Raw genomic sequence first — 110,000 nt, forward strand, 5'->3', positions numbered from 1 at the left:
AGGCAAAAAAAAAAAAAAAAACATTTTAAAAAGGAGTCCAGTTGCCTACAATGAAACTATTTTGACCAAGACGACCTGGATGAATGGGAATCACCACAGACATGTAACCAGCACAGAATAACCCTCTCCCCCCACCCTGAAATGGTCAGGTACCTGGGTGAACTTGACAGTCCTCACCTATTGTATGAACGCATTTTCCAAGTGCAATACAATGTACTCTACAATCTATATAAGGCATCTATGTCCTACAGCAATAAACACACACACACACACACACACACACACACACACACACACACACACACACACACACACACACACACACACACACACACACACACACACACACAAACAACTGCAAGCTGGGAGAGGGGCTCGGACTTGTGGATTCACAAGAAAACATCAGAGAGAAAACAGCCGGTACACAAAACCCCCATGTTTTGGGAAGAGGGGGATGAGGAGAAAAGTGAGAGAGAGGATTGAAAGTGAGTGAACAACAGAAGAGAACAAAAATAGGGGAAAGGGGGAGAGAACTATAGCAGAAAGAGGGGTGCGCGCATTTGTGTGTGTGTGAGTGTACACACATACACATACGTAAGTATATGTGTGTATGCGTGTATGTGTGCGCATGTTTTTGAGCGAGACCAACCCTGTGTGTGTGTGTGTGTGTGTGTGTGTGTGTGTGTGTGTGTGTGTGTGTGTGTGTGTGTGTGTGTGTGTACGCATGCACAAGTGTATGTGTGTGCGCTTGTTCTCAAGTGTTACCCACTGTGTGTGTGCGTGTGTGTGTGTGTGTGTGTGTGTGGTGTAAACCATGGGCCGCTCTGTGATGGATGGAAGCGAGTCCTGAAAAGCCACAGCTGCCTGGCTCTTCCCAGAAAAAGCTCCGGCAGGAACAGTGGCAGTATGTGGTTCAAGCATCTAGCGTCCTCTTACTATTTCAGCCACCGCATACTGCAAGTGCCGTCAGAATGTGTGCCAGCCGAAAAAACCCTCCGTTGCTCTTCATGTGTGACTGTGTGTATGTGCAAAAAAACGAAATGGCCGCTGCCGTTGTATGTGTATGTGTGTGTGTGTGTGTGTATGTGTGTGTGCAAGTGTACATGCAATCTGTTTATATAGTTGCTGTGGTAATGTGTGATCATATATGTGTATACAGTTTGTGTGCTGTAAAAAGGGTTTAAGATTGGGAGGGACTGCTTTTTTAAGCAAAATGGTAGAGTGAAAGAAAAGAAAAGGAGAAGGCTGAAGAAAGGAAGTGCGTGTGTGTTTGTGTGTGTGTGTGTGTGTGTGTGTGTGTGTGTGTGTGTGTGTGTGTGTGTGTGTGTGTGTGTGTGTGTGTGTGTGTGTGTGTGTGTGTGTGTGCGCGCGTGCATGCATGCGTGTGTGTGTGTGTGTGCATGCTAGCTTTGTGAACGAATGTGTGTACGTATGTGTTTATGTCTGTGCGTCTGTGTGTGTGTCCCTTCTCTGACAGACAGTCACAGCAGATGAGTTCATGTGCTATAACATCCCTCCGTACGAAGGGATGTCTGTTTTCCATCACGTCTTTTATCTGTCTGTCTGCTCAAAAAGCATTAGACCCTCTTTTGGGGGCTTTTTTGGCTGCCAAAAACAGCACGCGCAGCTTGCTGCTCTCACTGTATTCCCAATAGGGTTAATTGAGCTTGCACTGGAGATTGCGACCATTATCATTTATATGTTACTCGGGAGGGTGGGTGTCAGGCCACCCCCCCCCCTACCAAAGTCATAAAACACACCAAGCGTCTGTGCCTTTGCAAGCCATATGTCGCTAGTTCATTTTCACACCCAGGGCTCATGTACTGTCCATAAGAGACACATACCAAGGTGCTGCGAGAAGCAAGTGCTTTTCCCTACCATTGTATTGTTGCAAAGCTTTTTGAGTCCAAATCTAAAGGCATCATCTACGAGCACAGACAGAGCTCGTCCATCACAGGTAAAATGCCTCTCTAGCCACTTGGAAAACAGGTACGCCAGAAGCAACGTCGATTGACAAAATTGGCTCTTCCGAAGTTTCCATTAGGAGTTTGCAAAACAACCTCCATACTCAGTACTACACAACAGGTTTTTCTCAATGAAAACCACAGTGAAGAATAATCCTAACTTTCAACATTAAGGTACTGCCGATACGTGTGTTTGAAGATAATATCTAAACACATTTTGAATTGTGCAGATATCATACTTGACACAACAGAACCAGTCATTCCCGACTAAAGGCTCTTTGTAATCTATGGAGTATCATCTGATACTCTATATAAAACTTCAAATACACCTCGCCACTGAGATCATGGCAACAAACCGCATCAGCAATGCCCCCCACAAACACAGGAGAGGCACGATATGTGTCAAAAGGAATCGTACAAAAAGGTTTTTGTGGCGTTGTTCGGACTTCGGTAATGTAGGCAGCACTGGGGAATATACTGCTGGGGTCCTGAGTCTGAGCCCAAAAGGGGATGTTTTAGTTTTCTGTGCACACAGATTGCTATCTGGCTGGGGCTGTTGAGCAGTGCAGGGGATTTAGTGGGGGAGAGATAGTAGTCCTGTGAACTTGGCCTGATGTTATCTCTTCGCTCTCTTTCTCTCCCAAACTCCCCCTCTCTCTCCCTCTCCTTCTCCTTCTCTTTTTTTGTACTCCTGCTTTCCTCCCTGCTTCCTATGCTTTGTGTGATTTTGCTTTATGGGGGTACGGGAGGTGACCAGAGCACACCCCAGGTTCAACAGTCTTCCTGACTACTGTGGATGAAGCGCTATGTGAGCCAAATAAATAACTCCTTAACTCACATGGCCACACACGGTAGTCACACTTGTATGTACAGTATGGCCACACACACAGACACACAAACATGCTCGCATCTGTTTGCCAGAGGACACACACACACACACACACACACACACACACACACACACACACACACACACACACACACACACACACACACACACACACAGATATATATATATACAATATACATCAGGCAAACATGGTAAGCTTCTTTTCTTGAATAGGGGTGGACAAACTGTGTTTTCTCTCACACACGCTGTCTTTCTCTTCCTCTCTTTCTCCCTCACACACACACACACACACACACACACACACACACACACACACACACACACACACACACACACACACACCACTAAACTCTCTGGGTCTCAGCGGAGCAGTTTTTCTCATGCAGCACTTAAAACAAAATAAATAACAATATTCATGTTGCACCAGAGCCAACATCCGCTCATATGTTAATCAAACAGACAGACACCAAAATCCAGCTCTGCCCTGCCACACACACACACGCATGCACGCACGCACGCACGCACGCACGCACGCACGCACACACACACACACACAGAGCGAGGTGGTAGCAGCAACAACAGCAGACTCCAGAGGGCAAGATGAGGGATTTAGGCAAAGTCTTGGCGTGTTATTAACTAGCGCTTGCTTGTGCTCTCCAAAGGCTGTTCCTCCCATTACTCCAACTGATGCTCCTTTCTCATGATAATCAGGCTACTACCCACAGAGGTGCAAAGGATTGTGGGAGGTTTTTTTTTTAAAGGACCCCACCCCCCCCCACACACACACACACACATGTACTCTCTCTCTCTCTCTCTCTCTCTCTCTCTCTCTCTCTCTCGTCCCTTATGCACACACACACACACACACACACACACACACACACACACACACACACACACACACACACACACACACACACACACACACACACACACACACATCAGGCATGTAGTGTGCTGGCTGTCTTTTCAAAGAGCACATGGACAGATGTAGCATGAAAAGTGGTGGGACTTTTGTTTGACTGTGATAAACGTTCTCACACATCACGCTGAGCTTGCCTTGCAGATTATGTTTGATTCATCTATAAGAAGCAGTGTGAGAGGAACCATTTCAAAAGGAGAGGACTATAGGGACTAGGAATAATTTATTTTAGACACATTTGTTTACACTTGAATAATATAAATTTATGTCCAGCTGTTGAGAGAAAAAAATATGTCTAGTTGGGAATAAATGTGTTGTTGTTATGGATAGGCCTATTAATAACATCTATTAACAAAATAATTTGTAGGGCTTTAGTCTGTCTAGCGATCAAAACAACACGCTATGGTAATAAGGAAGACCTCTGATTTTACGCATATGAGGTCTCCATTATTGTTCTAACATGTTTGTTATGCAAATTCACAATACTGATGTGACATCTGCAAGATAGATAGTTCAAAGAAGATGTATGTGACACGTGAGCACTGTAACCCAAATACCCAAGTAGGGCTGCGACCAACAGGCGCAAATATACACAACGTCTTAACTTGCAAGACACAGCAAATGTAAATAACAAAAAGGCATTGTCTCGTGACGATCTCACTTCCATTTCCTTATTATGTAGCTCGAGGCAGTGGAAGTGGGGCCTTGATGGAGCATGGCTGTGACAGATCCGAGGACGTGCTCTCTAACCTGCCCGTGCGTGGGCTTGCAAGGAAGTTTTGGTCAAGTTTGTGCTTCCGTTCTCTTTTAGAGCAGAGTTCACACCAATTCGGTGAAGTTTGGTGTTTACACAGAATCACAGACAGCGGTTAGGCCCCTATGGCACAGACATCGAGTTAGCGAATATGAATGTGAATCACGGGCCCACCGTCCCGCCACGCTACCATGTAAGAAGTTGTCTGGCTTGCATGGCACAATGTATATAATCTAATCTATAGAACTACAGTCACTATCTGAACCTGTCTGAATTTGATACACGACCTGAAACATGCACCTCCATGGGTAGTAGTAATAGGGTGTGCTGAGCCACAGGTGATTTCAGCTTCCACGTAACGTCAACATGAACATCTCAGCCAGTTCTATCAGCACACGTGAGTTGAAATGAAATAGGGCTACCTACTTGTGAAGTCAACACCATAGAAAATAAAATGTTATTTTCCTTTCTAGCTCTGACATGAAGCACAACGCAGACAGATGGTAACCAGAATAGGTGGTAGGCCTATACTTTAAAGATTATATCGTGAAGTCAGTGGTCAGAATGGGAACCAAGTGTGGGTACTGCTAGTATACTGAACTAACTAATACTGAAAACACATCGGGCCCTATGTGATAGACGCAATGAGGGTCTCCGTGAAGCCAGTGGCTAAACGTGTGGCTCTGCACGCTATTTCATATGACAGACTGAACCTAGCCCGTGTAGCAAAAAGCATCCGACTAGAGCTACTAGAACTACCTGTAAACAACAATAATTAGGCTACATATGCCTGTGAAATACATCTATCTATGCGACCACCACCACTCCTACTTTTAGGGGTGTCCTACATGGATGGTACAGCCGTGCAAAAGCGCACATACAAGGCAAAAGACACACAAGTCACATCGATACACAGTCCACCCGGGAACATCCGACGACTGACAAACAAATGACTAGTAACATACGACATAGACCATCACAACGAAGTATTGCAAATAGGAAACAACGAAAGACATTTTAGAATTCTACGCTGCAGTCGCGGTGTGTTACATGAGTTGCTACATTGTAACAACGCTGTGCATAAATTGATACATGTTGCATTCTTGTCGAACTTCTACAAACTTATTTGTTGCTTTTCAAGACGTGTGTAAAGCAGGACGGAGACGTCCCTTCAACTTCTGTCTCTACCTCGTTCTCTCTAACCGAGTACAGAGGCATGCTCTGAACGATAAATATTCAGAAATTAGTTAAAATTAATCTGTTTACGCAAAACGCACAGTGAACATCGATCGACACAGCAGAAAGCAACAAGGACCAAAAACATTCTCTTAACGCCAACATTTGTTATTCTGTACAACATATTTATCGACAGAGCTTCGGAAGAACAGGCGATCACGTAATTAAAAATTAAATACCCGAAGCATGCACAGACTTTCACAAAATAACCAAAAATAAATGACGTCCGATCGTAAGATAATAACATCACAATACATGTCAGCTAAGCCTCACAATCGGTTCAGTATCAATATTTCGGCGAAATAAGCGTATTAATTATCAAGATCTTATTAAAAAAACATGCACACATCAGAACGTGCAGCCACATTATGTGAGGACTTGCAGGAAAACGAGCAGTTACCCACCAAAAACTTTCCAGCACTGCATTAGTCAATTTCACAAGGAACCCCGGTAACATTCCATCACCGACTAGGCGCAAACCTACCGTGGGAGCCCCCACGCCACCTTTCCCGGTCTTTCTCCCCTCGATCTGTTGTTTTATTATTTTTTCCAATTTTTTCTATAATTTTTCTTTTTTCGGGGCCTGAGTGTGTCTCGCTCTCCTCAGGCTGCTGCAGCAGAGTTGTGGGGCGCGAGCATTGTGGGAGTGTGACGTCAGGCCACTTTCACAAACTTTTTTACTGGGGCTGGCAAACAGTTTTTTTCCGCTGTCGTTGACCGTGGATTGAAAATAATAGTGAATTAATACACTCTCACCTGTGACTTCTGAAGCACTTCCGTCGAATGTAAACAGTTCAACAAGACATTACATTTGAAATCCACGTTTTCGTAAGAGTGTGAACAAGGTGATTGCAACACTTCAACGAAATCCAAACTTTATTTTAACGCTAATTAGATAAATGTGGCAGATCCATGATGCTTCTTACTCACTGCCGTAAAAAATGACCGGGATACACATTTCAACTTAATACGTCTAAACCATTATAAGGTGCATGCGCTCATTTGTCTCAAATATTTTTTTCAAATGTCAAATTTCCAAACATACCATAACACCATACGAAATGCCCATAATAGGACAGTTTTGTTTTTAAAATTATTTTCTAACTTTTATGTTTGATATTTTACTGATTATAGCAATTATAATCATGTAATGCTGCAATGAAAGAAGTAACCTAATGTTTGTAATGATTTTCAGATCAACCTTAGCCATGTGCTTTGATTATTTTTTTAAAAATCAGATATGAATCATTATCGTTCATCATTAGGTATAAAATCATTGAGTAACTTAACATTATGGCAACACCGTCGCTGCTCAACTGTGAAGTCTAATGACTGAAAAGTGTAGAGGGGAGTTTGCATGGGCAAACATCCCTATGTTTTTAAAATGATTTGAAATGCACATAGAATTAATTGACTTGTGCGTAAAGACATGCGTAAAGCCATATTTAGTAGCCTTTCTCATCCCGGTAAATCTCAGGTGGTGAACTACAACACAGAGACAGAAGATTTTCCAATATCAGATTAATTGACAACACTTGGAGATGTAATGTTTAGGAGAATGTATGGCATCAGATATGGTGCGTTTATGCTTCCTGGTCCCCGTGGGACGCAAGCAGTGAGTAGTCAGCAGCCCCACGTGCGATGCTCTGGTGGTCCCGTTTCACCTTGTGTTTTGGGGCGAAAGAATTACTTCCAGGGCATACCAACTCGTTTCCTCATCACCCCAACCCCCTCCCTGTTCACATCCACATGCATGCGACCCGCGGAAGGGTGTGTGTGTGTGTGTGTGTGTTTGTGAAAGAGAGGGGTTTGTGTGTGTCTCTGTGTGTGTCTGTGTGTGTGTGTGTGTGTTTAGTGGGAGTGAGTGCGGGCGCGCGTGCGTAAAGTGTGTCTATGTTTGTGTGTGTGCTTGTGTGTATGGGCGCGCGCGCGCGAGCGTGAAAGACAGCTAGAGTAGGGGGTTGGGGAGCAAGGGTCTTCAATAAGCCCCTCAGCTTGTTCAATGCCTTGCAGCGAGAGCACGTTTCTAAGTCTTTTTTTTTTAAATGTCTACAGAAACATCTTGGGATTGTTCAGCTACGCAATTATAGTTGCGCTGCTTTCATGGTTCAAATGCGATATAGGATGGTAATCATATCACTGATTTCACAATTTTTGGAGTTAGTGATTGTATCACAACAGTTGAAAGTAGGAGGACAACCATTCATCATTTGGACTGATAAAACCAGGTAGTTTTCAAACGAAATGAGATGTTTTGTTTTTGTTTCAGATCATTTGTGAACAGGGGAGTTTTTTGTGACAACCGGTTATTTATTTGATCGATTTATTATCAGGAGAAGAATTATTCGTTGCAGAAGCTTCCTTGGATGTTTCCACAGTGTAAAAGTTCAGCAAAAAGAGTTTGGATATTTATTTTATTTTTTCCCCCAAATGGCCAACATTGTAAACCGACCCCTGGTCATTCGCATTTGTGAATGGGTTCTGCGGTGTAGTTAATCAATTGAATGCCTTTATGAGGGTTAGATGTTGAAATTACTCTGCTGCATGTTTTTCCCGTCCGTCTGAAAATAGCTGTCGCCCACTTAAGAGGTGCGTAAAGCGGAAATGAGCTTTCCAAAGCTTTTGTCCTTGTAATTTAGTAGTTACAAATTATTCATACATTTGAAAAACTATAAGCTACGTTATTTTCTAGCGGGGTTATAGATGTGAAAGTGAGGGTGTACTACATGAGAACATGAAACGTCTCATTTGCAATGTTGTCTTTCTGTTGCCTGAAGTCTTGTTTCACTTAATTTTTAGGGCACGTAGGTCTCGAAATTGGGAAGTTAACCTCAAAACGTATGTCCGTGAAAACGTGTGTGTTGATCTCGAGTGGAATAAACATGTTTACGCACGTGTTGCACAAGGGACGTCTGATGTTTTCCAGTCCAATATGTTTTCAAGTCCAATAAACATTTCCCATGTCCACCTTCAGACCTAATAATTCAATAAAAGGACTAGAATTTAAATCCAAATATGTGGTCAACATATGTTTCCCCCTTTCCCTGTATGGACTGTTTTGAAAGCCATACTTACATTTTTATTACAAGCTTTGTTTTTCATTTGGATGTTTATTCCATACTACCAAGTCTTTATTGACCCCCCCCCCCAATCTGTACTCAAAACTAAATGAATAGGGTATAGATCTGACAACTTCCAATACCCCTCTCATTACGCATACTTTCTCATTTTTCTGAAGCATTAAGCCTATGCTGAGTTGTGGTGAAGTTTGGCAACTGAGGCGACTGAATTGGCACATGTAGGCTATACTGAATTGAAAACTGACTGCATTTTTTCTTGACATTCTCTGCAAAACAATTTACATATTTTAAACATGGCATCAAACATGAAATCAAAACATGTTTTTATGAGTGCATGCCCTTGTTGTCTTCCTACACAATCTGGTCACATATGTGGATTGTGAACAGAGATGTCTCATGTATCACACAAAAACATACCTACAAAAAACACCAGTCTAGGAAAAATAGTAACAACTGGTCTTAGTAATAAAGGTGTATTTACACTGTGATGCTGGTTCTGTGTTTTGGATGTAAGTTGAAGATATTTTAGTCTGGCGTTCTGGTAAGGTTGTTGGATGTTGACAATATTTTACCTGGAAATCAGATGGGGACATCTATGTTAGCAAGACATTAACAGAGGATATGTGCAACAAAACACACCTCTCCACCTGCACTTTCAACGAGACAATGTATCCACATCTCAACACAGTGCATTCCCAGTCAGTGGTTTATGCACCAAAGACACAAAACATGGCCCAGGGGCGCCATTGGGGGCTGGCCCCTTGCATGGGTGAGGCATAAATGCAATTCCGTTGTGTGCAGGGTGCAGTGAACACTTGTGTGCTGTGGAGTGCTGTGTTACAATGACATTGGGAGTTAGAGTTTCCCAGTTGGGCTAAACAAAAAAAAAACATCTAATGTCTCAAAATGTCAACACATAAATATAAGAGTTTGGTAAAGGCTATATTTGAGATGGTGAAATGGATGCACATGCCATTAGGTCTCTGTACTAATAGATAGTTTTGGGAGGGCATGTAACAGATGATATTGTTCAACAGCTCTGTGTTCTAACGAAACAATGTGAATCCATGGTAGAGAAAAGAGATGTCTGCATGCTGAAACTCCAACTGATAGATTTTATGTACATTTTTTGTTTATGAATGAGAGTTTCAGTGTATTGTCATTTATGTCATTTATGCACTTTTGTCCTGCACCTGACCTCAATAAGGTGAGATGTGCATGTATATACTCTGTTAGAAAGAAAGTGCATTCATTTCATCGCCCACACCACATTTTCATTTTACCTACCACCTCTAATTTTACTTGCTCCCCTAATCATCAGCATGTCAGCCCCCTGCTTTTCAGTGAGTTTCTAAAGCCCTTGCCGTGTGATTGCAAAAGGAAATGTATTTCATACATAATTGACTTGCTATTCTTCACAAATGGAAGGTCATTGCTCATAAAGGTCTCTTAATATAGTGCCTGTAAGACAGTATGCAGTCGCCACAGTGCATAATAAAATTGTTAAAACTATGTCCCTCACTCTAAACCACACAGACAAAATTAAGCAACAATGTGCCAGCATGAAAGCAAAGACTCTTCTTTCATTATGTGGTTGTTTATTTATTTATTTACTATTTTTCGTGCACTGTGGTCTCAGCATTTGGGATTCTGATTGCAACAGAGTAATGGTGGTCTGTTATTTGGAAGCTCCAGATTGATTTTAAAGTGCCTCGATGCCCGCTGAAATGCAGCATTGCGCACACAGGAGCTGCCCCATGCCTGCCTGTCTGCCCGCCCGCCCGCCCGTATACCCCCCACACACCACACACCCATACACACACACACGCACACGCACCCACTCCACCCCACCCCTGCCCATCCCCATTCACCAACTCATGTGGAAGCTTGTATAAAAAACACCATTGAAAACGACATGAGCGGAGGGCGTTTTCAAAGCCCTGCCCGTCCACCATGTGTCCCTGTGCATTTCTTAATTAGCTCTGATTAACATCAATGGTAACCCCAAGCATCACCTCAAGGCACTATAAAATACTACTGGGTTTAAAAAGAAGAATAGGTAGTGACTAGTGAGACATAAAAAGAATAACAGACAGAGGGTAAGGTTGGGGAAAATAACCCTGAAATAATGTAGATGGAGTTTGGGGCATTCTATTGCAACATCTGTAGCTGTTTACATGGGCACAGTCAGTAGTCTAATCCCTAACAGTTTCCAGTGTCATACCAATTTACTACCCCCCACCCCACCCCCCCTCTCTCTCTCCTCCTCCCCTCTATCCCATCCTCCCCTCTTTTCCTCTTTCTTCCCCTTTTCTCTTGTCACTTCTCTCTTCACTATTACTTATCTCTCTCTTTAAGCAGAAGCTGACACATGCAAACTGCCTGACCTTGCTCCCATTGTGCACAAAAGCGGGGAAAAAATCAACTAAAAGAGAAAGGCATCAATGAAAACAATGGCAATTAGTCAGAGGGATGGTTTGTCCACATCTGGACTGAATTTCCTTCACTACCCGAATAATCTGAAGAAGAAGGAGCAGGAGGAGGAGAAGAAGAGGAAGATGAAGAGGAGGAATAAGGGAGAGGAAGATGAAGGAGAAGACGAAAGCAAGAGTGGTGGCTCCTCGTCAGCGCCAAGTGCCAGACTTGGTGGGGAACGGGCAGGGGCCATTTCTTACTTGTTTGGTTAAAAACAGATGGGACGTTTATGTTACCAGGGTCTGGCGATAAACAGCTTAGACGCACAGAGAAACCACCAAGACAGTCATCATCGGCGAGAGAGAGAGTGTGTGAACACCAAAGCCCGGCTGGTTCCACGCATATGCACCCACTCAGGCCCCTGTCATTTCCCCCAGGGGCCGCCTTCATTTGGGTTTTTTTTGTTGTGTAAACCATCACAGACTCATCAGGTTTGTTTCCCATTTTGACCACTCGCTTCCGGGTAAGAGCTTCCTTGATTTCCACACTGCGGTCAAACCCCCCCTTGGCCAGGATGATGCCCAGACCCAAAATACACGAGGGACATGTCTTCGTTTGGGCTTCAGCCCCTCATGCGAGAAGGTGTGGTTAGCTCGGCAGTCATGACCGTCAGCAGTGCAGTGTACCTGGTGATGATGTTGGGCAAGGCTGAGGCACTTTGGTGCTCGCGGGTTGCAGAGGTCATTTCTGGTGCATCGTGAGGTGAGGCGACATTTAGCGAACAAAAAAAATGATTCATCTGTCTGTAGGGGGAGCCACACAAGAACATTCTCTCCTGATTAAAGATTCAATCAGAGAGGTTTTAGACTGCTATATCGTCTGTTTTTTAATGTTTCTTTGTTTTTCACAGTCCGAAGACGTTGTGGCCCTTAACCCATTGTGTCCTGGAGCAACATATATGCTGCATTTAGGTTCTTGATATTTTAGCTGTTTTATTACAAATGAGGGTATGTTGGAGCTGAATTAACACATTCTAGTGCAAAATGAATCTAGCTTTTAAATGCAACTTATTTCATGTTTTTATGTGCTTCGGAGGCTGAGATATTTAGGTTTCAATAAGGAGAGGGCACTTTTTCCCAAAAAGGGCTTAGGACAAAATGGTCATTGTCATCTTTAATGTATTGTCATTTCATATAAAAGTCATGGCTTTCTTTACGATGGACTAGGGAACCAAATTGTTGTATGTTTTTGTCAGAGTAAACAATTTGGAATAAAGAAGCAAAATAATACTTGTTAAATGTGTTTGGTTTTCTATTGAATATTTTCCCTTTTCCTTGATATTATAATTGGGGAAAATGATAGATATGTTTACAATCAAATCTGTGGAACTCCTCACAACAGATGTCTTCTGTAAACTAATACAATTCAATGGTTAAAAGTTAAGTATTGCAACAGGCACCTTCTAACTTCTAATTTAGCTATCTACTAATAGTATGCAGTCATATGACAACAACACTAGAGAGAAAACAAACTTTAAAACTAGAAGCACTCAGAGAGTGCCAACCTCCACCATGGCCATGGGGACACCGAAGCCATAACATCTACACAGGCTATGGAATCCTATGCCTATAATATAACTGACAAACATTTGACTATGTTACACCCTATTTTTTAAAAGTCTTTCTGCTTTGTTTTTGCAGAGTTAGAAACTGGAATATCAAAATTCGTCCTATCCCACAATGGTGAAGAATCTTTAAAACAATTCCTGGATCCGGATCTCGACCCGGATCATCACCAAAATTTAATCACTTGTTGCTCTGGTAATTTCTAACACCTCCACAAAATTTAATCAAAATCAGTTCCTAACCTTTTGAGTTATCCTGCTAACAGATAGACAAACAAACAAACCAACCGAAAGCAGAACTTACTTGGCGGAGGTAACAAGAGTACATAAAGTTAAAAGATTAATGAGATCAATGATATAACATAAAAGCATATCATACTGTAAATCAAACTATTTATAAATTACAAACAAACCTTAACTACTGCTTACTGAGAGAGGAAAGTGCTTGAGAGAATGAGAATGAATGTGTGACAGCCGTAAGTGTTGGTTTAAAGGGGCTGGAGGGTTGTGGGACATGCCAGTATGCGGGTGTATGAGTGATTGGATAAGTATTATTAATAGCCCAAATATGGCTTAAGGGGGGCTGGGGAGAGAGAGAAGCTCCTTTCTGAGCCACTCAATTGTGACCGGCAGTAAACTGATCTGTTTCTCTGGTGGCAGCCACTGGAACCGTTTGTGGTCAGGGCCGTTGGAGGGCTCTGATGGAGGTGGATGGGATGTCTCGCTTGGTGGTGGATGTGTCAGATGGTTAATGGGATGGTGATGGTGTTTGTCACAGATGATCTGTGGTTCCATGGACTTGTGGTAACTAGTCCAGGTGCTGTGGAGATGATGTGTAGCATTTACTCCAGAACATTCTGGTGATGTTCACCCTGTCCTGCGAGTGGTTGCCTCCATACCTCACCATCATGCTGCCACATACGTGTTCCATATGTGTCGAAGTCCATTTGTACTACTGAGATCCTGACTGTCAGTGGCATAATATATGGTGGCATATGCTTCTTCCTCCACGGCCATCTCTGGTAACACTTTAGAATAACTACTCCTAAAACACTTTATAAACATTTTATAAATAATGAAGTAATTATCAATAAAATAACTTATTTACAAATGTTTGTCAATGAGTAAGAAATACTATATTGACACAGTTGATACAGCACAGTTGCATCGGTCCTGGAAGTTTGTCCTCCAAAGACCAGAGGGCATGAAACCACTGGATATAGAAGTATTTAGCAGGCAACCATACGCAAAATTCATTCAGTAGTTGATTCCCACTCCTCTGTGCAGTTGAAGTTCATTTACAAACATCTGTAAATGCTTTGTTTGTGATCAGTTCATTAATACATGTTAATAAAGTGCTTTTAAAGCTTTTTGTGGGTAGTTATTCTTGTGTGTTACCCCATCTCTTTATTATTTGAGACATTTAGAGGAAACTTGAGGATATTTACCTGACGTTGCCCTACTGATCCGCATCGGAATTGGCTGATTTTTGTATTGTTCTGTGGTACAGAGGTATATGCATTACACGCTGGCTATTTTTGTAGAAGAGTTTTGGATATGGCTTATTTGAACTTTTTGGTAGAAGAGACATTTTCCATCATCCAACATTCCAACATCCTAAATGTTCATGGTGAAAGTGGTGATTTAAATGTATTATTTAAAATAAATATAGAGGCATCTTGTCCAAAAAAGGTATGTTATAACATTCTTTTCCTTTAAGAGTATCTCTTTAGTCCTGCTAGAGTGGGCATTTTTGAACAATCTAGAAACATGTTTGGCAACAATGAAAGTGCCTACAATTTTGCGGACTCCAACATTCGTTACAATGGTAATATGCCCAGAATTACTGCCACGGCTGCTCATTAAAGATGTGATGTATGCATACATGTGCAGATGTCTAAAACCAAAAACAAAAAAGATTTTTGCTTTATTAGCCTAGAAATGTTGCAATGAGCCTTGTTTTCTCAAAGTATTTTCTCAGCTTGTCCATTTGATTTTGTGCACATTTTATAATAATATTATAGATCTTCCTTGATTATACCTCCAACCACTGGATTGTGGTCAGATGCCAACACGATCCCAACTTAGCCCAGTGAGGACATGCCTGTGTTGAAAGCCATATAGAAACTATGGTCGCAACTTGTCACATTTCGTTTGAGCACCGTCTCATGTGGTTCCTAGCAAAGGCAGCATCCAAGACCAAAGGCAAAAATATAATCGCCCCATAAGCAATAACTGTCCCTCATTAAAATTCCAGTCAGCGTGTGGGAACACATTTTTTTTTTTAAAAAGAGAAAAGAAATGAGAAAAAAAGTGAAATGTGAAGCAGAAACCCTCTAGACAAAATCACCACAATTTTAAAGGGTGGGCTATGTTGTTGGCACAGAGACAAACTCCACGGGTGAGACCCCCCTATGTGCAAGCTATAGATATTACTGACGCATGCATGGGGCTGTGGTTATTTAGCAAGCTTTGCAAAAGAGATCAGAAAGGTAGCGAAGGAGGGAAGGAGGGTGAGTTTCTGGGAGTAGACGCGTAGCAGGGCTGGGTGAAGGGCTGGGTAACCCAGTAGGTAGTCGGTGCTCTCTGGTATCAAACACACACAGGGTGGCCCAAATTGTCATTCTGTGCGGGGCTGATAAGAGAGCATGGGTGGACCTGGTGTTTCCCCTTAACCTCACAGACGTCACAAGCTTCACACGGTCTGCTGCCCACAGATTACGTAGATTGGTTATGAGAGAAAGTTGGTTGCGAAAGTGACCCCATTTATAGAGCTCCAAATGTGCTGACGTGGAACGTGTCTTAAAAATATCGTTAAGCACTTTTAAATAGTAAACCTGATTGATGAACCTTGTCACGCAGAGATTATATTACTGATGAGGTGAACATTCATAACCGGCTTGCCTTCTATCCTTTCTGTGTCTTTCATAATGTTACCCACCTAACTTTCATTTAGCTCCCATTAAACAAAATTATATCATACCATTACTACTTACTACCGATGAGATCACAATTGATTTGTTACGACTTATTTACACTTGGTTATGAAGAGCTGTGGAATTTGTGTGAACAGTTTTAATGTATCTGTATAAGTATAATGCACGTGTGTGTGTTTGATCTGTCTTTCAATGCATACTTTGGGATTAATAAAGTAACTCTACTCTACTCCACTCTACTATACTATTTCCCCTAACCTCACTTCCAACAATTAAACCATACATTATCCTATCACCAGCACGAGGAGATTCAGCTAGATCCCTGCAATATTAAACAATTGCAACAGAATAAAAAAAAAAATATGTAGATGTTTTTTCCTTTTCCTTTTTTTCATTTCTGGAGTGCACTTTAGGACACGTGCAATGCTTACAATGCATCACATCCACTGGGTCCTGACAATGGATAACAGTTTTTTTTTCATGTTCAAGCTATCTGAATCAACGCCTTTGTCACTATAGTGCATGTAAATTCTTGGGATTATATCATCTGACAAGTGAAGCTCTGATGGGAAAACTATAGTGCATGGAAACAAAAGAGAGAAGGAAACGGGAGAGAGGGGAGGTGTGATAAGAGGAATTATTTGCATGCCAAATACCTCTTGTTTTCTTTTCTTGAACATATGTTGTGTTTTATATTTGCTCTTGAAACTCTTCAGTGTGTGTGTGTGTGTGTGTGTGTGTGTGTGTGTGTGTGTGTGTGTGTGTGTCTGTGTGTGTGTCTGTGTCTGTGTGTGTGTCTGTGTCTGTGTGTGTGTGTCTGTGTCTGTGTCTGTGTCTGTGTGTCTGTGTGTTTTAACTTCTGTGGCCTGCCCTTTGGGGATCTGATTCAGTCTCCCACCTGAAGGAAGTTTCAAAACTGCACTGAGCGAGTCGAGAGGCGCTTTGCATTGCATTGTTATCACTGCTGTCATCTCTAACAATGAAAAACTGTGTGCGCAAGACTTTGAGCGTGGGGGGATGGGACCGAACGAGAGAGAGAGAGAGAGAGAGAGAGAGAGAGAGAGAGAGAGAGAGAGAGAGAGAGAGAGAGAGACGGGGGGAGGAATGAGACAGAAGAAAAAGAGGAGAAAGAAAGAAACAAAGAAAGCCGAGCAAAATGGAGGGAAATGAAAAGAAAAGAAAAAGGCACCTACAGAAAAATGCAGCAGGATGTGTTGACTGAGAAGTGGGTGTGGGCTTTGAAGCCTCCCTCTCTCTCTCTCTCTCTCTCTCTCTCTCTCTCTCTCTCTCTCTCTCTCTCTCTCTCTCTCTGTAACAGAAAAAAACAACCAGCCGCCAGGCAGCCAACCAAAACGCCTCAACTATTCAACTCCTCAACCTGGTAGCAATTGACCAGACCTCTACTCATTCCAACAAGGAATTAACCTGCTTCATAAAGTATTCAGCACCACTCACACATGTCATCAGGTTTCATTCTGAAAAAAGTCACAATGTGTGCGTTGTCACTTGTGTGTTTCTGTGCACAACGTTGTGTCGCTTACCTGTGTTATGAGCTGAAGAGTTGAAGAGGGACGCCGTGCTCAGCGCTCTTTCCACAAGTGTAGAGAGTCAGGATGCATTAAATGCTGGTGCAATAAAAGTTAATTAAACAATTATCACTCAATTAACTTCAGCAAGGCATCACAGACATCTGTCGTCTGATCCCTGTTTTTGTTTACTGTTTATGCAATTGCACATAACCTTAGATAACCTTTGCGTTGCGTGCACATTTAACACAATTAGTCCAACAGGGAAGGAATATTATCAATCTTTTCCTGATAAGATAGAATTTCACGCCTACAGACTGAACACTGAATATGTTCTGATACCAAGTTAGCCCGTTTCTCTCTCTCTCTCTCTTTCTCTCTCTCTCTCTCTCTGCGCGTGCACGTGTGTGTGTGTGTGTGTGTGTGTGTGTGTGTGTGTGTGTGTGTGTGTGGGTGGGTGCGTGGGTGCGTGCGTGCGTGCGTGCGTGCGTGCGTGTGAGAGAGAGAGAGAGAGAGAGAGAGAGAGAGAGAGAGAGAGAGAGAGGCTGAAAACTCACCACATGGCTGTTGAGCTACCACATATTGCACACACATGTCCCCTCTAATGAAGTATTTAATGACAGACCTGAATAAATGTGAGTTCAGTTTCATCTCGTTATCAGTGGATTTACCACTGATGATCACCATCTGACTGTAGGCTACAGGAAATGTTTGGAGTAGGCAATATAGGCCTATTTGTAGGCTAAACTGGCAGTTCTACAATTGTGACAATTCAAAACATTGCTGCTACATGTCTTTACTAATTCTTTGATTACTCATAAAGTAATAATAATAATAAAAATAATAATAATAATAATAATAATAATAATAATAATAATAAGTGTTAAACATATCTAGGCCTATGACAGACAGATGGAAAGATTTTCTTTAAAACCCAATTTACTTCAGCAGTCATCCTGTTCTTTCAATAACAACCGATGATAGTCCTGAGTTCTATGAATGTGAACATGATTCAAAAATTACTCGAGACCAAGTCGGTTTGGTCAGAAATAAAAATGTGTGAGAGGTCTACTCAACTAACGAATTAATATATAAAAATAAATAGCCTACACGTTACTGGATGTTAAAGAAAGATCAGTTCAAGATGGGACAAAGTTGGCACGTTTAAACACAAAATGATTAAATTCAGTAGGCTATTCTGATTCTTCTATTCTGTTTACTTAAAAATAAAAATAAAAAATTCATGATGAAATGATTTCGAATCACAGTTTTATTGTGTAGCCTATTTCATCTCATAAAATGTCACAGTCCCATCCTATTCATTGAGATTTTAGGTTGATAGCAGACTGTTTGCCTCTGACGCTCTCAGCAAGTAAAGAGTTAAATAAAACTTCTAGTTGCTCGCAGTGCATTGTGGGCTCGTTCGTGTTTTGCAATGGCGGCTAAATGGCGAGCCTTCAAACTCTGCTTTTTAATCTTATTATGTGCAACGTTGTTTCAACAGTTTTGGACGGATGCCGCGACAATAGAGTGGGATGAAAACGGATACATTCTATATTGTCCATGCATGGGTAATCTGTCATTTTGTTTCCTAGAATTATACCAGTGTTACATTGTAACCACTGAAATAACTTTAGACAGCTCAGCAGCAGCAAAGTCAGTTCGGCCGCTGTTGCTAATGTATTTTTGCGAGTTGTGTTGTGTAGTTCTAGATGTGGCTGCATTCAGTTATGCAAACCTTGCAGCACATAGAGTGCACACCGCATTGTGTGTTTTAAAGTGTAGCAGCCTATATGAAATGAAAATGATGTAAGGCAGCACTATGAAAATGTCTGCCAATGTGTTAAAGTGCTTATTTGTCTAAAAAAATACCTTTTGCTTCATGTGACAGGTCGATTCGGTAATCAGGCGGACCACTTTCTCGGGTCGTTGGCCTTTGCTAAACTGCTGAATCGAACTCTTGCTGTCCCCCCCTGGATTGTTTACCGACACCACGCTCCACCATACACCAATGTACGTATCCTACTAGCAGTACCTGTAGCACCCGCGTGCCTACTCTTCTGCATTTTCTGGGGTGGTGTGGTTTTGTATCTGATTAGTAATTACAGTGTCAGTTAGCATACTAGTGCGATTTCCTTTGGAGAGCACTGTACCTTGATTAGGTTGTGAATTATCACGTAATCTTTGTATGATCTTTTTTTTCTCTTTGTGACAAAGTTGACATTTGTAGGACATTGTAAAATATGTTAGAGAACTTTTATTGTTCCCTGATTTTTTTTCTTCATACATTGTGGTCAACTGTCAAAACACAATGCACGTGGCAACATGAGTACAAAACAGGACAGGCATCACCTTACAGAACAACATGACTGGAAAACATCAAACAAGGAAATCTATGAATACACTCAGGCACAAAAGCACATTCAGACAAGCACGTGTACACACTATCAGACAACAAGACACTTCTGACACTTTCAGGAAGACCAAGTCTATTACAGGGTTACAGGCCGTAGTTTTTATAAGTGTGGAGATGACAGACTTCAGTCTTGATGTCATTTAAGTAAGGAGCATGTTTTGTATAGTTGGTCTACTCTGCCTCAAATAACATACAGTATCCGCAAAGCGTAATTAACTCACCCAGTCTCAAATTGGAGTTTCAGTTGGACCAAACATGCACTGTTCACAGCGGCAACAATTTAAGTGAACACTTGTGAAAATTTGTCTGTGTTGTTGGCTCAAGAATCATTTTATTCTGTGTGTGTGCAGGTCCACGTGTCATATAGTGAGTACTTCCAGCTAGAGCCCCTGAGGGCCTACCACAGGATAGTGAGCCTGGAGGAGTTTATGGAGAAACTGGCACCAAAGCATTGGCCTCCTGGCCAGAGGGTGGCGTATTGCTTTGAGTCGGCCGCTCAGCGCAGCCCTGACCGGAAGACCTGCCCAATGAAGGTGAGATCACCAGACAACATGTCTTTACTAATTATTCTTTATACTGAAGTCGTCTTCTTACTCTGATGATGCGCTGCCCATCTGATATGAACTTTGCATTGCACTACCCTATACATTTCTATGAGGCGTGAGTTCGCTCTGATACAACATTGTGGTGGGTACAGCACATGCGACTCTATGCAAATGACTCCACTTGCAGCAACCACATTGTGAGGCGAGTGTACAATCGTAGAGCAACATGCAGGGGTGAGCTCAACCAGAGATTCTTTAAGTATATAGAGATATGCCAATGTAATAGGTTGCTATGGGCACCTAATATGACCACGTTCCGGTCTGCCTAAAGGGGCGTGTAATAATACTCCTAGCATTGAATAGAACAGTCCTTAGGTCTGCCTAGGTCTGCCTAAAGGGGGATTCCCCCCCCTCCCCCTTGCAATAATAGAACCCGGAAACAATGGGACAGTGGAACCTGTCTCTCTCTACTCTCTCTGGTTCAACTGTGGTCCACTCCAGACACAGTAGGCACGTTTGATGTCGTGCAACATCTACGTGTGCATGTAGACAGCAATGCGTTGTGGATGAAAATGTTGCATGATGGTTAGAAATCTTGTCCGAATTTCAGTCATGCTGCGACAAAGACGTGACATGCGTCATGATGTTAAACTCTCGGAATAAATGCGACTGCAGACGGACCTTGCAACTCCTGCAGTTGCTTATTCCTGTAGATGCTCGTTGCAAGGGTCTGCACACTGCCTCTGCGGGAACACACCCTTGAACTGGTCGGCCAAAAGTTCATTGAGGTCTATGTAGAGGCGTTGTCCCACACCTCTTAAAAGTTTGCACTGCACCCCACTTCAACTCCTCTGCTCCACCTGTCCCACCACACCACTCGCGTAGTGTGCTACATGGATCAAACTGGTGCGAGCTCATCGTCTTATGCATATTCGTGGTCGACTTTAAATGCGCTGTGTCAGAGACCATATGATGGAGGAGACGGAAAACTTCAGAAAGTGTCCATAGGAATGAACGGGGGCAATTCGTTACACCAATATGGTTCTTGCACATATCCCACCTGTCCGCCCGGCAACAAGAGCCAATTGCTTGCTGAGCTGCGCTGTCAATCGGGTTTTACGACCGCTCAAACCCAATTGGTATGCCTTCTGGATATCTGCTCGCATCAGCTAGCTACTCGCATGGGCTTGCTACAGAGTCTGCAACCACTTGATCCTACAGACTGCGAAGCAGAACGTGTTGTCGTGACATGCTGCACATGCGCAGTTCAACATAGCAGTCGGAGAACTATGTTTTGCAGCATTGCTTTCATATTAGAGATGCACATGATCCTGATTTTTAGGACCCTGCCGGATACAGTGCTTAAGATCCTGCTGGATCTGGAACCGGATATCGGATCCTACGAAAGGGTTGAAACACATAGCCTACTCGCACACGTGGGCCCATTTTATTACATTGGCTCAAACTATTCTTTAGACTCATTGGCTTACTGCCACACTGCCTGCACTGGCCGCTTTCAAAGTTCTTTCACTCCATGCAGCAATTGGGGTTGTGAAAAACTGACTGAAAAACCTGGGCTAGAGATGCACCAGATCCTGATTTTTAGGTAACTGCCGGATACCGGATCCACTGCTTAAGATCCTGCCGGATCCGGATCCTGTGAAAAACCCTATTATCCTGCCAGATCCGGAACCGGATCTTGGATCCTGTGCATCTCTATTTCATATATACGGCCAATCCTAGATAGCCATTATACAATCTGGTTTTCACAGCGATTCCAACCATATGGGTTGTGCATCGCTCAGTTCTCCCATTCCTTATTTTCTCATTCATTCTGAGATGCCCATGGTCTTACTAATCTAAAATAGAAGCCCTGAGGTGTAGCCAAGATGGCTACGAAGTGAAATGATGGATGTGGATGTGTTTAATATCATCAACATTGTGGCGGCAAATTCTTGCCAACGTACTCAAAAGCGCCTACACAGCAGTTTCACATTATAACCTAAAGTTATCAAAGTGTAATATAGTGCTTGGTGCAGTGATTCAATTTAAGCTCGCATTGCATGCACAGTGGATTATCACTTTTTTGTCTTTATTAAACTTTCAAGTACCCTTTTGAATTGGACTGCTAGTGATACCCATGAGGTTTATGTAAAGGTCCTACAGATTAATTCGGTAACACTTTATTTTAGGGATACATCTATTAGCACTAATACATACAATATTAATGCCTGTGTAAGTAACGTGTAAGGCATGTACTAAGCAAAATAAGACAGTTGTGAAGCATGTATTCACAAATGTCTTGTTCATGCCCAATTAGGGATTTATTACTAATATAACCTTAGTAAGGACCAGTAAGCCTATATTTCTATTTATTAGTAAGTAGTAAGTGGCAGAATTCAATGTGTATAAGCTCCCGACACACTGTGTGAACAAACCCTGAACAGTGTGAAAACAGATGCGGAATAAGGGTCCCTATTCTAAAGTGATGCATTGGTCAGCCCAGATGGCTCAGGGCCTCCGCACTACCAAAGTCCCCCTCATTACCTAGGGCCCCCACACCACCCAGGCCCGCGCTACCTAGCCCCCCCAATCCACAAAGTGTAAGGGTATATTAAATATATACTACATACTCAGCTGAGTCATCTAGTTTCCTCTTTATCACTACTACATAATGAAGGTAACAGGAGCCTTTATATAGCAAGGATTGAACGTACACTTGTCGATGGCGGTGGGTTGGTGAGACGTAATTTTTTTCTTGTACCACTGAGTTTAACAACAGAAATATTATCATTGCTGCATTGGCCATGCATTGCATTTCTGACTAAGGGCGTACCCATCATGCACTGCACTTCTTGGAGCTAAGTTTCTCAAACATTAACTTATTTATCACAAAGGAATAGCTTAGTTTCGCTTCCAAACTATTACTCATCGTTATATTCTGCATTTATTGTAGGGTTTTTACAATTAAAACTAATTGGTGTATGAAAAAATGACATCTCGACACCCACCGTCATTGAGAAGTTTACGTCCAATCCTTTCTATATACTGCTTTCAATTACTCCATTATACAGTGCCCTCCATTATTATTGGCACCCCTGGTTGAGATGTGTTTTTTAGCTTCCAATTATTATTATTTTTCTCTAAATAATATGGGACCTTAATGGAAAAAAAGAGAAAAATCCAACCTTCAATACAAGTGCATTTATTCAGTGGGGAAAAAATCCCACATAAAGAAATAATTATTTGACATCAAATAATGTGTGTCACAATTATTAGCACCCCTGTTGTTAATATTTTGTACAACCCCCTTTTGCCAACAAAACAGCACCTAATCTTCTCCTATAATGTTTCACAAGATGGGAAAAGACAGAAAGAGGGATCTTCAGCCATTCCTCTTTGCAGAATCTCTCTAAATCATCCAGAGACCTGGGTCCTCTCCTCTGTACTCTCCTCTTCAGCTCACCCCACAGGTTCTCAATGGGGTTGAGGTCTGGGGACTGAGATGGCCATGGGAGGAGCTTGATTTTGTGTCTGGTTAACCATTTCTGTGTAGATTTGGCCATATGTTTAGGGTCATTGTCTTGCTGAAAGACCCAGTGACGACCCAAATTCAGCTTTTTGGCAGAGGGCAACAGATTTTGATTTAAAATGTCCTGGTATTTCAAAGCATTCATGATGCCATGCACCCTAACAAGCTTCCCAGGGCCTTTGGAAGCGAAACAGCCCCACAGTTGAAGCCCCAATACCGCTGGGCGAACTCCAGACGTTTGCGTTTATGATTGTGGGTAAGGAAAGGTTTTCTCTGTGCATGCCTCCCAAACAGCTTGTTGGCGTGTAGACAGCGCCTGATGGTTGATTTGGAGACTTTGTGACCCCAGGATGCTACCATTTGTTGTAATTCTGTAACAGTGAGCTTTGGAGATATTTTGATTTCTCTTACCATCTTCCTCACTGTGCGTGGTGGCAAAATAAACTTGGGTCCTCGTCCAGGCTTGTTTACCACTGTTCCAGTTGTTTTGAACTTCTTAATTATTCCTCTCACAGTAGATATGGGCAGCTGCAGTTGAGTGGCAATCTTCTTGTAGCCTCTGCCTGACCTGTGAAGGTCGACGCACATCTGCCTCACTTGTATGCTGTGTTCCTTTGTCTTTCCCATGTTTAAGAGTGGATAAGAGAAATGGCCTCTGTGTCACGTCATATTTATACCCCAGGGAAACAGGAAGTGATGAATTACTAATTAAATGTTCCTACATACTCTGGTAAACTTTGTAAACTACTGTAGAAATGACAGAAATGCTTCAATTATATTTATTTCCTGGGAATTGTTAAGGGTGCCAATAATTGTGGAACAGGTGATTTAATGAAAAATAATTATTTTTTAGTCAGGGATTTTTTTTATTTTCCTACAATTCATTTGAGTTGAAGGCTACATTTTCCTAAAATGTTCAGTGTGACCGTATTCTTCTGCAATAAACACTGAATTTATTTTAAGGCTTTTAACACATCTCAACCAGGGGTGCCAATAATTATGGAGGGCACTGTATATTATATAGAATAAGTGAGATCAATGTACCTAATGAGACTAATGCAGATTCAGGAAAGTTCTTACACTTTGCTTCCCGGGGGCGGGGTGTGGGTAGAGTGGGGGCCCTTGGTAGTGTGGGGGCCCTAGGTAGTGCGGGGGCCCTAAGCCATCTGGGCTGAGCAATGCATCACTTTAGAATAGGGACCCTTATTCCACATCTGTTTTCACACTGTTCAGGGTTTGTTCACACAATGTACCAGGAGCTTATACACATTGTATTCTGGCCCTTACTGCTTACTCATAAATAGAAATCTAGGTCTACTAGGTCCTTACTAAGGTTATATTGGTAATAAATCCCTAATTGGGCATGAACAAGACATTTGTGAATACATGCTTAATAACTGTCTTATTTTGCTTAGTACATGCCTTACAAGTTACTTACACAGGCATTAATATTGTATGTATTAGTGCTAATATATGTATCCCTAAAATAAAGTGTTACCATTCATTCATAATGGGTCATGAAAACATGGCACATAATGTATGTAAGACGATATGAAGTAAGCTAAGTTAAGATGCCTCCTATCAGATTGAATGATCCACAACTGTACATTGAGGGAAGAGTGAACATTGAAGCCCTTGACTATTTGCATAATACAAAAGGGCTATAGACCACCCTCAGGTCATTTTATTAGAATAAGACATTTTCTGAAATTTTGGGGCTTTTTGTTGAGGAAGCAAGTCTTTAACTGCTATGTCACATGCTTGTAAGGACCATCACAGTACAGAGGGCCCTCTGTACTGTGATGGTGTATTATAAGAATGTTAATTGACGTAAGAATATATTATTGTCTTAAATATTTTGTTATAGATGGTTAATAAACATTTCCAATAAGGTTTTCTTTTGTCTTCTCTCGACCATTGAATCTTCACAAAATAACATGTGTTTACTGACCTCTATTGGTTATTTGATGGTACTGCAGTTGTCTCATTCATTTGCACGCATAACACAAGCTTCTATTAATGAGAATTCTTTGATTCCTTTGCTGATAATAGGATGGAAACCCATTTGGTCCTTTTTGGGATCACATTGGTGTGGAGTTTGACAAGTCTGTGTTGTTTGGAGGCATGTCATTCAGTCCTTATTCCCAGGCTCACTGGATTAAAAGGTAGGCTGGAATGACATTTTACTCAGTGATCTATCTAAATAGTGATCTTCTTTGAAAGGCAGATTAAAACAAAAATAACCACCTAGCAAATTTTACAATGTTAAAACTACATTATGAAGCAATGAAAATACAGGTTCCTTGTACAGTATCAAGACAGTCAATTACTTCATAGAATAGTGTAGAGCAGTGATTCTCGAATCCTGAAATCATTTTCTAAAAAATCGAAATACTATTTGTTGCTGTGTTGCTGTTGACTATTCATTGTCGAGTTGTATTGTTTATTGGGCAGAGGTGGGCCACAAACATAATAGTGAAAATTTGAAGTGGGTCCCAAGTTGGAAAAAATTGGGGACCCCTGGTCTAGAAGAGAAAATGGCCTCATGAAAGTACAACACAACAGGACAATGTATGGATTACCTACAATAAAACTACTATACTATACTAACTACTTCACAATGAACCACTTTCTAATAATAAGGAACTTGTGCATTGACTGCCTCTGTCAGGTTCCCTGCCTCGGAGCACCCAGTGCTGGCCCTGCCTGGCGCCCCGGCCCAGTTCCCGGTGCTGGAGGAGCACGTGGGCCTGCAGAGATACGTGGTGTGGTCTGACAGTCTGGCACAGGAGGGAGACGGACTCATCTCCGCACATCTAACCAGGCCTTACGTCGGCATTCACCTCAGGATTGGCTCTGACTGGGTAAGCCTGTAGTTCTAGTGAAAAATAACCTGACAAATGTTCTACCATCAAGTTTATATTGTTATTGTATAGTGTATTTTTGAAGCTCTTACAATTTTCTGCTCTCAGTCAGTCAAAGTACAAAAACAATTTGCAGTCATTAATCATATCTTGTATGTAGTCATCATGTAAACAGGTTTGCAGATTTTATTGTCTGACGTCCTGTCAACTTCAGCCCTCTGATTGTGTCTCATCGGTTCTTGTTCTCAATGTTCTCTTTGGCACACTGGCCCTTGCAGCACAACGCCTGTAAGCTGCTCCAGAATGGAGAGGCTGGCCCCCACCTTATGGCCAGTCCCCAGTGCGTGGGCTACGACCGCCAGACCGCCTCGCCCCTGACCATGACCATGTGTCTGCCGGACCTGGCCGAGATCAAGCGGGCGCTCAAGCTTTGGGTGAAGAAGGTGGCTGCCCAGTCCATATACATAGCCACCGACAGTGAATCATACAGCGCAGAGCTGAAGAAGACCTTTAAGAATGTAAGACCCATAGATGTATGACGTTCATTACTGTATGTCTAAAGGTTAAATTAAATCAATTTTCAAAGTTTCTTTTGTTTCAGACATGTACAATTTTTGTCTTTTACCTGACATGTTTTGACGGTGAGGCTTCTGTCTTCCTCAGAGGATGTTGATGTGTGACGTGCTTTGAAACAGCTGATGTTGTGGAAGTGTGACCTCCCTGTCAATATTGACAGGTTGGCCACAACTCTTGCTTTTAGAGTTGTGGCCATCTGCTGTTTTAATCCATTCTGTCCTGGAGCGACATATACGCTGCATTCAGGTTCTTGAGATTTGAGCTGTTTTATTAACGTGTGGGTAAGTTAGAGCAGAAAAAACACATTCTAGTGCAAAATGAATGTTCTAGCTTTTAAATGCAACTTATTTGATGTTTTTATGTGCTTCGGAGGCTGAGCTATTTAAGTTTTAATAGGGAGAAGGCACCTTTTCCCAAAAAGGGCTTAGGCTAAAATGGGTTAAAGCACATCACACATCAACATCCATGTGACCCGGAAGTGTTGCTGTCGAAACAAGTCAGGTAAAAGACAAAACTTTTACATGTCTGAAACTTCAAGAATTGATGTAAGATTAATTCTCATCGGAGGCTTGGCACTGCGATGTTGCCATGTTAAACCATCGTGCCATGTTAAACTTTTGCATAGTTTCTATTGCCTGGTCAGTTTTGTTATTGATTTAATGATTCATTCAGGAATTAATAGTCAGAGGTGTGTAATGTCGTAGAAGGTGAAGAAAAGTAAAAACCCTCATTAGATGCAGTGGAATAATGGCCGTAATAACTATGTAATATCATCTACGAGCACTTCTACGACTACTTCTACTTCACACATCTCTGCTAGCTATTTGTTATACAGGGTCCCCGCGGTGCATTAAAAAGTATTAAAAAGCATTAAATTTAGAACATGTGATTTAAGGCAGTGAAAAGCATTAAATTTAGCTATTTTTTGAGGTGTGGCATTAAATATGAAAAAGCCTGGCATTAAATTTCACCCAGACACAATGTATTAAAATATAGATGCCTGCACAGTCTTCCGTAAAAACATTGTTTCATAACTATAAGGCGGCAACAAGGTTTCAAGACTGTCAGTCATGCCTGGGGTAAACAATGAACTCGATACTCATGAACGGCGTGACGTTTTCCATGTGCGTTACGCCCATTTATGGGGGAAAACAACCCATACAAGTCAATTGGTAATGTTGGGGTTCAATAAACGAAAGATACGGACCTGTAGACAAGCGTTGTTCACGCGCAACATGCCGAAAACGTGTTGTGTTGCCGGCTGTTCAAATAATATAGCCAAACAGCCGTGGCTGAAGCATGGAATCTGTTCATTTAGGTTAGCCGATGTAGCATGTAAGTCAATGAGACATTCGGTTTGTTTTCACCCATAAAGGGGCGTAACGCAAATTTAAGAGCAAGGTACCCGGATGGCCGTTCATGAGTATAGTGACAGGCCCGCCGGGGTAGCAGACCCTATCGTTCGGATCCCCCTACTGGATGATGGCGATGGCTGACTTAGTAGGCTAAATCCCATCCACCACAGTGCGTGTGACTGACCGCAGTACAGTTGAAAAGTGAAACTTGTTCAATTTCATCAACCAATCTGCAGCGTGGAAGCTATATCTGTGGTGCCGTCGAAAGCGCAAGTCTTAAAATGACTGCATTGTTTTCAAACTTTGTATCTCGTCATCCAGCCTGCTCGTGCTCTATAATGCTCCCTCTCCTAATGTTAGCCATGCCCTCTCGTTTAGGTTTGTGTTTGCTAACGCATATAATTTCATGAATGCATGATGAATGCATTCATACAATATGCTACTTCAAAGTGTCCTCGAGCTTCGTGGCGTATTTGATGCTGTCAGATGCTAATGCAATCCGAAGTGAGCACGAGTGTTGTGAAGTTGCAAGCGGTGGAAATGCGTTTCACATGTAACATAAATCGGGCGAGTAACGGAGTGTTTTCTACGAGGCTAAATGTCGCAATGAGGATATGCGAGGATGTCCAAATCGGTAAGCGCGTGGTGTTTGCATCGCTATTCCAGTCGCCGCGTGTCCGCGGTTAGGGAAATGTTTGTGGAATTCATATCAAGTTCCACTGCTGCTGTTTCTTTGCTCACTGAAGAACGACTTGCTATAAGTTGCTAAACTGAAAGTTGAACGCCTACTACTGTCTCTATGATGGAGCAGGGGGGAACAAACAGGAGGAGCAGTCCAGAGCTGAGCAGTCGTTCTTTTTTAACCCTTTTGACGCCACAGGTGTTATCTCTCCTAGACTAAGGTGCACTGCACTCCAATACTTATCCATTATAAAAGATGAATTGTTGGTACATTTTTATTTATTTTTATTGAAGGTATTTCATGAAATGTCATTAAACTTTCAAAATATACACAATTTTGAAATTGTTTCAGTTTTGGATGACTTTTTGGTTAATGTTTTAATCTAATGGGTAGTGTGTGTGCGCACCACCTCACTCTTTTTTGTTGTCATCTCTATGGTTAAATTAAGCACAAAAATGACTAGGGTATTAGAGTTTGGGCCCACCTATGCAGCAGCCAGATCAACTGAAATAATATTTTAGCACATGGAGTCACACAGATGCTGGCTACTTGATTTGAATTATCTAAGGAAGGGCCGATTTCATGACAACTCCCNCATCATACAGAAACCTCTTTGACAAGTCATGATGACAAACATCTGGTGCAGAAAGTGACTAGGGAGCAGGCAATGAGAATAAAATAACACAGTGAGCAGTGTGAATGTATGTATTACATTACATTATAGCAATGTAATAACAATAGCAATATTATACCATGTAACACACACACAAGCACACCCGTGTAGTGGTATTAATTTTACTGTTGGAGGTATTAAAAATGGTATTAAAAAGCATTAAATTGGGTGATGAAAAATGTGCAGATACCCTGTTATAGCAGACACTGCATATTTTACTTACAAAAATATGAATGCTTCTAATGAGTTTCCAATGGTAGTCTTTCCTGCCAGTAGAGCATGGCGAATAGTACAGCACATCGTATATGACACATTGGGTGAATATCACAGTGTGGAAAAAAAGGTTATCAAGCACTTCTAAGGAGACAAAAGAGGAAAGCTGTTGCTTCACCTGAGAATGTCTTAATATCCTTTTTTTACACCATGGCCGTCTTCCCCTAGTTCCCAGAGCACTCCACTTATTTCAAGACTAATTGTAATCAGCCATCTGCCTTCAATGAGTTATCAGCCATCTATCTACAAATATGGGAATCTGTTTTGGTTACACAATTACGACTGTTGACGCTCATGTTGTGATTTTCAGATGAAGGTGGTGAGTCTGCGTCCAGACACGGCTCAGGTGGACCTCTACATCCTGGGCCAAGCTGACCACTTCATCGGGAACTGCGTCTCGTCGTTTTCCGCCTTCGTCAAACGAGAACGGGACATTCACGGCAAACCCTCGTCATTCTTTGGCATGGACTACCCAGGGAAAAGAAGAAGGAAAAAGGATGAATTTTGAACATGAACGCACATTCTCTCCCAGAAGCAATAATAAGACAATGTGCATAGGACTGAGGCATACCAGAGGAAGGATATCAGGGAGACCAATTAAGAAGTCGATGTACTGTAAGAACAAACAACTGCAACAAGCACAGCTTTTCTCTCCAAGCTGGTGTGGCGGTAGCACGCAAACATGTCCAAAGTCCATTTATTTGTCTGTGTCCATTTTGTGTCCACTTAATAAGACCAATTATTTGCACAGACAGACAGGAGCTGTGTAGGCACTTCATCTCAATATGGTTTGTTTGTTTGTTTCAGCTTGGCTGCCACGTTCTCACCTTCCCCTGTTTATGAAAATCTAAGGTAGCTTGAAAAGATACACGGTCCAACTCAATATCTAACCTCCCGTCCTCTCCTTTTGTTTGTGGCCTTGTCATGCAAGGCAAGACGTCATTGACATTATACGTCTCATTCAATGTCTCACAAGCGGACAATTCTAAGGTCTTATTTTTTAACCTCTTCAAGGAGGTTATGTTTTCTGTCGCGTTGGTTTGTTTTTCTGTAGGATAACTCAATTTTTTATGCACATATTTTGATGAAATTGTGGAATTCGTGGAGTTGTTCCTTTTGTAATTTCCAACAATTGATTGCATTTTGGCGGCTCCGGATCCAGGATATTTTTGTTGAAATATTCTTCACCATTGCAGGATAGGGTGGGAGTTTAGATATTTAGTTCTACTCACTAAATGGTGTTATTCCATAGTGGTTCTTTCTGAGCTCAGAGATAAGAGATCAGCAGCATGCATACATAGGTTTTCTAAGTCATGGTTGAAGATCATTCTGACACATGGTATTGGACCTGTGAGGTTAATGTCCAATGTATAAGATCCAAATGTAATAGGGCTCATAGACGACAGAAATGCCTTTTGCCAGGGGGTGTTTAGAGGGTGAAGTTATAAGGGATGTTGCACTCTCCTCAGGAGTGGAAACTGAGCCACAGGGAGAGGGATAACTGATCCTGCTCAGCCTAATTATAGAGGTTGATGATACTGCCTCTATTGCAGGCTTTTACATTTAGCCGCGGAGTTGTTAAAGAAAAGCATGTCTATTTTTAATTAAATACCATTTTAGAATGAGTTGATCTTGTCTGTTAATTAATTGTTGGCCTACCCCTGCCCTGTTAAAATTATAGCTGCTGTCATATTTTGTTACTCTGTTAGCAATAGGTGTGTGTGTGTGTGTGTGTGTGTGTGTGTGTGTGTGTGTGTGTGTGTGTGTGTGTGTGTGTGTGTGTGTGTGTGTGTGTGTGTGTGTTAATTAAACGTATCTGACCATATTTGACCTTTTGCACGACCATACAGAATGCACTCAGACATGTTGGGGGCGGGGGGAGTCTGTGCTACTTTGCTGTGGTGTGGAACACCTAAGATGATGCGAGGATGCTATTTTTCATAATGGTGAAATCAATGAGGAATAACCATTACTGTCAATGGGAATAACAGTTCTGTAAAGCCCCAAACCTATGATGACCATTGCCATTTAATTACTAATACAGTTATTTATTATTTATTATGTGTTGGAGCTGATAAATACAAGTGTAGATTTGTATGCAGAATAGGTGGTGTGTAGAACTCTAATTCTAGTTCTACTAAGTCCTCCGCGACTTTCTTCATCCGGGAGAGTCATTGCGTGTCAGCCAAGAAAGAAAGCGGCTCTAATGGCCGACTGAAGTGGGGAGCTGGATTGCGGGTAGTTTTGCTTTTCTCGCGGGGCTGTTGGCTACCTGTCAGATCTGCATCTTGTTGTCATGTCGACCTCTACCTCCTCTGCTTTGGTAAGATGTCTTTTTGTCTTACTGCTGCGATAAATAAACAGACATCACTGTTTGCCTGTTATCTAACACGGGACGACGGTCCCTGGAATAAATTGTTTGCCGTTGCTAGGCCCCTGGTTCTACGTTACTGGGCATCCCCTTTGATCCTCTTGCACGATAGTTAACGAGACACCTTTATATCCGGAACTTGCATTTGGTTTTAACACGGGTCTTTTAAGTTACTGAGATATTTGATAAGATGTTGTTTGTAGTGAAGGTTTACGAATGTGTGCAATATTTCGCTAGGTAGAAATTCTTGAATTATCTAGACGGCTAATATTAGCACGCCGCTAACTAGCTAGGCGATGGCCATTCCAACCTATGGAGTTCGGTAGGCATTAGCTATAATATTGTGTCGGTTTGCAAACTGCCCTTTTCATTCCAAGTGGCGTCGACACTGGTAAGCTATCGAAGTCGTGCTACATAGTAAGATCTGTGTTACTGACATGCAATTACCAGACTCTTTGACCATTGGGCGTCAGAGATTAGCCAGCTAACCTTAGCTGTATTTACAGTAGGCTAGAACTACATCAACTATGAAGCCGTCTGTATGTTGCTATGGCACAGGAACATTAGCCAGGTAACTGACATCGAGGAGTGTTGGAGGATTTAACGGAATCTACAACCTTTTGTCGAAATTAATTATGCTTACTTGAAAGGAGATTGGACACAGCCACAGCCTAATAATGTTGCTGTTGTCGTTGTCTGATGCAGAGATGGCCAGTTACAGTTTACATCTCTTACTGTGAAGATTGAGTTTGTCTTTGTTTTTTTTTGTTTTTTTTGTTTTTTTACTGCTCTTGTGCTACGGATTGCATATTGCAACCAGAATTCGGCACAATTCAAATACTGATGTCTGGTATGTTACGTGGCACATCCACACCAGTTATTTATCCTCATTGCACGAGATTTGCGTTGAAGGTACACTTTCTGTCAAGTTCACTTCCGAGTGTTTATGCTCTTGCTTGCTGGTTTTCCTATACATCTATTTCTGCAAACGTTAACACGACATGATGTTGCATTGGCTATGACATTATAATGTGTAAAACGTGTTGAAGAACGTGATGTGCATTAGAAGCAGGGAGGAAGAGCCGAGTTGATTTCCCGTCAAGCGCAGTGTCAACCACGCTGATGCGCAGACTACCTTGAAACATTGTAACGATTTGCATTTTCTGAGCTTCACGCCAGCTTTTCAATATTTACCATGTTGAATTGGCTAGGATTGTCATTGACTTGCAAATGTTTCCTGTTACTGACCATTGCTAAAAATCCTGATCCGATTTAGGATAAGCCTACGGATCTTATCTCACCATTGGGGTGAGCATAACCGATAATTTTTAAAAGGTTCGGTCAAGGGGCCATTAATTAAGACAATCATGTGCTTAGAGCTAGAACTAAAATCCCAGTTTGCACATTGTGCGGTATTTAGAAATAACAAGCACGCCTTTCTCTCCTGACTGTCATTACTGTTACCCTACATTCAAAAAGGTACATGGGGTTAACTGTCTGTGGCTATTTGGGTCTACAGACACTCCCCCAGGCTACCAACACTGATGTCCATCTGCAACGGTCCGTTTTTCTCTCCCATATGACCTGATTCTCTGGAATAGAATTTGTGTCCTTATAAGGCTCAGCATACAACCCACTGGACATTGTATTTTAGATGATGGAATGACAGTGTTTATTTGCCCTGAGAGTTTGTGCAAAAATAGTTGTTTTTTTCAGTGTAGAAACTGGTCATTGAGATCTGATCTGTTGCAGTGGAAGTACTCATGACCTGCGATTCAAAGTGTGTGTTTGTGAAAGGAGATTTTGGTCCTCATGTTGTTGCCTTTGATTTTCATCATTTGTAGGCACTGATGCTGGCAGTACGATCACTGTGAAAACAATCACACCATTTACTTGAAGCACAAACTTCAGCAGGCAACGCGCTCTTTTGCTGTGTTGTCTGACCCTCGCCCACCCTCATCGTCATCATGTCCAAAAGCAAAAGCGCCGAGTCGGTGAAGGTGGTGGTTCGCTGCCGGCCCATGAACGAGAAGGAGCGGGCGGCCAACTACGAGCGGGTGGTGTCTGTGGACGTCAAACTGGGCCAGGTACCATTTTCTCTTTCTGCACACAGTATATTCATAAGCAACATGGTCCCTTGTCCATGAGCTTTTTCCAGCCCCCTTATGGAACCCTTTGCACATTACCCCACTGTTGAGCTGTAATAATAATATTATTATTAATAATAATAATAATGATTTTATTTTAAGTGCCTGCCAGAATAACAAGGATCACGGTACATAAAAAGTCTGGTACTGTACTGCCATACGCTGCAGTTGACTAAATAAACTGTTAGAAAAATACTCTAAATGACTACATTCATTCATTCATTCTCTCACTCACACATTCATACAGGTGGCAGTCCGCAACCCTCGCGGCTCCTCCCCGCACAAGGTCTTCACCTTCGACTCGGTATACGACTGGAACTCCAAGCAGGTGGACCTGTACGACGAGACCTTCCGGCCGCTGGTCGACTCGGTGCTGCTGGGCTTCAACGGCACCATCTTCGCGTACGGCCAGACGGGCACGGGCAAGACCTACACCATGGAGGGCGTGCGCAACGACCCCGAGCGCCGCGGCGTCATCCCCAACTCCTTCGAGCACATCTTCACGCACATCTCGCGCTCGCAGAACCAGCAGTACCTGGTGCGCGCCTCCTACCTGGAGATCTACCAGGAGGAGATCCGCGACCTGCTCTCCAAGGACCAGGCGCGCCGCCTGGAGCTGAAGGAGCGGCCCGACACCGGCGTCTACGTCAAGGACCTCTCCTCCTTCGTCACCAAGAGCGTGCGCGAGATCGAGCACGTGATGAACGTGGGCAACCAGAACCGCTCGGTGGGCGCCACCAACATGAACGAGCACAGCTCCAGGTCGCACGCCATCTTTGTCATCACCATCGAGTGCAGCGAGATGGGCGTGGACGGCGAGAGCCACATACGCGTCGGAAAACTCAACCTAGTAGATCTGGCGGGAAGCGAACGACAGACCAAGACGGGTGCCCAAGGCGAGCGGCTGAAAGAGGCCACCAAGATCAACCTGTCGCTGTCGGCCCTGGGCAACGTGATCTCGGCGCTGGTGGACGGCCGCAGCACGCACATCCCCTACCGCGACTCCAAGCTGACGCGCCTGTTGCAGGACTCGCTGGGGGGCAACGCGCGCACCGTCATGGTGGCCAACATCGGGCCGGCCTCCTACAACGTGGAGGAGACGCTGACCACGCTGCGCTACTCCAATCGCGCCAAAAACATCAAGAACAAGCCGCGCGTCAACGAGGACCCCAAAGACGCGCTGCTCCGAGAGTTCCAGGAGGAGATTGCACGTCTCAAGGTACGGGTGTGCAAAAAAAAAAAACGTCACCAGTCACTCATGACCAGATATTGGCAAACTAATTTAGTTAGTTTACAATCCAGTGCCATATATTCTACACGATCTGGTATAACCTGTCCAATTCAGCCAGGTGATTGCCTGGTTGAATGATCACCTGGTTGAATTGGACAGGTGACACCAGGTCATTTGGAATATGTGGCACACTAGATTGTGAATGAATGAATCCAGGTTGCCCATCACTGGTCATGACAGTATATCACGATACTACTTTTCATAATTTACTACATCGATTCACGACATCAAAAGAAAAACAGTTCTTAAGAAAATAAAACAAGTCAAAATATTGTTTGAATAGTTTGAGCATCCGCCAAAACGGATGCAACTTCCAGACCTATACATACCGTGTACCTGTTCACAGTTGTGATGAGATGACTAGACTAGATTGTAACATAGCGACTGGTAATGAAGGTAAAACTGGTCATTTAAGATATTCAGCCTACTGAAGCATGTTGATTATTGCAATGTATCGCCGTAACACATCGATCACATCACATTGGGATATTATATTGTGGCATGTCATGTGTATCATGATGCGCATCGTGTCGTAGCAAACATGGCAACATGTTAGACAGCGACGCTTTTTTGAAGCTTGAATTCCTTTGCCAACTTGCCTCCTCTCACCTCCAGGCCCAGCTGGAGAAGAAGTCAGGCCGGCGGAAGAAGAAGCGGCGCCGCAGGAGGGGCGGAGAGGCCGGGGACGATGGCGGAACGGAAGACGACGAGGACGATGAGGACGACGATGGGGAGGATGAGGACGGAGAAGAGGAGTCGGGGCCCCAGGGGGACAAGCCGGACTACTGGCGGGAGCAGCAGGAGAAGCTGGAGAAGGAGAAGAAGGCCATCCTGGAGGACCACAGCCTGGTGGCCGACGAGAAGAAGCGGCTGCTCAAGCAGAAGGAGCGCAAGATGGACGACCTGTCCAGGGAGAAGGAGGCCAGCGAGCTCCTCGGTGCCAAGATTAAGGTAACGGACCAATTGGTTTTGTTTACATGCGACATTTCATTCCGAATGAACATAATTCCACTTTGAAAGCATCACGTAAGCGGATCACCATTCAGAATGTAAAAAAATCAGAATTGATTTATTTCGAATGAAGTGGGTGGTTTATTGCGAATAACTTGACTGTATTCCTCGCCACCAACATTAAGGTAACTCATAGAGCCCATTTACTTCGACTTTTATTATTTTTTTCCTGTACGGTGCCAAAAAGTGTGGTAAGAAAACTAGACTGAAAGTTTGGGGGGTTTGTTAAAGGAGGATCAGTGCTGCTGTATGCACTGCTCCAGGCTGCCAAAAAGTAACAAAAAGGTGTTTGTTAATGGAGAATTGGTGCCTATGAAAGTGAAAGTGAAAGCCCATTGGGAAACTCCAACTCCCATTGTCATTGTGACACAGCACTCCACAGCACACAAGTGAACACTGCACACTGCACACAACGAAATTGCATTTATGCCTCATCCGTGCAAGGGGTCAGCCCTCAGTGGCGCCCCATGGGGAGCAGTGTGGTGGGACGGTACCATGCTCAGGGTACCTCAGTCATGGAGGAGGATGGGGGAGAGCACTGGTTGATTACTCCCCCCACCAACCTGGCAGGTCGGGAGTCGAACCGGCAACCTCTGGGATGCAAGTCTGACGCCCTAACCGCTCACCCATGACTGCCTATGCCTGCCTTTGCAGCACTTCTGCTTCATCATTTACTCCCGTCTAGTGGGTAGGAGGCCAGTAAGTTGCTAGCTGCCCATATTAAGGTAACAACACATGCCTACTGTATTGTATGCACTGCTCCTGGAAGTGTTTTAGAAACAAAGAGGTGTTTGTTTGCCTGCCTATGCACTTCCGCTTTATCATTTTCTCCTCTATAGTGCCAGGAAATTGTTGGCTGCCAAATTGAAAAGTATTGAAGAGGCTGCCTCACTAAGTCGGGGTGTTTTTTTAGGGGAGTTTTGGTAGCCTGTACAGTTAGGGCCATAAATATTTGGACATCTGCACAATTTTCATCTTTTTGGCGCTGTACACCATCTCAATGGATTTGACATGAAACAAATGAGATGTACATTAACAGCAGACTTTCAGCTTTAATATGAGGGTGTTTGCGTCCAAATCGGATGAACTGTGAGGGAATTATGACATTTTCTATCAGTGCCTCCCAATTCTGAAGGGACCAAAAGTAATTGGACAGTCTAGTATTTATACATCAAACGTTCAATTTTTAATTATTTGGTTGCAAACACTTTCCAGTCAGTTACAGCATGTAATTTGCAATCCATAGACATCAATAGACATTGGGTTTTATCCCTGGTGATGCTATAGTGAGCTCTCTATTACAACAGTCTTCAGTTCCTGCTTATTCTTAGGGTATTTTCCCTTCAGTTTGGCCTCCAGCAAGTGAAATGCTTGCTCAATGGTACTCAGGTGAGGTGATTGACTGGGCCATTGCATAATATTTAAGTTAACTTTTTTGGGGTAGAAATGGCTTAGTGGCTTTCCCATGAAGCTTTGGGTAATTGTCCATCTGCACTGTGAAGCATTGTCCAATGAGGTCAGAACCATTAGGTTTAATATGACATGATAATATAGCCTGAAAATCTTCAGAATTCATCCTGTGGCTTTTGTCGGTAGTCATCATCATCAATAAATACAAGGGGAAAATCGTATTGACAGATATGCATGCCCATACCATGACACTGCCACCACCATGATTCACTGATTGGGTGGTATGCTTTGAATCATGAGCAGTTCCTTTCCTTCTCTATACTCTTTTCTTCCCATTACTCTTGTACACGATTATTTTTGTCTCCTCTGTCCAAAGTATGTAGCTCAAGACCTATAAAGTCTTTTTTAGACGTTGTTTGGCAAAGCCGAATCTGGTATTGCTATTTCTGATCCAATCAATTATTTACATCTTTTAGTGAACCCTCTGTATTTCCTATGGTGAAGTGTTCCTGAATGTTCTTGATCTTTTTCTTGATTGTTGCCTTGGACATGTATCCACCGTCCTCTTGGACACTGTTCTACATCTGGCCAACTGCTGGGAGATGGGTTTTTGTTCACCACATACAGAATAATGTCTGTCATTCACAGCATTTGCTTTCCATGTCTGCCAGGGAATTTGGTGTTGCTCTGAAATTTCTTTTTTCCAATATTCTGAACTCTTGAATTGATCACATTCAATGTTTCCCCATCTCTCAAATGGGTTTCTTTTGATTTTTTTCAACCTTATGATGGCTTGCATCACTGATAGTGACAGGTGGACTTAGGATCTCATGGAGATTCCGTAAAAATATATGGAAATGCAAATTAAACACTTTAAATGAACTCTAGGACCTTTTGTTGACATCTTGGTGATGATAAGGGAATAACACACATCTGACTGGAGAATAGCTGAGCAGCCTACTGTCCAATTACTTTTGATCCCTTGAAAAGTGGGCACCACACCCAAAAAACGTTGCTATTTCTTTCCTGTTAATGCGATTTGGATTTTAACACCCTCACATTAACGCTAAGAGTCTACAGTTAATGCACAACTTCTTTGTTTTATTTCAAATTCATTGTGGTGGGGTATAGGGTGGAAAAGGATGAGAATTGTGTTGCTGTCCAAATATTTCTGGCCCTAACTGTATGTTTGGGATACTTCTTGATTTACAGGCCTAACCATACAAGTTTTTTTTTTGGAGAATCGGTGCCTATGCCAGCGTATGCACTTCTTGACTCAAATTAGTCAGCAAAACTGAGGGAGTATTTGCAAACAGTGATGTTAATTTTACATCAACACCCCCCACATTTAAATTGTGGTGTGTAGGCAGGCTTCAGGCTATAGCCAGGCCAACAGTGTCCATTACAACCAGATGTTTGACAACAGGCAAAAAAAAGATCAAATAGTTTAATTTCTTACAAGAGTCTACACCTCCTTTTCCATGTTGCATTTTAGTTCGAAGGTCTTGTTTATCAGGGCAGAGTTCAGTTGGCATCACAGCCCTCTCCTGCTGTGCTCTGCCATTGGTGAGCAGTAGTTTCAGAAAATCAAAATACTAGATGGTAGGCCCCATGCCAACTCGCTCATTATTTTGGTCTATTGGAATTCAGTCAGCTTTCACCCCAGGGGACTGACTGTGTGAGGGAACGTTGCCAGAAGTGCTAAAGTAGCCTCTATAAATAGGACATTTTGTTCCTTCTTTTAGGCATATTTTGTTATTGTTTGGGGTTTGGGTTCATCCAGACTGTGTGTTACTCTGTTTTGCTAGCATACCAAGCCTTTCATGGTTTCTTAATGTCACTGTGTTTCGTTCCCTCAGGCCATGGAAAGCAAGCTGCTGGTTGGAGGAAAGAACATTGTCGACCACACTAACGAGCAGCAGAGGATCCTTGAACAGAAACGCAAGGAGATTGCAGAACAGGTGAGTCTCTGCCCGGCCCAGGAAAGTAGGGCGGTTTTACAAGGCATCCAGGGTCTACTGAAATGTGCTCCAGTGTTGTGTCTATAAAGGTTGAATATGTGTGTTGTCATGGTGGCAGAGCAGAGCACGCGGCAGTCTTATCTCTCACCAAGCACCACTCTAGGCCGTAACATCTGACACAACTACTGCCGTTAAAGGACAGAATTTGCAGACACTGTTCTTGCTGTAACACATCTGTGTGCGTGTGTACGTGCGAGCGCGTCTGCGCGCGTGTGCGTGCGTGTGTGAATGCATTCGTGCATGGTTGTGTTTAGAAACGGCGGGAGCGTGAGATGCAACAGCAGGTGGAGTGTCAGGACGAGGAGACACTAGAGTTGAAGGAGACCTACAGCTCTCTACAGCAGGAGGTGGACATCAAAACCAAGAAACTAAAAAAGGTAAGAGGACTTTTAGGATTATTATGTAGTGATATTCACATGCATTCCTCTTTCAGGGCTCTTTTGGATTTGGTGGATTTATGCATGTACAAAACATAATAATGACATCATATTTCATGTAGATGTAGTAATATTTTCATGTAGAATTATACAGTGATATTCACACAGGCATCTGTCAGGCTCCTTCCATGGATTTGATAGATTTACTGTATATTAAGTATAGCATATTCAGTTTTATTCAAAGTTGGTATGTAGGTTAAAAAGTCACTGAACTGCAACTAAGTCAGAAATGTATGGCTCAGTGTTTGTGTGTATCTGGGCATGAGTAATGTCTTTCCGCCAGGCTCTGTTTATGCACAGCACCCCCAACCCTCCTCCATGCACTTGGATGCTCATCATGCTCATGCTGGATCTCCTACTTACTACCCTTCCCCCCAATGTATTCACTCATCTCCTCTTCCCTTCCTGCTTTCTTTCTTCTGTCATCCTCAATGCTGTCAATCAAATGACTTCTCTCTCTCTCTCTCTCTCTCTCTCTCTCTCTCTCTCTCTCTCTTTCCCTCTCCCTCTCCCTCTCTCTCCCTCTCCCTCCCTCTCTCTCCCTCAGCTCTTTGCCAAGCTGCAGGCAGTGAAGTCTGAGATCCAAGACATTCAGGAGTCGCACATTAAGGAGAGACAGGACCTGGAGCAGAACCAGAACGAGCTCACCAGGGAACTCAAACTCAAGTAAGAGCCCTCCACCGTGTCCACACAGCCCATGCATACGATAATCTTCTGAATGGAAATGTACATGCATTGAAGGAGATCACCCCCCCCCCAAAAAAAGAACATTTTTGGCCCGAGGACTTATATTTTATTACAAAATTACTCAAACAGTGGCAGAAATATCATCACTGAGTTGGAAGTGATTTCTTATCAGTTACCAGTGCCGCCTTAGCTGTTCTTATTAGGCTGGGCGATCCCTTTTAATGGTTCTTCTTGGACCCTTTTTAAAATTTGTGTCAGTGATATTTCCACCCACCACACACACACCAGTACTAATTATGCTAAAAGGCTTGCGAGAGAAGAAAATCGATATGTTCTCTGCTGCTAGTATGTGCCTGGCTAAATTGCATGGACTCGTGTTTCCATTGGGGATTGATGGTGGTGAATGGTTTTTGATTTAACAGTAGGGTGTGCAGTGCAGTCCTGGTGCGTTCTCTCTCTGCATGTCTTTGGAAAGGCATTTGAAAGCATCCTGACCTGATTATGTTCCACTGATGAAGCAGGCAGAGAGCCCTCACTACCTCATTACCTCCCCCCGACCCACCCCCACAACATAAGCTGCACCTTTTCCATCCTCTCTCCTCCTTCTTCTCAGTTTCCTCTTCTCATGTCGAACTGTGTAGGCTGTCAGCGTGCACATCTACAAATACTTCAATGGACCCTTTCAGCAGAAAATGCAAAAAAAAACCTTCTGGTTTGTTCCCAGAACTACTTTTAACTGTGCTTCACATCCAAAAAAACCCTGAGGCAACATCTATGTTGTGAATAATCAAACTCTCTAACAGTCTGTGGCAAGAGTGTAATTTTTTCCCCTGACAAATCTCCACCTTCCCTCTCTTGCTTGGAAGGAAGAAGGACATGTGGTTTGAAAGATATTCTGCATTGCTTGACCATCTGTGTCGTCGTTGCGGTTTTTGATGTTGTCATTGTTTTTGATGATGTTGTTGTTGTATTGATTGTGCAGGACTCTGATCATGGAGAACTTTATCCCCTTGGAGGAGAAGACCAAGATCGAGAACAGGGCCTTCTTTGACGAGGAGGATGACTGCTGGAAGCTGAAGCCCATTACCCGGATAGAGAGGTATGTCAGCAGTTCACTTCGCTCGCTCGCTTGCTCCTCTAACTCAAGCCCGCTTACTGATTAATATCAAGAGGGAGTATGGAGTCAGCTTAGGCACGTTACGGTCTCAGGCGATCAAGAGAAGGTCACACGGCACACAGCAGACGTCCCACATGAACAGGCACAGTGTTAAATTCAAATGGATATCTTGGAAAAACTGAGGAGCACATATTTGTTATGCTAGCATAATTACAAAAAACTCTGCTCAAATAGAACAGAGTATGGCACAAAACACAAAAATCAGCAAGACCCGTAAACTTTGTCTCCCTTTGACAAGGATTTTTTGTGTGTGCATATAGTGTATTCATATTTAAATATGCAATGGTAAGACTTTCATGAAGTCACAGATACAACGGCAAAAAAAGCATGAGCACAGTAGTCTCAAAATAATGTTATGCAAAGTCATTCTTCAGAGACGGGGCATAAAAATAAAAGGGCTATTGGGTAACATGGAAGGGGAAATGTTGGATGTAAAAATAGAGCAGCATGTTGATGGATAATGGTTACATCAGGAGTGCGTTGCAAATCCCAGAATAGTTTGAGGGGCGCAACGTGTGTCATCACTTTTTATTCTGTCTCTTTCAAGAGTCGAAAGTGGTTTCATTTTGAGTTTTCCCTTACACAGGGCTCTGTTCAGTCCTGTTTTACTGCTTCTGCAGCTCTGAGAAGCTCCATTGAACCTCTTCTTGCTCACAGACATATTTCTAAGTCCCCAGGGAACTGCTGTAAGCATTATGTAGATTGGCCACGTCTACTAGAGGAAGTAATATCCATTCTGCCTGGCCAGGCATCTTAGCCAGAGATTTGACATGTGTTTCCCTCCAACATCCTCTCTTCTCCCCCCCCCCCCCCCCACATCTCTCTATTTCCCTTTGTCCCACTCTCTTTTTTTCCTCTTAACTCTCTCCTTTTCACATCTTTTATCCCTTCATCTCCCTCCTTCTCTGCATCCTGTTTTTCATTTGTTCATTCTGTCTGTCTGTCTGTCTGTCTGTCTGTCTCTCTCTCTCTCTCTCTCTCTCTCTCTCTCTCTCTCTCTCTCTCTCTCTCTCTCTGTCTCTCTCTCTCTCTCTCTCTCTCTCTCTCTCTCTCTCTCCTAGTGATGATCAGAAGATGATGACGAGGCCGGTGTCTGCGGTGGGCTACAGGAGGCCGCTCAGCCAACATGCTCGACTGGCCATGATGATGCGACCAGATGTCAGATACAAGGTAGACACCTCTGAACACACACACACACACACACACACACACACACACACACACACACACACACACACACACACACACACACACACAGTCTAATGTGAGCAGAGCGGTAGGGCACATACTGTATGCACTGACAGTTGCTAATATGTGTTGGCAACAAGGACCGACTTCCTCATCTACATTAATAAAATCGGCTTGTAGGTCACATATGTCAGCACATGGACTGGGTGATCTGCAGTTCTGTTCAAAATAATAGTGTCTTTAAAAAGGTGAGTAAATGTAAAAAAAAAAAGGGGGACACAAGAAATTGGGAAGAAGTAGTGACATTTTGTTATATTTCACAGAAAGTGAAGAAATGTAATGTTGAAAAAACACACATTATGAAGAGGTTCAACAAGACAATGACCCCAAACACACCAGCAAGCGATCAAAATCATGGTTAGAGACAAACAGCATCCAACTAATGGAGTGGCCAGCACAATCCCCGGACCTTAATCCCATAGAGCAGGGGTTCCCAATGTTTTCCAACTTGGGGCCTACTTAACATTTTCACAAATGTTTGGGGCCCTTGTCTGACCCAATGAACAATAAAATACAAATAAATCAACAGCAACACTCACAAAAATATGATTCTTGATTTTTAGGAAGTGATTTCAAGGCCCACTTGGAATACCTTCAGGGCCCACAGTTTGAGAATCAGAGCCATAGAGAACTTGTTGGCTAGCATAAAACTAATACTGTTCCTGACGCAAAACCAAGGAATGCAGAGGAATTGTGCAATGTAGTTCAATTGACCTGAGCTGCAATACCTGTTGACCGTTGGCAGAAGTTGGTGGACACCACAGATGCGGACCAATTATCAGAAACCATGGTTATGCAACAAAATACAGTATTAGTTTAGGCTATTCAGTAAAGTTGAATTTTTTAAATAATTTCTTAGTTTGTGCTGTACATTTTCCAAAGACAAATGTCAACATTGCAACTTGCAATCTTCTTGCTTTGAAATAGAATGCGTAGGGCCCTCAATACGTTTGTGTTCATTAAAGTACAATTCATATAAAGAATTTTGACATTTACCGTACTCACTTTTTTAAAGACACTGCTGTTTTTTTTTAATCTCAACTCTAAATACTTGATGCCTAAATACATTTTGTAGTGCATCTGAAACGTACTTAACTAAGCCAGGTCCAAACTGTCCTTTATGTGATGTGAACTGTAAGGATTACAATGCTGAGGTAGGTTTAGTTGCTGAAATCACACAATTGCTACAGCCCCACACTTCTGAGATTAATGCTTATACAAAGCGCTGTTCTATGGTTGTGCAATCACTGCCCTATTGTATTGGAAAATCATGTAGGCCTCAGTGCTTCCTCCATTAGTCAATACCACCCTCATCTGTCATGTACCTTTTTGTCTTGTCATTAACCAATCATCTGCCTTCCTGTGATGCTCCTTCCCTTGGCTGGCTATTTGTCATTGGCCTCGGTTACATGGGGTATTTAATTCCGAATTAACTCCATTTAATTCCGAATAAACATTATTCCTTTTTGGGAAGTGTTTACATGTTTTTAAAGTGGAATTAAAAGAGGAATACATCACCCACTTAAATTTAATTCTGAATAAAGTGGGTGATTTATTCCTCTTTTAATTTCGAAATAAACGTGTTCCTCTGTCATGAAGTAACCCTTAATTCCGCTTTAACAACAATTCCAGTCGTCCCGTAATTTACCTTAAGTGACTGTAAATGTTGTGGCCACCATTTATTGATGTGAAAAAGCACCACGAACTGATGTAGCACAAGAGAGAAATTGACCACTTGATATTCTAAGCTAGCCAGGTAAGCTAACGATTAGCGTGTTTACTTCCAGACCATGGGGGTTGTTGTCCAAAGTATTTACCTCGGCTGAGGATACAAATTTGGGGCTGAAGATTACCAGTGCCCCGGTAGTACAGGTCGCTCCTGGAGCTTGGCGACCACATCCCTATGTCAAATTTCGCTCGCCCAGCAGCACATGCACCCTCTGTCCGACGTTTATTCGGAATTAAATGAAAGTGCAATGTGAACTTGACGGAAAATAACTTTAATTCCAGACTATTTAATACAGAATTAGTAATTCAGAATTAAAACCATCATGTAAACGTAGCCATTGATTCATCAATCATGATGCCATGCCAGCTGTCTCTTACTCGTTCTCTCTCCATCTCTCTTTCCTTGCTTCCCTGTTATCTTTCTTTCTATCCTGCCCTGTGGTTTTTGACTTTGGTTCCTCCTACTGTAACCCTATGCTCTTGCCATTCCTCATCCACTCTTGAGTCTTTTTCTCTCTCTCCTTCTCCATCCTCCTCTCTTCTCTTTTGTGGTTTTCATCTTATTGTCTTTCGATCCTCACCTTTTCCTCTCTGTTTCTACCTGATGCACTCTGCCTCTGTATTTGTCTGTCTCTCTCTTTGTCTCCTCTCTCTCTCTCTCTCTCTCTCTCTCTCTCTCTCTCTCTCTCTCTCTCTCTCTCTCTCTCTCTCTCTCTCTCTCTCTCTCTCTCTCTCTCTCTCTCTCTCTCTGTCTCTGTCTCTTCCACCCCCCCCCCTTCCTCTCCTCTTCTGTGCCTCACCTCTCCACCTCTCCTTGTGTTGATGTTGGTGGTGCTGTCTCATGCCCCCTCCCCCTCCCCCTCCTCGTGCTGTGAGAGTAGCGCCGTGATGAGTCCTCTCCCCTCTTGTCTTCTGTCTCGTGCTGGCCCAGGCTGAGAATATCCTGCTGCTGGAGCTGGACATGCCCGGCCGGACCACCAAGGAGTACGAGGAGCCCGTCATCGCGCCGAAAGTGGCGGCGGCGCTGGAGGATGCACTGCGCGACGAGGATGAGATCCAGGTGGATGCCGGCCTCTACAGCGCCGGGTGCAGCCCCGGACTTGGTGGAGGCGGAGGGGGAGGCCTCGGCCTCGGCGGGGGCGGCGGCTACGGAGGCCTTGCCATCAGCCTCAGCTCTAGCTCCAGCAGCCTGGGAGCCATCAGCCCCGGAGCAAGCTCCAGCTCCGGCTCCGCCAAGAAGCCCAAGTCAGGGTGAGGGATCCCGGCCTGGGGGGAATGGGATGGGGGTCTTTGGGAGGGGTGGGTGTAGTTAGGGTGTGGTGGGGTGGGGTGGGGTGGGGTGGGGTGGGGTTGGTTGATGGATGGATGAATGCAGGGGTGGCTGAAATGAAATGGGATGTCTGTAGGTGGAGGCAATGGTTGGAAAATAAGATGAATTAGAGCAGGGGTTCCCAACCTTTTCCAACTAGGGGCCCACTCGAAATTGTCACAAATGTTCGGGGCCCACCTCTGACCCAATTGCGAATCTAAAATGTGATTATAATTTTTGGAAAATTATTTCAAGGCCCACTTGGTATACCTTCAGGGCCCACCAGTGGGCCCCGGCCCATAGGTTGAAAATCACTGAATTAGAGTGTTAAGTGGGTAGAAGAATGGATGAGGCAAACAAGAGTCATAAACAAAAAAGCAACTTTATTGTGTCATGTATTAACTTTTTGGTGAATGATGGAAATGATCTCCTTTTTACCTTTGTAGGTTAAAGTAATAACACATCATGTTGACCAAACATCAGTCTGTGTGCTGTCCAAAGAGGTGTTGTGATGCATTGCAGAGTTTAAAGGGGGACTTGTTGAGACTGGGGAGGCGTTTTGGGACATTAGAAGGGATAAGGAGAGCCCGGGATGTACAGTAGGAAAGGATTAATGCACTGAGCAGTTGCCCTGTGCACCTAATCAGATGTGTGTGTGTGTGTGTGTGTGTGTGTGTGTGTGTGTGTGTGTGTGTGTGTGTGTGTGTGTGTGTGTGTGTGTGTGTGTGTGTGTGTGTGTGTGTGTGTGTGTGTGTGTGTGTGTGTGTGTGTGTGTGTCAGAGAGCGTGTTTGTGTTAAGGGTGCCTGTCTGGGTGCACGTGAGGGCTCTGTCCTTAAAGCTTGCCCTTAAACTTGAACTTGGGCTAGAAGTTATAAAAAGCTCGGACGAGTGTAGTGTGAGAGGAGAAGTCACGTTGTGGTGTCAGTCAGCCAATGTGGAGCACCGTTCAATAAGAGATGGTGTTGTTGAGGTGCAACAAGTTCAGTTGTTATCCACTGGATGGCTTCTTGGAGCTTCTTGGAGCTTTTTTGTTTCATTCTTCACATGAGTTTGGTCAGTTTCTGGTTGATGTAAGGGGATAGCTGGAGTTTGTGCCACATTACATTGACACATACACATACATTGACCACACCTTAGAATTAGAATGAACGCCATTTTCATCCATGCTGCCATCAATCGGTGACGATGTGATACGTGCATCATCCTGTAGGTGGCCATAACATCTATGGAAAATCTCAATATTGGCCCAAGAGTGCAGCGGCGTCCAGGGTTAGGCCATGGCAAATGGCTGAACGCAAGATCTAGAGTTGATTTCTATGACTGGTCTCCAACATGATAAAGAAAACATGTGCTGTTGTGAATCCTTACTTCAGGAAGCCTCCCAGTTGCCCACAACTTAACTCGCATACATACTATATCTTCTCCATGTCCGCCATTTTGAATTCCCCAGTCATAGACATCTTTGGCTGCAAAAAATACTGTACTTTGGTCAGACCAGTACATTGTAGTTTATTACTCTGTAAATATTCATGAATAGATCACATGGGAATGGGTAGCATAGTTTCAAAGTGCACAATAATTGCAATGCCTATTCTGTCCACGATCCTACATACGCTACCTTTTAAGCAGAGAGAGTAGAGAGAGAGAGGTTCCATTGGCCCATTGTTTCCGGGTTCTATTATTGCCCCCCTTAGGCAGACCTAAGGACTGTTCTATTCATTGTAGGAGCATTATGACACGCCCCTTTAGGCAGACCAGAACCTGTTCGCATTAGGTGCCCATAGAAACCTATTATGTTGGCATATCTCTATATACTTAAAGAATCTCTGTTTTAAGGGTACAAGTGCTGCTTTGCATCTGCAGCCTTCATCAGGTGTGTCATGAGATGCTGGTGTGACCACAGACATCATATATGAAGACTAGATGCGTCGTCCGCGTTCCCGTCATGCAAGCCGAACGTCCGCGCATGGCGGCCATGTTAGCGCAGCCTGCTGGCTCAACCAGTTGCAGTGAGTTTTTGGTGTTGTATACTCTTCAGATGGCCATAATTCCCTCAAATTTATTTCGATTTTCGAAAGGGTTGTTTTTTTACACAGTATAAAAAATTCCAAACGAAAGTATATGTTGATACCGCATAGTGATGCATATCCACATTATTATTATATTATATTACATTATATTATAATGTTCATAGGTCTAAAATCATGTATAATATAATTCAGTAGGCTTATTCAGGTAATTAAATAGATCCCATAAACAAATGCACAAAGTAATCTTTTATATTTTCAGTAAAATAACAAATAAACGTTCACTTTAGTCTATTCTACTTTGGTTTCGACAGCTCCACCCTGTGTTCAAAATGAGTCGTGACGCTAAAGCCATCCAGATAGAATTAACTTGTTGCACTGTAGGCTACATCTCTCTTCCAGTACGTCATCTCTGTCGTCTATAATTTGATGCAATGAATATATCCATGCCGTCAACGTAATGCACAGCAATGATTAAAATGTGTATTAGCTGTAGGTTTATCTATTTTTTTGGACAAATAGGTTAAGTGGGAAGCATAGGCCTATTACTCTCCTGGGCGTTTTACCCCAGTCTACACTTAAGTTTTAAGGAGCCCTACCATTTATAAACACGTGTCAATATTTCAGCGAAGCAACAGAATACATTTTGAAGTATCCCAACGTTTCAACTCTTCAGTTTACTTCAGGTGTAACGGAGGGTCTGCGGAGAGTTTAGGCTGCTCTAATATGGCCGACCTGTGCGGACGTGCTTGAAATACGCGATGACGTATCTAGTCTTCATATATGATGTCTGTGGGTGTGACACTGTATCTCAAAGTCAAGGATCCTGGCCTTGCTAGGACATGAAATGCCTAACCAAGGGCGACAACAGTGATTGGATACTCTGTGGTATCCAATCACTGGGCGTTTCACATCCTACCAAGGTCAGGATCATTGACTTTGAGATACAGCCATGGTCTGTGATAAGTTATATGTGTTTTGCCATCCCACCTGAGATGGCATCACACGAATGTCACGTGACACGTCTTGTGAAATCTGCAGAGGCAAAGTAGTTGAAACTTGTGGTGTAAAAATTTTACATTTTTCAATAATGATTATTAGCAGGCCAAATGTTCCTTTTTAGTTTGCCTGTGTGTGCATGTTATTGTTTGTCCCTGCCACCTCTTTCTTGCTTGTCTTTATGTCACCTGTTTTCCTCTGTATTTATGTTATGCTTGTCCTCCCCTCTCCTTCCCTTGTTTCTCTATTTCCTCCAGCCGCCCCAAAACCGGCAAGAAAGTGAGCACCCCCACGTCCGCACACAGCCCCTCGGCGACCAGCCACGCCCTCTACCCACAATCCCGTGGGCTTGTGCCAAAGTGATCGCCACACTGCTCCTGGCCCCACTCGGCCTGCCAACCTTGTACTGTTGTTGTTAACCACCCCCCTCCACCCACGACCTGAATGATGCTGGATCACAAGGAATGACTCACCGCCCAACTCCCCCATTACTTCAATCCACCACCAACCCTAAGCCTCCTCCTCCTCCTCTCCTCATATACAATCGTCCCTACCCTACACTTCTACCCTTCACCATCCCTGCCAACTGCTTTCAAGTTCAGGATGTCAAGACTTCAGTCTTACCTGTTGACCAACTATATTGTAGCCTGGCATGATCAGATAAGACGACAATCCTACTACTACTACCACTAATAATAATGGCAGGCATTGTGTGAACAACCGTATTCCCACCCCAAACACGCCACTCCTCTTACTGCTAGCCTACACAGATGTCCTCAGCATCGAATTCAAATGAGCGCAAACACAACAACAACAAAAACAAATGGACCTCAGAAACCAGCCACCAACCACCCAGGGGAGTGGCCAGTAGGTGATGTCATCACTGAGACGGTGATCCTTGGCTCATGTTCTAATGGAGGTCTTCCTGGTTCCTTACTCTGCTACATTGATGTTCACCAAGAACTCATGCTGTTGTAACGAAAACTAAAGACATGCTGGCGTACTTTATATGGCCCCTACTTGAACCATAGGCCTATTTTATGTCTCCTGTGTGTCCGTGTTTGTTAATGTCCATATGTATGTTTGTTTACTTTTTTAAAATGTGTGTGCGCTGTAATGAAATTGTCCGTTAAAACAGATTTTTTTTTCGTAAGGGTAGCTGGTTTTGTCACAGCATGCCGTTGGGGGTGGCGCGGTGTGACCAGTCAAGACACTGCGCTGTGTCCATAATACCAGGTGTATTGCTCTTGTGTACGTGGGCTTCTCTCTTTTTATTACTACTTCAGATGTTGGGTTTACAAATGAAAAGCGTCACTATTGGAATTGGCAGCTGTGAGGTGGAGATGAAGAAGGCTTTAAATGGGCTTTTCTTCTTCGACCCTAGCAAGCCCTGCTGATGAGTCTTAAAATAAGACATGAAAAGAAGATGCTGCACCCTACTGCGCTGCGCCACACGCTCCACGCTGCCAGACGGATTTCTGATTAGTCCACTGTCTTCTCTTTCTCTCCCTCTCTCTCTCTCTCTCTCTCACTCTGGAGTACCTGAGCCGGAGAGGAGAGGGAGCCAAGGTGGGGGGCCGAACGGTGAACGAGGGTCAATGCCAACCAAAAACCATCAGGGTTCCAAGGTGCCTTAAAGAGTTCCCCACATTTTCTTTTTGTTTGTTTGTTTGTTTTTCAAAGTTGGAAGAAAGATTTACACAAAAAGATTCAACGTTGAGTGCATTTCTTATGGAGCCAAGTGTCCCTTTGCATTTCAAAAACTCCCGATTTCAAATATTGTTGAAGATTTTAGAGGAGATTAGCTGACCGAGAATACTTGACCTCAGTTCTAGTTTCGAAACTTGCTGGAAAACCTTTTGTGGGGCGAAACCTTACAATGCAGACAGCCACCTTGCATTGGGTTAATGACTCTGGGATTGTAAACATGAACCTAAACCCCATGGGAGATGCAGGTTTGAACCCCATTCGGCCCCTTTCCAGAATCTGTGATTGTTGGCCTGGCCTGTCCCCCCCCCCTCCGCACTACACCTCACCTCCCCAGTCCTGTGTTTGCAAACCCCAGGGTCGTGCCACTGCTACTGCTGACGCTGCTGCTGTAGGGTTACCCTGCCCAATCATCCCCACTCTCACATCACCTAGCTTGCAGTTATATGTGTACATGTACAGAGTTGTCTATAGGGGAATTAATGCAGAGCCGTTGTTGCTGTTATGTAATTAATGAGAGAGATTAAAACACAAGATTAAAGCAATCTTAGAGGTTGAGAAAGAGGCTAAGTTATTGCAATACCACATTTGTATGTCATTTCCATGTACCAACAGTTGTAGATATGGTTTATCATTTTTTGACATTTTTTATATGAAAAAGATATAGATTCCGTTGTTTATTTTTTGATGTCTATTATTTAAAGTTGTCCATACATTTATTTTTGCATTTACTGAGGTGTTTTTTTTTTTTTTAAATCCCACAAAGTAAATGTATTTCCTGTTCATTTGCTTTACAATGGCGTTAATATGATTTGCATTTTGCAAATACAGTACACAACATCTTTGTGGTGAGGCTATATAGTACTTAAGATATTAAGGAATTGTTAAGAGAGAGGGAGTTGAACGTCAGGATGTTTTAATGTTTGCACAAGAAATATACAAAAGATGTGTAATAGGCTTAATACGGCCCTTTAATAATAAGTCACTTAAGAACCCCTATGGACCATCCACGGCTTATCACTACCTTTTGCTCAGCATGACCTGAGAGCAGAAAGCTGGTAACCTCGTTGCTAGACTTAACACGGTAACGGAAATGTGAATGTTTTTTTCCCTGTCATGAGTCCTACAAAAAAAACACTACAACCCTCGTTAGGTAGTCGTAGCCACTGAACAAAGACTGATCTGAATGAAATTATCAACCCAGGAAAGATTTTTTTTTCTCTACCCCATCCTGTAATATTGATGTTGCAAGAGCTGTTTTAGCCAACTGAGATGACGCATTCTTAATGTATGGCTGACCAGGAATTGCACACATTGTCAATGTATTTTACTTATCTTTTTTTAAAAATAAAGAAACCTCGTAATATACTTCTGTCCTTGTTTTATTGACTAATGTCACCTGTTAAAAAATAATAGTGGTTCTAGAAATTCTACTGATCATATTCATGATGGAAATCAGCCAGTGCTGATATCTCGTGAATCAAAGTGGAAAAAGTGTGTATTTTAAGTGTTCTTTTTTGCCATATTAGAGTAAAATGAACCTCACATTTGTGTATTTCGATTTATCTGCCACCCATCAATACGATTGTCAAGTGTAGGGCCTACTGTAGGTAGGTACGCATTCATACATAACTTGAAAAGGATAAATAATTATGTTAACCCCTTAGCACAGAACCTATGTTTGTTGTAACCTTACTGTCACCAAAATTGTAATGGCTTTGTCTTAATATGTTACTTGAGGCTTTCAGTACCGTCATAGCAATGTTGTTATGTAGTTGAGTCTTTTCAATAGTGAATAGGCCCGCCGACGACCCCATCTACCGTAAGAGGCTATCACAATAATCTTTTATACTGAGAGTAAATTTGGTTTGTACCTTGCAGCATTTATTTGCAACTAATTATAGCAGTGATCAATCTATTGATCTTGGTTTGGCAGAGCGTATGTCCAGATATTGCTAGAGCTCACTGGACATGAGATGTTTTGTCCTCATGCACTTTCTTTTATCTCCCCAACTTCACCTGTTGTGCACTGCACCACACTGTGGCCACATCCTGTCATTACAGACAACCCGATGAAGACAACAAGAGCTGAGTTTACTGTTAGAGCAGAGGTTATTTATACTACTCATATATGAAATGTGATTATCATCAAAACAGGCATTCTGACGAAAGAGGAATTCTCTGTTACAACACATTAAAGGAACGGTGTTCTCTTCTTAGTGAATTAAATGTTAATAAGACAATGGAAACTGCATTTCTGACACATGAGCCTTGGCTGCGATTGCATCTGATAACATGATCAGGTTGCCTCAAGGCTGGTCAAAAGTGTGTCAGATGGTTTAAACACAGCCTGCATTTTCTGAAGGTATAATATATTGCCATTGTATCTGCAGGGGCATTTTCGTGACTGGTTTACATTTACTCTTTGTTTTTAAGGAAATAGGCTACACAGAATTATTCAATATGATTCCTTGTCATAATTAGATTAGGCTGTTATATTTCCCCATAACTGTATTTCACACTATGAACCGTCCTACTTTGTGTATTTCTTGTGAGGCACAAGATCAATAGATTTAAAATGATAAATATCAGAGGTCAGAAACCATCTCTCCTCAATTATTTCTGCTATTGATGTGTAAAGCAAACTATTATTGACGTTTTATTTGCAGAATCAATACAAGATTTGAGTCAGAAGTTAAATAGTTTGTCCTCCCTGCAGTTATCAGTTCTATTAACCATGGAGCCCTTAGGATGTACGTAGGCCTACAATACATTAAAGTCCTGAAAATCCGCAAAATGACAAACACTAATGTTTACATACTAGGTAGGATGAAGGAGCCATGTCTTTGATAGATGTTGTGTGTCCTGCAGATTCAAAATGTGGAAGTTTCAGGATGGTCTGACCGACATCAGTGATGAAATGATTTGAGCCAGCAGTGAAATACAGTTTGTCCTCAAAAGAAAGAATTTGCTTTACACATCAATAGCAGAAATAATTGAGGAGAGCAGTATATTCGTAACCCAACATATACAGAAAACCACTTTACACTTGGCCAACTTTTACTGGAACAAAGTCACAATATTCAGGCTAGTCCACGAAGTAATATGGGGCTAGATGGCTTGCCCCATGGAACTGAATGGCGCCATGGACGAGGAGTAGCTAGGAGACCATCCATAATGCTACTAAATGGAGTATTTGCAACCATCCAATTGGCTAACAATTACGTAGGCCACAGCTGCCCAATGTTGAATTATGTTTGATGAATGCACAGAAGAAGACCAATTTATGAATTATCTAAACAGAATTGATTCTTCATAAAAAAAGGCCTGTTTTGTCAACAAAGGAGAGAGTTTGTTTTTGTCTGCAAATGGAGAACGCACAATAGGACATTCAGCACACTCCAGAAATCATCCAATGAACTGTCAATACAGACATGCCTCTTTTCCCAGCCTGATCTCCAAAAATTCTGTGCTCCTGGACACGGATGTTAAGGACACAAAATCCGTGTCCAGGAGAACGGATTTTGCCAAAATTCTGTGCTCCTGGACACGGAATTGTTTTCCGTGATGGGCACACGGAAGTGCTTTCCATTTAATCACAGCACTGTGTTAACTCTATCATTAGAAAATACATACCAAATGCTAATCCTAAGCAAAATAATGCAATAGCAATTTAAGTTGTGCCCTGACCAAAACATTCCCTAACCTTAACCTGTCATTAAAGACATATTTTTGAGAAATACCTTTTCCAGTTGGTTGATAGGCTATCAAATTAATATATTGAATGAAAGTATACTAGCTGTGCCCAGACCAAAACAATCCCTAACCCTAACCTGTCAGTAAGAAATGTTTTTTTTGAGAAAAAATATTTGACTGAGGTCAAAGACTGTGGAAAGTACAAAGAGAGCACTTCTGTGTGTCCATCACGGAAAATAATTCCGTGTCCAGGAGCACGGAAAACAATTCCGTGTTCAGGAGCACGGAATTTTGGCAAAATCCGTGCTCCTGGACACAGATTTTGTGTCCTTAACATCCGTGTCCAGGAGCACAGAATTTTTGGAGATCATGTTGCTTTTCCACTGCCAGTTTTCTGATGGCCTACAGCTCCACACAGCGCGACTTGGTCGGCACTTTTTGCTTTACGATTGAGCTGTGTCCTGCCTATTCGAAAAGCAAAAAGTGGCAGCCAAGTCGCGCTGTGTCGAGCTGTAGGCCTACCAGAAAACGGGCAGTGGAAAAGAGGCAACAGTGGACTGGACACAGGGGCATTTAGTAGAAGGTACCCAAAACAAATGCCTGCGGGCCAATGAGGTCAGAACAAAGGAAAAAACATAAATGTGTGTGATTTTTGATCACTAAAACTTCAGGGATCATACCTCTCCAAAGCATTCACAGTTAGATCGTATGTTAACAGTCTCATAACAGACAATGTAAAAGCGCAAAATCTGTTCTCTGTCCAGACATCTAACTTGTTTCTCATTTGGTTGGGGCACTCATTTGATTGAGGCCCACAGCCTCACTTGGCCCTTGGAGAAAAACATTGGGAGACCACTGGCCTACAGTGTATCTGCGCTGTGCTGTATGTGGCCCTTTGTACGGAGAAGATCTTCATTTCCACACTGCTAAACATCTGCCAGGGAAAAAAATGGAACACTACGTTTATGAGGAGACACTTTCTACACTAAGCCAGTCTGTCAAGTTAGTTGTAAAAGTTTAAAGTGCAGCGCCGGTGCCGCCAGACAGGTTGTTCAGCTAGCTGGATGAGTTATTAGACCCAAAGCTGCTACTGAAGGGGAAGGGAGCCGCGAGGAGGATGAAGGCACCACAAAGGTTAATGCTAGAGAGGAATGACATGGCTCTCGGATAAGATGCAAACGCCCCTTTGACTGAGAGAAGATACACATGACATGAATCTACTGTATTTCAGGACTTGGGAGTAGGTAAGGTCAAGTCTAATGATAGACCACTTCTTATTAATATGTGTAGCGCAATCTCATAACAGTAATGCTTGTGTCCATAAGACATGAGGTTTCCCAAATTCAATCTACGGTCCTCTGTTTTTACATTCTATGAAATTCTTATTTTGTCCATAAGACGTGTGGTTTCCCCAATTAAATCTACGTACGGTCCTCTGTTTTTACATTCTATGAAATTCTTATTTTGTTTTCCATAGGGGCAGTAAAAAGAATAATACCCTATGATTTGCATATATTATTTTTTTTATTGAAGACCACCAACAGAGCAGATGAACTTCCAAAAGAAACAAAAAAAACCCCTTCATGAATACGAGAGAAAGAGCATACAGCATTATGCAAACATCACAACCTCTACATTCATCTAATATAGCAAATGCAAAGAAATAAAAATCTCTCAGAAATCTGATAACAGCTGAAAGCAAAGGGAATGATTAAAGGACAAAGAAAAAAATAGAATGACTGTAATTGGGGCCAATTGGCGTTCTTTGTACATTGATTTTCCCCCTTCTCTTTCCTGTGTAAGGGGAAACAATGAATGGGCTCAACGTATATGACAGTCATCAACGTTAAAAGAAACAAAAACATATTACATTATCTTGTTTTCATTATTAAAACACGTTACATGAATTATTCTTTAGAATATTTATGAATATAAGTATTCAATAGTATGTATGCTCATAAGGCACTTTGAAAGTCCCATGTGTTTATTTGGGATGGGATACTCATCTCCCTGGTTTTACTCATTTGCTTTTTGGGGAAAAAAACTCAAGAAAAAAAACAATAACAAAATAATAAAGGGTCTCCAGAGACCTAAGATACTAGAAACTACAAAATAAATTCAAGCCATTTTCATTCGCATCATTCACAGCAGCAGAAAGTAAACAGAATCTGTTTGTGGAAAAAGTACGCAATTGTTCTTCAGTAATGGTCTATTACAGACAGAAAAATGCTTTGCAAGACCAAAAAAAAAAATCTTTCACTACGCTGCAACAACGCCCCCCCTAAGGTCCCACCCCACTTCACACAAGAAATATTAACACCCGACCCCAAATTTCATCTCAACAGTGTTAAGCTGGTTCAAAGATGAAAAAATGAAAGCATCCAGATAAAAGAAAGCTATATCAGCCAAATCCAAACACACAACCTGATGCTAAATGCACTGTGCATCCTATGCCTATTCTCAACTATGCCTTTTCCCTGTTCCTCTGTGCTCTTCTTGCTGGTAAGTTAAGTAGACACACCTAACCATATACCTTGTGATCCTCAGCATCAAAATAATCTTTACACATTTGTTTTCTTTCAAAAACAGTGGAGAACACAACAATTTAGGGCAAAAAGCCCCATCAGACTGGATAGATCTTTTTTTCAGTGTTATATTTACACTTCATGTAATGACGAGAGAAAAAAATAATAAAACAAGACGGTACACTGCACTGTGTCCAACTGAGGAGTTTTCCATGGAAATGAAAGTGGATGTTGAAGCAGACACTTCAAGAGAAAAAAGAAACACTCAGAAATACAGTCAGTAGAATGTCGACACAGTTGATAATAAAGAACAGCGGCTGGCAACAGGTATGGAGAAAATGGCAGATTGTTTGTATTGTATACATGGAAATCCTTAGATGGCTGAAGGTGATGGGGGTGGCTGCAGACCAGAGTTGAAGGAAATGGGGATTTCAGGATGAGCAAGCTTTCTTAAAACTCACACACATTAGCCACTATTATGGAATTTACAACGCAGTCTGTTGTCTGCTAGTGGGTCCGGTCGCCCGGGGCAAACATCCAAATGGGTTCCCTCAGCTTTGTGCACACTAGTGCCTGATTAACCGGCGTAAGGACCAGTGCAGGACAAAATACAAACACGTGCGCACACATACACACACACACACACACACACACACACACACACACACACACACACACACACACACACACACACACACACACACACACACACACACACACACACACACACACACACACACACACACACACACACACACACACACACAAAATCATCATCCTCATCAAGACCCAAACACACTCAAAGCTGTACAGCCGATCCTTTTTTTGCACTTCATGTAACTGCAGTCTTTACAATCTGTGCCACCTCGAAATAATAAAAAAGTAAAAAATAAAAAAAGGACAGGTAGAGAGAAAGGCTTTCCGTTCTCGCCATCTCTTCGGCAAATCCACGACTTCCCTTCCCACATGTTTGAAGTGACTTCCTAAAAGAGGGGGCTTAGGGTGTTCACACTTGGAGGCGGTGGGGTGGGGTGTGTGGAGTCAAACCAGTAGTGTCACAAATCTTCATTTGCACTCACTCTCACATCACAGAGAAAGTCAAGTCTGTCGGCCAGCCGTTCAGCCCAAAGCACCCCCCCCCCCCTTTGCTCTGTGTGGGTCAAGAGGGACAGGGAGAGACTGTGTAGAATGGAACTAGAGACGAGAGGAAGAGAAGGAGGGATGTAAAACAAGGAGGGAGGAGTGGGAGTGGGCGAGTGCTCTCCACTTGTCATTTACCCCCCCCTCCCTTTATCTCTCTACCTCTCTCTCTATCTCACTTCCTCTCTCTCTCTATAGTAGTAGGGCAGGTAAATGTTTAGCGGAGAAACGTTGAGCGGAGAAACGGGAGCGGGTGAGTGGGAGAGTGCTCTTTCTTTCTCTCTCATTTCTCACGGTAGTAGAGCAGGTACAGCTTGAGCGGCTCCGGCAGGGGCAATCCCAGAATCCTCTCTCGCAGGATGTTGATGGGCGGCTCCCCCTGAGGCCCTTCCCCTTTGCCTTTCTCCTCCTCTTCCTCCTCGTCCTCCTCTCCTCTCCCTTGGTCTTCCTCGTCCTCCTCCTGTTCCTCCTCTACACAAGCACCACCTCCTCCTCCTCCTCCTCCTCCCCTGGCTCCTCCTCTCACCCGCCGGCTGCCTCCTTTCGTTCCTATGAGAAGAGAGGAGAAGAGAAGATCAGCCTTAATTGTCTCTTTAAAAAGGTAGAAGAGTATGTGATTTTAGCGGTTCATTTTTAAAATGCAAAATGCTGGCAATTTCAAAATTTGATCATTTGAGTATTTACTAAGTAATAACCTAATATTCACTCGTATGACTAAAGTATTGTGCGTTTGGCAGCCACAATCTGGTCATTCAAAATGGCAGACATACTAAAAGTAGTTCATACTCTACCTTTCAAAAAGAATACATACATTACCAGCCAAAAGTTTAGGGTCACCACACTTTCGCCACACCATACTTGTTTCCCCCTCAACAATTAAGCCAACTATATTTCAATTTCAGTTGTAGTTTCAATTTCAAATCAGTTTATTGTGCCATTGTTCCGTAGAGTCGCAGGGTTGTTGACATGTAAATCCAGGCACAGAGAAGTTTGATAGTGCACCGTTTGTTTAGAAACAACACCATTCTTACAGGGTGTCGCAACCGCTGATATCCAAGTGCAGAGATAGAATCAGCAAAGAAGATTTGTCCAGTGTATCCACCCGTGCCTGCAGTTCACCTAGAGGGCACTGTCGAGACAGCGCAGCTCATTCATTTGAATGGAGTCTGCATTCACTCGTTGGCGCCCCTAGAGTGCAGTACCACCCAGAAGAGTAGTGAGTAGACACGCTGGACATATCTCCTTTGCTGATTCTATCTCTGCACTTAGATATCAGCGGTTGCGAAACCCTGTACGAATGGTGGTGTTTCTAACAAACGGTGCACTTTCAAACTTCTCTGTGCCTGGATTTACATGTCAACAACCCCACGACTCTACGGAATGAACATTTAAGTAATTTTGAGGCCTGCAAATGGGTGGAAAGTACAGGTTTATAAGGATGGCTAATTCGATGCCCGGATTAACCACGGCAAACGCCCCTATGTTAGCATAGGCTAACTAGCGCTTGACTTCGGATTGCAGGGGACCTATGAGGGTGAGGTATGTGGCAAAAGTTATCGCTCAGCATCACTAGTTAACACTACGGAACCCATTTCACACCGGATTACCCTTTTAACATTTCATCTAACACACAGGCAAGGCACCAAATGGTATTGCACAAAGACGTTGATATTTCCAACTACACGGGCAGCCCACCTCTTCTTCCTCCTCCTCCTGCTGCTGCTGCTGCTGCTGCCGATTCCCCTCGTGCTCCGCGTGGCCCCTCCTCTTCCTCCTCCTCCGCGTCCTCGTCCTCGCTCTCCCGGGGCGTGCTGTGGCGCAGCTCGGAGAGGGAGGGGATGGCCGAGTCGCGCAGGATCAGTGTCTCCACGCGCCGGCGGTGCAGGCGACGCCGCTTGAAGCGGGGGCCGTAGCGGTGCATGGCGCGGGCCCCCGGGAAGGAGACGCGGCTCTTGCTGCGGCCCTCGGGGGCCCCCGTGTGGGCCCTCAGCGTGTGGCGGATGGAGAGACGCGCCAGGTCCTGCAGGGTGCGCACCTCAAACATGGCTGATGGCAAGAGAACAATGGGGAGCAGGTATAGGAGTGGAGTGGAGGGGAGCAAAGAGATGATATCGTTACTTTAGTGTACATTACTATGCCACTGTACTTCACAGATACTCGATATCTAATGCAACAGTAGTACCCTCTTAAGTCAAAAGGCAGTTGCTATTTTTTTTTGTAGCTCACCGCTGACATAATGTGGGGACTGGGGGCCTCGGAGGTATAGGAGTGGAGGGGTGCCTCCACAATTGAAAGTGAAAACCGCCTTGGGTAACTCTCATTGTCATTGTACACAACAAAATTGCATTGTATGCCCTACCTGTGCAAGGTGGCAGCCCGAAACAGTGCCCCAAGGGAGCAGTGCAGCAGGACAGGACCAAGCTCAGGGTACTTCAGTCATGGAGGACGATGGGAGAGTACTGGTTAATCACTCCCCCCACCAACCTGGCGGTTCGGGAGTCAAACCAGGAACCTTTGGGCTACAAGTCTGTCGCCCTAACTGCTTACCCATGATTGTCCTCCAAGGTACAGTATCTGACTGGGCAGTATGCTCAATAACTTTGAAGACTAGATGGCTAAACTCAACTTCAGTAGTGACTGTGGTTAAAGTCTTGCCAAAGTTCCCAAAAGCACACTGCTTGATATAGTTAAAAAGTCTTTAATATGATGGGCTTATGCGTTGCAACTTATATGTGACATGGTGCACCAGTAACTGACTGATAGGTGGAGTCTATGCACCTGCCACTTAGGGCCTTTCCCATTTGTAATTTCAGTCCCACCAGGAAATCGCGGGCATTTTCTCAAAAAATCGCGGTCGGATTTGCCAGATGGTGCACGAGGATTTCCAGAAAATCGCGATAAAAGTTGCGGCGCTTCTTACTGTGTTGTTGCGATTTTGTTGCGGCATGAAGTGAAAGGTGCGATTTTTGTTGCGATTTTTAATGTGTTTCCCCACGCTTGAAAGTAAAGAACACTGACACATTCCAGTCCTCTGGTGTTTTTATATTATTTCCATTTTTTTATTATAATTTTGGTCCTTAAGTAAAGCAGGGAAGCGGCCAGGGCGAGTTTTTAGCCAGGATGCCGTGAAGAGTTCCATCCAGAATTCGCGGGAATTCATTGAAGTTGCGAAAAACGACGCGATCGCAACATCGCGATTTCCTGGGGGGACTGTCATTTCTACCCCTACCCCTACCCCTACGCCTTCCCCATGCCCCTCGTGCTTTCAAACAAAGCTTTAAGGTGTAGGGCTTCAAACGCAACCCCTACGAATTGAGATACCCCTTCAACAAGCACGGAATGACACTCACAGCTGTCACCAATTCCATGCATTAGGTTGACGTTAATAGCTATTTTTTTCATGTACGTTTGACGGAGAAAAGGACCATCATACATTAGGACAATGTTAAACTTAGTACAATGGAATAATTATTACCACTTTAAAACCCTCAATTGCGGCAAAAATCCTTAAACCTGTGTGCTGTTGTGGATGCCGCGTCTTGTCGCCAATTTTTAAAGGCATTCGCAATGCATTCAGGGAAATCTGTTGTAGCCCTCCGTCGTGGAGTGTGGTGTCGGAAAATCTCCGTTCCAAGTGGTGGAAAGCCCTTCCCCGTACCCCTACCCTTCTGTCTGAACGTGAATCGAGATGCCACTACCCTTACATGTGGATGCGCAAAACGAAGGGGAAGGGGAAAGGCGTAGAGCTAAGGGGTGTAATGGGATTTACTGTTAGTCCTACCTAATTGCCTGAACCTCCTCTTTGTTATAGGGACTTGGGAATTAGTCAGTGTTCAGGCTCTGAAGAAGACAGTAGTCGCAACGCGTCAGCCCTTTGGGATCTTTTAACTATATCAAGCCATATCTTAAAGTGACTTTTTCCTTGAGCCGAAGTGCACCTGCTTGGCAGAAAAAAAGTGAAGTAGCACACACAGTATTTTCACTGTTACTACACTTTCTTCATAGGGCAAAAAAAAGAGGACAAACATTACCACGATAACTTAATGACACACTGTACTGCATAAAAAAGGGGGTTACTCTCTCGTCATCATAATAGTTTGGCAAGTTTTTTAACATCCAATTATAACATTGTAACTCTGATCTCCCAGTACACCTGCCCTCCATAAACACCTGACACCTGAAACATTCCCAAAAGGGACATGAAAAGGCAGCGGCTAATCATATTTCAATCTTCAAAGTTATATTTCATTTTTAAACGCGTTCCTAAATTTAGGCTGCCAGAGCATACGATTATCTCCTGGGACGAGGCACACATACAAAAGCCCAGGGAGACAGCGGTGCTGTACGACTGACACCATTGTGCAGTTACTACTGTTCCAAGTGACCGTACCATTATTAAAAGTGACCTTTTTGTGGTATTTTGGAAATTAGCCACTGTTCAGAGCTGGTGCATAGTGGGTAGTGGTGGGTAGTACTCACGCAGTGGGACATTCCTGGCCTTGCCGTTGGTATCTTGCCGGGGCTGCACCAGTGGCGCGAAGGACACGGCGATGATCTTTTTGGCCTCCCAGGAATTCTGGCCCGTGCGGGTGATCTTGGTCAGCTGTGGGGGTAGGGAGGGAGCAGGTCGGTGTTGTGGAACTCTAGTGCCTTTGTGTTTGGGTGAGAGACATGGGCTGCTTCCAGTGCAGAGAGTCTTCGCATTCTGAGTACTGTACCTTTGATATATTTTTGTGGAATGCTTAAGCTTTTTTTTATTTTGTAATCAACATTTTTTGCATTCCAAATTTTTTTTAAAACACATGATAAAACAAATACACTTATGGCGTACCATCAAGTGCACATAAGAATACACAAGTACCCTTAAAACACAACCTTAACTGACAACCAAAACCCCACACAGCAACATCTCCTTTCTCCCCCTTCCCCTGGCACACATGTATACATTCCCTCAGATCATTTAGAATGACCTCTTATTTCCCATTACTCTCAATGACATGCCTTGAAAAACACAATGAACATACAATTATCGTATGTGATGAATCTGTATAATGTGTGGTGTGTGTGTGTCTATGTGTGTGTGTGCATGTATGGTGTAGTTCCTCACCTTCTCCTCCAGGGGCAGCACCAGGATGCCCCCCACCTTCAGCAGGTTCCTCATGTAGTTCTCGTGCTCGCGCTGCACCCCCGCGCCACAGTACACGCGGTCGTACTGCCGGCTGTCCGGGGGGATCTCCAGGCAGTTGCCCGCCACAAACACTGGCTCGCAGAACTCAAACCTGCAGCCGGCAAAGACACACAGATGGACACAGACCGAGAGAGACCGTTAGACCGACAGACAGGCAAAGAGATAGAAGGACTCGGGCACAAACACACATAGAAAAGTAAGCTATCCTCCCCGCTCCTGATCTTCACTATCTGGTGTGTCACAGGAAAGAACTGAGTTCAATCAATGTAGCAAAGACAGTCACATGGAGCATCTCAGATATGGAAAGATGTGGTGACGTTGAAATGTTAGTTTGCCACTGCTCTAACATAAAGGCAGAAAACAATCTTCCACATCTGAGATGCTCCGGTGACTCTCATTACTCCGGTGACTCTCTTTGCTACTTGGTATGCGCGCCGCACACGTGTGCACAGCACACACAATCAATATTCATGCATAACAGGAAGAAGAGCCAAAGCTCATCACTGAACAATATCCAGTAACAACATCTGCCCATGCGTCTTCATTACAACTTTGTTAACCAATAGAGGAGACACAAAGCATCGATTTCTAACATAGGTCATGCATGGGCCCAGGGCCGCTGACCGCTTTGGCTGGGCCCTGAACAAAGTAATCTGAAAGGGCCCCTACTCAATATTTACATTGTAACAAGGACACAATTCTAGGGACACCCTCTCCCTAGGCCTGTGACAACTGACCCCTTTCCCCCCACACAATTTCCCAGTATGTGTCCATGGGAGATAGCCATACATTTCCTTTGGAAGCTATTTCAGTTTAGTATTGACCGAGAAAGGAAGCAGAGATTATATGGAGGTAGAATGGGGAGGAAAATGGGCCTCACTTGTCAAAGCTGTCGCTGGTTTTAATGAAGAGGTCCAGTTTCTGGTAGGCATACTCGATCACATCTGCATGCAGCTCCACTCCATGGTTCACTCCAAAGGGGCCTGCAAAGAAACAGCAAATCACAACACATGAGTCATGAGGATTTCAGTGTCTGCTTGGCCGTTGTTTTCTGTAAAATCAGGGCAGAACTCGAGAAACCAAGTGAAAGGTGAAATATTTCCAAGGTCCAAAAACAAGTCCAATCGTGGACAACTAAACCATTTTTGACACGATCAAATCATCCAGAATTCCCCACTTAACGGTAGCCATTATGAGCCTAAAACCAGGATATAGAAGTCTGAGATTGACCTTGCGGTCAAAAAGAGCAACAAATCGGGATTTCAATATTTACCCCTCACAATCCATTTCTGTGGTGGTCGTGATTTGAGCCTGGGAAAAAAACTGGAGAGTGCAGGAAGAAGCCTCAGATGGCACTGGTGGATGGTGGTGACACTAATCTTCCCCAAGCAATGGGGTGACGGAGTTGCCCGGCAACACCATCTGAGGTCAGCGAGCTAACCGCCATGAGTAACAGCCCAGCCGCCAGCCAGCCAGCTTGAGCCGGCGACAGTGACACAGTGCTATGAGAGTCCCATTTGAAATCACCTGTACCCCGGCCAAGAAATGATCAGGTGAAGCACTTTAAAACCTCCAGGGCCTGCTGGTGAGAAGGCTTGAATATTTAAAGGGGTAAACTAAACACGATAGGCTCTTTGTCCTAGAAGTTCACAGTGGAGTCATTTGTGCCAACGCCTTTCTAAACACTGGTGCCATACACACAGAAGCTCTACAAGCTGTTCTATACTATCGATCTACAGATACTGAGGCTACAAACAAACTGTTAACGCCGATTTAGGAGATAGCCCGAAAAAACAAACAAACCCTCATCAGTCATCTTCGAGTCAGATTGTATAAAGCATGTTCGCACAGTGATTTGTCTGATTCAGTTCAGCTCCCCAGCCGGTCACTCGTGTCTGTCTGTCTGTCTGTCTGTCTGTCTGTCTGTCTGTCTGTCTGTCTGTCTGTCTGTCTGTCTGTCTGTCTGTCTCTGTCTCTCTCACACACACACACACACACACACACACACACACACACACACACACACACACACACACACACACACACACACACACACACACACACACACACACACACACACACACACACACACACACACACACACTATTGTGCACCTGACTTGTGCAAGGCTGAGCATGTCTACTCCATCACAGCTTATTAAAACACACCACGAGGAATCCAACTAGACCTCCTTGGCCAGCACCCAAACAAACAAACAGCCTAGAGAAGAGATAGCAAACCTCCCTCCACAGGCCATGGCTCCTTGTTGTTATGTCCTAGCTTTACTGGAGCTGAAAGTGACACAGAATATCCAAGGCCTTGGCATGTTAATGAAACTCATGTGGAATGCAATGATCTGCCTTGGGCATCTGTATTTGATCACATGGCCGATTTTTGCCTTTCCCCGTGTCCCACAGCCACTTGTCATTTTTGGGGGGAAGGAAAAGGTATGCATGCATAGAAGAATAAGGCAGAATGGAATAGTAGAGGGTTGTGATAGAGTAACCATCAGTAGGGTTTGAGGGTACATGCTGGCAACAAGCATAACACTTTAATGTTGTGGTAAGTTAATTGCGCTTGTTTGGTACCACAGGGGCCAGGGCCCAAAGCCGAACACGGCAACTACACTTGGCCACAAGGGTAGGGAATATTCTGCTGGTCTTGGGAGTAATCCCCCTTGTAGACTCACACTCACTCACACTGCCGCCATGTCACCAGAAACAGCCTGTCACTGTGTCAACATATAAAGTGAAATCTGTAAGACCATCTGTGCAAAGCATGCACCCATGGTGCAAAGGCAGAGGATGTTCATTCATTCATCAGTATGAGTTAGGAATGGGTATTGACTATTCAATGCGCATCATGATACACACATGCCCCGATTCGATTCTATCACGATGCGATTCATGTACCATCGTGATGCATTGTGATATTTACTTCGGCAAATGTGCAATGTGTGTGTAATGTGTTTATTTTATTTAAGCATCTGGGAGAGAGCTTCCCCTGCAACAGAAATATTGCCTACTGTATTAACCAGTGACAAATTCCGTTAAATTATTATCATTAAATAATAAATTGTCATGAAACGATGCAGTACACTGTGAAAATAAGTATCGGGATACATCGTCATGAATCGATGCAGTATATCGTAGTATATCGCTGCAAGGCCAACTACAAGGGTCTTAAAGACTGGCTCCTAACCAGTCAGTACCTCAGTTATTAGAGAGTGCTGTGGAAGTTTAAGGTGACTATTAACCTCTTAATATGTTTTCATATTGCAATGTTTCTCACGCAATGCTTAGGTTCATTTTATGGTGTCCTGTGGTGTGACTGCTCTTATAGAACGAAAAAAGTTTATTATAAATGATAACACATATTAAGATTAAACACAATATCATTATCAAGTTAGAATGAGCCCAGATGTCAGTCATGTAAAAAAGAATTAAAATGGCCATAATGCAGTCAATTTCCTGTGGTGTGACTTCATTTTCCTGCGGTGTGACATGCCTATGCAATGTGTTGATGCAGGACACATTTTCCCAAAAATGGCAAAAATTAGGCGAAATTCCACGGACCACTAAGTGCTTTATTTTTTTAAACATTTTTTTCAGGAATTGGAATAACTTTTTTTTTTTATTGTGTTACGCCCACCCACCCACAACGTCAACCACCCAAGTGTCACTAGCAGAGAAAAGTAACCCAGCGCAGGAGCCTCACCTACAGTAGTATGACTCCCACCCTGGTGCTGAGGTAAAAGACAGACAGCCAGTTTGAGATCCTCACCTTGTATAAGCTCTATCACTATGAGGCCCACCAGAGTGCTGAGGTAGAGACATAAGTCACTTTACCATTGAGACAGCCTGGATTGTAAGACCCTCACCTAGTATGAGTCCCATTGGCAGAGAACAGTAACCTAGTGTGAGATACTTACTATATGTAGTATGAGTCCCAACATGCTGACATGGAGAACAGTAGATGTGATCCTTACCTAGTATGAGTCCTGTCCCACCATGGTGCTAATGTGGAGAACAGTAACCCAATGTGATCCTTACCTAGTATGAGTCTCACTAGCAGAGAACAGTAACCTACTTATGTAGTACAGTATGTATCCCACCATGGTGCTGACGTGGAGAACAGTAACCCAAGGTGGTCCCCTTACCTAGTATGAGTCCCACCATGGTGCTGAGGTAGCCGGTCCCGCTGCCCAGGTTGAGGAAGGAGAGCCCCGGCTGCAGGTCCAGGGCCTCCATGACCTCGGAGTAGATGCAGGGCGCCGACAGGTGGATGTTGCCGTGGCGCCAGGCCAGGTCCTTGTAGGCGTTGTCGCGGTAGTCCTCCAGGTAGTAGTCGGCGCGGTCGATGGCGCGGAAGGCGCGCTCCACCAGGTCCGAGCGGATGTAGTGCGCCTCCTTCAGGTTGTCAATCAACTCGTCGTTGTCCTCGCCTGCGCTCACCGCCCCGCCCATGGTGACGACAGACTAAACAGGCAGGCAGGCACACGCTAGCTAGCGGTGGGTGGACCTGTGGGTGGTGGGAGGGGTGTGTGTGTGTGTGTGTAGGGCAATGGGGAGAAATAAATAGTGTCAACAGAGACGGAACCTTGACAGTGTGGCCAGATTGGGCTGTTACCCGCCCAATTGGGCTGCTTGGGATAGCCATCTGCAGTTGGCGGGTTTTTTCTGTAGTTTTTTGGCCATAGAAATAAATACAATTTGGTTGAAATTGGACGGAATTTAGCGCCTTCAGGCGGCTTTTCAGAACCGTTTGGGTTGGAAATGAGCAGACACATCTGGCAACACTGATCCTTAACAGAGATTGATAAGGGTTCATGACATAAAGTTCTACGCTGTCATGTCTATAAACTACCATGCCCCTTTAGGACACTAGCTGGGGTTCAGAGTGAATGGAGTTCATTGGGGGACATGTAAACATTATGCCTATTTAGGAGACCGGAACTGATCCCAATATGTTGCAGTGACATGTAGAACAATTTATCATTGGTTGCCATTTAACCAACATTTTGGTTTCCAAGTAAATGAATTAATTAGGGCTGGGACTCGATTACATTTTTTTAAATCTAATTAATCTATAGGCATTGAATTTAATTAATCGAATTAATCGCATTTCAATCGCATTTAAATATCTGACTTGAGAACAGTAAAAAAGTTTTTTTTTTCACATGGATTTTGAATAATGACAATAAATAAGCTTAATCTAAAAACAGTTTCAGCAGGCTGTTTACCATCAGGCATAAGTATATTGCCATCCACTGGTCTAATCCAGAACTATCATAGCTATATTATAGTGCGATTAAAATAAATTTAAAAAAAAAATATTGCGTTAATTTTTGTGTGATTAATAATGTCCTAGCCCTAGAATTAATATATGACAGGCCTAATAATGATACACAAACATGAAAGGAATTGCTCATTGTGTGTGTCATATAGTGACAGTTTGAGGATTGTGTTTTCTGTGAATGCATAATAGATAGATAACTTAAGCATTGGCTAGGCCCTACATGTCATGTCACTTAATGCAAAACCTGCCCCAGCCCAACTGCCAAAGATGACACCATTTGTTTTGTCCTTCTTTGTCAATGCCTCATCTTTCGTGGATGAATAATACTGTGCTGACAAATGCTGCTTGAATTGTACTGTGCTAAATTTATATTTGGCTGGTGACAGTAGTGCGATTACCACAATCACAAGGCATGAATGGTTGATCGTTCTAGGCATTCAAATTAGTCTTTTCCCAAGCCGACCAATTGCAGGGAGCACACAACATAATGTGACAGCTGTTCCACAAGTAGGCTACAAGAGCAAAGGTAGGCTACTGGTCCACAAACAAGCCAACAACACCAGCAGCAAGCACACGACTTGTTGAAAGGCGAAAAACATTTGAAATAGAACTCTTAACAACATCAAAGAGAGGGAACCAATTGGCAAAGGCGTCGTAAAACACAGATAAATGCTAAGAACTTTTCACAATTACGTGTTAGCCTAGTCTTTTACCCTCGTGTTGTCGACCATGAGTGCTCGAGCGTATCAAATGTGTCGACTTTCCCCTTACGACTCTGTGATTCTCTTTCTCGAAGAGGCTATTGCTATTGCAGAAACACGCTGTCTGCTTAAGTTATATTCAGTTAGCGTGTGTGGTGTGTGTATAAAATAAATGATTTGCCAAAATCTGTTTTCAAGCATTTCAAAAAGTGAATTCTACTGCACCATCGTCCACTGAGGGACGCTGTCGTGCACGGTCGACAGGCTATGTTTTCCTTGATGGGGATACTTCAAATTAATTTAAAACTACGCCGTGTGCAGCGCATAAGGCTCAATATACACCAGTAGTCATAACTGATGGCTTAAATGCAGCGTTGTAATTGCTGTCAAATCCACAGAACAACACCGGCGTTTCGACAACAATTCAGTGAACCTCATCAAAGCTGTGTTAACCTACTTCGCTATCAGTTACGTGAACGTTAGCATAACAACAAGACAACAGCTCCGAGCAAGGGCATTCAGAATCTTCTTATTGCAACAAGAATATCCTGATCGTGCAAACAGTGTAACTCAAACAGTGCTTTCCGAAAAAGACACCGACACCAAACATAAAACCACAACATTGCCCAGCCACGTTTAGTGCTAGCGGGCTATCTGGTGATTTAAGACAAAGAGTCGCGAACAGCAACACTTTAGAAAACACCTCAACATTAATCTGCTAAATAATCTTTACCTTGTGTGTATAATGTTTCTTCGTGCTTTCATTCAATTATGCGAAAAATCGGTCAGTGAATGATTAGCCGTGTTTTCAATGTTTTCTTTAGAAATCCACTGCCTGTGTGGCTGCAGCTCTGGATGTAAACACTAGCCAGCTGACGCACTGACGTTGCACGCACAAATACGCCAAAATGTGTGTCACCGGCAGAGGTGTAATATTTGGCCTGCAGCAGTAGGCTTACATACACAACACCAAAAGCAAATACATTAACATATGCGAAAATTAGGTTGGCCTATTTACATAATACATAGAAATAAGATCTATCTATCTATCTATCTGTCGGTCTGTCTGTCTGTCTGTCTGAGTGAATGTAAAAAATATCAATAAATTAGATTTGTGGAATGTGTGAGAGGTGCTTGCTGCTGCTGGACACTATTTTCATTTTGAATCCATAAGTCTGTCTGTCTGTCCATCCGATTAAACTCACTTACTCAGTTGAATGTTAAACAGCAGATCTGAAAGTCGCTTCTGGCGCTGTTTATTGCACGGGTCATGTGCATCTGGGCATGCAATCTGCCTATATTCCTAAAAACATAATCCCATTAACATAACAATATGCCATTGATGTTACTCGGTCATGGGTTTGACCTTAGCAGAGTCTAAATATTCAGCATGCATGTTGAAAAGCGAAACAGATGGTACGTAGGCCCAGTATTCTGACTTCTGAATCGGAATATATATTTTTACACAGCATTGAAAGTTTTCAACCCCGCTACTAAGAAATGGAAACAGCATGTTTACTAGTATTTTGAACACTGCTCTACATTGTGTGCCCATGAAAATAGATAGAGAATCCCAAAGAAGAATGAACAGATCACCTACAGTCCTTCAACAGAGTAGTTTAGATGGCTTCTTAATTTCTGTTTGCTCGATAACGTAGTTGTCAATGGCAGAGGTGGGTAACCTATGTCTCGAGGGCCATTTGCAGCCCTTGAGGCCGTTTTATCCGGCCCCAGATGTAATTGGAATGTTATGCAGCTTCACATAAAATATATAATGGAATCTTAGAAAATACATTTGCAATACAATTAAGCTATATTCAGGGGACCTAGAGAAGGTGGGTCTGTTTTAAAGGTGGCTGCCTTCAATAAAGGCCTAAAATGCAGGGGGAAATCCTGGTTTGTGTTCATAGAACGGCCCTCTGAGGACTTTTATGGCCCTTGGATGAATATGAAGTGGCTCCTCGAATGAAAAAGGTTCCCCACCCTTGATCTATGGCAAGGCAATAGGCGTATTAACCTACTACATGTTAATATACAGGCCAGGGCCGCTGACAGCTTTGGCTCGGCTCAGGACAAAGTCATCTAAAAGGGCCCCCCACCCTATGCATACAATGTAATACATCTCTCCCTGATCCCAGGACAAGTGCTGTTTGTCCCCCTTCTCAGCTTCCCAGTAGACCTTTATGTGGCTCCGACCTCCACTTGAAATTCCACTTCTGGCACCTGCCATCGTTATTTATCACAAGTGTTGTGTTTTCAATTGGCCACTAGATGTCAGCTATTCATTAATGATTTTCACTTCACTCACTGACACATTTTATGATAATAAATAAATAATAATAAAAAATATAGATCTTTCATGAAGATTAACACCAACACATGAAACAAGAGACAATAAATGGTATTTGTTCTTTATTGTTTTCAATAGATAACATTAAAATGAATCATACCCCCCATCACAATAACAGACATCACTGTTCCTGGTTTAACACTGACACTGCAACACGGGTACATAAGGTACACAAACACAGTCACAATCCAGACCCTACTACTGTAGTCACTTCCAAAAATGCAAATAAAAAATAAAATAAAAAAAAGGAAAGGTAAAGATACCTCTGTATGTGCACAGCCAAGGCCTGTCCTGCTCTACAAAATGGCACAGTAGCAAAGGAACAACCACCTCTACAAAAATGAATAAAATCTGTATAGGTCTATCACTGTGGAAGTGCTCTTATATTTTGGAAGTATCTATTTATTTCTCTTTTTTTCTCTGTATTTCCTATAGGAGAACATTACCAATGTCTAGAAAATGACCAGTAAAAATAGCTCATCTCTGTAAAAATGCTCTAGCTGGACAGACCTTGGCTGCGTATGGCATCACAAACTTTTTTTTTTCATTTTACATTTTTTTATTCTTTAATACAACAATCATAACACTGCTCTTTAATACAAATTTGTACAGAGTCCCACTGGTGCCAAAATAATGCCCTGTGCACAAATGCATCCAGTTCAGTATGTCTTGTGTTTATTTCAATATTCCCTTCACAGACACTTGGCTTCTCATGCTGTGCAGTACCTGAATTGACAAGATCATGTCACAGTTTTTCTGTGAGCATTTAGATTATTTTTTTATTCCTCCCATCTCTCTTTTGACATTTTCAGAGAAGTAATGTTCCATGTCTCTGTAACAAATCCAGGGTGTCTAAATGGCAATAGACTGATATTTTTTTTCTGCTAACGTGCCAAGAATGGCAAGCTATCGTTCATCATATTTTTTCGTTTTGTTTTTGTTTGTTTCCCCGGTGTCAAGCGAAAAGAAATCCCATCTCTGCACACCAGCCCACCCCACCCTGCCCCGTTCCTATAATAAGACAGACAGACAGACATCCCCTGTCCTAACCCCAACCGGCCTGGCCTTTCGTCCTGAGCGAGATATGAACCTAGATCCCAAATGTAAACATACCCTTTCCTGCTGCGAGTGGACTGAGAAAAGGCACACATGATGAGCCACACAGCATTAAGCTACAGTACCTGTGAGGGCCGTTTTGGTTAGATCAGCTTAATGGAACAAAACTACTGTCAGAGAGAGAGAGCGAGAGATAGACATGCCTTTCGTCTTTGTGTTTCGCTTTTGTGTATATACTTATGCTTCCGAATACGTACTTATCACACAAGCGAGTCACTTCTAACATACATTTATACATTAGATACGTTTTACAATGTTTAGTTGCCTCTGTTTTGGCAAATGTGGGTTGTATAGGTGTGCCAGTAATTCTCGCTGGAAAACTCTGCAACAGAAATCCAATGGTCACAGACCTTGAGTAATTTCTATCTAAGCGGAGCGTTTTGAGTTTGACACCACCTAAAACCCCAACTAACAGGCCCAGCTACACCGTCACCATAGTGCACCCAACCGGACCCCAGAAAGACACAAGTTTTATCCATTATGCTAACATGAATGCCATTAGAGGAAGGATACATTTGCTCCAGTCAAGTATAGTCCACTGAGTAATCTAGACCAAAAGTCCAATTGGTGAAAAGAGAATGTAAAAAGCCACTGGTATGGTATAATGGACAAACAACATAGAGATGAGAAATAGTGTCAAATACTGCATAGAGCCTTTGGGGACAGTATGGCAATGTACGATTGACACATCATAAATGCACTACTATTGGTCTTAGGATACAGTATATTTACCAATGTTAGGAGTCATTTCAAGTGTCCAATTTGCAATCTTTTTGGTCATACCCAATATATTGTCTTTGCTTTTTTATAGGATACATCCGTAGTGTTAACTGTTAGCACATACTTTTTAGAAAATCTCAGTGGGGGGAATTATCAACACAGATGGGGTTTTGCCATTACCACCATAATTAAGACCTAGCCTAACTGAACAGAAAAGTACAGATTTTTGGTTCCAAATTCAGTTTTGTAATAAAAAAGGCTCTCACTCAAAGATTTGACAGTGAAGTCATTAACTTCCAAATGGCACAACGCTTAGGGGCGCAGCATTTAAGCCTAAAGATGATGGAACACTATGAAAATTAAAACAAAGACTTAATCAGAATCTTGTTTAATACTTTCATGCAAGAGAAGGGCAAACAAACCACAAAATCAGACAAAGAAGAAACAGACCTGAACCCGACTGACTTTAGAGTTTACAAGAGATACTTTGTATGACATGAGCACATTTCCCCCCTTTGACAACACTGAAACTCCAAAGGTGAAAATTCAGTTTCAGCTACCTCAATTTATGCCAAGCACACACCACCACTTCGCTTACATTGACTGAGCTGGTGTGGACGCTTTTGAAATTTTTGTTTCTCCTTTTTTTGATAGAACTGTGGGGGATGTTTTGATGGTAACGGCCAAATCCACTGTGTTCTGCTGATGTACATTCTTATTTGAAGTTCAACGGAAACAAATCTAGAAGAAACCAAACCTGAGGCAAAAATGTTGTACGCTGAAGACAGTAAAAACATTAAAGCATGGAACAAAAAATAAACAGGTCACACAAACACAGTTTCATCATTCATGGCCAGTGATGTTGCTCATTTTTTCATAGCACATCCTGTCTGTCTCTCTGCCTTGGATCCTAGGTTCATTGCTGGCATTGGAAACACTAAAAGGTGCACAAAGGAGACCTATATTATGGTCAAGAAACTATGACTTACACTGTACCTAGTTCTACACCATTTTTTAAAATTCCACAAAGCCACTAACTATCTGAGAACTACGCATGGGTTGTCTTGCAGTTGAAGCATGTTGTTTTCCATTCTCATTTTTTTTTCATTGTTGCACACACAACGCTTGGGATCAGATATCTGACACACAACTTCAGTTTCTTTTTTTCCATCGTAGTAACTTCACAAACACTGTACAATAGTAAGGACATACATGTATTACCACCAGGGATTTGCTGAGCATGATCTGCATCTACACCGTATGCACATGCCTGTGCACTCAATCGCAAGGAACACACAGAGATAATTAAAAAAAAAAAGATTTAGTCATCACTAGACCAAATGACAGGGAATGACAAATAACACAGTTGCATCCTGTGCAGACTGATGACAAAAATAAAAAAAAACAAAGATATGAAACTATACAAACAATCTCAGCTTTCTTTAGCTTACGAAATATGACCGACTGACCGAAGTACATATTAATCCTTAAAGCACAGTTGACTGGGCCATTATTGGGTTTTGCAAATTGCCACCTATTAAAAATTATTCTCACAGCTTTTGGACTGATATTATTATTATTTTTTTGTTTCTTCTTCTGATACGCTACAACAAGAGAAAAAGTGTTACACTGAAAAAATATATGTATGTCTTATATCTTTGTATATATAGAGCGTTATCTTTTTTATACAGTAGTGTATACATAGTGTACTTATGGCCATCTTGGCGGTATAAAGGCATCTGTAACAATCAAGACTCTATGCCATGGTCACATGACCCAAGGGTAGCTGCTGAATGATAAAGAGACAGAGAGAAAGACAGAGCGAGAGAGAGAGAGAGAAAGAGAGGGCTAGTGGCACTTTGTGCATGAAGAACTGAACTGAAGAATAAGGCTACAAGGGTTTAGACGCATCTGATAGCCGTCGCCCCGGGACTCAGATGCATCCTCAGCAGGGTTGAGCTACGTTTCTCTCTGTTTGCTCTTTAATGTCTCTGCCTAATGCCTGGCAGAGCCGAAAACATGGCGGCTTTAAACAACAGGGCTGGGAGTATTAGTAATCTCGAGGAATGGTACCATTTAAACGCTGAAAGTTTTTTTGGGGAGAGGCAATCTTGGCAGCAATGGTAAGCTTGAGGATGTTAAAAGACTTTTTGCTGTTGTTTTATCCAGTTGGGTTTCTGTTGGGAAAACAACATTTTTTTGACATTTCAACTGGGTCAAAGGTATAAGCTTCTGTGGCACTAGGTATTGATTTTTGTTGAGGATTCATTTTTGTTCGCCAGGAAGAACTGTAGATCTGCCAAGTGAGCCCCAGGTAACCAAAGACTATGTATACTTTTTCCCCATAGAGTGTTTTTTTTCCTTCTTCTTTATTTAAATATCAGCAGGATTTTAAGACTACTCAGACCCAGTCATCACAAACACATAGACATTACAAAATGTACAACATCACAGTTAATTAGTTATTAAATATTAAATAAATAATAAATACATTTTTGAAATTCTTCCATTAGTTATGGGTGTCAGAAAGCAGAAACAATAAGATGAAAAAAAGAACATTATAAAACTATCAAAATTTGTCAGTTAAAAATATTTGCACTTAAAAATGTTAAAAAACTATCTTTAAATGAAAACAAGATATACAAAATAATTATGCGTGGTTGGTCATTATATAGCTTTTAAATATTGATATCTCATATTCCATGGCCTTCGAAAAAAACTATGGGCTGTGTTGCATTGTTGCATTATTAAATAGGAATTTTAAATAGGAAAAACCAATAAAATAGAAAATAAATAGGCAATATTCAAATAAAATAGTAATAAAATAGAAATAAATTACAATATGATCCTTTTCGAGATCTTAAATAATTTATATACCAATAATAATTACACTATAAACTATAATGAAGTGCCGTTTTTTTAAACGTTTATAAATAGTATTGATATGATTGAGTGGAACTGAAATGTATTTACAAGGTTTGTCTCCCGCACATGGGAGTAAGTGGATGGAACAGGTCATCAAGCCTCTGCAGCAACACTATCCTTCCCTTGATCTCGGACAATAACCTGAAGGACAGAGGCAAAGTGGGTGGCTGGAGTACCATGACTAGCGCCCCCAAGAGCCCAAACACAGACTGTGCACGTGTGTGTGTGTGTGCGCGCGTGTGTGTCTGTGTGTATGTGTGTGTGTGTGTGTGTTTGTGTGCGTGTGTGTCAAAGGACAGCTACATGGAACTGCACAGGGGAGTTAGCGTTCCAGCTCAGTGTCCGTGAATGCAATCAGAAAGCAGTCGGAAGTTGTATGCTCTCGCAAACTCCTCTTCACATATCACTCCATTGTATTTCGGCAACATTCCTTCCTCTTTCATTTCCTTTTTTTAACCTTCGCTATACGGCTTCTCTCTCACTCTCCCTCTCCATCTGTGTTGTTCATTTCAAGCCTGGGCTGTTCTTAAACACGTGTCACATCTTGAGACTCGTTTGCTACGGCACACTTATTGTCTTTTGTTTGCCACAATTTACTATGTACACTCACAGAGAAATTGATAGTATGCTGCAGGCTGATTGACTTTGTGTGGTTAAGTTTTTGTTGTCGTTGTAGTAGTAGTAGTTACTTCCCTGATTTACATTCAGACCACCTTGCAAGATATGACGACGTCGTTGGCTGCTTCCTGCTCTCCTGCCTCCTCTCATTTGTCCATCTCGCTAGGAGCAGGTGCCACTGACATTGAGGCGCCCTCTCCTCACTGCACACCTGCACATTCCTGATGCAGTGTCAGCCGTGCTAAACTGGCGACAAGAAGACGACGAAGTATCGCTCAGGACCATGACTTAGGTCATCAAATAATGCGATTTTTCTTGTGAAATAATAATAATAATAATAATAGTAAAGGATAAAAGATAGCAAAAGTACTCTACAGAGATGCTGTTTCATCAATCAAAATGTCCGCTTTTGGTTCAACACTACTGCTCACGCGTTGGTTCTCCATACGCCAGTAGCTTGTGTGATGATGTCAGATCCTCCTCATCTCCACCAGCACAGGAAACACTCCTTGGGATGACCTGGTGTTCGGAAGTCGCCATTTTGATGAAAAAATAACCAGAACCTGAACTCTCCTGCTCAACTGTCTTCTCCTCTTCCCTCACCTTTTTTGTTTTCTTTTTGTGATCTCGCACAACAATGCAGAGCTCCAATTACAAATACACTGTAGTAAGTGACTCCTCTTCTGCTCTTTTTTCACCCCGTTTCATTTGTTTTTGTCTTCTGTTGCTGCGCCGGACTGGTTTCTGTTGTTGTGTTGTTGGTCCGTTCTTCTTCTTCTGTGTCCTTCTCTCTGCGCTCTCAGACCTTGATGCCTTTGACAGCCTGGTGGATGGTCTCCAGCAGGGCCTTGTTCTCCGGGTTCTGGAAGCAGTCCTTGTTGGTGTACATGTCAGTCAGTGTGCTGACGTAGCTGTCAAAGTTCTGCTCGGTGATGGGCTCACGCTGTGGTGGTAGAATAAATAAAGCAGGGTTATGCTAATGGGGCGATGCGATGCTGGGTGTGTGTCTGTGTGTGTGTGTGTGTGTGTGTGTGTGTGTGTGTGTGTGTGTGTGTGTGTGTGTTCATGTCAAGTTGCCCTAGATGCTGGCAGAATGTGGGCCTCTCACTCTGAACACTCTCATATACAAATGTGTGTGTGTGTGTGTGTGTGTGTGTGTGTGTGTGTGTGTGTGTGTGTGTGTGTGTGTGTGTGTGTGTGTGTGTGTGTGTGCGTGCGTGCGTGCGCATGTGCATATGCATGTACTGTGTGTGTGTGTGTGTGTGTGTGTGTGTGTGTGTGTGTCTGCGGGCATGTGTATGTGCGCTTGTGTATGTACTGTATACATGTCCTTGATACAACTCTACAGATGTGCATGTAGGTACAATATATGCATCAATACATCAGGGTTTACAGTGTGTCTCTGGTGTGTTGCTACTTGCTAGTGACCTGTCAGCTGGTTATGTGGAGCAAGGTATGCACGTAAGCACCACTGTGCCCGTGGAAGCTCCACTGTGGAAGTGTTTGTACATTTACATTACATTACACTTTGCTGACCCTTTTATCCAAAAGCGACTTACAGCTACAGTTGTGCTCATATGTTTACATACCCCAGCAGAATAAACGCTTTCTTCGCGATTTCTCACAAAATATGAAGGATTACACAAAAACTTTTTTTTTCACTCATTGCTAGTGACTAGCTTAAGATATTTATTAGCAATATTCTGTGTTTACTCTTTCAAAAGCATGATCACAACCCAAACTACCCAAATGACCCTGTTCAAAAGTTTACATACCCTAGTTGCTAATGCTGAATATGGCCCTGTTTAACATCAGGGACCGCTCTAAATTGTTTGTGGTAGTTGTGGATAAGGCTCTTAATGTTCTCAGATGACAGAACAGCACATTCTTCCTGGCAGAATGGTTGTTTCCTATAATATTTTTGGGTGTCTTGCTGGAACCTCACATTTGAGGTTTCCCCTGAGCGGCTCAATGATGTTGAGATCAGGAGAGTGAGACGGTCGCTCAAAAACTTAATTTTATTCTTTCTGAAGCTAGTGACGGGTTGATTTGGCTTTCTGTGTTGAAATATTGTCATGTTGGCATGTCCAAACAATGGACCATGTGCAGTTTCAAGGCTGATGTGTGTCAAGTTTCCTCCAGTATTTTTCACAGGGCAATGTATTCATCATTCTGCGAGTATGGATCAAAAGTATAATGCATTTGTAACTCAAATGTCCCCATGAAATCAGTGGTCCATGACCATGTTTCACAGAAGGGTATGGTGTAACTTTCATCATAGGCTCCATTGACTGTTCTCCAAATGGTACTGTTAATAGTGGCCTAAAAAAGTTCCATATTGATCTCATTTTTCCAAATGACTTTGTCACAGGCATTTTGATGCTTCTCACTGTGCTATTTGGTGTATCATATGCAAAATAACATGTTTGCATTTTTGTGGTAATGGTTTTCTCCTGGCAACCCCCAACAGCCCATCTTTCCTCAAGTGCCAACATTTTTTCATGTTGTCCTATATTTCACCTGAAGTTATTTTTTGGTTGTCCTATGCCTCCTGAACAATTTCCCTTGCAATGATCATTGCAATGCAATGATCCCCTTGCCCATTGGCTTGATTCCAACCAAACTCCTCATATTGCATTTCTGAATTGAAATTCCAACGGTGCCAACATGACAATATTTCGACACAGAAAGCCAAATCAACCCGTCATTAGCTTCAGAAAGAATAAAATGAAGGTTTTTGAGCGACCATCTCACTCTCCTGATCTCAACATCATTGAGCCACTCAGGGGAAACCTCAAATGTGAGGTTCCAGCAAGACACCTGAAGATATTATAGGAAACAACCATTCTGCCAGGAAGAATGTGCTGTTTTGTCATCTGAGAACATTAAGAGCCTTATCCACAACTACCACAAACAATTTAGAGCGGTCCCTGATGTTAAACAGGGCCATATTCAGCATCAGAAACTAGGGTATGTAAACTTTTGAACATGGTCATTTGGGTAGTTTGGGTTGTGATCATGCTTTTGAAAGAGTAAACACAGAATATTGCTAATAAATATCTTAAGCCAGTCACTAGCCATGAGTGAAAAAAAAGGTTTTGTGTAATCCTTCATATTTTGTGAGAAATCGCAGAGAAAGCGTTTATTCTGCTGGGGTATGTAAACATATGAGCACCACTGTATGTACAGGGTATTGGTGACAGGGCATAGAGCAATGTGGGGATAGGTGCCTTGCTCAAGGGTACTTCAGTCATGGTGAGTGTGAGAGTGTGGTTGGGAGTGAGAGGGTGGTATTTGAACCTTAACCATTAGGCCTTTAGAGAGGTAAATGGTTTTCCAGCATCCATACAGCAAAGTGTGTGTTTTTGGTGTGTTATTGTCAGTATTTGGGGTGGGGGTCCTGAGTGAACTGTGTGCTGGAACATTCACCTGGGTTTGTGTTTTTGAAATGTTTTCAGTATGTGTGTGACGGTGCTGGGGTAAGTGGTATCTGGACAAATCTGTGCCCGGACACATCTCTTCTCATCAAATACGCAATGGCAGACAAAACTCGGCTCATCAAATTGTCAAGGCAGAGATTTTTCCACTCAGTGCCTGCAAATTATATCAGTGAAGATTTGTCCAGGCAGAGATTTGTCCAACATTCAGGGTAGGTGATTTAGGTAGTTAGTGGTAGTAGGTAGTGTAGCCAGTATGGTCTCACTATGTGGCAGGCGTATGCCAATATGTGGGTAAGGACAGTGGTGTTCTCTACTTTTTTGTGGTGGGTATATTGTATTTGGGCAGCTATTGGTGCACAGGTTCCCAAACTAGGGGTGTGAATGGAAGGCAGTGTTTCAGAGGAAGAGGGAGGCATTAACATCTGAAAAATGGGTTGTGATCTTATCGTCATGGTGCTAAATTCCAAGGCTCCCATGAGGTGTCGCCATTAATTAAAAGTGGTTGTGGTATTCTAAATATTAAACGATCAATTTTAGGTGGGTATACTGATATCCCTGACCTTTTCTGGTGGGTATACTGCGTATACCTGCATTCTACGTAGGGTGTTGGGGTGAGTGAGTGTGTGAGTGCTAGCGTGGCCTGGATGGTCTCACCATGTGCCAGGCGTATGCCAGTATGTGGGTAAGGGTGTTGGGGTGAGTGAGTGAGTGAGTGAGTGCTAGTGTGGCCTGGATGGTCTCACCATGTGGGGCAAGCGTATGTGGGCCAGGCTGCGGATGAGGGCCTGGCTGAGGCCAGACAGCTCCATGAAGAGTGCCTCATTCTGCTCCTCGATGATCTTGTTCTCGTTCTCGATGTTCCTCAGGTTCTTCTCCATGGACGAGATCTGAAAAATCAACAACACAAACAACGGACAATTTTGCCAATGTTTAAACGAAAATCCATCTGCTTGGCAATGGGTGTCATAACAATAGAGGTTATTTATTGTTTGGAATTGGTAATTACACACTCTCGCACAACACACACACGCACACACACACACACACACACACAGTGTACACACACAGTGTACACATACTGTACACTGAGGCACACTCACCTGTGTTTGAAGATTGACCATGTCGGCCTCCATCTCGTTGTTGGACTCACTGAGCTCATTGATCTCCTTGTTCAGCTGCTTGATGTCCTCATCATTGTCCAGAACTAAAAACGAGGGAGGCGATGATGAAGAGAGGCGGAAGAGAAAACAAACACACAAGAGTTATTTACTTCTGGAGGCTAAGCCTGACATTCATATACTCATGAGTCAGAGAAAGTGTCACGGGACACAGCAGTGAAGAACAACACTGAGAAGAGCACCAAAATGCCGAGAACGACAGAAAAAGAATTTAACAAGAAGCCTGCAGAGTTCCAGCAAAGCAGTTACTCACTTGGATGCTCAGTCAGAGCACGCGATAAATCTACTTCTAAAAGCCCCGCGGCTATGTTTTACAAGGCAAAATAAAGCAAAGAGGCCCTTCTATTAGGAAATGTACCACTCTCTTTAAGAGTGAGTTCGCTTAAGCTGAGTTAGTCAGTAAACTAAAGTTGCCTGGAGGACCCGGGCCGCGGGTAAAGAGGAAGAGGGGGGGAAACTCACCATCACTGGCCCTGAACTTGGTGCTGAGGTAGTCGTCCTCAGGCAGGCGAGCCTTCTTCTTGGCAAGGGAGGCCCTGGGACAACCAGACAAACTAAGAGAGAGAAAGATGGAGAGAGGGAGACAGAGAGAGAGAGAGAGAGAGAGAGAGAGAGAGAGAGAGAGAGAGAGAGAGAGAGAATGATGGCGAGAGAGAGAGAGAATTGAGAGAGAGAGGAGTAGCGAGAAAGAAGGGGCAAGAGAGAGACAGAGGGAGAAAGAGAGAGAGAAAGGAGAAGCGAGAAAGGAGGGGCAAGAGAGAAAGGCAGAGAGAGTGAGGGAGATAGAGACAGAGAGTGAGGGAGATAGAGAGAGATGGAGAGAGAGAGAGAGAGAGAGGGACGGTGAGATTAAAGAGGAATAGAAGAGTGCCGCACCATGCTCTCCAACCCACTGACCTACTTTCCCTCTGTTCTCAGCTCCAAACCTTTAATCTCCCCAAAACTAAGAAAAATTCAATTCAATTGCTGTTTCCCCGCGGCGTTTCCATATCATTAGGCACAGCACCAGGTTGGGTGTAGATTTTCACTGAGCCCAAACTCACACACGATACATCCTGCTGAATACTACTTGAATAATCTACAGTATATTGGCCTATTATGCTCTGCTTGTATTTACTGCTCACTGTAAATTTTGTATTTACATTGTTATAACTGTTATGTTAATTTATGTAACACATTGTACATATCAATGTTTGTTTTTTGTGTTTATTTATATGTTCATCTTTAAATGGGTTTTGGTGCTTTGGTATGTATGCTACGCACTTCCTACTTCACAATGTCTAAATACCCCCCAACACCCCTCACTTACATACAGTAAAGTACCATGCCATACCTATGTTTACATGTTTCCTTGTTTAGTACGTGTTTTTTTGTTTGTTTCCTTGCAGTCCGTTAAGTCTTGTCTGTTGTGTTGATCTGTTGTTAATTGTGAATCACACTCTCTCATGCCGACTCAGAATTTCAAATAAGGCTAATCCATTGAGAGTAAGGGCTAATCTAATCTAAATGTAATTCTCATGTATGAGGGTTGTGCATATCCTTCTTAGCAATGGCCTGAGAATAACAGATGCATTAACCCGATATTCAAAAATCTATATCACTGATTCTTGAGAAAGTGGATAAAACAGGTTGTAATCTTGAAAGAAAAAAACGAAGTGAATTACAAAATAATATGGTATATCCTCGTAGACAAAGGTCTTGGCTTTTCAGAAATGCACAAGGCCAATCTCCCCATTTTGATTTTTTTCAGAAATCAGGTTTTCCTCCGATCATACCTTGTTTTTTGTCAACACCGTCAGACACAATTAAAAGCAATAAAAAGTGTATTGATTTGGTTGCATATGTATCTGGAGTTCTTAAGTGATTGTGTGTTTTTTTTTGGTTCACACATATGCCTTTAAATGTTGAAAATTCACTTTCATTCTATTTTAATACTACTTCATGTGTTCTAATTTAAAAAATATGTGCTGTCCGACAATGCTTACTTAATGCCTAAATAGATCAAACATTTTTTTGTAATTTCACAAATATTCGTGTAGGCTTACATTTGCTATTACTTTGATAATTCAACAACTCCAAAGGAAAATTTTGTAAGCACATTCATTTAAAATGTCCAAAACTCCTTCTTACGGTGGTGATTTAAGAACTGACGGTGGTGACAGTAATCTGAAGGTGGTGAAAGTGACCTAATTATTACCTACATTTAGCAAAATAAATACCCCTCTCAAGTCAATGACATCTAGTATAAACACTTTATTTTTGTGTGTGCACAGTATGTTTGTGCATGTGTTTTTTCTTCATTTATTAGATACTCTAGGAAGTAGACCTAGATTATTGAAAATGTGGCATAAACAGGTTTTAAGTTGTTCAAATCCAAAATATAGAGGTGTATTATCATAGATGAAGGTCTTGGCTGTGCAGTGAATGTATTGGCCAAGCTCCCCATGTTTTACATTTTTCATAAAATGGGCTCGCTCTTGGTTTTGTCACCAGCGTCAGACAGAATTAGAAATTAAAAAATATGTTTACTGTATTTAAGTGAATTACTTTTGCAATTCAACATAATTGTAGATACTTATTGGAAGCATACTCTTAAAACTTGTTAAAATCATGTAAAACACGTGCTTTTTTGTGAACTACATAAGATTGTGACAAAAAACCCTCCAAATGCACCTCAGTGGAGGCTGGAGTGTAAGTTTGGGTCACAATTATTACTAACATGTCTGGTAATGTTTCATTAACCATCACAATTTAGTAAAATATGGAACAAGATGATGAGCGGAACAAAATCTGACGGTGGTGACATCTGACGGTGTGAGACAAAAAAACACTCTTTTACATATAATGCATTTTTTGCTCACATTAGCCACTTCCTTTTCGCTCTGTTTCTTAGGGGCTTCATGCCGCTTCTGAAAAAGTATATATAATTAACATTAATGTAACATAATAGTATTAAAACCCCCGACGGTGTTGACAGTTTATGGTTGGGACAGTACCAGTGTCCAAACAAATTAAGAAATTGAGGAGAAATTAGTAAACTTATAGGAGCTTCAGTGATGGTGAAGTATTCAGTAGAGCTAAAGGTTTGAAAAGGGGTCCTAAGTAATTAGAATGACCTTGTGCATACCTGATTTTATTGTCTTTTTAAAAAAATCTGACGGTGGTGACTAATATGCTGGACAGACTTTGAGCAATCAGAAAATAGTAGTAAATATTGCTTTACACACACTATGTGCATATTTGCAGAACCACTTCAATATGGACTTTCACATCATGGTGATATTATTCAATAATATCAGTGATTTTTACATTTTAAGTCAATTGAAATGATGATGTCTTTCCTTGGGACAGCTGTTTTTACAGGGTGTGGGCAGGTTTATAGCCATGAAAAGTAATACAATTACACTTAAATATTTCAAACGACTGTACATTTGTGTAACAGACCCCTGGGTCTTTACCTGGATTCATTTTGTTCATGAAAATATAATTTATTTTCATCAGAATTGGCAGTTTATTGCAGAGACATGTTTTAGCCGCTTTCTCAAGAATCAGTGATAGATAATTATCAGATGTCTTAATTCTTATCCACTGACGTACTGTATATCACTTAATTCAGGTCGATGTTCTTATCGGCTATGGTCAATGCCAGAGTCAGTGTGCCGTTCCGTGTGTTGCCTGTTGTGTTGTAATGTTTTGTAGGTATTCAGTGCCATATGTGTTAGCTGCTGGGTTGTAATGTTTTGTAGGTATTCTGTGCCATATGTGTTACCTAATGTTTTGTAGGTATTCAGTGCCATATGTGTTAGCTGCTGTGTTGTAATGTTTTGTAGCTATTCTGTGCCGTATGTGTTAGCTGCTGTGTGTTGTCTTAATGCTTGGTTGGTTCTCAGGGCGAGTGTGCTGGGCCATATGTGTCAGTGTTACCTGCGGTGGGTGAGGAAGCTGCCGTTGGCGTGTCCGGAGCCGTCGCAGCCTGGCGTGGGGCAGGTGGGGCCCTCGGTCTTGAAGGCCTTCCAGGAGAAGGGGTTGCCGTTCAGCAGGCCCTCCTTCTGGCGGCGGGCGGCCAGTGGGCAGCCGTAGGCACTGCGGTGGGTGGCATACTTCCCACTGATGTGACCCAGGCTGTCACAGCCCGGCACTGGACACCTGAGGGGAGCAGGAGAGGAGGACAGCAGAGGAGAGGAGAGGAGAAATGACAGGGGATGGGAGGATGGTAGGGAGGAGAAACAATAAAAGTGAGAGAATGTGGGAGAGAGAGAGGTAGAGGCAGCGGGAGGGAGAAATGGAGAGAAAGAGAAGGAAGAGGAAGAGAAAAAAGAAGAAGAAGAAGAAGAAGAAGAAATTTAGTATAAACAGAGAGCACTGTGAAGGTAAACAGATTGTGAGAAGTATTCCCTTGCTCTGGTGAGCGCATACGATAGCTACTGTGTGGTCTGACTATAAAATCATAAACATAATTGTTTTGGGTCTTCTAAAATCCAAAAGTATTCTTTTTGAATTTCAGGCCAATGATAGTTTTTCAAAATAACATTAACATTACCCAAATGCCTACTTACAAGCAACCCAATGCCTGACTAGCGTACTAAATGTCATTTAGTGCATTTCCACTTAATAAAATACATTAAAAAACAAACAGAAAAACAGCATGCACATTCACGTAAATCTCAGAGAATGCTTTCCTACTTGTGTGTGTTCAAAATGAGAACGAAGGCATAATCAGCATCCATTTCAGAAAACATCAGCAATTGCAAGTGGTATTGCATTTATTGTCTTACTGGCATTCTCTAAGCTGCAATAGACTGAAATGAACTGCGTAAAACATGGTTGTTATGTGGGAACACTGTGTATATTTATGGGCTGAGGCGTAGCGGGGTTTTTGAATCAAAGCACCCTGCCTACCCCTCTTCCTTTCATGGACGGGAACATGAATATTGAAATACATTGACACCAAACTGATGTAATGTTTTCTTGATAACAATTTAGAATAGGGTTCACTTGTTAGTCACAAACACATACCTAACTGTCTGTATAAGTGACGTGTTTATTTATACGTATAATACTACTATTATTAATATAATTGTAATTAAGATCTAGTAGATTTGCTGAACACGTCTTATAAGTCACTTTTATAGACTATTATAATTGGGCCTATATTCGTGGCTAAAATGTGAACCCTACTCTATCGTGTTACCGGTTTCTATTTTGTTTACCGTATGATAGCAATATAAAGGTAAATAAAAGGATGCCATGGCTTGACTATGTTGGTACGAACTTTATGAGCTCCGAGTCCTCCTTGTCGTCCTTGGTAGGAGTCGTTTTTATTCCACTTTTCTTGGCGCGCGGACAACCAGACAAACTGAAAACAGAAAGTATATGGAAGCTGATAAAAATGGCCGGGGAGGAGAAGAGAGAGAAGAGAGACAACTGCAGCTGGATGGCTAGAGGGAGAAATATAGTATAGTAGAGTTGGTATATAAATCAATTTATCTTCAAGACTGACAGGTTTTTTCCTTCTTTTTTTGAGAGAGAGATAGAGAGAGAGAGAGAGAAAGAAAAGCCAAAGAAAAACCTCTCTAAAGGAAAAGAGTCAGAGTAGGGAACAATCTATCTGCCAAAGTTGAAGATGTCAAGTTCTTTCAAGCAGTGTAGCTGGAGGAACAATAATGAACTCAGTTTGTTCCCTACTCTCAAGTGTCAGTCAATAAGAGAAAACGAAAAAAAAAGCCAAAGCAACCAATCAAGTAGCAACATCAGTACATATGTGAGAGGCAGTGTGTGTGTGTGTGAGTGTGTGTGAGGGGCCTATCTAAAGCTACCACTGTCTATCACTAAGCTTCTCTGTCCATTGTAGTCGGTGTGTGTGTGCGTGTGCGTGTGCGTGTGCGTGTGTGTAGTGTGTGTGTGTGTGTGTGTGTGTGTGTGTGTGTGTGTGTGTGTGTGTGTGCGTGTGCGTGTGCGTGTGCGTGTGCGTGTGTGTAGTGTGTGTGTGTGCAGTATGAGTATAAGTGTGTGTGCAAGTAGCCTGTATAGCAAACAAAGAGTCCTACCTTCTGTGAGAGGCGTAGTTACCAGTAATATGACCAGAACCGTCACATCCAGGAGTGGGGCACCTGCAGCAGCCAAACAACCCAGTCAGACCCCAAACCCAGCAGACAAACAACCCACTCAGACCCCACATCCACATCCACTAACCACAGCATTCAAAGGAGTTCACAGGCAAACGAACCGGACTTCATTTTGGAGCTTGAACAACACATTTAAAATTTTATCAAAAGAAAAAGTTGCTGGATAAAAGGGTGACCGCTCCAAAATGTTGCTTTAAACAACTAAACTCTTTGACTAGCATGAACGAGAATCACAGACACACTAACCACAGCTCTGCAGCCAAACCATAACAAAAAGCCCCACCGTCATGTTCTGTAAGCATCACACGGCTATATACGCGCCCTGTGGCTGCCAAACACCCCGGCTGTCTAAATCAACCATGTACATAGCAGGAATTAAGTCAGCACTATCGTGACTCTGGTCTAGTAGCCGATGACGGCGATTGCTATTGTGAGGCTGTTCATACACATATCTCATCTGATAGCGTGCTTGCTTGTCGGCCGAGGTGGTTGTTGGGGGGAATGTGTAATCACTGCTGAAGAGGGCAGGCGTAGAGGAGAATAACACTGCACTGCACGCAGTAGATTTTAGTGATACAGACAAAAGCAGCAGTGGAGCACCAGGCTTTTAAGGAAGGGTGGGGGTGGGGGGGCACAGCCCTAGGGTGGGGTGAGACGAGGAGGAGTAGTGGGAGAGAGAGAGTAAGTGCAGAGAGAGAGAGGGAGAGGAAGAGAAAGAGTGGAGAGACAAAGAAAATAAGATAGAGATAGAGAGAGAGAAAGTGAGAAAGCACAGACTGAAAATGTTAAGAGAGAGAGAAAGAGAAGAGAACGTTAGAAAAAAACAATTGGGAGAGAGAGAGAGGGAGAGAGAGAGAGAGAGAAGGGAAGAAAAGAAAAGAAAGAAGAGACATACTTGAGTTCAGGAGTGTGTGCTGCCATGAGGGACCGAAGACTCTTATCAGCAAGAGGACACCCAGACAGGCTAAAGGGAAGAAAAGAAAAGACAGAAGAGAGGGAAAAAGAGAGGAAGAGAGAGAGAAAAAATCACAGAGCGAGAGAACAGAGAAAGAGAAACAGAGAGAGATATGCAGAGAGCAAGGCAATTAGAGAACACACAGACACACACACAGAGGCAAGAGGGCAGCAAAAGAGAAAAATCACAATTTCCACAGTGAGATTTTGTAAAGATACAGTGTTTATCATCCAACTGCAGCAAAGAGAACAGGGCAGCCAAGAGAGAGAGAGAGAGAGAGAAAAAAAAAATGAAAGGGTGTGTTTTTAATAATCTGATGGGATTGTGAAGAGGTATCGCCAAAGTCACTTATGCAGTCGTTTAACGACAACTCTCATGGGTGCTTCACACTTAGTAATCGGACACTTTGGGAGCGAGTAGAGAGAGAGAGAGAGAGAGAGAGAGAGAGAGAGAGAGAGAGAGAGAGAGAGAGATGAATTATTCAACTTGGGGTCCAAGCGCACCCTCAGCACAATCTCAGCCCATCCCAAAGTGTAGATGCTGCACAAAGCCAAGAGTGCTGCCTGACAGCTGAGAGAAGGAAGAATGAGGCTTCGCTTCCCACACGGAGGTCTCTGACCCTCCCCAAACACACACGCGCGTGCACACACACACACACACACACACACATGACATGCACACACCTTCTTGAATGCACCTGCAAATGTGATGCATAGCTTTCAGTGCTCTCTCTCTCTCTCTCTCTCTCTCTCTCTCTCTCTCTCTCTCTCTCTCTCTCTCTCTCTCTCTCTCTCTCTCTCTCACACCCGTACGCACGCACGCACGCATGCGCACGCGCACACACACACACACAGACACACAGACACACACACACACACCCACACACACCCATGCCTTGCAACTTCTTCTTGACTGCGTACCTGCGATGCGATGCATAGTTTCCGGTGATGTGGCCACTACCATCGCATCCTGGGGTGGGGCACCTGCAGGGGACATTAGGGAGGGGGTAACAAGTTATTGCAACCGTACTGACTGTAGTTGCTCTACTCTGGCTCACCAATATCTTTCCCTACTGTATCATGACTCTTTTGAACGCAATAGCATACACAGCACACACACAACACTTTCCCTGAGGCTGCTATAAAAGCTGAAGAATGTGCACTGACACTGCGAACATAGGCAGAGGATAACTTTCTTTATTCCCGCACACCTCCAGCTGGTTTTACAGGTCCTCTCTTCACTGTAACTTTCGTTTAAAAATACATAAATAGAAAATGACACTTTTATACGACTACACTGGAAAAAAATTGCAATGTTAATTCAACACTTGGAGTGTCATAACCTTTTCTAGAGTGTCTTTTGGTCCCTGAGTACTTTAAAGTGTTGAGGTAACGTGAGGTAACACTTTTTTTTTACTGTGTCGCATTAATGTAAGTCCTTTAAACAAAACAAAAAAAACAAAAGGTCCATCCATTTGTTCACTCACGACAGTAATTCCTTCTTGGCGTCCTTGGGGGACTGAAATTTGACTTTGAAGCTGGGGGTCGTGACCTCCCCCGGGTACTTCCTGTCCTCCAGGTCCTGCATCATCTCGCAGTCCTCGGGGTCAGAGGAGGCGAACGACAGGGGAGCGGTGTGCTCCATCTGAGGGAGAGAAAGAGAGAGAGAGAGAGAGAGAGAGAGAGAGAGAGAGAGAGGAATACATAGATGATGATGAAGAGAAGGAAAAGAGAGGAAAAGAGAGAGGGATACAGTAAGCGACAGAAGAATAGAGAGAGGGGAGAAAGAAAGAGAAAGGGAGAGAGAAACAGAAGGATAGAGAAAGAGAGAGAGAGATCGAAAGAAAGCAAGAGAGAACAAGAGAGAATGCAACGGTACGTTAGGCAAAACCTTTCCATTAAAATGCATAGGGGCCTAACACACAGCTCACAGAGTCAAGGCTCACGGCGGTTTGGGACACTAGTGTACGTAATTCACTTTCGCCCCGCAGCCAATGGGAAGGCTGCGTTGATGACTTCGGCTATTTTTAAGGCGTCCTCCCCCCCTTCCCCTCTCCTCAGAAACCTATTCAGGTGTTTCGAACAAACTCCTGAGGGCCATTTTTCCGTGCCGGTGACAATTGGCTTGCATTGCATAACCTTCACCATAGGGACCGTGTGAGAGAAAGGGCAGAATGAGAAGGTCTAGGGTGGGGGAGGGGGAGAGGGAATGGAGGGGTGTGGATGGAGGGATGTGTAGGGGGAAGGGAGAGAGAGTTGGATGTTGTTAGAAAATAGCGGTTGAAGACACTGGGATGCATTGTCCGACAAGTAGTAACTTACACATCTTATGTTGGAAGTCAATTCTACAATATTTGGGTATCATTAAAACATTAAAATAAAAGTGTCTTGTTTTCTGCGGGTGGATACGCAAACCATTGAGTAGGCCCAATGACCCCATGTGACAATCATGGGATGCGGATGTTGAGTGAGTGCCCCATTCTTTTAGGAGAGTCTACAGATGTCATCAATACAGTATTGTGAGACAAGCTGAAACCCAGTCATGTGATGTTTGATTAACTGATTGCTTTTGAAGGAGTCTGAAGTCCATAGAATACGCTGGAAGAACAGCAATGTGTACACTAACCTTTTGATGTATCATTCCTTCTAGGACACAGGTTACAGTGATGTCACTCAGAAATTAAAACTATTTGAATTAATATTTTTTAGGAAGCCAGGAGTAGGTGACAATGGGAACGACTAACATTAGATTTCTATCTTTTTCAGAACCAAGGACTCACAAATATGTCAAAAGAATGTGCTGTTGTATGTGTATTGCTTAATCAAGTTACAGAACTCAGGAAGTCCACAGATGAGGTCATGAAGACCTAGAGTGATCAAATCAAGACCCACCTGGAAATGAAGACAACAGATTACAATCGACACAGACTAGGCACATTCTTGGTTAACTAACAAATCACGTAATTACTTACACATAACCACACCCATACACTCACAAACCATAAAAACCAACAGAAAGGGCCAGTTCAGGAGTTCCTAATTTTGTTCCACCCGAACTCAATACTTGTTATTGGTCAAGGAGAGAAAAAAGTTAGGATCTCCGGAGCGCTTCGTATGCTTTCGCTGTTCCTGTCAATTTTTGTCATTTTTGTGGACTCTGCAGTTCTAGAAAGCTGTAGCATCCACTGTGTATGGGCCATTGCTGGTATTCTGGATAGTACCAGTGGTGGTCATTTTGTTATTTGATAATTTTAGAAAATAAATAGATTAATTTGGCTTTTGGAGTTTTTTGATTCTTTTGACTCGGATTTTGAACACGCAAGAAGGGTAGACCAAGACGGTAAACTTCAACAATTTGGAGACGGCCGACGTGATTCGATCATAGGAATTAAAAAATAGGATATATTTTTTCTTTTGAAAAACATTTTTACTTTTCACATTAGGATTTACATTTTTTCTTTCCTGGAGGATATCGCAATCGGGTGACAACAACGAATCGTGGCCACACAACCAGGTAAGCAGAAACCAGTTAAATCAAATTCTGCGTTTGGCTATTCTAAATTGTGTGTTGTTACTCTATTGCATATGCCTCCTTGTATTTGACGGCGACAGCGAAAGCATCATTAGGCCTATGTGTTTGTTTGTTAATGTATTTGACAAAATTATTTTGTGGTTTGCACATAGTCTAAGTTGGGAGTGAGGGCTTTATCAGGTGTACAGTAATAGAGGAACTTGGTGCTTCCCCGTGGGAGGATTGGGTTCGAAATAGCCCATCTAACTATGTAACAAGTAATTGCGGACATCAAGGTTTCCCCATCTGTTAAAAATCGAAGAGATCTGGGATCTGCGAATCTCAACTAGACAAGAACCTGGGAGGTTAGACAGAAGGTTGTTGAAATATCTGCCCTGAAAGAACGGTTGAATGTGAACGGAACTTTTTGCGGTCCAGATGGTCGTCAGTTGTGAATTTGGTCGAGTTGAGAGTGAGGGGCTTTTATCGGAAGTCAGAGGGCAGTTCGGTGTTTCCCCCTTGAAGATTAAATATCTGAAAGGTAAATTTGGTAATAGCGGTCATCGAGGCTTCCTCAATCCGGTAAAAACAGAAGGGGTCGAGTAATCTCAACTGGAGGAGAACCTGGGGTTCATCAGGAAGTAAGTGAGGTCTGGATCGGAGAGGTCTGGGACCTCTGGAGAGTCTGGGACCCTCCCAAAGTAGTTACTGATACGCATCAGGGAGATCCGCGCGCTGTTGAGCTTGGAGTTCAACGAATAGGCCTATTATGTTATTATTTTGATTTGTTTTCTTTTGGTTGGGTTACACTCTGGTAATTGTTAATATCAGGACTGAGCTGTGAACCTTAGTGTGTGAACCGGGTACCCGTGTGTGAGCGTGTTTGCGCGAGTGTTTGACGAGTGAGTGACGTACAAGCGAGTACGAAATGAGTGGAGATTCTGCGAAAGGCAGGATGTACGGAGAGAATGTAATGAATATGGAGTCAGAGAGGAATAAAATAAGATGGAACACTGTTTCTGAACAGTGGGAGGAGATATTGAGAGAATTGCTTAGTCATGCATTGGAGAAAGAACGAGCGGAAATGAAGAATGTATATGTTCAACTTTGGCGAGATTTGAAATCGGAAGAAATGGTACCCTACAACGATGAGAGACGTCCCTTACTACCGTATTTTAAAAAGGCTGCCGAAAATGCTACACTGACTTTGGACTTGCATATGAATAAGAAACCATCCCGATTAGGAAAAGGACAGTGGAAGAATAAGAAACATGTACTAGAAGTGCGTAACAAATATTTGCATAACATTTCAGTCACTTGCGCAGCATTGGAACTGTCACAGAGAAAAAACGAGCGTAGGAAGACTGTAAGCTTGCCCCCCTCTGCCCCACCCCCACCGCCCCCACCGTACCAGCTGCCGCAATTCCAAGTCACCAGTGGTTTAGTTACAGCAGAAGTAGTATCGGCGCAACAAGATGATCTGGCAACTGAAGTGGATAGACGGATGAAAAACTTAGAGAGTTTTGTTAATGAAAGCATTCAAGAGCTGAAACGCACAATCGTGTCGAGTTGTAATGGGTCAATACATTCAGACATTACGGAGGATGATTGTGTTGGACATGATGAAGCCGTGGGCATATGTAACTCAGATTTAGCATGGGAGCAAAAGCGCATACAAGAGGCAAATGAGGAGAGATTGATTGAATTAGGAAAGCAAATAAGTGAGAATGAAAGTAGAGAGCCAGACAGACGAGAAAGACAGGACAGTGAGCGACTTGACTTGACTCAACTTGACCAAGACAACAGACGCGAGTTACGTAGAGACGATACACAGACACAGGAGACTCAGGCGACTCTGACAGGCACATTGACGTTGCACTCTACACCCCAGAGATATGACTTTCGCGAAACCTTGGCACGGCAAGGCACAACCAAGACAGTTGGAATGTATCCGTTGTTGAGAAAGAACGGAGTGGACGAATATAAGCCCTTTAGTTTTACTGACATGAATTCGATTCTGGAAAAGTTGCCTTCACCTGCCGATGGAGGCGGGCCGTGGTTGTCGAAATTAATAAAAGCTACCATGTCATACAAGATAGCGATGGGTGATTGGCGTGCATTGTTATGTAAACAGACAAGCACGTGGGAATTACAATCAGTAGAGACGGAAGCAATGACAAGCCTTTTGCCTGACTCAACCCCATTTGCTTTATATGCGACCGACATAGGCACTGCCATGCGTAAACGCTACCCAGTGCCCGACGGAGCAATAGCGAATTTGTCATTTACTTTCCAGGAGGGACAAAACCTAACAGATTTTTTGACAAAAAGTAAAGAGTCTTGGACGGATATAGCCGGAACTCATCCGAGTCATGACAAAACGCATACTGCAATGTTCAGAATGGCCATTCTAGAAGCAATCCCAAAGCCGGTACGAGAAACGATGTTAAATGACCCAAATATACCAAGCAGTTCTACCGAGTACTGGGAGCGTCATCTTAAGCACCACATGAAACAATATAATGCAAAACGTGAGGAGGAGAAAGTAGTCACTGACACAGCACATGCACAACTGATAAAGTTACAACTAGACGAAGCTAGAAAGAAAATAAATGAGGCAAAAAAAGAAAAAAAAACACAAATCATTCAGCAACAGCAGCTTGATAGTATGGAGCCCGAAACCAGCACCTCGCACATCCAAGCATGGCAAGGGAAATCCCCAGCTGGTCCCAATTCATTTAGGGGTAAGGGACAACGTGGTATGGGTTTCAGAGGCCGGGGAAAAGGGAGTGTCGCAGTCCACGGTAACGCCGAGAATGATCAGTGTTTCACATGTGGCGGGGCCAACCACTGGGCAAGAGACTGCAGGATGAACGCCAGTACACGAAGGGCACCTAGACATAGACCTATGGTGACAACAGACACTCCTCAGCAGTCAGGACAACCACATACCCAAACACACCAAGCACCACACGCGGGAGCCGTACCCTCTGGACAATACACACAGGGGAACTGTTGAAGGGGCCCGGGAGCTCACGGGGAGGAGGGGTTGGCAGACCCCTTCTTACCATTGAGTGTGAATGGACAAACTATGCCATTTTTGGTCGACACAGGTGCACGATACTCCACAATCACTGCTGAAATCTCTCAAAGTGACTTGTCATCATCTAGTGTTGAATTAGTTGGGTTCTCGGGAAAGCCTGAAACACTGCCACTTACAAAGCCTTTGATTACAAAAATAGCGGGACAAACATTCATGCACCAGTATGTAGCCTCCCAAGCCTGTCCTGTCAATCTGATGGGACGGGACTTACTCATAAAATGTGGAGCATCTGTCTTGTGTGGGCCTGATGGTTTAATTGTGCGTTTTCCCAATGGCTATGAAATGAATTGTTCCTTGCACACCATGCAGACTACCTCACACATGATGGTGGCTGTGGACACATCCCCAGAGGCGGACACACTCTGGGCAGACATATACTGGGGACTGGTTGACTTCGACAGCAATGCGGCATTTCCACTACTGGAAGCTTATCATCAGTGGCGACCGTGGGCGCAGTTAATACACCCATACACCCCTGTATCTGACCCTTATCACGTAACTTTGAACTATGATCGTGAAGATGATGAAATTTACGCACAAGCGTTTTTTGACAAAGTTAACGGGAATCAGTGGGAAGTGAAGACTGAATACATGTACATTGGGCAAGAAGGGGTAGCTGCTGTGGCTGAATTAACACCCACACAGATGGAGTGGTACGAAATGGGTCAGACCGCTGTACCACACATTGCATTGTCAATACACATACTGACCATGACACCAAAGATCTAGGTCCCATGTGCAAGAGGTTACACAACACTGCTGACTGGACAAACACACAGATTCCAAATTTAATGTACTCTCCCTCGGAGAAGGCATACCGCGTTGCTCTTAACTCACTGACCACGTCTGTTAAGTTGGAGCATAGACAGATAGAGAGGCAATATGGTGCAGAAAAGGCGGACCACCCGCTAGCAAAACGCATGCTTGATGACCTTCCCGATACTCTGTGGGCATCGGACCCCACCGATGTTGGCTTTTGCCATGCTGTACCCCCAATTGATTTTGAATTAACAGATTACACGCCAATATGGCAATACCCGTACAATCACACTCCAGAGGCAGAAGACGGTCTCATAGAGACAATCAAAGGTCTTGTCAGTGCAGGTGTCTTAGAACCCTCACAATCTAGTTGGAACACACCCATTTTGCCAGTTGAAAAGAAAAATACGGGGAAATACAGAATGGCACATGACTTACGACGGGTGAATGCAATCGTGGCAACACGTACAGTACCAGTACCAAATCCATACACTGCAATGTCGGCTTTAACCCCATCACAACAGTGGTTTTCTTGTATTGATTTGGCTAATGCTTTTTTCTGTCTGCCCCTACAGGAATCATTACGTGACATTTTCTCATTCACGTTTCAGGGGCAGACATGGCGTTACAGCAGGCTGCCCCAGGGCTTTGTCCTTTCTCCTGGACTGTTTAATCAGACTTTGAAAACACTTTTGCAGACATTGGAGTTACCACCGCAGGTAACCTTAGTGATGTACGTAGACGACCTGTTGCTAGCGGCACCAGACCACCAGTCATGCTTAAAAGCTACAGAGGTTGTGTTGAGAAAATTACATGAATTGGGTTTCAAAGTGTCCAGAAAGAAATTACAATGTTGTCGCCAGGTGGTGTCCTTTCTAGGGAGAATGCTGTCCCCCCGCGGCACGGGCGTCTCTTCAGAACACAGACAGACCATTCTACACCACAGTAAGCCAAGCACAGTTAAAGATATGCTGTCTTTTTTGGGGCTGACAGGATATAGCAGGCAGTATGTCCCAGCATATGGTGAAGTAACGGCACCTCTAAGAGCTATGGTTAATGAACAAGGTTTGAGAAACCTCAAAGCAAACTTGACTTGGACTACTGAAGGAGAACACGCGTTCATAAGACTGAAACAGACACTTGCAAACGCTGCCGAATTGGCCGTTCCCGACTACACAATGCCGTTTTATTTGGATGTGTCCGAAACAGCACACACAGTAAATGGTGTGCTATTTCAGAAAAAAGGGGGAGGTAGACAAGTTCTCATGTATGCAAGTGTAACACTTGATCCTACAGAAGATAGGCAACCCCCCTGCACTAGGCACGCAGCAGGAGTGGCAAAAATCTTACAGAAAACGGCACATATTGTCATGGCACATCCCTTAACAGTGCTAACAACACACAGCATTGTTGCCTATGTTAACTCATCGGCTTTCACTATGACATCCCTACGGCAGACGAGACTGGAGAAAATCCTGAATGCACCACACATAACTTACACACATGAGGGAATTAACATGGCGGATAACATACTGAAGGCGAAGCACACGAATGTCAGATGCGAGTGAAACAAGACATTAAAGTAAGACCAGATCTTCAAGCAGACCCATTGGAAGATGCAGAACACACATTGTTTACTGATGGATGTTGTTACAGACATCCAACAGAAGGGTATGAGGCGCCGCCTAGCCAATATGTCAGGAATTGCATACACATCACCGCTAAAAGCTTGCACGTACCTTACTTTTCCTCGCACATCACCGCTAAAAGCTTGCACGTACCTTACTTTTCCTCGCACATCACCGCTAAAAGCTTGCATGTACATTACTTTTCCTCGCACATGCACCCGAAAGGTTTGCACGTACACTGTTATTTGCTTGCACTCGAACAGGAAAACGTTGTGCATACGCCACATTTTCATGCACGCAGTAACAAAAATCTCACACACAAACTACTTTGACCTCGCACACACACCACTTTTGCCTCTCACACATACACACATTACACTCATACGCACAATACTTTTATTTGCACATGCACGCCAAACGCTCACACATAATTAGACTTTACTTCGCACATATCCCACTTTTCTATGCACATACACCCTTAAAGCTCGCACACATACCAGTGTTACTACGCACATGCTTGACTTTTCCCTCACGCACATACCACTTTTTTCTTACACATCACTACCATTCAAAATCGAGATTTCAGATGGTGTTTATGACAGGGAAATGGTATGTGTGCGACGAAGTTAGTGTTGTGTGTCTCTGAGAAAGTGGTGTGTGTGTGTGTGTGTATGTTAAGTTGTAGTGTGTCACACAAAAAGTGTTGTGTGTGCGAGCTAACATGTAGCCTAAATTAAGGGCCGAGCTCCGCCCAGCTGTGGCCTAATGGCGTTTTGAGGTCTGGATGGCAAGAGAACAGATGCGGTCATGAGAACATTCTCAGTTCAGTTAAACCTCACATCTTGGCCAGAAAATAACACGTTATACAGGTCCTTGCCATATAATTCAGTGTTTCCCGCAGGAAATTGCTTAGTCAAGGTGGTAAGCTTTCGGGGCACAAGATGGCGCAAGGGGGTGGAGGGGTTCGCTGCCGCCGCGAGGGGGTTTGGTGCTGTCGCTGCCACAACTATCCTTCATCCTCTATCCTTCAATTATTGCCTACATACAGGGCTCTACGCTTAGCTTTTTCATTAGGAGCCCACGTGCCCCTAAGTGAAAAATTTAGGAGCACAGATAAAAAATTCAGGAGCACAGTGTGATTTCGTGACGTAGCTTCATTATTAACACAGAGATGCATATTAATCAGAGAATATACTTTTTACACACACAAATACACATTCTACAGGGGTAGGGCTACAATTAAAACCACTGAAGGCCACTTTCCCAAATTTATTCCAGTAAAAGGACTGAACAATATATTCCACATTTATATCTATATTCAGTCATTTCTATATGCAGCCCTGGTGTTTCAATTAAGGCCTACACAGGATCTGGCAGGGGTGCCAGGATGAAGTTGGTCAGGGGGGCAGATTTTTTAAACGGAGACCAGGGGGGCAAATTACACTTCTGGCCTGAAAATACAATGACTCACACTTGCTGTATGCTATGCATTATCCAGGAGGGCCTACACATAAAAAAGAAATGGCATTTAGTACCACAGTAACAGCAACTCCATAGTAATCTGAACAATGTTACACTTTGAAAGTATAACACTGTTCTCTCCATGCATTGTAGAAATTAAACAAAAAAGATTGGATGCCAACAAAACATTTCCTCTTAATAACACTTTGGCGATACAGCATTGAAGGCTTGCATTCAGCTCCATGGCATGCCTGTCCCTTGTTGGAGCAGCCATCCAACAAGCCGTTATGTCCGTGTGCCAGCGACCGCAAGTTCACTGGTTCACCTCCCGCGTTTTAGTCATTCAGGCAAAGAAAGTAGGTTGGGCTAGTTTTCCGGTTGTTGTTTTTTCACTTCCTGTCTTGAGTGGACGCTAATATTTTTATTTCTGAAACTGTATCACCATTCATTTTATTATTTATATATATATTTTTTTTTTTACATAATAGAAGGGTAACGTTCAGAATGGTCAGAATATTCAATGTTTTCTTTACTCGGTCTGCATTTGCATAATGAGCTGGCACCTGGGCGGAGCTCGGCCCTTAATTTACATGTTAGCTCGCACACACAACACTTTTTGTGTGACACACTACAACTTACATACACACACACACACACCACTTTCTCAGAGACACACAACACTAACTTCGTCGCACACATACCATTTCCCTGTCATAAACACCATCTGAAATCTCGATTTTGAATGGTAGTGTGTAAGAAAAAAGTGGTATGTGCGTGAGGGAAAAGTCAAGCATGTGCGTAGTAACACTGGTATGTGTGCGAGCTTTAAGGGTGTATGTGCATAGAAAAGTGGGATATGTGCGAAGTAAAGTCTAATTATGTGTGAGCGTTTGGCGTGCATGTGCAAATAAAAGTATTGTGCGTATGAGTGTAATGTGTGTATGTGTGAGAGGCAAAAGTGGTGTGTGTGCGAGGTCAAAGTAGTTTGTGTGTGAGATTTTTGTTACTGCGTGCATGAAAATGTGGCGTATGCACAACGTTTTCCTGTTCGAGTGCAAGCAAATAACAGTGTACGTGCAAACCTTTCGGGTGCATGTGCGAGGAAAAGTAATGTACATGCAAGCTTTTAGCGGTGATGTGCGAGGAAAAGTAAGGTACGTGCAAGCTTTTAGCGGTGATGTGCGAGGAAAAGTAAGGTACGTGCAAGCTTTTAGCGGTGATGTGTATGCAATTCCTGACATATTGGCTAGGCGGCGCCTCATAGAAGGGCTGAAGGCGGCTTATGCGGTGGTGAGGCAACAGGGAGATGACTTTAAGGAGGTAGTTGCGGCAAAGGTAAAAGGGAAAGAATCAGCGCAGCTGGCAGAACTTCAAGGTATGATAGCAGCACTAGAATGGTCACATGGCAAGCGAGTTAATATTTACACGGACTCTGCATATGTGGTGAGTGCGGTGCACGTGGAGTTATCACAGTGGATCAGATCGGGTTATGTAACAACGTCAAAAACCCCGATTAAACATGAGAAAGATATCAGACGTTTGGCAGAGGCTTTGTTGAAACCGGAAAAGGTATCCGTAATCAAATGCAAGGGACATGACAAAACGGACACAATGGTGGCAAAAGGAAATCAGGCAGCAGATGATGCAGCAAAGCAAGCAGCGGGATACGCTTCTCAGTACGTGGTAATGACATCAGAAATACACATCCAGGATTTGTTGCCAACATGCGATAAGGAGAGGATAGGGAGCGAACAAGAGAAGGCCTCCCCACAGGAGAAGAGTGTATGGATTGAGCGAGGGGCAATTAAAACTGATGGATTATGGAGGGCACCGGATGGGAGACCGGTGGCGCCTCCAGGGCTTTTAAAATCACTGTTACAAGAGGCTCATGGGTTAACACACTGTGGAAAAATTCAGATGCAAAGAGATTTGACTCATTGGTGGCACCCATACATGCCTGCTATGATTGGTAATCATATCCGGGAATGTCAGGTCTGTATTCATTACAACATAAAAGCCACTGTTCACCCCCACCAAGGAAAGTTTCCACTGCCTAAACTTCCCGGGGAAGAGATCATAATTGATTACACAGACATGTTGGACAGAGTTCGGGGGTATAGGTATATGTTGGTAATTGTGGATGCATACACAGGGTGGCCAGAAGCGATACCCGCTCGGCGGGAGGACTCGCTTACGGTCATAAAATTTCTGATCAATCATTACGTTCCAACACATGGTTTCCCCCGGAGAATAAAAAGCGATAACGGAAGTCACTTCAAAAGCAAGGATTTGCACACGGTAGAAAGAGCTTTGGGGTTGAAACATTCGTATGGGACGGTGTATCACCCTCAATCTCAGGGCAAGGTAGAAAGGATGAACCAAACACTGAAAAATAAGATGGGTAAGGTTTGCGCGCACACAAAAATGAACTGGGTGGACGCGCTTCCGATTGTTCTCATGTCAATAAGATGTTCGGTTAACAGCTCCACAAAGTTTACACCCTACGAGTTGTCTAACGGTAGACAATTCCCGGGGCCGACAGCAGGTTTGAAATTGTCCGACGACATGACAAGTCTATTGCAATATAAACCATACTATGATCAACCCCACACAGCAAAAGTACACCGTAATGGATCCGCCCCGGAGTCCACCATCCGGAGGCCATCCTCCGGAACGGATCCGGTAAACGGGGCCGTATCGGCGTCCACTTGCACGCCGCCTATCATCCGACGCGGAGGCGTGGTGCGGAGTCAAAAGGGACCCGTTTGTCACCCGCAACGGGTCCGCGTGCAGAAGCGTACCTCCGCAGTGAGCCCGGTTCGGAGGCGCGACATCCGATGCGGACTCATTACGTGTCCACTTATTGCATCCGTCACGGTTCCACTACTTTTTATCAGTTACGGACCCATTCCGGACTCATAGATGTTCCGGGCCGGGACCATTTTGGATCCGTGCTCATAAAGTTACTTTCTTATTATGCTATAATCCCAATAAACGAACACTAAACCAGTTAACCGTTACAAACAGCATTTAGATTTAATTCTACAGATAACACAGACCTGGCCTAGACACCGTTTAAATAAGATCCCGAAAAAACACAACCTGACGAAGAACTTCACTCATCATGATTTTTTATTTATCTTGACATTATTTTTCTGTCTCACTGTCATGTTGAACAATCGCGTGTCGTGGCTGCCTTCTCTTCCTTCCCTCATCAGTCGACGGGGAAACATCACATCAGCGCTCCGATCTGAAAAGGCAACAGAGCTAAACTTAGAGCTTTCATTTAAATTTCGTAAGATGACAATCAGACATTGCATTGCATATGGAATGGCCAACGCTCTTTCACATCTCTCTATCCCGTGACAGTAATGATGTTGATGTACAATGTCCTACTTACTCTTGGTCGTAAAAGCCGGGAGGCAGTCGGGCATCACTGTAGCAGGGTGGATTACAGCCGGCTAGCCCTGTCCGACCCAGAGGTAATTCCACCTGTTTACTGTTGCACAAGATTAAGAACAAATTCAGATATTTGTAGCCCAACCACGGACATCTGTATCAAACTATGAGCCCAGCTACTTCATTCATTCACCAATGATGGACAGCATATGGGACGAGGGCGCAGTTCATGGCCATCCATTAATTGCTAATAAATAATTAGCCTGGATTTCGTTAACGTGAGGAAAACATGATGCCACCGCTTTAGGATTTGTGCCGTTAAAAACACAGTTGGTGCCAAACCTGTTGAGAGCATCACCAATCCGTGTAAAAGTGTACCACGAGCCAAATTCAGACCAATATAGCCGTTTCATAAGAGTATTTGAACACTTAGACCTACGTTTAACTTTACAAAAGTTTGCTTCAGTCAACCGGTTTGCTAGTAGCTGGCTAGCAAGCTAACGTAAACAAGGCTGTTAAAATGGGCACAATGTAGATAATTTTTATTCAACTGCACTTCCTCATGTATCGGATGGCATCATATTTTAACAGCATTTAGGAAATACTACAATAGCCAATGTAGTTCTCCATGTCTTTGAATGAATGAACTAGCTGTCTCGTTTTGAAAACAACTAGGGTTAACATACACTTTTTAAATTCATAAAACAAAATCCTACGAAATATCAATAAGCATTGATAGTATAAAAGCTTCAGATATACTTTTTGTACCTTTGTGTATCACCTAATATAAATAAATCAATACTTACTGGAGAGCGCTGTTCGGTCGTGTCTGCCCCAACAAAAACTGTACCAACGTCCGTTAGATTTTACAGCGCGTCCGCGTTTGTGAATCAGATATGGATGCGATTATGGTCCGCGTTTTGACAGTAGAATTTGGGGCGGCGCACGGTGGCGACCCTGATCCACCAAGTGGAACCCAAAGGAATGTGACAGTGACACGGATGTGGTGACTTGAACGCGGCTCCGCATCGGAGTCCTCTGCTGTGTGGGACTAACGGCGTTGGTGTCAGATTTCTCCACACAGGTTGCAGCACACAGAGGAGCCAACGAGTACCAGGAGACGCCGACTTCAGAGTGGGTCCTTCTAAAAACCATCAAACGAAAGTGGACAGAGCCACGGTGGAGTGGCCCCTTCGAAGTGACCGAACGGACCACACACGCAGTACGCCTTAGAGGAAAAGGCGCGCAATGGTTTCATTGGAGCCAATGTACTCCAGCTGACCCGCCTTTACGAAGCTTGCGGAAGCTCAAGGAGCGAGAAAAGGATAATTAATTTGAAGAAAAAAAAAAAAAAAAAAAAACACAAGCGGATCACTAAACCTCACTCCTAACAATAATAACAATACTAACACTAATAACCATACTAACACGTTTTCCTTGTTCGTTTATTTTATTAGGCCTATTATCTATATATATTTTTTTCTCTTCATCTACATAGGTATTTTATTTTTTAGCATTGCAATTCTGGTGGTTTAAATTTAAGTTTGTACCCAGGCTATTTGAAACGGCAGAATATCTTGGGAAACGATGAATCGCAAATGGGCGACTCAGATTTCACTCAGCGTAGTAACCTTGATTGTAATAACCACATTGTTATATCAGAAAGGAATGGAGCGTATGGAGCAGGACAACCCCACACCAATGGAGAACAAAAAGGGTGCAATACTCCACCTTAAGGAACGGGAGGTGAAAAAGGGGGATCCAGCGCTAAGGCAGTACGGTGGTATTGAGCTGATATATGAAAAGGGAACCGCAACCACGTTTCAATTTGATTTATGCTCTGTTATAGCATGTGGGCCATACCCGGAACATTGGAGGAGTTATGATCTATATGTTTGCATGTTCTTATCTGGTGCTCCAACCAGCAATCCATGGTGTCCTAGGTGGGACATGGTACTATGGGGCACCGCACCTTTCTATGCAGCGAAAGATGACTGGGTGAGTCATGAAAACACACACACACACTTTCAGAGGAAAGGAAGCCTTGCACGCGCAGGTCCTGGGTCTGCATCTGATGGATGGAATCCAATTCAATTGAATATACGAAATTTAACTAGCTCCCCATATGATAAAGCCAAGAAACACACTCTCTACCCAGAACCTGATGAATTTTATTTAATTTTAGGTGTAGATCAGTCAGGGACAGACACTATGGGATTACTTAAAATCAAACTAGTGGAGCCTCAGCCAACCGGAGACGATGGGACATCACATCCCCACCTAACCCCACAGCAACCAATGTATGAAGTGGTGAAACTAGGAAAGGAGGGAGAAATTTCATCCATAAAATTGGGGCATCCTACACCCTCTGATATGATTCGATTAGCTACAGGTTATAGCAATAAGAATATGTGGCTTGATTGGCTGACAGAGACTGCAACATCAATTAACAGAAGTAATTGTATTGCATGTTCTTCTCCCCGTCCACAGCTCTCCACCTACCCAGCACCTCTCTTCAGACAGTTGGACCCTGTTGGATTTTATTGTATGATAGCTCTCACCATGTTTGCTGATCCTCAAAACTGTACTACACTGAGCAATGTCTTCCCACCAATGAATAAGCGCACAGTTCCCCCAATGTTTGTCCCCCGAAAAAATAATTACACATGTTTTTCACGCAATGTTACAGGTGGAATAGACCTAGGACACGTTTCTGTAGATTGGTGTATTGACACTGTTGATGTAACCGGATGGCGCAACGCCAGCCAAATGTTGTGGGCACGTGCAGATCTGTTTTGGTATTGTGGTGGCAGAGTGCTGAACGTATATCTGCCATCAGAATGGTCCGGTTATTGTGCGATGGTCCGGCTAATTGTCCCTGTGCTCTTGTTAGGTCCACATGAAACCCATAAAGTTCCTCATCCAGAAAGAGTCAAACGCCAAACCCGGTTTGATGACATGTTCGATCTTACCAAGGGCACGCCCACCTGGATTGACGCTATCGGGATTCCCAGGGGAATCCCCAACGAATACAAGCTAGCCGACCAAATAGGTGCAGGTTTCGAGAACATTCCCCTGATAAGTGCCATTTTCCCAATTACTCCGAACAAGAACGTAGACCGCATCAATTACGTCCACTACAATGTCCTCCGCCTGGCAAACCTCACACGTGACGCAGTTGCCGGACTAGCCGAACAGCTGGCCGCCACATCACTTATGACGATTCAAAATCGTATTTCTTTAGATTTTTTATTAGCCGAAAACGGGGGCGTCTGCTATATGTTTGGAGACCAATGTTGCACATTCATACCAAACAACACTGCGCCAGATGGGTCGGTCACCAAAGCCTTGAACGGTCTACGCGCCCTGTCTAACGAGATGCATGAACACTCGGGTATTTCTAATCCTATAGGCGACTTCTTCGATGGCTGGTTTGGGAAATGGAAGGACATGGTGGTCTCTGCTTTAATGTCTGTACTTGGGGTGATAACAATTCTGGTGGTGTGCGGCTGCTGCTGTATCCCATGCATTAGGACTCTGTGCGAACGACTGATTGCTACCACAATGGAAAAGAAGAGCCCACCATACCAACTCGCAAATATGCAAATGACACAGACCGAGCCGCTCTTGGCCGAGGAAGAATACTCCGACCTGTTTGATACTGAGTCTGAAACTGAGGTCTAACAAAATTTGGTGATGTCATATAAATTATGACATCAAGAAAGAGACTGTTAGAAAATAGCGGTTGAAGACACTGGGATGCATTGTCCGACAAGTAGTAACTTACACATCTTATGTTGGAAGTCAATTCTACAATATTTGGGTATCATTAAAACATTAAAATAAAAGTGTCTTGTTTTCTGCGGGTGGATACGCAAACCATTGAGTAGGCCCAATGACCCCATGTGACAATCATGGGATGCGGATGTTGAGTGAGTGCCCCATTCTTTTAGGAGAGTCTACAGATGTCATCAATACAGTATTGTGAGACAAGCTGAAACCCAGTCATGTGATGTTTGATTAACTGATTGCTTTTGAAGGAGTCTGAAGTCCATAGAATACGCTGGAAGAACAGCAATGTGTACACTAACCTTTTGATGTATCATTCCTTCTAGGACACAGGTTACAGTGATGTCACTCAGAAATTAAAACTATTTGAATTAATATTTTTTAGGAAGCCAGGAGTAGGTGACAATGGGAACGACTAACATTAGATTTCTATCTTTTTCAGAACCAAGGACTCACAAATATGTCAAAAGAATGTGCTGTTGTATGTGTATTGCTTAATCAAGTTACAGAACTCAGGAAGTCCACAGATGAGGTCATGAAGACCTAGAGTGATCAAATCAAGACCCACCTGGAAATGAAGACAACAGATTACAATCGACACAGACTAGGCACATTCTTGGTTAACTAACAAATCACGTAATTACTTACACATAACCACACCCATACACTCACAAACCATAAAAACCAACAGAAAGGGCCAGTTCAGGAGTTCCTAATTTTGTTCCACCCGAACTCAATACTTGTTATTGGTCAAGGAGAGAAAAAAGTTAGGATCTCCGGAGCGCTTCGTATGCTTTCGCTGTTCCTGTCAATTTTTGTCATTTTTGTGGACTCTGCAGTTCTAGAAAGCTGTAGCATCCACTGTGTATGGGCCATTGCTGGTATTCTGGATAGTACCAGTGGTGGTCATTTTGTTATTTGATAATTTTAGAAAATAAATAGATTAATTTGGCTTTTGGAGTTTTTTGATTCTTTTGACTCGGATTTTGAACACGCAAGAAGGGTAGACCAAGACGGTAAACTTCTACAATGTTCTCCCATGTGTATTGGAAGATGGAGTGAGGATGGGATAGGTACTACATGTGTGAATATAAGGATCATTTAAATGAAAAGGGTAAATCCTTATCATGGACTGGAAAATGGCTGAAACTATCTTCTTTCACTCGTCTTTTTTTATTAATGAGTATGTTATCGTTTCTTTTTGCAGTGAAAACTGACATTTTAAACATGGATGTTGTTGGGAAGATCCTCACTTCTGCAGCTGGCCCCCACATGGCCATGTCAGGCATTACAACTGAAGACCATTTAGCTTAGGCTTTATTGATTATCCTTGAACATTGCTTCTGAGGGGATGGTTGGGGTGATCGACCCCTCTTCCTCCGAAACAGACCTTCCCCCCTATATGTAGCTATAGGTCAAGAGAGGATAGGGGTGTAGTGAAAGGGTTGGGGTATATGTCATGAGCAAAGTAGCTTGGGGGTTGATGCATGGTATATTGAAGTGTGTGTGTGTGTGTGTGTGTGTGTGTGTGTGTGTGTGTGTGTGTGTGTGTGTGTGTGTGTGTGTGTGTGTGTGTGTGTGTGTGTGTGTGTGTGTGTGTGTGTGTGTGTGTGTGTGTTTGTGTGTTTGTCTGTGCGTTTGTGCGTGCGCGAGTGTGTGTGTGTATCTATAATTTGGCGTAATAAAATTTGTGGGGTACGCATTCAGGTCCTAACGAGGAACATTTTCCTTGGCCGTACTTTTATCAATTAAAAAAAATTGAAACATTTCTTAACTGAGGGATATGTTTAATCAGGCCACAACTCAACCTTCTTTAGTGGTATTGTAATGGGAGTGCCCCACAAGGGCACCGGAACAAGATTTAAAGTGGTGGTGCATATTTTTTTCTTCATTCTTTATTTCTTAACAATGTTACTGCTGCTGCACTCCACTCATTTGTCTGCAGTAAAAGTTGAGAAAGCCTCATTTAGGGAGCCCAAAAGTGGGGATGCAAATGCACCACTGCATCCCCCTTTCCGGCACCTATGAGTGCCCCACAAGGATAAAAATTGCCCACTGACCTCGTCCATGTCCTCCTCTCGCTGGCGGTTGGGCTTGGTGTAGTCCAGGGGACCGTCCCACTCCTCCTGCTTGTAGGCGTGGGCCGAGTGGGGGGAGGCCATGCCGCTGTGGCCGTAGAGGAGCGAGGAGGAGGAGGAGGAGGAAGAGGAGGGGTCCGGGGAGCGCACTCCGGGGCTGGCGCCTGACATGCTACCCTCCCGCTTCACCGGCTTCTTCATGCTGAGGTCCAGCGTGCCGTTCTCATCCACCTCAATGGCCATAGTCTGAAAAGCACAGGTGGGCCATGTTAGGATATTATAAACATAAAGGTCTATATGATATTACTGTACATGTTCTGAAAGCACTATAATGTTATAATGTTATACACATAACAGGTGCATGATATTACATGTCTATGTTCTGAAAGCACAGGTGTATCGTGCTATAATATACCTAGCACAAATACAAAGGTGTACGATGCATGTCCATTCTTTGAAAGCTATAATGACCTCTAGCAAGGAGGTTATGTTTTCGGTTGCGTT

The 110,000-nt window shown here is 43.1% G+C and overlaps 5 protein-coding genes and 1 long non-coding RNA gene across 8 annotated transcripts in view; 2 read left to right on the forward strand and 4 right to left on the reverse strand.

Moving 5' to 3' along the window:
• plagl2 (pleiomorphic adenoma gene-like 2) overlaps positions 1-6,332 on the reverse strand; it is a 54,110-nt gene extending 47,778 nt beyond the window's left edge. Inside the window, exon 1 of one of the 2 annotated variants that reach the window (XM_063208832.1) lies at positions 6,211-6,332. The gene's annotated coding sequence lies outside the window, so the exon portion shown is untranslated. Of the gene's footprint in view, positions 1-6,130 lie in introns of both variants that reach the window. The other variant, XM_063208831.1, reaches the window with a different exon arrangement.
• A 12,410-nt stretch (positions 6,333-18,742) lies between these two features.
• Positions 18,743-31,848, forward strand: pofut1 (protein O-fucosyltransferase 1). The gene is made up of 7 exons (XM_063209472.1): positions 18,743-18,878; positions 19,199-19,320; positions 20,074-20,256; positions 25,853-25,965; positions 26,472-26,664; positions 26,943-27,182; positions 30,534-31,848. Exons 1-7 carry the CDS (start codon positions 18,743-18,745, stop codon positions 30,729-30,731), a joined length of 1,185 nt encoding a protein of 394 aa, XP_063065542.1. The 3' UTR covers positions 30,732-31,848.
• Positions 31,849-32,308: 460 nt separating this feature from the next.
• kif3b (kinesin family member 3B) lies at positions 32,309-53,162 on the forward strand. Of its 2 annotated transcripts, none has more exons than XM_063208828.1 (11): positions 32,309-32,546; positions 34,439-34,681; positions 34,989-35,960; positions 36,648-36,983; positions 40,313-40,414; positions 40,729-40,851; positions 41,459-41,577; positions 42,581-42,697; positions 43,837-43,945; positions 46,683-47,002; positions 50,345-53,162. In XM_063208828.1, exons 2-11 carry the CDS (start codon positions 34,562-34,564, stop codon positions 50,448-50,450), a joined length of 2,424 nt encoding a protein of 807 aa, XP_063064898.1. In that variant the 5' UTR covers positions 32,309-32,546; positions 34,439-34,561; the 3' UTR covers positions 50,451-53,162. The 2 variants fall into 2 exon arrangements, with proteins under 2 accessions (XP_063064898.1, XP_063064899.1); XM_063208829.1 differs by lacking the exon at positions 32,309-32,546 and adding an exon at positions 32,567-32,985.
• Positions 53,163-57,003: 3,841 nt separating this feature from the next.
• LOC134457067 (protein-L-isoaspartate O-methyltransferase domain-containing protein 2) lies at positions 57,004-71,209 on the reverse strand. The gene is made up of 7 exons (XM_063208830.1): positions 71,076-71,209; positions 68,503-68,864; positions 65,224-65,326; positions 64,263-64,434; positions 63,635-63,758; positions 60,851-61,201; positions 57,004-59,704 (listed from the first exon to the last, which is right to left on the reverse strand). Exons 2-7 carry the CDS (start codon positions 68,807-68,809, stop codon positions 59,439-59,441), a joined length of 1,323 nt encoding a protein of 440 aa, XP_063064900.1. The 5' UTR covers positions 68,810-68,864; positions 71,076-71,209; the 3' UTR covers positions 57,004-59,438.
• Positions 71,210-78,870: 7,661 nt separating this feature from the next.
• The window catches only part of LOC134457465 (myelin transcription factor 1-like), a 172,389-nt gene continuing 141,259 nt past the window's right edge, over positions 78,871-110,000 (reverse strand). Inside the window, exons 15-25 of the mRNA XM_063209473.1 lie at positions 109,479-109,742; positions 91,256-91,413; positions 90,690-90,752; positions 89,710-89,778; positions 88,737-88,799; positions 87,962-88,045; positions 86,614-86,835; positions 83,152-83,243; positions 82,612-82,715; positions 82,255-82,398; positions 78,871-79,014 (exon numbers count right to left, since the gene is read on the reverse strand). Coding sequence (XP_063065543.1) covers positions 78,871-79,014; positions 82,255-82,398; positions 82,612-82,715; positions 83,152-83,243; positions 86,614-86,835; positions 87,962-88,045; positions 88,737-88,799; positions 89,710-89,778; positions 90,690-90,752; positions 91,256-91,413; positions 109,479-109,742 — 1,407 coding nt within the window. The remainder of the gene's footprint in view (positions 79,015-82,254; positions 82,399-82,611; positions 82,716-83,151; positions 83,244-86,613; positions 86,836-87,961; positions 88,046-88,736; positions 88,800-89,709; positions 89,779-90,689; positions 90,753-91,255; positions 91,414-109,478; positions 109,743-110,000) is intronic.
• LOC134457069 (uncharacterized) lies at positions 103,345-104,673 on the reverse strand. The gene is made up of 3 exons (XR_010036399.1): positions 104,436-104,673; positions 103,631-103,729; positions 103,345-103,480 (listed from the first exon to the last, which is right to left on the reverse strand). It is a non-coding gene; the product is annotated as an uncharacterized LOC134457069 (long non-coding RNA).

The sequence above is a fragment of the Engraulis encrasicolus genome, chromosome 10, assembly GCF_034702125.1.
Source record: "Engraulis encrasicolus isolate BLACKSEA-1 chromosome 10, IST_EnEncr_1.0, whole genome shotgun sequence".
Classification (NCBI taxonomy): domain Eukaryota; kingdom Metazoa; phylum Chordata; class Actinopteri; order Clupeiformes; family Engraulidae; genus Engraulis; species Engraulis encrasicolus.

Coding starts and splice junctions, on each gene's coding strand:
- LOC134457067 (XM_063208830.1), bottom strand. CDS start 68,809: ATGGGCGGGGCGGTGAGCGCAGGCGAGGACAACGACGAGTTGATTGAC. Junction 64,435..65,223: donor ACCAGCGACAGCTTTGACAA/GTGAGGCCCATT, acceptor TGCCGGCTGCAG/GTTTGAGTTCTGCGAGCCAG. Junction 59,705..60,850: donor AGGAGGAGGAGGAAGAAGAG/GTGGGCTGCCCG, acceptor CTCTTCTCATAG/GAACGAAAGGAGGCAGCCGG.
- kif3b (XM_063208828.1), top strand. CDS start 34,562: ATGTCCAAAAGCAAAAGCGCCGAGTCGGTGAAGGTGGTGGTTCGCTGC. Junction 42,698..43,836: donor CCCATTACCCGGATAGAGAG/GTATGTCAGCAG, acceptor TCTCTCTCCTAG/TGATGATCAGAAGATGATGA. Junction 43,946..46,682: donor GACCAGATGTCAGATACAAG/GTAGACACCTCT, acceptor GTGCTGGCCCAG/GCTGAGAATATCCTGCTGCT.
- pofut1 (XM_063209472.1), top strand. CDS start 18,743: ATGGCGGCTAAATGGCGAGCCTTCAAACTCTGCTTTTTAATCTTATTA. Junction 25,966..26,471: donor CAGGCTCACTGGATTAAAAG/GTAGGCTGGAAT, acceptor TGCCTCTGTCAG/GTTCCCTGCCTCGGAGCACC. Junction 26,665..26,942: donor TCAGGATTGGCTCTGACTGG/GTAAGCCTGTAG, acceptor TGGCCCTTGCAG/CACAACGCCTGTAAGCTGCT.